At 43.4% G+C, this 144,179-nt stretch overlaps 2 protein-coding genes across 4 annotated transcripts; both read right to left on the bottom strand.

The window, feature by feature from the left end:
* Window positions 1-39,080: 39,080 nt before the first annotated feature.
* On the bottom strand, window positions 39,081-40,432 carry LOC147432114 (uncharacterized). Its single transcript, XM_086491513.1, has 3 exons — window positions 40,253-40,432; window positions 39,468-39,713; window positions 39,081-39,369 (listed from the first exon to the last, which is right to left on the bottom strand). The coding sequence occupies exons 2-3, from the start codon at window positions 39,705-39,707 to the stop codon at window positions 39,160-39,162; spliced, it is 450 nt and encodes a 149-aa protein (XP_086347639.1). The 5' UTR covers window positions 39,708-39,713; window positions 40,253-40,432; the 3' UTR covers window positions 39,081-39,159.
* Window positions 40,433-62,150: 21,718 nt separating this feature from the next.
* Window positions 62,151-140,902, bottom strand: LOC147432113 (protein kintoun-like). Of its 3 annotated transcripts, XM_086492120.1 has the most exons (13): window positions 140,684-140,902; window positions 140,493-140,592; window positions 99,780-99,904; window positions 99,436-99,562; window positions 99,178-99,321; window positions 88,436-88,549; window positions 88,119-88,335; window positions 87,909-87,987; window positions 63,641-63,718; window positions 62,753-62,827; window positions 62,656-62,685; window positions 62,439-62,517; window positions 62,151-62,365 (listed from the first exon to the last, which is right to left on the bottom strand). In XM_086492120.1, exons 1-13 carry the CDS (start codon window positions 140,723-140,725, stop codon window positions 62,244-62,246), a joined length of 1,332 nt encoding a protein of 443 aa, XP_086348246.1. In that variant the 5' UTR covers window positions 140,726-140,902; the 3' UTR covers window positions 62,151-62,243. The 3 variants fall into 3 exon arrangements, 2 of the variants coding, with proteins under 2 accessions (XP_086348246.1, XP_086348245.1); XM_086492119.1 differs by lacking the exon at window positions 62,151-62,365 and having other exon boundaries at window positions 62,380-62,517; window positions 62,681-62,827; XR_015185518.1 differs by lacking the exon at window positions 62,151-62,365 and having other exon boundaries at window positions 62,384-62,517; window positions 62,613-62,827.
* Window positions 140,903-144,179: the final 3,277 nt, after the last annotated feature.

Here is a 144,179-nt window from a genome sequence, read left to right as displayed (position 1 = left end):
ATGGGAGATTTTGAGGCAAAGTATGAGATTGTGAGAGTTCCATCATAGAGGCTAGGAGGGACAAAAGAATTGGACACAAAAAATTTGACTGACTTGCTATCCACGCCAGTGAAGTGCACAATTACGTTGGAAGAACTTTTGAAAATCAGGCCAAGTATGTGGACGGATATAGGAAAATGCTTGGAAAAAATTGGGATCAAAAGCCCGTTAAGGTTCCTAGAAAAAGAGCTAGATGAGATCGAGAAGCCTAGATCAAATGTAAGACCGGTACCTCTGAACAAAGTAGGAGAGTACTATGAAGGAGAAGATGGTAATGCCACTTTGCCTGTCGAGTACAATGGGATTGAAACGAAAGCTAAACTTGACAGTGGAGCAGGAATTGCCATAGCAACAAAATGAATATGGGAGAAATGGGGTAGGCCCGCCTTTAGAACAACCAGAATAAAATTACAATTAGCTGATGGGCATGTGGAAATGCCCATGGGATTGCTACAAGCGATAGTGGTGTCTTCTTGTGGTATAGAGTATGCGCATACTTTTGCCATAGTTGACTTTGGCAAGAAAAATAACTATGAAATCATCCTTGGAAGACCATTCATGAGGCAACTCAAGATGGTACAAGATTGGGGTTATGATTATCTATACTTGAGACGTGCTGAAACCACAACACGTGTAAATATGAGAAATCATAGTTACCGAGATGTAACTAGAACGCCCATGGAAGATTTTGATTCTGCAACACAAAGTGGATCAACAGACCATTCGTGGATGGGCAAAAAATAAAGAAATCTGGATGTGCGGAGCATCGGAGTGTAGTGACTTTGGGAGAAATGAGAATGCCTTAGAGAGGGTCTTAGAAGATGATGCTTACATAAGAGAACCTTTTCCGGAAGAGGCGTTAGAACCGCTAGACTAGACTCATATATTGGCTACTTTGGATGTCTGTGTTAATGAGACCACACCAACAAAATTTTGCGATGAGAATGTGTATGACATAGTCCCCTACTACATGCTAAGGGTTATGTGTGAGACAAATGAAGAATCTGAGTATGATGAACTCAAAGTCAAGACAAATGACTCTATGGGTGATCCTGCTTGTGATTCATAAAATGAAGGATCAGATAGGCAAGAAGTGAATACCTCAATGATGTCTACAATATCATTGGGTGGTATTGCTACACTTGCTAGAACGGAGGGAGGTATGAGAGCTATCCAAAGTGCTAGATGCAAATCACCACCGCATGATGCATCTCTCACCACTGGAACCTCAGACGCAAGGAGCCCAAACAAGGAAGATAATCAGTCAGGAGAAGACAAAGATGGATTAGATAAGATGCAACAAAGTCAAAGAGGTGCATCTATCTCATTCATGAAAGTCAAAGTAGAAGGGATACGATTGGCGTTAGTGGGTTTCCACAAGAAACTACCATGCTATGTGGACGCTGAAGAGAATGTCTACCGCAAGACCAAGCAAGACACAAATGAAACCCTGACAATTTAGGTAGTGCAAATAGAGACATGCACACGCACACCACATCCACATCCTAGTTTGGTTCAAGACTGTTGGGGATAAGACTACATGCAACTAAAGAAAAATATTGAAACAAAAATAGAGTGGTTGTCTCGAGAGGACCTCTCAGAAGTTGCCTATTATCCAAGGGAAGTTAAATTGGTCTAGAAAAACCAAGGAAAGCGAGAAATTAATGGTTTATACAAAGATAGAGCTGATCGTTGGTACAGAGCGATAACAAATCATGACATCCTTGAAGAAAATGATACATACTTTGATGCCATTGAAGATGGATCAATAGTAGGCATAAACTACAAGTCTCTAGCTGGTAATGTTTATCGCCTAGTCATGAGTTTAGCTCTTGTACGACGCAAAGAAGATTTTTGCCAAATCATTTTCTCACTTCGTGACCTGGAAATACCATTGTGTGATGAGATTCTTACTGATGAAGAAGAGGAGGCCCAACTTAGGGACGAAGGGCAATTACTTTTATTTTGGGACGGTGAAACTAGATGGAAGGACCCAATTTACTCAGATTACTTTTCGCAAAGATGGATCACACAATACGATGGAAACCCTGCACCAAAGAGTCTATGGGTCGAGCGTCGAATGAATTGTTGCATGACAAGGGGATAAATTCTATTACCCAGATTTTATCTCTCAAGAATTCTCAACCAATGAAGTAGCTTACACACTACCGCGAGAACCAAATGCAGAGGAGATGAACCAAACAAGTGGAATAGCTACGAGTCAAGAAGTAAGTGTGTCTAACCCTACTTCACATATCAATGATCACTCTCAAGAGATTGGAGTACAACCCAGTATGGAAATAAAGCCATCACTTACTCATGATCAATCAAAGCACGTGCATGAGCACACATCCCCACCGCAGGATGACACGACACAAAGTGAACCACTACAAAACATTGCACAAGAAAAGTTCAAAACAGGGTTATCAGCTATGGGGATAACAGAAAACCAGATACCTAGCCCGAATACTGGTCATATAGAAATAGGTGCTCTTTGCGATCAGTGTGCGATAACACACTTGATTCCAAACTGTCCAACTCGAATGCATAGTACAAAGGAGGAGCCGCAAGTCAACGAAGCAAAGTTGCAGGAAGAAGGGCTAAGATCCAAAGAAGATACTTCAGGTCCAACGCCTACAAACGAGCAATATGAAGACTAGGAATCAATCAAAGAAGAGGTGCAACAAGTACAGGAAGTTCAGACACTATTGGTGACATTTCAACAGTTGAAGTCAAGGAAGAAGAGCCTATGACTCTACAGGAACACACAGATGAACTCACAAGTGTGAACAATGAAGAAGAAGACGACAAGGAGTCTAGGCCAAAGATTGCTCAAGTCACTCAAGAGAACACAGGCAATCTAGTACCAAAGAAGATCAACTTTTTGCTAAGTGCACAAGACGGAGTCAAGATGAATTTTATGGCAGAAATTGATGCAAATTCCACGACTAATTGTTACCATATACATGTGGTAGTGATGTGTGTGAACACACTAGGACCGCCGGGGCATTTTTTCCCTCTTTAGGAGGTTTTTTCCCCCGTGCATTGTATATACGCCCATCACTCTAGGGCTATCGATCTTTCCATTGCACACTAAGTAACACACTCTCTATTGTGTGCCTTGAGCTTCCTTCGTCTTCTCCAAGCTGTGTGTGTTTCTCTGCAACCCTAATTCCAACAATTGGTATCAGAGCAGGTCACGTCCTTCCGGGCTTAGTCGCCAGCCGCTCCAGCACATGCCTGCTCACGTTCTCCGATTTCAGTGAGGTTTGGCGAGCGCTCGCAGGTCGATAAAAATTTTGGGCAAGCTCGAAGAGCTTGGTCTGCTCAAAATTTTGATTTGGGCTCATTTCGACCTCCGTTTCCACTACAGGCAGTACTGCAAAGGCTATTTCGTCATTTTGTGTAGAATTTCTGTCAGTGCCGTTTTCTGCATAACAGGTGCCTTACAGTCTTCTACGGTTTGTGCTATACAGCACAGGTTGTTCCCATTTTCGGACATTTTTCACATCAGGTGCAACATTTACCATGGCTGACAACAACAACACAGATGTGTTCAAGATGTTTGCTGCTGAGGACAGGTTGGATGGGGACAACTACCCTATGTGGGCTTATATGATGCAACATGTTCTTGTGTCAAAGGTTGTCTGGAGCATTGTGCAGGGCATTGATGTACGTCCTGGTTCTGAGGATGTAGGCGATGTTGAGGATGTTGCAGGTCTTGCTGCAAGGATTGCAGCTGTTAGAGTTGTTTTGCCTACGGCAGAACAAGCTCGTTGGGATGTTAAGGATGCGCAAGCTCATACATTGATTGCATTGTCTGTGAAGCGCACCATTGTTCCTCACATCCATTCAGCAAAATCAACAAAACAGGCTTGGGATATTTTAGCAGGTCTTTATGCAAGCCGCAATGAGGCTAAAATTACTTTGTTGCGTAAAGAGCTGGAGTCGAAGATTATGCATGAGGAAGATGATATGGACACTTTCATTGCTAGTGTCAAGGATATCAATGAGCAACTTATTTCTGTAGGTGAAGTCATTTCAGACAGTTCCCTGGTGCAGACTGTTCTTGATGCCTTACCAGATTCCTACCAGACTTTTGCTAGTACTTGGAGACCGATGACCCAAGGAAATCCTGAAGTTGTCAAGTTTGATGCATTATGCACATTGCTGTTGCAAGAGTCACTTTCCAGAAAAAACAGGACTAGGCAGCGTGCAGTTGAACAGGCTTTTATTAATTCTCAAAGAAAGGGTGGTAACAGTAATGCAGCCACATCTTATGGTTCTGCTGCGAGTGGCAAAAATTATGTTCCTAATGCTTCTGCTGGTAGCAATTCGTCTGGAAATTCTGGTGATAAGGGCAAAAATAAGATGCGTTGCCATTATTGTAAAGCCAATGATCACTTGATCAAGTCGTGTCCTAAGTTGAAGGCCAAAGAGGCTAAGAAGAAAGAGGGTGGTTCCACTGCAAATGTTGGTTCCACTACAAATGCAGCCATTGTTGAGTCTTCTGTGAAAGGAGACTGTGTTGCTGATGTTGATGCAGAATGGGCTTTTAGCGCAGAGTGCACTTACAATCCTGCTGTCCATGATGCATGCTTGTCAGTTGTTGCTGCAACTTCACATGTGTGGTATTTCGATAGTGGTGCTACAAAGCACATTACCTCACATCGTGAATTGTTTACCTCTCTTGAGTTTGTCCCTCATGGGAATTCAGTCACTTGTGCCAACAACGCCTCTAATCCAGTTCACGGAGTTGGAAAGATTGTGCTCACTGCTGCTAATGGTAGTTCCTTCACACTTGTTGATGCACTTTATGTACCTGAGATCAAGAAGAATCTCTTATCTGTATCCGCACTTGCTAGACTTGGACTTGTAGTCAAATTTGTGGATGACAGATGTACAGTTCATGATCTCAGTTTTGGTGATGAAATTGTTGCATCTGGGCTTCTGTGCCGTGGGCTGTATAAGCTCACTTTGTATGACAAGTGTGGACAAAATTTTACAAATGCTATTGTAGATTCAAGGGCTATTTCAGATGCAAAACTTTGGCATGCACGTTTTGGTCATCTGAATTTTGCCAGTTTGCTGCGTTTGCAGAAATCTGATATGGTTGCTTCTTTGCCGCCTCTTGAAGCACCTGTCAAAACATGTTTGTGAAGGCTGTATTTTGGGTAAGATGCAGCGTTCTAAGTTTCCAAAGGATGGTTCAGTTCGGGCCACATGCAGGTTGCAGCTTGTGCATAGTGATGTTTGTAGGCCCATGCAAACTCCGTCCTTGGGCAATTACCTGTACTTCGTGACTTTCATTGATGATTACTCCAGGCATACATGGGTATTTCCGCTTAAAGCGAAGTTCGAAGTTTTTATGTGCTTCAAACAATTTCTGGCTATGACTGAAAATGTCTCGAAATGTACTATGGGCACCCTCCGTTCCGATCGAGGGGGGGAGTATATGTCTCATGAATTTAATGCATTTCTGGCTAGTCGTGGGATAAAACACCAATGTACAATGCCTTATACACCTCAGCAAAATGGTGTTGCTGAGAGGAAAAACAGGTCACTGACGGAAATGGCACGATATATGGTCAAAAGTCAAGCTTTGCCGCATTCTTTTTGGCTTGAGGCCATCATGTGTGCCACTTATGTACTTAACAGGTGTCCTACGAAAGCTTTGCAGTCTATTACTCCATATGAAGCATGGCATGATAGAAAGCCTTCTATTGAGCACATGCGTGTTTTTGGCTGTTTGGTATATGCTTTGGTGCCACCAGTGCAGCACAAAAAATTGGATGATAAGGCTGTCAAATGTATTTCTATTGGTTATAGTGCTGAAAGCAAAGGTTACAGGTTGTATCATCCGCAAACAAAACATATTCTGGTTTCTCGGGATGTAGTGTTTGTGGAAGATTCTGTTCAGCCCTTGTTGTCATGTACTAGAGACAATAATGTAAGCTCAGAGGACATTTATGACACTTTGTTGCCTCTTTTCAGTGGTGGAAATACGAATGTAAGTTCTAATGAGACAAATGTACAACCTATGGGGGTTTCTGAAAATGTTACAGATTAGCCTATTACTGATGCAGATGTACATGATGTACTTGATGAGGAAAGGGCTGAAAATGAGCAAGCTAGAGGTATGCCAAAATGGCTGGTGCACACTTAGCGTGACAATAAATTGGATGCACCTTTGTCTAGTCGTACTCGTTCAGGCTCTCACCATGCATCTTATGCATCAAATTGTTATGCTTTAGCTGTGTGTAGCTTACATGTTGAGGAGCCTCTGTCTTTTGTTGAAGTACATAATTCAAAAAATTGGATGGCTGCCATGCAATCAGAATATGATTCACTTATAGAAAATGACACATGGACTTTATGTGGTTTGCCTCCTAGGAAAAAGGCCATTGGTACCAAGTGGCTTTACAAGTTGAAACGCAAGCCGGATGGTGAGATCGATTGCCATAAGGCTCGACTTGTTGCAAAGGGTTATGCACAACAAAAAAGCTTAGATTATGAAGATACTTTTGCTCCCACTTGTCGTATGACTACTGTGCGTTTTCTATGTGCATTGGCAGCTGATTTTCGTTGGGATGTACATCAATCAGACATTGTTACTGCTTTCTTGAATGGTGACATATTTGAGAAAGTTTATGTAACGCAACCTTGTGGTTTTGTCATAAAAGGACAAGGGACAAAGTGTGCAGATGTAAGAAGGATTTGTATGGGTTGAAGCAATCTCCTCGTGCTTGGTATAAGAAAGTTGACACTCATTTGTTCAAGCGAGGCTTTCGTAACAGTCCAACAAAAAGCACATCGTATGTAAAGCGTGAGGGTGATGTACTTCTCATTGTGGTTCTTTATGTCGATGATTTGCTGATCACTGGACCAAATGAGAGACATATTGCTGAATTTAAGGCTGATTTGAATGCTACTTTCAAGATGAAAGATTTGGGGCTGTTGTATCATTCCTTGGGTATATAGTTTAAGCAGTGTGATGGTGGTATTGCCTTGTGTCAAAAAAGTTACATAGAGACATTGCTATGTAAGTTTGGACTTGAGGATTGCAGACCTATTGCCACTCCCATGGAAATAGGTTTGAAGTTGAGTGTACATGATGCTGGCGATCCTATTGATGTCACTCTTTATCAAACTGCTATTGGCTGCCTCATTTATGTATGCAACACGAGGCCAGATATTCAGCTTGCTGTCTCACAGGTAAGCAGATTTATGCATAGCCCAGGGTCTAAGCATTGGCAGGCTGTCAAGAGGATTTTCCGCTACCTTAGTGGCACTTTACATCTTGGCTTGTTTTATCCCAAGGGGGATCATTTCCGCCAGACTACATGCTTTTTTGGACTCAGATTGGGCTGGTTGTTTTGACACGCGAGTGTCCACAAGTGGTTTTTGTTTCATGCTTGGCAGTTCATGTATATCATGGTTGAGCAAGAAGCAACCTACTGTGGCCACTTCAAGTTGTGAGGCTGAGTACAGGGCAATCTTCATAGCTACAGTTGAGTGTGTATGGCTCAGACGCCTTATGGGGCTGATTTTGGTGTTGGAAAGTACATTTCCAACACTATCTACACTGACAATCCGAGCGCATTGGCATTTGCAAGGAACCTAGTTTTTCATGATGGCACAAAGCACATTGAGGTGCATTACCACTATGTCAAGGAGAGGCTCTCAGCAGGAGAGATCAGCTTGGCTGATGTGCCAACACAGGACAACCTTGTAGATCTTTTCACAAAGGCATTGTCTCATGAGAAGCTTGAAGCTTTCCGCAAAGCTTTGGGCTTACTCGCCTTTGTGGACTGATCATGTCCTCAGGGCATGGCACTTTCCTTTACTCATGTGCCAGCTGTCGTTCACCGCATCACGCCAGGGGGGATTTGTTACCATATACATGTGGTAGTGATGTGTGTGAACACACTATGACCGCCGGGGCATTTTTTCCCTCTTTAGGAGGGTTTTGCCCCCGAGCATTGTATATACGCCCATCACTCTAGGGCTATCTATCTTTCCATTGCACACTAAGTAACACACTCTCTATTGTGTGCCTTGAGCTTCCTTCGTCTTCTCCAAGCTGTGTGCGTTTCTCTGCAACCCTAATTCCAACAGATGGCAAAATTTCACATGGAAATTATGTACAAAAAGGGCAAGGATACTGTTGTTCGATGCATTATCTCGCATTATGAACAATATGAATCTTATTATACTAGAGAAAAATTTGCTTGAAGGAATTAAGGAAGCGCAACAAGAAGACCCTTATTTGCAATCAATAAGTTCTAAGATCAATCTACAATTTATTGCTCTAAATGATGCAACTTTTTTTACTTCATGGAGTAGCCCTCAACCAAGTCCATTTTTGAATTTCTACGTGGAAATGCATTTCTTAAATGGAAGATTTATGTTCTTTGTACACGGGAGTCAGAGCAATTTTGCATGAAGGCTGTATTTTGGGTAAGATGCAGCGTTCTAAGTTTCCAAAGGATGGTTCAGTTCGGGCCACATGCAGGTTGCAGCTTGTGCATAGTGATGTTTGTAGGATCATGCAAACTCCGTCCTTGGGCAATTACCTGTACTTCGTGACTTTCATTGATGATTACTCCAGGCATATTTCCGCTTAAAGCGAAGGTCGAAGTTTTTATGTGCTTCAAACAATTTCTGGCTATGACTGAAAATGTCTCGAAATGTACTATGGGCACCCTCCGTTCCGATCGAGGGGGGGAGTATATGTCTCATGAATTTAATGCATTTCTGGCTAGTCGTGGGATAAAACACCAATGTACAATGCCTTATACACCTCAGCAAAATGGTGTTGCTGAGAGGAAAAACAGGTCACTGACGAAAATGGCACGATATATGGTCAAAAGTCAAGCTTTGCCGCATTCTTTTTGGCTTGAGGCCATCATGTGTGCCACTTATGTACTTAACAGGTGTCCTACGAAAGCTTTGCAGTCTATTACTCCATATGAAGCATGGCATGATAGAAAGCCTTCTATTGAGCACATGCGTGTTTTTGGCTGTTTGGTATATGCTTTGGTGCCACAAGTGCAGCGCAGAAAATTGGATGATAAGGCTGTCAAATGTATTTTTGTTGGTTATAGTGCTGAAAGCAAAGGTTACAGGTTGTATCATCCGCAAACAAAACATATTCTGGTTTCTCGGGATGTAGTGTTTGTGGAAGATTCTGTTCAGCCCTTGCTGTCATGTACTAGAGACAGTAATGTAAGCTCAGAGGACATTTATGACACTTTGTTGCCTCTTTTCAGTGGTGGAAATACGAATGTAAGTTCCAATGAGGCAAATGTACAGCCTATGGGGGTTTCTGAAAATGTTACAGATTAGCCTATTACTGATGCAGATGTACATGATGTATTTGATAAGGAAAGGGCTGAAAATGAGCAGGCTAGAGATATGCCAAAATGGCTGGTGCACACTTTGCGTGACAGTAAATTGGATGCACCTTTGTCTAGTCATACTCGTTCAGGCTCTCGCCATGAATCTTATGCATCAGATTGTTATGCTTTGGCTGTGTCTAGTTTACATGATGTTGAGGAGCCTCTGTCTTTTGATGAAGCACATAATTCAGAAAATTGGATGGCTGTCATGCAATCAGAATATGATGCACTTATAGAAAATGACACATGGACTTTATGTGATTTGCCTCCTGGCAAAAAGGCCATTGGTACGAAGTGGGTTTACAAGTTGAAACGCAAACCGGATGGTGAGATTGATCGCCATAGGGCTCGACTTGTTGCAAAGGGTTATGCACAACAAAAAGGCATATATTATGAAGAGACTTTTGCTCCCACTTGTCGTATGACTACTGTGCGTTTTCTATGTGCATTGGCAGCTCATTTTGGTTGGGATGTACATCAATCAGACATTGTTACTGCTTTCTTGAATGGTGAAATATTTGAGGAAGTTTATGTAACGCAGCCTCGCGGTTTTGTCATAAAAGGACAAGAGGACAAAGTGTGCAAATGTAACCAGGCTTTGTATGGGTTGAAGCAATCTCCTTGTGCTTGGTATGAGAAAGCTGACACTCATTTGGTCAAACAAGGCTTTCGTAACAGTCCAACAGAAAGCACATTGTATGTAAAGCGTGAGGGTGAAGTATTTCTCATCGTGGTTCTTTATGTTGATGATTTGCTGATCACTGGACCAAATGAGAGACATATAGCTGAATTTAAGGCTGATTTGAATGCTACTTTCAAGATGAAAGATTTGGGGCTGTTGCATCATTACTTGGGTATACAGTTTAAGCAGTGTGATGGTGGTATTGCCTTGTGTCAGAAAAGTTACATAGAGACATTGCTATGTAAGTTTGGACTTGAGGATTGCAAACCTATTGCCACTCCCATGGAAACAGGTTTGAAGTTGAGTGTACATGATGCTGGCGATCCTGCTGATGTCACTCTTTACCAAACTGCTGTTGGCTGCCTCATTTATGTATGCAACACGAGGCCAGATATTCAGTTTGCAGTTTCACAGGTAAGCAGATTTATGCATAGTCCAGGGTCTAAGCATTGGCAGGCTGTCAAGAGGATTTTCCGCTACCTTAGTGGCACTTTACATCTTGGCTTGTTTTATCCCAAGGGGGGATCATTGCTGCCAGACTTACATGCTTTTTCGGACTCAGATTGGGCTGGTTGTTTTGACACGCGAGTGTCCACAAGTGGTTTTTGTTTCATGCTTGGCAGTTCATGTATATCATGGTTGAGCAAGAAGCAACCTACTGTGGCCACTTCGAGTTGTGAGGCTGAGTACAGGGCTGTCTTCACAGCTACGGTTGAGTGTGTATGGTTCAGATGCCTTATGGCTGATTTGGGTGTTGGACAGGACAATGCCAACACTATCTACACTGACAGTTAGAGTGCATTGGCAGTTGCGAGGAACCCAGTTTTTCATGCTCGCACAAAGCACATTGAGGTGCATTACCACTATGTCAGGGAGAGGCTCTCAGCAGGAGAGATCAGCTTGGCTTATGTGCCAACACAGGACAACCTTGCAGATCTTTTCACAAAGGCATTGTCTCGTGAGAAGCTTGAAGCTTTCCGCAAAGCTTTGGGCTTACTCCCCTTTGTGGACTGATCCTGTCCTCAAGGCATGGAACTTCCCTTTACTCATGTGCCAGCTCTCGTTCACCGCATCACTCCAGAGGGGATTTGTTACCATATACATGTGGTAGTGATGTGTGTGAACACACTAGGACCGCCGGGGCATTTTTTCCCTCTTTAGGAGGTTTTTTCCCCCATGCATTGTGAATACGCCCATCACTCTAGGGCTATCGATCTTTCCATTGCACACTAAGTAACACACTCTCTATTGTGTGCCTTGAGCTTCCTTTGTCTTCTCCAAGTTGTGTGTGTTTCTCTGCAACCCTAATTCCAACACTAATGTCATGTCATATGGCATGTGGTTACTTCTAGGTAAGCCAAAGCTTTATGATATTCAGATAAAGGTAAATATCTCACCTGAAGTAGATGTTATAAGTATGGGGATTGCAGATGCTACTCTCCAACTACACTCACAGAATGTCAAGGAAAAATTCTTGGTGGTAGATTCTCGACAAATGGGAACACACTTGATTTTGTCCAAGCCATGGGCACAAGTCTTTGAAGACGAGCCTGAATCTTCAACAATGGTCATCACGACAAGCTATCAAGTGGCAACAGAGGTCAAGCCTACATCAGTTCAGTTATTCTTGGATATTGAAAAAGGCAAAGCTAAAGTAAGCCCACAGTCTCTAGTCCAGCCAATGCAAGTTCAAGACAAAGCCTCTACATCAAAAGCCAAACCATCAACAAAACAATGGAAACCCAAGCAAAAAGTCTATCAACCGAAGTTTCCATCGCTCGAAAGTCTCCAAAGGAAGTCAAAACAGGTCAACCAAGTGCTAGTATCCAAGGCACAGATTAAAGTTAGTGATCCAATTTGGATACAATCACATGAACAACCTCAACAAGCAATGATAACAGGATGGATCACATCAAGCGAGTCAATTATTGCACAAGGCTACAAGAAAGGAAATTCAGATGTTTGGGTTAACAAGCCCAAGATAACAGCCTGGCGATATCTATCCCATGACAACCACTCAGATAGGAATCAACAAAGCCGTCAACGTCAATCACATAACTCAACCAAGAGAAAGGACAGGTACAAAAAGAAAAAGAGAAGGTCTTCCACTGGACAAACCATACGACAAGTCTGGGTAATGAAATCAAAATTCTACCAGACTACCCAACAAAGTCAAGTGAAGATCCCCTCCAAGCAAGTCCAAAGATTCATTCTAGTCGAGTTACTCGAAGCACAAGGATTCTATGAGGGTAATTTTCAAATCTGGTTACCTAAGGTAGTAGCTTATCAAGGAATCACCCAGGAAAAGCAAGAAACATCAAGAAATCAAGAGCAGCCACCCACTACACCCAATAGTACTACAACCTATAGATGGATCCCTCGTCAATTACTACAAGAGCAAGGCTTTTACAAAAGTAACAGCCATATTTGGAAATTAAAGACAAGGTACCATCAAGTCAAAGAAGAAACAAGGCAAGTGGAAAAGGAGATCACACTAGGCCCAAGAACAATGTGGGTTCCAAAATCCGCGATTGAGGCTCAACAACAAGAAAGATACACAACTCCTTTACAGCCTCTTAACAACAAAAAGAAAGCAACGATAAATGCGGAGGTCACAGTTTTGAAGAACACTATCTGGAAGAAGAAGACTTCATCAACCAATGCTTCAACATCAATACTTGTTTCATCAAGCGACCACAATTTGCTACCAAGGAATGAAGAGCAGATATATGCCAATGTATTGGACAACATGGCATCTCAAACAGAAACTAACGAGAAAGGCCTAAACATCAAAAGCATATGGAATTGGATTTCAGGCCGCGATCAAGGTAAGTCCAAGTCGCCATTAATCTTACATGGCATAAGATTCTAGAGTCAGGCAGCTAAGCCACTAAATGAGCAAAGTGTCAGACCCAAGCTTCAAGTTAATATTTTTCTGTGGTCTATGAGTCTAGCTATTGGACAACATGGCATCTCAAACAGAAACTAACGAGAAAGGCCTAAACATCGAAAGCATATGGAATTGGATTTCAGGCCGCGATCAGGTGAGTCCAAGTCGCCATTAATCTTACATGGCATAAGAGTCTAGAGTCGGGCAGGTAAGCCACTAAATGAGCAAAGTGTCAGACCCAAGCTTCAAGTTAATATTTTTCTGTGGTCTATGAGTCTAGCTAATAGGTATAAGCTCAAGTTGGAGAGTTGAGCATACATAAATTCATGTCGCTCATGCTGGAAGAGGTGAGCATAAGAGTCAAAGTCCATATAATATATAAGGTGGAGAAGGCAGAGTAGTCCAAAACAAAAACACTCATGCACTTGACACAGTGAGGAAGAGTGGAGAAACCTCGACCGCAAAAACCCTTCTTGTGAGTAGTGAAAGATTTTGAAGCACTCATGCTATATGTTTTGCTCGCTACACTAACTCCATGAAGAACCCATCAATACTCTTCTCTTGCACTGCATCTTGTTTAACATGCATAACTTTGTGCAAGCATATAGATGTCCCATCATTGGACATATGCAGTAGGCACTCTTTTTTATTCCACCCATGCACTTACACAAACAAATGATGATGACCAAGCGGAAACAGGTTTTATGAGCCTTTGCTCAACAACAATGACTCCGACTTCAAGCTACTAACACTTATCCATGCATATCAAGCCCATACTAGTAGCCATATGGCCATCTGTACTTTAACTCAACATAACTCTATAACATCAGAACCTAAGTACATATAGCCTCGCATTTAATTATGACTAAAGACATATTTTCCCACTGGGTTTTTCCCTTTAGTCTTATCCAGGTATCCAAGACCTTTATTTTGTATATACGCTACATTTTACTTTTACTCTTTTATTTTTTATAACAACAAAAACAAGAAAACCACGATATCCCCACACTACTAATTGCAAATCTACTGACAAGTCAAAAGGGAGAGGCCAAAAAACAGATTGACAAAGCTAGAAGTCAACTTACAGGTACGACTGCCAGATAACAACCACAGGAAAAGCAAACTAGAGCTACAATGACAACGACCTGCTGCACCAACAAGTCGATACAACCTCATGTAATTCAAGATACAACAACCAATCGGAGGGGGAGAGTTCCAGGCTTCAGATACACTACAGGTACAACTTCAAGGCAGCTTTAACATCACGCAAAGCAACCAACTACAGAAGAGGCTGCCACAACAACTTCAACCAACACCAAGACATCAAGAACTCGTCAAGGCCAGCAAAGACATAGGGTCTTGTCAGGGATGACAAGAATTCGGAGGGGGAGAGTGTTGAAAGGACGCCCTTTAAACAACGTGTCCATAAAGATTCCATTAAGATTCCTCAAAGATTCTATAAAGATTCCACATGAAGATGGTGATGAAGTAATGAAGATGAAGATGGATGCTGCAACGTGAAGATACGAGTTCATGGACGTCATCGAATATCCCGTTATTATTATTTTGAGCCATTACGGCCACTTTTGTAATGTTTACGGGAACTTCATATTTTAAGTCGGCACTTGTATTTTGTCCGCAGATGCTTGTATAATGAGTAAAGACAACTCAATTTCTTGTAATTAAGCTCTGTAGAAGCCTAGGGACAATTGAGGTCATTTGGCCGGATATTAGGTTTGAAGGCTTTGTATATAAGTTGAAACCTAAGGCTTTGTAATGAACACATTACGTTATCTCAATTAATATACAGTCGTGGGTTCTGCAGCATAGGGTAGTGAGCTTCACGCGCACACACCGTCGTGCACACTAATCACATTGTAGATATGAGAGTAGGAGCGTGTTAGCATCGAGGAGCTCTCCGTGTCGATGCAAGCAATGCAAGCCGAGGACCACATCGCGAGCCCGCCTGCTACGAGCTATATTTGGTTGTAAGTACCTCAAACAACATCCGTTCTGAATAATCAAGTAGTCATTAGAATCAGGGCGAGAAGCTCTTCGTGTTGATGTCTTTGTAGATCAGTTCCGCACACTTTGGAAATTATTGTTTTGAGCCTATCGCGACAACTATTAGAGATCTTACAGTTATGGTTTTCAGGGTTTAGGTGTTTGGCCATATAGGATATGTTCTTGTGAGTCTTACCCTTGAATTTTGAGTCATTTCGATATGATTTGAGACTGTTTCGAGCTTGTAGTGTTTCGTAGGATGCATTGTCTGTTTCTTTGCTTTATGATAGTGTTGTGGTAGGATTAGTGACTGTAGAGTGTTGTTAGTGTCTAGCTCAGGGTTGACAACCCAGAGATTGCCTCCATGTCCTAGTCGGGTCAGCTACATCCTCGGATTGACAGTTTGTTGGTTTGTGTTGTCGCTGTGCTCCATTGTCCGTCGCGGCGTACCCGCTAACATCCATGAATAACAATATTCTTGGAGCGTCGCTCCCGTTCCCTCAATTCCTCTACATCCACATCCTCAACATTCGTTATTTGAGCCATAGATTGTATGAGGGGAGAATTAGGAACCACATTGCTACCACATACATGAACCCAAGACTTGTTTGTGTATATATTTTCATGTCACATACATCGCGACTCATGGTGTCAAATTTCTCATCTTTCAATACATAGTTATGCTCTACTATACTCGTGCGCTCCTTCAAAGCATTCAAGTCCACAAGAGAGCGTTTACATTTCTTGACTTCCTCTTCAAGTTGCATCAAACATGTTGTTTGCATCTCAAGTGTCCTCTTGAGATTCTCATTCTCAACCACAAGGGTGCCATTCTCCATTGCAAGTGCCTGTAAGTCTTCACCTTGTTTATTTACGGTCTCTTGCAATGATACAAGTATGCCATGATCATGGTTTTTGATATTGTTGGTTGAGTAATTGTGTTTCTATCTCCACACTTCGAAGATTTTGGATCATTTTCTACAATGGTTGTGGACCTTGTTGAAGAAGAAGAACCCTTGCAAGGAGTACTGGAAGACATTGTATGTAAAATAAGAGATGAGATTCAACTTCTTCGAGCCTGTTCACTTCAAAAATGCTGCCACATAAATGAATTTCATAACTCTAAACATTTCTATTTTTAAATTAATGCCTAGAGGGCATCACGCTCTTCGATTAAGGCTATAGATCGCCCAAATCGGAGTTTGGATGAAGAAGTTATGATCAAAAGAGTGAGTTGCCATCTACTAGGTAAAAAATGGTTGCACTAGAGAGAGAGAGAGAGAGAGAGAGAGAGAGAGAGAGAGAGAGAGAGAGAGAGAGAGAATTGTTTGAATGTACGAATGCATAGCTTACAAAAATTTAAAAAATATGAAAATGTTTAAAACTCTTAACAATTTGTGGAGCGATTACATTAAAACTTGTGAAATTTTGCTGATTTTCTATGAGGCCTCATCATTTAAAAACAGCCCAGAGCTTCCTAGCTGTGCCCTTGTTGGGCATATCTACAATCAAAACAAGCCAACAGAGGGCATCGCACATAGGAAGCTCCTCAAGCACTTTTTGTGCTTTTTGAGTGTACAAAATTTTGTATACATGTTGACCAGGGCATTGCCAAGCATGATGTTGTCTTATAACAACCCCTGACTAACAATATGTTTGTGACTTCTTTTGCCCATATTAGTGTCTTACGTAGTGCCACATGCCTTCAAGAGGAGAGCGTACGCGATTTCATCTAAGATTTCTTTCGGCAACCCGTGACTAACAATATCATCATGAATTATTTTGCCCAGATCAACATCTTGAATGGTGCCACACACCTTCAGGATGCAAGCATAAGTGATTACATCTGGAGGGATTCCCTTGTTTTGCGTTTGATGAAAACCACCCACAGCTTCCTAGCCTTGCCATTGTTCAATATATCCTGTAATCAATGAATTCCCACAAACAACATCCCGGGCAAGTAGCTCCTCAAGAACTTTCTGTGGTTTCTAAAGTGTACACATCTGGCATACATGTTGACTAAGGCATTGCCAAGCATGATATTTTCTTTCAATAGTCCTCAGCTAACACTATCATCGTGAATTCTTTTGCCATATGAGTGTCTTGCATAGGGCCACATGCCTTCAAAATGCAAGCGTAGGTTATTGCATTTGGAGAGATGGCCTCACTTTGCATCCTCTAAAAATAGCACAAGGCTTCTTGACCATGCCCTTGTTGCGCATATTCCACAATTAGATTGCTCCATGAGGGGGCATCCTTGAAAGGCAACTCTTCAAGCACTTTTTAGACGTTCTCAAATAGAAGATATTTGGCATAAATGTCGACCAAGGCATTGCCAAGCATGATGTTTTCTTTCATTATCCTGTGACTAATATTATGATCGTGAATTGTTGCTTATATCGGTTTCTTGCATAGTGCCACATACCTTCAGGAGGAAAGCATAGGTGGTTTCATTTAAGATTTCTTTTAGTAGCCTATGACTACAATATCATTGTGAATTGTTTTCTATATTAGCATCTTGAGTGGTGTCACATGACTTATAGATGCAAACATAAGTGATTGTAGCTAAGGAGATGCCCTCGTTTTGCATCCGCTGACAATAGCGGAGAGCTTTGTGGCCTTGCCACTATTCTGCATATCCTGCAATCAAAGAATTCCAAGAGACAACATCCTCAACAAGTAGCTCTTGAAGCACTTTCTTTGCTTTACCAAGCACATGACCTTTCATTTAAATAGCCCCTGACTAACAATATCATTGTGAATTCTTTCTTTTGCTGATACCAGTGTCTTGCATATTGCCACATGAATTGAAAATGCAAGTGAAGGGAATTGAATTTGGAGGGATGGCCTCACTTTGCATCCTCTGAAAATAGCCCAAAGCTTTTTGGCATTGCCCCTCTTGAGCATATCCTGCAATCAAAACACTCCCAAGAGAGGGAATACAAAACATACAACTCCTCAAGCACTTTCTATGCATTCTCAAGTACACAACATTTGGCATACATGTTGACCAAGGCATTGCCAAGCATTCCGTTTTCTTTCAATAGCCCCTGACTAACAATATCCTCGTGAATTATTTTTTTCATATTAGTGTCTTCAATAGTGCCACATTCCTTCAAGAGGAAAGCATACGTGATCTCATCTAAAATTCTTTTAGCGTCTTGTGACTAACAATATCATTGTGAATTCTTTTTCCTGGATTAGCATCTTCAGTGGTGCCATAGGCCTTGAAGAAGCAAGCATAAGTAACTACCGTTGATTTGGATCCGCTCTAATAAGCCCATAGCCTTTTGGCCTTGCCTGCAGATCCTGTAATTAATAAAATCCAACAGACAACATCTCAGACAAGTAGCTCCTCAAGAAATTTTAGTGCTTTAGTGAACTGTACCACATTTGGCATAAATGTCAACCAAGGCATTGCCAAGCACAAAGTTTTCTTTCAATGACCCCTGATTAAAAATAATAAAATCCAATAGACAACATCTCAGACAAGTAGCTCCTTAAGAAATTTTAGTGCTTTAGTGAAGTGTACCATATTTGGCATACACGTCGACCAAGACATGGCCAATCACAAAGTTTTCTTTCGACGACTCCTGATTAAAAATATCATCGTGAACTCTTTTGTGTCTTGCATAGTGCCATGTGTCTTCAAAATAAAAACGTAGGTAATTGCATATGGAGATATGCCCTCAATTTGCACCCTCCAAAAATAGCTCAAGGCTTCTTGCCTGCCCCTTTTGGGCATATCCTTCATCCTGAAACTTCAAGAGAGGGCATTCTAGAAAGACAACTCTTCAAGCGCTTTTTAGGCCTTTGAAGAAGTAGAAGATATCTAGCATACATCTCGACTTCAAGGTGCTAAACAACTTCAAGGTGCAAGCATATGTGATTGTAGTTGGAGAGCTGCCCTTGCTTTGCACCTGCTAAAAGCATCCAAGAGCTTCCTAGCCGTGTTCTCGTTGTTTGGCATATCGTGCAACCAATGATTTTCAAGAGACAACATACCGGATGGGTAACTCCTCAAGCACAATTTGTATGCCACATTTGGCATACATATTGACCAAGGCATTGCCAAAGCACAACATTTTCTTTCAGCAGCCCCTGACTAACAATAACATCATGAATTCTTTTCCCGATGTTAGTGCCTTGCATAGTGCCACACCTTCAAAATGGAAGCGTAGGTAATTTCATCTGGAGAGATGGCCTCACTTTTCTTCCAATGAAAATATTTGAGAGATCCTTGGCACTACCCATGTTGGGCATATCCTACAATCAAAACAAGAGAGGGCATACAGGAAAAAGAACCCCTCAAGAACTTTTTGTGATTTCTAAAGTAGATGACATTTGGTGCACACGTTGACCAAGGCATTGCAAAGCATGCTTTATTCTGTCGACAGTCGTTGACTAGCAATATACTCATGAATTATTTTCCCCATATGTGTGTCGTGCTTAGTGCCACATGGCTCTAAGACAAAAGTGTAGGTGATTTCATCTACCTTTTTAGCAAAAATCACATAAATTTTGTGAGAAAGCCGAACATGGTACAATTTAAAGAGCACATAAATTTCTTGAGAAAGCCAAGAAGCTTTAGTGGATGCAAAGCAAGGGCACCTCTCCAGCTACAATCACTTATGCTTGCACCTTGAAGGCATCACATTTGACATACATGTCAACCATGGCATTGCCAAGCACAAAATTTTGTTTCAACAGCCCATGGCTAACAATATCATCGTGAATTCTTTTGCGCATATCAGTGTCTTGCATAGTGCTACATGCCTTCAAAATGCAAGCATAGGTAATTTCATTTGGAGAGATGCCCTTGATTTGCATCCTTTAATAACAACCTGGAGCTTTCTGGTTATGTCCCTGTTGGGCATATCTCAATCAAAACAAGCCAATGGTGGGCATCCTGGATAGGCACGTCTTCAAGCACTTTTTGTGCTTTTTGAGTAGACTACATTTTGGCATACATGTTGACTAGGGATTTTCCAAGCACGATGTTTTCTTTCAGCAGCTTTTGACTAACAATATGATCATGAATTCTTTTGCCCTTATCGGTGTCTTGCGTAGTGCCACATACCTTCAAGGGAAAGCGTAGGTCTGTTAGTAGCCTTTGACTAAGAATATCATCGTGAATTCTTTTGTTGAGTTCAATATCTTGAGTGGTTCCACACTCCTTCAGGGTGCAAGCATAAACGATTACATTTGGAGAGATGCCCTTGCTTTGCATCCGGTTGAAGAGAAACACTTCTTGGCCTTGCCCCCGTTTGGTATCATATCTTGCAATTGAGACACTCCAAGAGAGGGTATACAAAACTGACAGCTCCTCAAGCACTTTTTTGTGATTTCTAAAGTAGACTGCATTTGGTATACATGTGGACTAGGGCATTGCCAAGCATGATGTTTTCTTTCAAAAGTCTACTAACAATATGATCGTGAATTCTTTGTCCATATCAGTGTTGTGTTGGTCAACATGCCTTCAAGACAAAAGGTAGGTGAATTCATGTACGTTTTCTTTCAATAACCCCTGATTAAGGTAGATAATTGTGAAGTCTTTTGCCCTTATCAACATCTTGAGTGGTGCCACATGCCTTCAAGTTGCAAGCATAAGTGATTGTAGCTGTATAGATGCCCTTGCTTTACATATGCTAAAAACAATCAAGATCTTCTTTGCCTTTCTGCCGTTTGGCATTTTGTGCAACCAATGAATTTCAAGAAATGAAATCCTAGATAGGTAGCACCTCAAGCATTGTCTATGCTTTTTGAACTATACCACATTTGGCATACATATTGAACAAGGAATTGCCAAGCACAATGTTTTCTTTGATTAGTCCCTAACTAATAATAACTCGTGAATTATTTTCTCGATATTAGTGTCTTGCATAGTCCTACATGCCTTCAAAATGGAAAACGTAGGTAATTGCAGCTAAAGAGATGGCCTCACTTCGCATCCTCAAAAAATAGTCGAGAGCTTCTTGACACTGGCATATCACAACACTCTAAGAGAGGGCATACGGGACATAGAACTCCTCAAGAACTTTTTTTGATTTTTGAAGTTGACAACATTTGGCGTACACGTTGACCAAGGCATTGCCAAGCACAATGTTTTCTTCCAATAGTCTCTAACAAAGAATATGATCGTGAATTCTTTTGCCCATATTAGTGTCGTGTGTAGTGCCACATGCCTTCAAGACAAAAGCGTAGGTGATTTCATCTATGTTTTCTTTCAGTAGCTTGTGCTAACAATATCATCCTTAATTCTTTTGTGTGTATTAGCGGGAGCATCTGTAACATTTAATAGCCTGATAACTTATGTGTAGCGGAAATTAGCATGAACATAGTGGGCATTTCATTAGAATAGATTCCTAATGAGAATTACAAGAGTGCTTGGGTGGAGAGAGCAACAAAAAGCATAACACCTAGTTAGATAGCATCAACAATACTTTCAAAAGAGAGAGAAATTAAGCTATTGACAACAGTTAAGACCGGATTTGCATGGAGCCGGTCCCCCCTCCAAAAGGCTTTGTATTATGGTTTCTCCCATCAAGAGAGACATTGTACAATACAATTCTTTGTGCTCCTTCAAGACTAGCTAGTGCAATGAAGATGAAAACTTCATGCACTAAGCAATACACTTAGCAAAAAAAACTTTAATTATCCCCGTTCTCAGACCCAAGACCTCACACACCTTCAAAGATGGTGAGAGCTAGCAGGGTATGAGAGTAGATTGAGAGGAAGAAGGAGTATCTTACGAGAAAGTTGTACATCTCCTCACATAATCACTCATATTAGCATAGCTTTAGCTTAGTAATTAGCTTGGTAGAGGAGGTGAGCATGCATTGAAGCTTGGCTCTTGGTTGGATTGGCATCCACATGCCAAGAGTGTGTTGATGTAGGCTTCTATCTCACAAGCTTGGAGTAGGTGATGAGCTCTCCATTAAAGCTTGGGAAGAGATAGTCTTCTCTTTCTTCACACATGAGATTGTGTGTGTGTGTGTGTGTGTGTGTGTGTGTGATAATGCCTTGCAAAAATCAGCCCCCTCTCTCTCTTGGGCGAGCCCTCTTGCCATTTGCTCTTGCTCCAGCCTCATTGGCCCTCCCCAAGTCAAGCCAATGACCATTAAGCAGCATAAGTGATAGCCTTCTGACATGTGTCCCCCTTTCCCCTTTTGTGAGAGATTTAGGTAATTAAATATTTAAACTAAACTCTCATTGGACCCCTTTGCCTCTTGGCCAATAGGAATCAGGCAAGCCATTGGGCTCCTGAATGCTCATTGGACCCCTTGGGAGACTGCCCAATAGTCTTCTAGGAGACTTAATTCTCATTGGTTTCTTTTATTAAATGTTTTTAAATTAATTAAACTAGATTTACTCTAGCTTAATTCTCATTGGTCCACTTCAAGGGTCATCCAATAGAAACTGGGCACACCTTGTGGGCATCTGGCCTAGGGATCTGACATGTGTCCCTCATTCCCTTTGTGTAAAGGGAGCCTGTGTGTGTGTGTGTGTGTGACTTCTCTCTCATCCCCTAGAAGAAGGGCTCGCCCCCTCCCATGTAGGGATATGCATTGACTTTGGAGAGCACACAAAGCATCCAATTCCCCCTAAGCTTTAACCCTTTGGACACAACCTTTGAATTTTGGAACCTTAGCATTTTGGAAGTCTTAATGGGCTGAACCTTAGGGTCTTTTTAGCCCATTGTTGCACATGGCTCTTTTGCAGATGGCCCCCCCTTTGGATCCCTACTGTGGCCGGTCTGCTAGCTTAACCAATATTCTAGCCTTTTCTCCCCTAGCACTTCCCCACATTAAATGATCAGTTTAATATGAGAAAATCATTTAGGAGAATTAGATATTGATTATTATGACATTACCTCTCTCTTGAAATCATAGTTGTCCTCGACTATGGTGTAGAGAAGATAAAGCATATTCATGAGTCCTTTTCTTAGCGGGTAGAGGATCCCTATGTTACCCTATGACATCATTCCACAATGGATGACTAGTCCATTTGGTGCTTGAGAGCCTGAGGCTGCTGCAAGCATGTCTGCACATTAGTCCTATCAATCTTCCATAGTAGAGTGACAAGCTCTACTTGGTGTTTGGGAGACGTCGTCTTCGCAAACTTGATCTAAGCATGCATACTACTTCATTTTTGTGCACAATAAAGAAAAAGAGAGTCTTATAAGACAAAACATTTGTTCATTTTTAACATTTTGTACATTTGGTTACTCTTGGGAAGCATTGTAAGCATCGACAAGGTTTAGGTTATCCTTTAATTGTATGCCTTGCATCCATCTAGCATCTTCAAAAGGATAATTCTTAAACTTAATAAGATATCGTCGGATAGTCTTACCGCCTCTTAATACCTTTTCTTCATGTCAGAGAATGGACTCGGGCTGCAGCACCTCCTCTTGGTCCTCGATCTCCAGTGGGTCTTCAATAGTTGGTTCTTGAGGTGGCTCTCCTTTGTAAGGCTTTAATAGGCTCACATGGAAAGCATTGTGTATGAGCCAATGATTGGGCAACTTGAGTTGATAGGCCACCTCATTGATTGGCCTAAAAATTTGGAAGGGACCATAGTACCTTTTTGCTAGTTTAGCATAGTACTTTTGGTGGCCCGTAGGATTCTTGCCCGTCGTGTGCCTTAATCGAGCCTTGGGAAACTTTAACAAGACCCAATCGTTTTCTTTAAAGGCTTGGGCTCGTCTGTGCTTGTCAGCAGCAACCTTTTGCCTTTGCTGTGAGATAGAGATAGCATCCTTAATCTTTTGGAAAGATTCTTGTAGGTCTCGGCTATACTCATCTGCAGCGAAGATCTTCCCATGTACCTTAAGTAGCAAGGGACTTTTTGATCTTCCCTCAATTACCTCGAAAGGTGCTTTTTCCATGGAAGTATGTACAGTGTTATTGTAAGCATACTCCACTAAGGGTAAGTACTTCTCCCATTGAGATCTTTGATCTACTTCCGTTACATAGGCTTTTAGTAGATCGAGAATTGTTAGGTTAGCTATTTCACTTTGGCCATCCGTTTGTGGATGATAGGCCGAAGAGAAGTTTAGCCTTGCCCCCAAATTCTCAAAGAGACCCTTCCAGAAATTACTGGTCATTCTAGGATCTCTATCCGACACTATGGACATTGGCAAGCCATGGTACTTGAAAATTTGTGAAATGAAGAGGGTTGCCATTTGATGGGCTTTGATAGTCTTTTTGACATGTATAAAATGAGGTTGTTTACTGAACCTGTCTACTATCGTCCATATTCTTGTATTCCCATGGATAGACTTAGGCAATCCAAAGATAAAATCCATGGATATGCTCTCCCATGGTGAATTAGGGATTGGCAAAGGTTGAAGCAATCCAAGCTGCTTCCCTCTATCAACTTTTGTCTTTTGGCATACCACACATTTAGAAACATACTCTTGTATGTTCACTTTCATGGTAGGCCAATAGAAATATGTTTCAATTCCCTTTAAGGTAGATTGAATCCCTCTATGCCCCGCATAAGGTGGAGCATGAGATTCATACATTACTTTCTCACGTAGTGAGTTAGTAACGCATAGTCTATTGCCATAGAGAAGATAACCATCTTGTAAGGAAAATGGTTCTTCTTTCTTCCCTAATGCAAGGGCTGAAATCACATCTCTAAAATCGGGATCAATAGCGTACTCATCTATCATTGAAGATAGATCATTGTGAGTTGCTATGGAAACCGCATTCACTCTCGGCCGTCTTGAGAGTGCATCAGCTACTTGATTATGCTTGCTAGCAATGTGAGCAATATGAAAATGAAATTGCGAAAGGAAATTTGCCCACCTCATTTGTTTGTCGGAGAGCTTGGTCTGCGTCATGAAGTACTTAAGACTTTGGTGATCCGTTCGCAGAATGAAAGGAGTCCCCAATAAATAGTGCTTCCATGAGTCTAAGGCATGTAGAACTGCAAGGAGTTCTTTTTCGTATATGCCTAGAGCTTGCTCAACAGGGTCGAGCCTTCGACTCTCATAGCCTATGGTATGCCCTTCTTGGAGCAAAACAGCTCCAAGGAAATCACCACAAGCATCACATTGGACCTTAAATGGCTTTGAGAGATCCGGTAGTGTAAGCACAGGTTGAGAGATAAGCTTTTCTTTAAGCTTTTTGAAAGCATTGTTCTCCTTAGCAGACCATGTATACCTAACGCTTTTCTTTGTTAGGTCATGTAATGGTCCTGCAATTTGTGAGAACTTTTCTATGAAGCGTCTATAGTATGCACACATACCTATAAAGCTTCTTAGTTCATGAAGATTCCTTGGTTTAGGCCATCCTTTTATTACCTCTAACTTAGATGGATCCATTTGGATGCCATCTTGAGAGATAATATGACCTAAATACTGAATCTCTTACAAGAAAAATTCACTTTTCTTTCGATTAACATAAAGTTTATTCTCTCTTAAAACTTGAAATATTACCTGGAGGTGTTGCTTGTGTTCCTCCAATGATCTAGAGCAGATGATAATATCATCAAAGAACACTCCAGTGAAGGTTCGATGAGGCCTGAACAGCTTCTCCATCAAGCGGTTGAATGTGGCTGGTGCATTGGTCAAGCGAAAAGGCATGACAATGTATTCGTAAAGACCAAATGTGGTGTAAAATGTGGTCTTTACAATGTCTTGATCAACTATCCTTATTTGATGATAGCCACTTTTTAGGTCAATCCTACTGAAGTAGGTCGATCCTTGTAGCTTATCAAATAGGTCTTCTGCCCGTGGAACGGGAAACCTATTCTTGATAGTGATCCTATTTAGTGCTCTATAGTTGACACACATACGATATGTGTTGTCTTTCTTTTGCACTAGTAGCACAGGTGAGCAAAATGGAGATGAGCTTGGCCTAACCATACCCTTCTCAACTAACTCATGCACTTGCCACATAATCTCCTCTTGTTGAGCTTGAGAAACTCTATAAGGAGGTTTGTTAGGCGGTGAACTTCTTGGAAGAATTTCAATTGCATGGTCATCATTACCTCGTTTAGGAGGTAGCTCACAAGGGATGTCATCAATAAAAACATCTTGAAACCCCTTGAGAAAATTGGATAACTCTAATTCCTTTTGGTTGCTTTTATTTTCTTTTGTTAAAGCATTAGGTTCATTTTGAGAATCTTTAACAAAAATCATGTACACGGAAATAGAGCTCTTTATTGACTTGTTGAAAGCTGGTGTATGTACAATGGGGATAGTGTTACCCATTTCCTTAGCATCTATATACATGTCTTTCTCCCTGAACTTAAAGGAGATTCTCCTTTCAGGAAATTTAACATCGGCAGCCAGGCGGTCAAACCATGGTGCCCCTAGGATTACATTCTCATGCTTGAGATGAGAGATAAAGAAGTCCTCTTTGTCCACATAGCCTTGGACATGAAGCCTCAATTTCCCGATTAAGGGAGTGACTGAAGCTTCTTGCCCCTTGAAGGCACTGTCTGCGGGTAGGACATCTCCCATCTCGTAGGATTGTATGCCTAGCTTGGTGGCTAACTCTATAGATATAAAATTGTGAGTAGAACCAGGGTCAAAGAGAATAAAAGCATCATGTTCTCTTACCTTTCCCCAAGCATGGCATAGAGGAGATCCTTTGTGATGAGTTTGGTGAGTCTCCTCCTCTTGGATTTCAACCAAAGAAGCTCTAGGAGGATCTTGGCGGTTGTTCTTTTGGGGACAAGCGCGGTATGCATGCCCTTGTTCGCCACACTTGAAACACTGGTTATCCTTGCGATAACGCTCAAGCTCTTCAGGAGAGAGTTTGTTCTTACCTTTGTAAACTCCCTTCTCTTTAGCTTTGTTGGAGTTGCCCTTAGGAGACTTTTGGACATTGTCCTTCCCCGTAGGCTCGTTGGAACCCTTGTTTTCCATGGGCTTATTATTTCTTTTAGCCCCCGTTTGGAAATTGATTCTAGAGGCCACCATAGTATGGTGTATTACCATCGATATGGTATGTGGCCTTTGGGAGTTGACATACTCCGCCATTTCTTCGGTTAGCCCGCACAAAATTGTTGCTTTTGCTCTCCAAAATCCAACTTTTTAAAGACAGTGGCTTTGAGTTGTAGGTCCCAAAACTTGTCTACATATTTATGGATGGATTCATTGGGAGAGAGATTTAAGCTTCGCCATTCGGTGAGTACCTTGTCTTTGGCATCGGTGGCCAAAAACTGCTTCATAATGGAAGCTCTTAAAGCTTTCCATGTTCGTGGAGCTTCACCGTTGGTTTGTAGGCTAGACCACCATTGTCTGGCGGACTTTTGAAAGTGCATAGCTACATGGCGTAGCTTAGAGGGCTCCGTGAAGCCCTCATCTCCAAACGCCGCATCGAATTGCTGGATAAAGGCCAAGACTTTGTCCGTAGCACCAAAGGTGCCATCATAGGTAAGGAAAGAGATGCTCTTCCCTCCCTCTTTGAATTTCTTCAGCTTGGACGACCTCTTCCATGCGGCATAGGATTTCCTATGGTCTCTTCTTTTTGATGGTTCAAAGGTTGCACCATCACTTTCTTCAGAAGGTGAAGAATTTGAAGAAGGTGGAGAAGAGGGTGACCTCTTTCTCGCCTTTTTCTTGTCTTGATCTTTGTCGTCTTCACCATTGCTTTCATAAGAGGAAGAGGATGAAGAAGATGGAGAAGAGGGTGTCCTCTTTCTCGCCTTTTTCTTCTCTTGCTTTTTATCATCCCTCTTTGAATTATGGCGTGGAGAAGAGTATGATGGTCTCCTCCGCTTTGGTGGTGATGGAGAGCGTTTAGCCCGCCGTCTTTGTGGAGCCATCTCCGCCGAGGTGGCGGGAGACTCACTTCTTTCTCGTTCCTTCGGTGGAGGCTCTCGAGTTCTCCTTTGGGAAGGAGATGCATCATCAAGAAGTAAATTCTTGAGCCCTTCGTACGGATTCTCTTCTTATTCCCGAATTGGAGAGAGCCCTCTTTTGGGAGTCTCACAAGGAGGCTTCCTAGGTGTTCTCTTGTCATGGTGATGAGCTTGGAGAATCCTGTGAGCACGGAGCTGCCGTTGCACTTCACTTTGGAGAGATGGATTGCCCATGGCTTGTTGAAGCCTAGAAACAAGATAGTTAACAAGCATTGAAGCATCATTAGTAGCTTGCTCATGAGCAAAATCAAAGTTATCAACATTAATTTCACTCTCTTTACTATTGTTAGCCATTCTAACAACTTTTAGGTGTACTTTGGCACTTCAAGCCCTAGTTGCTACTCCTCTTTACCCCTTTAGAAAAAGCACTCAAGCTACTGTACTCGCGGCTCGAATACCATTAATTGCAAGGAATAGAAGAGAGGGTCTTTCGACACCAAAACAGCACCGGATTTTGTCAAGCTTCTAATAGCTCAATAGTGGTTAAGCCGTAGGCAAGCCCCGTAGGACTCCACTATTAAGACCATAGCTCTCGACGGTGATGCCCCGTTAACTGCATGAAGGCAGGCGCACTGCAAGGCTGAAAAATCCCTATTCTACTTACTCACAGGCAATTAATAATACCAACCATTTGTAGCTAGCTTGAGGACCTCCCTTCTTGAGCAAGAAAAGAGAAACCTTGAGCTCTGATACCAATGTAACATTTAATGGCCTAATAACTTATGTGTAGCGGAAATTAGCATGAATATAGTTGGCATTTCATTAGAATAGATTCCTAATGAGAATTACAAGAGTGCTTGGGTGGAGAGAGCAACAAAAAGCATAACACCTAGTTAGATAGCATCAACAATACTTTCAAAAGAGAGAGAAATTAAGCTATTGACAACAGTTGAAGACCGGATTTGCATGGAGCCGGTCCCCCCTCCAAAAGGCTTTGTATTATGGTTTCTCCCATCAAGAGAGACATTATACAATACAATTCTTTGTGCTCCTTCAAGACTAGCTAGTGCAATGAAGATGAAAACTTCATGCACTAAGCAATACACTTAGCAAACAAAACTTTAATTATCCCCGTTCTCAGACCCAAGACCTCACACACCTTCGAAGATGGTGAGAGCTAGCAGGGTATGAGAGTAGATTGAGAGGAAGAAGGAGTATCTTACGAGAAAGATGTACATATCCTCACATAATCACTCATATTAGCATAGCTTTAGCTTAGTAATTATCTTGGTAGAGGAGATGAGCATGCATTGAAGCTTGGATCTTGGTTGGATTTGCATCCACATGCCAAGAGTGTGTTGATGTAGGCTTCTATCTCACAAGCTTGGAGTAGGTGATGAGCTCTCCATTAAAGCTTGGGAAGAGATAGTCTTCTCTTTCTTCACACATGAGATTGTGTGTGTGATAATGCCTTGCAAAAATCAGCCCCCTCTCTCTCTTGGGCGAGCCCTCTTGCCATTTGATCTTGCTCCAGCCTCATTGGCCGTCCCCAAGTCAAGCCAATGACCATTAAGCAGCATAAGTGATAGCCTTCTGACATGTGTCCCCCTTTCCCCTTTTGTGAGAGCTTTAGGTAATTAAATAATTAAACTAAACTCTCATTGGACCCCTTTGCCTCCTGGCCAATAGGAATCAGGCAAGCCATTGGGCTCCTGAATGCTCATTGGACCCCTTGGGAGACTGCCCAATAGTCTTCTAGGAGACTCAATTCTCATTGGTTTCTTTTATTAAATGTTTTTAAATTAATTAAACTAGATTTACTCTAGCTTAATTATCATTGGTCCACTTCAAGGGTCATCCAATAGAAACTGGGCACACCTTGTGGGCATCTGGCCTAGGGAGCTGACATGTGTCCCTCATTCCCTTTGTGTAAAGGGAGCCTGTGTGTGAGTGTGTGTGTGACTTTCTCTCTCATCCCCTAGAAGAAGGGGTCACCCCCTCCCATGTAGGGATATGCATTGACTTTGGAGAGCACACAAAGCATCCAATTCTCCCTAAGCTTTAACCCTTTGGACACAACCTTTGAATTTTGGAACCTTAGCATTTTGGAAGTCTTAATGGACTGAACCTTAGGGTCTTTTTAGCCCATTGTTGCACATGGATCTGTTGCAGATGGCCCCCCCTTTGGATCCCTATTTTCCCTCCTTTGGATCCCTACTGTGGCCGGTCTGCTAGCTTAACCAATATTCTAGCCTTTTCTCCCCTAGCACTTCCCCACATTAAATGATCAGTTTAATATGAGAAAATCATTTAGGAGAATTAGATATTGATTATTATGACAGCATCTCTCCAATTTTCTTTTGTTTTCTTTCAGTAGCTTGTGCTAACAATATGATCGTTAATTCTTTCTGAAGGATGGATTACTACTTAGAAGAGTTCTCTTTGCATGCCTCAAAATTATGATGTGGTATTATGGTTGTTGATTCTAAACCCTCCTTATGTAACCTCTCATTGAACATTGCTTTGAAAGTAGAACGCAAATGTATAATTTCTATTACTTTTATAAGCACAAATTAAAAAAAATCCTTAATAACTTTAGACTTGCCATGTGATGGAGTGAAACTTTATTAGTTCATATTTAGAGAAGTTTACATTAGATTAAACATATATAGTGGAGAAATGTGCATTCCTATTCTATAATGTGATAACCTGGCGTGAACCAAAATCCCTTTATGTGACCTATCAGTGGACAGTAATTCAACGATACAATCTTTAACAAGTGGAGACTTTTTTAACATATTTTTTTTATAAAATCCAAATAGCTCATGTTTGGCTATGTGGCACTATTAATGTCACATTGCATTGGTTTCTAAGTGTACATTTTAAGTTTCAAATTTCTAAGTTTAACTCAAGTGACTTACCAAACTTTAAGTATAAGAACAGGTTTCATGACATTTACTTACACGATAAATAGGTGTGCCTTGAGAAATAATTGCACAAGTAGAAAGGGATGGCCCATCTCCAAATATGTGCCAGAGACTATGTCAACCTTCACAACTGAGAAAAAAAGGAGGGGAAGAATTTTACAACAAATCCAAAAAGATCATTCCCTTTTCTAATTATTTTGTATATGTATATTTTTTAATAGAATTTGATTGACAAAGCTTAATAATTATTTATTTCTTTAATTGTGAAAGTTTTACATTTTTTTTCAAGGGAAGCTTAACCCTCATTCTCTCCCTTTTGCTCTTGGTGTTGGGCTCCTTTCTCTCTTCCCCCCCCCCCCCCCCCCCGCCCCCCCCCCCCAATCCTCATATCTCTATAAGCATCTTTACTCCTTTGCATGAAATACTTGAGTCATGACTATACATATGTGGATGATTGAGATGTTCTTGACATATTGATTACTACTTAAAACTTTTCTATTGGAAAACTAAAAAGCTAGCTAGGAACGCATTCCCTCCTTGTCTCTTTTGCTCATTGTTGCTCGTGGGCCTTCATTCACTCGCATCCATCGCCCCACTCGATCGTCGTCCGATGGACGGATCACACACTCGTGAAAGTTAATAAGATGAAAAATTTTTCATTATAAGCATGAAGGTTCATGACACACCACCACCTATAATAAGAGGTAAAACGTGAAGATTATTTTAAAATATACCCAAAGATACAAAGATAGGTTTTGATTTTGTAAGAATTTTCCATATAAAGAATTGGCCATTTTGATCTAGAAAGGATAATATTTTCACATGCATGTACATGCCAATAACGAATTGGAAATATGCACAAAATCTTCCATGTTTGTGGGCCCCTTTTCTCTTCATTGGTTGAGACATTTCAAAGCTCACATGTATATGAATTATAACGGTTGGTGGGAAAACTTCATCTGAGTGGGATTATCTCGTCTTCTTCCACTTCGATTTCTCACTTAGGAAGATGTATCTTTTGTCGACTCTCTCTCTCTCTCTCTCTCACACACACACACACACACACACACACACACCAGTGCTATTTGTTGAGGCTAATTTTTGAATGCCCTAAAAAACTATCCTTTCCCTAAAAGAGAAGGAATATCTTGCTAGGATGTGCGTACAAAATACATAGAATAGCATGCTACAAGCACTAAAACTAATAGATCTACATATTACTTGGCAAATCGCACGCGTATCAAAATCAAACTATACACGACTTGAGAGAGACAGAGAGCGAGAGAAAGAGAGCATGTGTAGGTGCACCTCCTAGAGCGGAGTGCTACATCGGCACGACAAAAGAGGAGAGATGGGAGGAGAGAAGAATAACATGGACACTGAATGCAATCTCCCACGGTGCAAGAGTGAGCATAATTTTTTCTCTTGCACGTATTTATGTATAGATTTCTTGAATGCTCAAAATGAATACATACTATTCGCCCGGATGTACAATGACCATAGCTCATAAAGATCATTTTAATAATAAAATATTCATGAATGTGTTACCCTTTTGCATCAACCATTGACCGCTTTTGCTTTTGCCACCTCTCATTTGCAGTAGATAGATAATTATCAATTTTCATTATATATCTCTCCGTTAAAAAGCAATTGTCCTCAGTTACCTACAAACCATACTTGTAAAAAATTAATGGTTAAAATCATGTGTCAAAAATAAAAATATATGAAATTTAAACAAACAAATTTATATATGCCTATCATCATCCACATACGGCATACTTTAGTGTCCTTGAAAGGGCGGTGGTAATGCGTGTGCTAGTCTCCACCCAACCGTGCACACTCATCCTTCAATAATCAATTTTTATAAATTTAAAGTCCAATTCCATAAATATTGTTGTGATATGAAATCATCATAAACTATATCAAAATAATTTAAATCCAAATTCAATTGTAAATCCAAATCCAAATCACTTTCATTATATACCAGGGTAACAAAATCATGCCAAAGACAGTGGTGGCCAGCCACTATAGCATGATTTTGTGATCGGTGTTGCCTAAGCTAGGGAGTCGACACCAATGAGACGTGCTACTTAAATTGGGGAATCTGCACTTCTGTTGCGTAAATTAAAAAATTTACACTTAATATTGTTTAAAAAAATGAATCTGTGGTTTGTTGGTGTGCTGCCTAAATTGGTGGATCTACACTCGTGCTACCTAAATCAACGGATTTGCACGATTAATTGGTGTTTTCTAAATTGGCATATCTACACGAGGATGAGCATTTACACACTGCCTAAATCGGTGAATCTATGTGGACGTGACCAATGGACTAGCAAGGCATAAAAGACAACACATATATTACGTGTTTGATGCCAAATTCGAGTAGGCTAGAGTACTGAAGTATGTAAAAATATTGATGGTCATCCCAAATCACCTAAGGTCATGTGAGTGGTTGTATAGTTTCATGATAAATCATCTCAATATAAACTCCATTCAGTGCAAGTACAAGCCACGACATTGGGGATTGTTGATTTCACAGCTCACAAGACAACGCAGGTGAAGAAAAAAAGGTCTATCTTTCAAAAATAGTCGTAGGTATTCTTCCTTGGTGGAAAAATGCTTCAGCATAGCCCCTTTGGTATATATGGAAAGAGTGTAACTTCAAAGAAAGCGAGCATTTTTCAAACAAGTACATCAAATTGGGGGGTTGTTGTGTAAGAAGATGTTGTATAAAGTGGAAATTGTAAGCTAAGATAAATCCTAGGATGGTATATTATATATGGAATTTGGGCCTATAAAGAGAATTGGGTCATCAAAGAAAATGCAAGTTCTGCTATTAGATGTATATTAGTAAAATGCACCATTTGATTGGTTCTTTGTGAATTAGCCTGATAACTCAGAGTAGAGGATCAATCTGAGTACCATTTTCTCACACCCGTGAATGCTATAAAGTATGTTAACTGCCAAATCACAGGCTGATCATTAGTCGAACAATATTTCATACTCCACACGAAGTGTTACCTATTTCTTGTGCAACCGGCCATAAAAACTAGGGGTCTTTTAAAATTTTCTCTCATTGTCTGTAGTTGATGCAGAATTTTTGGTTATCTACAACTGATTATACTAATCAATAACATATATTGATCTATTGATATTGGGCATTTTTTTCTATAATTAATATCCTATTTTTCTATGGTCTACAACTCATGGTTCTAGCTGATGATATTGACCATAAAGAATAATGATAAAGTCACTTTTTTACGTAGATGTTAGGTAAATTTTCACGACACATATGGTATACATGGCAAAAGTAGGTGTAAGCTTTGGTTTTGTATCCTTAGCCTTAGCCTTCTCATGACTTGGGTGACGGTAGCACACCATCTGGTCCTAAGATGAGGCTTCCCTTAGGGCAAGATCTAACTTTATGGCACTTCTTCCTTTTTGCTTTATTAGGTTCTACCTCCTATTATTTTTATAATGTTGTCACATACGGTAATATCAATAAATAGTGCTACACCGGCATGGCGAGAGAGGAAAGCAGAGAAAGAGAAGAAAAGAATAACAAGAAAACTGGGTGCAATCTCCCCCTATGCAAGAGTGAGAATTGTCCTCTTGCGCATATTTATTTATAGATTTCTTGAATGCTAAAAATGAATATAAACTATTTGCTTGAGCGTATAATGACCATAGCTCATAAAGGGAACTTTAAAATATTTATGAATGTGCTATCCTTTCGCATAGACCATTAAATATGTATGATTTTGCCACTTGTTAGTTGTAGTAAATAGATAATTATCAATTTCCATTACATATCTTGCCCTCCAAGTGCTCTTGTCCAAAATGAATAGGAGATGTTTGTTTAGATAGGCGTACAATGCCCATAGCTCATAAAGAGCACTTTAATGATAAAATATGACCATAGCTCATAAAAAACAATCTAATATATTTATAAATGTGTTATCCTTTTGCATAGACCATTGATCGCTTATGCTTTTGCCACCAGTTAGCTTTATGAAATGGATAATTATCAATTTTCATCACATACTTGCCTTGCAAGTGTGCTTATCTTGATACTCTAGAATGTTCGCACTATATTTGTAGAAGAAGCTCATCTTAATGATGACTTACAATTCTTGAGATTGTGCCTCTTATGTCAACTATTTTTGTTTTGGGCAACTAGAGCTATGATCTTATAAGGACCTCTTTTTCTCTCCCTTATGCTTATAAAAACTCCATCTTCAAAAGACCTTTGAGTTGAGCCATAAAAATTGGACCCCTAGTTACACCTACTTATATTGTATATGCTCACGACTTCTCTTATGAAAAGAGCAATGAAACGAGCGATGGTGGTTGGCTTTCGAGTAGTGCTGGCACTGACTTTGTGATTGTTAAGTGAGCTAGGGCTTGCTACAAAGGAGATAGCAGGTGGTGGCGAGTGCGTGTGGCAGTCCAAGGGTGTCTACAGGTCCTACCCTTAGGGCTTGAAGTCGGCACTTGCCTTTCCCTTCTGAGAATTGATGGGAGTAAGCTGGCGGCCACGGCTCTGGTTATATTTCGGCCTGCTAGATTACGTGGCCTTTGACTTGCTTTTCCAACAGGGCGTCGAGCTCCACACTGGCAAAGCCATGCTGGCCAAGCTTTCCGTGGAGTGCAGTCAAACCAAGAAGCGTCGCCGGCCACGTCATGCATGCGCCAGTTTGTTTCCAGCGGCTCACGTCTAAGCGCCCGCCGCCTGCAGCCTACAATTTCTCGGCCCGCCATGGTCTCTATTTCGGCACTTGCAGCCTTGCAGGTTCGCCAGCAAATGGCCACGTCATTTTTTGTTTTTGTTCATTGAAGCTCCCTAGCTCAGGCTAACAAAAATGCTTTAAGCTAATAAAAGAGTACACAAATTGAAGCGCCCACACACACACACAACTTTATTAGCAAAGCTTTCTCTCTCTCTCTCTAAAACCCTTTCTCTCTCTCTCTCTCTCTCTCTCTCTCTCACACACACACACACACACACACACTCTATTGACAAATTGAGAGATTTTAATTGAATGGGGTTATATTGAGGGCCAATTAATTCATGATATAATTGGCTAAGCCACAAGCTCCCTTCTCTCTCTCTCTCTCTCTCTCTCTCTCACACACACACACACACACACACACACACACACACACACACACACACACAAAGAAAAATTTGCAAATCCCCATGTCCGATGCTTTTCATGCTAGCGTTTTACAATGGACACTTGTGCATGACGCGCGCTCGAAGTACAAGGTTATGCGACAGGCAATTATCCCATGGTCACGACTGGATGATTTCGTACACGGCGAAGGTAAAATTGATGGCTATGATATTGTGTTCAAGAAGTACACTCACCATCATCATCTTCCGGATGAAAAGAAGAGGTTGCTCAATGAGGCATGGATTGAAAAGATTGTGTGAGTGCCAAATGATTATCGGTGACCTCCTAGTTTTTTCAATCATTAGGTGTTTTTTAACACTGGTCTCACAATTCTAGCTTGTAGGTTTTGGTGTGCTTATGGTCCACATGACGAGCGACATGTTGCTACCCCTCATTCTAGCAATGCCCATGCTGCATCATTACCAAGTGAGGCTGGCACAAGCAAGAAAACTCGAAGGCGACGCAATAAAAGCCTCTTCAAGAGAGGATGTCAGTGTCAAATCAATATTAGCTGCTTGGCACGTGATCAAAGCCTTGGGTTGATCTCATATGTTCATCCCTATCATACTGATAAGGATGATTTGGTTTGTCATGGTGAGGGTTCTCAAATCTTGTTCTCTCCGTGGGTGTCCAAGGAAAAGAAATTATGGGTGTATAATCTACTCCGACGAGGGTTCACTCCTCAACAGGTATTGGACGGACATATTAAAGCATTGCACAATCAACTCACAATGGATCCCCTCCATTCTACCACGAGAGACGATTTTCTCTCCATACGTGACATTCTCAACATATCACGAAAGATAGCGGCTGAGACAATTCAACTGCATGATGATGATGCCGAGAGCACGAGGCAGTGGTGTCTTGAGAATGAGGCTATGGTTTTCATCTACCAAGAGCAAGACCTCACACATATCAAGGATTTCATTCTTGGCATTCAATCGGCATGGCAAAGGGAGATGTGCAAGATATATGGTGATAACAACCTTATCGCGATGGATGCTACATTCGGAACAAACAAATACAAGGTATGTACTTCAATCCTCGACTTGCATGTCCTTTAATTGGTAGCATAATCAAATGTGCCTCATTGTCGTTTATAGTTTCACTTGTATACTATCCTGGTGTTCGATGCCCATCGCAATGGCGTGCCCATAGCTTGGGTATTGACTTCAAGTGCTATGATGGAGATGACTTGTTTATGGCTGTCACAATTTAGAAATTCTATGCTTGATTACCATAAATGTTGGGAACCTTCTGCTTTCATGGTGGATGATGCTGAGACAGAAATTTTTGCAATTAGGTATTACATCTCCTTCTATCATGTAGATATATACACGTTGCTCATTGTTCTTTGATTGCTCATTGTTTTCAATTTGAGTACAGGCATGTCTTCAATGTGCCTATCTACTTGTGCTTGTGGCATGTGCGGCGATGTTGGCTCAAGCATCTTGTTAGAAAGGTATGGGGTTGGCCAACTAGGGCTTCCATGTTTCATAGCCTTGGAGTGATCATGCACATGCAAGGGCCTTCAAGCACGTCTGAGGGGGAAACACGAGAACGCATTCAAGGCATGCTAGCTTCCTTCTTCCTTGAATACCATGAGGAGGAGGCCTTCATTGAGTACTTCAGAACATATTGGCTCTCAAAAATTGGTATGTATGGTAGAAACACTTCCTTGGTGGAAACACTTTATTCTCCGTTCTTGGCTTGACAATATATGTGCTTTTGTTTGTAGACATGTGGGTGCGTGCAGCCAGGACACTCCCACATTCAGGACAAGACACAAATGGGGCCATCGAAGCCTACCATGGTGTGTTGAAGTCGAAATTTCTTGGGAGCTCCAGGAAGATGGCTGGCCGTAGAGTTGATTGGCTACTACACAAATTAACCTTTGCGGCTCTTCCTTTCTATTGGTACGTTCAAATGATGAAAGATAAAGGTTTTGTTCGTAACAATGCCATTGAGAATCTTGTGGAAAATTCCTTTGAGAGGGCAATCAAAATTCCTGATGATCCTGTATCTATGATTGTTGGGGAGAATGGCAAGCATGCACTAGTGCAAAGTGTATCAAACCCCAAGATTGTGCACACTGTATACAATCCCGAGAGCATATGGGCATGTTGCACAAGCGCTTGGTCAGAAGTGGGAAACATTTGTAAACACCAAATAAAGGTCATGCTTGTATCAAGCGTGTCTTCTTCATCTTTAAAGGATATGTGCTTGAAGATTTATGGAAGATATGTAGAAGATCTAATGACTTGATAGAGGAAGATTGCTCAATCATCAAGAAGGGCATTGGACAACTAAATACACTAAAAGCACGAGAAGAGGATGCCTATCAACAAACATCAGGTTTTGTTGCCACCGAAGATGCTTTTGGTAATACTTTGAAGAGAGCACAACCTTTTATAGAGAAGAAGGTTGGGAGAAGGAGAGTATCACAAATCAACAAAGAAGCGATAGTCAACCCATTCACATCATCGGCAAGGAAAAGGAGGCAGACCATGCAACAGAAGCTAGATGATCGTGCGGAGAAAGAAGAGAGGGCACCTTACTCATTGGATGTAGACACTTAAGTACTCATTCATAACATCATAATGTTTCCTTATTTTGCTTCGACATGTAACTTGGTGTGTGTGTGTGTGTGTGTGTGTGTGTGTGTGTGAGAGAGAGAGAGAGAGAGAGAGAGAGAGAGAGAGAGAGAGAGAGGCTAGATATTGCTTCGACATGTAACTTGGTGTGTGTGTGTGTGTGTGTGTGTGTGTGTGTGTGTGTGTGTGTGTTAGAGAGAGAGAGAGAGAGAGAGAGAGAGAGAGAGAGAGAGAGAGCCTAAATATTGCTTCAACATGTAACTTGGCATGTGTGTGTGTGTGTGTGTGTGTGAGAGAGAGAGAGAGAGAGAGAGAGAGAGAGAGAGAGAGAGAGATTAGTTAATGTGTATGTGATTTACAACTTTTGGGTTTTTTGGGGGGGTGGAGGGGGGGGGCATTTAGTGAGTGTGTATGTATGTGTGAGAGTGAAATTTACAAAGTACGATTCTAGAGAGAGCGTTTCAGAGACAAAATTAAAGACACACCAAAAAACATAATTGGCATCAAGGTTGAACACTAATGTAAAGACCTCAAATTATGGCAGAAAGAGAGTACATTAACAACATTGTGATACAACCGGCATTGCAATCAAAAGTAATTCGAAAGAAAATGTTACAATAGGGTAATCAAAACAAAAAAGGGATGCAATAGCTTGCAATGCCCTTGTTCCCCTTCACTCTCAATTGCTCAGAACGCCTTGGGATAGAAGGGGCGTCATTGTCATTGCTCTTCTGCGCTTTAAGGCGAGTAGAACGCCTAAGAGTGTTTGGGTCGACAACGTTATGTTTATGCGGCCGTTGATGACTAATTTCCAAAATGTCGCTTGAAGTGGTGTCCTGCCAAAAGGAAAGCATGATATCAAAGAGAAGTATATTTAGTGTCAAGCTATAGAAGTTAATTAATTGCCTTCAATTGACTTTCTTAAAAGAATTACCTTTCTTGTGGCGTCCTCCTTAGCTTTAGGCACAACAAACTTCTTATCGTTTATGAGCATCGATATCCTCATCCCCGGTTCTTCATGCACAATGCATGACTTGTCAGGGGTTGACGTACAAAGATTAATGGGTTGGTCATGGCTTTCGAAAGCAGGTGGTGTACACAAGTCAATGGGGATGTTGCGAGAACCTATCATGCCCACCTTGCCTATGGGACCACACGCGCCGTGTCGAGACATACTTGACTGGTAAAATTCAACATGAAGATTTAGCCCGATTTGTGTGCCACCCAAACACATGCATTAAATCACTCTATTTGATTTGTGTGTGTGCACGCATGTGAGCACGTGCACCTCTGTGAAAACGCATTCACCGCAACGTATTCATGGATTAATAGTTAGGCGAAGCCCTTCTCCAATGAGGCTCCACTTGGATTAATCTCTCCAAGAGCACACAACCCGGTCGCATGACACGTCCCTAAATTGAACTTGGTGACAATCTTTCTGTCGAACCAGTCTTGCTCTCGGTCGAGCATCATTTGTCGGTTCTGGCTCCGCCACACAGGCGTTGCAGATAGAGAAACAGAGCGAGAGAGAGGGTCGGACCATTAAGCTAAGGCTAACCAAAGCAATTGCCGGTTGCCTGTGGTCAGCTAGTGGGCTTCAGGCTCGTGCAGCAGCCTCGTTGAAAAACAGTGTGTCTACGCTGGCAGCGCACGCGCGCGCGCGCGCGCGCACACACACACACACAGGAGAGAGAGAGAGAGAGAGAGCCTGAGCCTCACCCGGTTGCAGGCCCTGGTCTTCTAAATCGGAGTGGCTAGCAATGTTAAGCCTTGAAGTTCTCCAACTTCGTCACAGCCTGCAATGCGAGAAGGTGTGTGTGTGTGTGTGTGTGTGTGTGTGTGTGTGTGTGTGAGAGAGAGAGAGAGAGAGAGAGAGAGAGCGAGAGCGAGAGAAGTTTCAAAAGCCTTCAAAGCAGGTGACAGAGAATGAGAGAGGCAGCGTCAGAGAATTTTCAAAAGCCTTCAAGGCAGTAGCGGGCCTAGGACCACTAGCCCTGTTCGCGCTCGCGATTGCATGGGCTCCACGGCTCGTCGCCGGCGACTAACAGCTGGAGGGTTCAGCTGCCAGCGTGGAGGTCGAAGCCATGTTGGAAAGCAAAGTCAAATGCCACGTCGGCTAGCAGGACAATAGTTAACCAAAGCCGGCAGCTACACTATCTAGAAGTGGCATATTAGTAGATTTACTCTTTGCAGCTGAATCACGGTCCATCCTCTGAACCTAGTGGAAACAGGGAGAAGGTGGTGTGTGTATGCAATAGGAGTTACGAGCTGCTTGCTATCGACATAAGCCATCTTAGGTGAGTACGGTTCTTTGCCTATCTACTTAGGGAGATTGATCATGATCGATCATAAGCTTCTTTAACCTTAAGAGTTTAGTATTAAGGCAAGGTCTCACAGTCGCACATTATAGCACAAACCCTCTTACACAGAGGTGGTGACGCGAACCCAAGGGGGGGCAAATGACCCTTCTCTCAATGGGGCAAATAAAGGCCGGAACGTAGTCCTTGATTAACGCAACGGGGGTAGGCAAGGCGCCCTGTTGGGACTGAACAAGGGAGAGTTAAAAGGACATAAGGTGCATATCGAGAAAGAATTGCCGAGATCATTGGCACTTTGTCCTTGAATAAAAGAATGCTAGAGGAAGCGGAGGCATCCTCATGAATGTTTCCAAGGAAGATAGAGTCTATCAAGCCTTTAAAAAAATACTCCCACAACGAGTCAAAGTAGAGGATGCTATCATTGTTGCCATCCCGCCTACGCTGATCAAGAAATAACTAGACAAGCTTGCTAAATATACATTGGTCTTCGAATTCATGGGTAGGGTGCCTATCAAAGCCAGGTTGATGAATTGGCTCAGAGCTCCATGGCTTAATTTTTAAGGTGCAATACATTGCAAAAGAATTTTTCTCAGTACAATTTAGCAATGAGGCAACAATGTCCATAGTCTTAGCCAAAGGCCCACTTTTCTTCAATCGGTCGCATGTGCACGTATTCCCATGGGATCCCACATTTGAATCATCGAGATATTCCACGATATGTGTTCGATGTGGGTGGAATTTTTCAACCTTCCATTATGCCTAAGAAGCAACTTGAGAGATCTAGAAGCAGCCCTTGACACCCCTTTATTTGTACCATCAAGCGGAGCAGCAAGTACCACCCCCAATAAGGTGTGCATCTGGTGGGATCTAAGAAAGTCCTACCCCAAGAATCTAGTTGTAAATGTGGGGGACTGGTCTCAAGGTTATTTCACGTAACTTTGGAACCTTCTTTGGTGCATGCTTTAAAAAATTTGGGCACTTTTCTAGGTCATGCCCAATTGCATCAGCCGCAGTCCCAGGCGTGGACTCTGGTGAAAAAGTTGTACCTGTTACTTCCAAATGGACACTGAAACAAAGACTATTACACCCAATGAAAAGGCAAGAGACGATGGGTAGCCTCAGACAAGCAAGGGAACCCTAGAGAATCTAGAGAAACCCATAAAATGTCATTAGTGCTCTGAAAAGGCCACCGATAGGTAGCGCTTTACATCCGTGCCAAAAGAAAAGCGACATCCCCAGTGGTTCAGAAGGTTGTTCTTGCATCCATATTTAGAAAGAAAGATGAGGATGGCAGAAAATTTCCAACATCTCATTCAAGCGACTTAAATTCGAGGCGCATGCAGTTGGGTGGATGAAAGAAGATCCGCCCAATATTTCCAAAACCCCCTTCCTCTACGATAACATCTTTGAGGCTCTTCGGGTGACCAACTAAAAAAACCTCACAGTAACCGAGGGAAATAGAAAAGAGCCAATGGAGGAGGACAACAAGAAAGATGGCATAGAAGAAGAGAAGAGGTGTAGATGATCGTACCTATCTCTCTATAATGGAAGAAATTTTCCTCCATTCATGGAACGTGAAGGGGCTCAAAACCTAGAAGAAGAGCTCCCACTTATGGGGGATGTTAGAAAAGGAAAGGAAATCAACTGTTGGGCTATTCAGAAGCATCACCTTGATGCTTCAAGTAAGAGAAAGTAAGCAGTGGGAAAGAAGCTGGTCTTCATTGAAGAAGGTGCTGATGGGTACAATGGTGTCCTCGTTGTGGTGGATAGGGATCTAGAGCCAAAGGTGGTGTTTAATCATCCCTCTGGGAGAGCTTTAGGATTAAAGATAAAGTGGGTAGATTGGCAGTTTTCCATAATGGACATTTATGGATCGTGCTCGGCAAAGCAAAACTATGGGAGCATCTGAAAGGCTTCCAGGTTGAAGGGGAATGGCTCTTTGTTAAATGCAGCGGAATGAATGTTGAACTTTGCTCAAGATGAGTGCTCCGAACTGTGCTCAAGGTATCTTTTTCTTACGGAAGGGAGAGCCTTCCATTCCTTTAGTGAGATAGTGCAATGGACACAAACAAAGTGAATGGACACTGTGAATGGAAGTGCATGATACTGAGAGATAGAGAGAGAAGAGAATACGACACCAGAGACGTTGTAAAACCCTCCTTCGAAGGCCCCACTCTCGATGGCGAGAGTGGTCTACTATTGATTGCACAATCTGGTACAAGTGTATGTGGAAGCTAACTGATGCAAGTCTAATGGGCTATGTCGCGGTCGACGAGGACGAGACTATGGCTGAAAACTGAATGCTTCAAACTGGTTCTTGTCGCTACAAACGCTGACTTGCTGGACCAAAAACGTTGGGCTAACTGGGGTAAAAATGCTGATGCAAAGGTTTGCAAAAACGCTGTCTAAGGGCTGGAATCTCCTGCCAAAAATCGCCCTACTGCTATTGTTAGAAAACGCTACTGGCTGGCTGAAATGGCTGTGCAAAACGCAGGTTCATTGGCTGTCCACATAAGCAAAACGCAGGTTTAAAGTCTTTTTTGAACACAACGTTCTCTTGTGTATAAGTATTATCTTTAATACAAAGACACACACACCAAGATGATGATGGCGATTCTATGTGGAGAATTGAGAGTAAACATAGATAAAGATTGGCAACAAGCTACCCTCATGCACCATGGTGTTGGTTATGACATGGGCTCTCTCTGCATGATTGGTCAAGAGGTTTTTCAATGAGAGGAGGACACACAATTACATATGCACACCATCTTATTCTTTGTAAAGATTTCTCTCTTGTTTTGCTTTGAACTCTTTGACACTTGGTCAAGAAAAGTGAATAGGCCTTCAAAAGTAACTCTCTCTCTCTCTCTCTCTCTCTCTCTCTCTCACACACACACACACACACACACACACACACACACACACACACACACACACTCACACACACACACACAGACACACACACCTAGGCTCATTTGAGTATTCATACAAAAAAAGTAATGCTTCATTTTTTAATTTGAATGTGGCTGCCTATTTGGAAGACATGCGTGTGTGCGAGCATGCAAACTCTCTCTCTCTCTCTCTCTCTCTCTCTCTCTCTCACACATAACAGGTCTTGAGTTCAACTCTTGTCGGATAGATCTTTGAGGTCTCTTGGGATAGTTCTCTCTCTCTCTCTCTCTCTCTCTCTCTCTCTCTCATGGACACACACACAAATACATGCACATTCACCTAATTCTAATAGATTGGTGCTACAAGGAACATTTTCAGCACCTTTTGGTTTTGGTGGATCGTTAAAAGGTTTCGTAGGAGTATCTAATAAGGAAAGCATGCATAGTATGGATACTGCATTTTTATTTGTGCCATGAATTGGGGACAAGGTTTCTAGATATATTTCAGTCCACTCTTGATTTTCAGCAATACACTGATCCACACACGGCTGATAATTAAAAACGTTACATGAGTCTTGTGAGCTCATACATAAGCTCTTGTAGGTTATTGTGATGCTCTTGAATGTCTTACAATATTTCATTTTGTACTTATATACATACCCAAATTGAGTGTACTTGGTATATCTATTTATGCTACAAAATTTGCTTTGTCCTAAGGGTAGGCTCTACACGTGTGACACGGATTACAAGTTGGTGCTAGTGCTGATGCCTGTAAAACACATTATCATAGCTGGTAGCTAACTAATTGTTTTTGTGTGGATGTAGGTACACTTCAATATTTATACCTACATATCTTTCTATTGGAAACCATTTTGTATTTTCCTTCTTAAAAGTGAAAAGAAGATTATCATTGCCAATTGTATAGTGATATAATATGCTAAATTAATTGTCTCATTTGGAAACCAAATGAAGAATATCATTTAATGTATTATTTATGCAAATTTCTTTCATGGTTCATTTATTGAGGGGATTTTAAATCTAAACACATACACGTGCATGCACACGCACACACGCGTGCGCGCGCGCACACACACACACACACACACACATAGAGTTAACCGAGCAATTAAAGGGGGCTAATCACTTTATCTTTCATAGGTTAAAGCGGCAATCAAAAGCTTATGCAGAGGGCTTATGATCTACACAATGAAGCAATCAAAATGTGATTTTTGTAATGTAGAAGAACATGCCAAAAATGCATGAAGATGACCCAATTTATGGCCCAAAGAGCACTAATTACTCCATGGTAAAGAAAATTTGGCTAGGATTATATTGAGAATAACATAATGAGGTATGCCTAGAGAGCTCTATGCTTAATTAAGCTTCCCACTACATCAATTGTCCTTGGATTTGTGTAAACCCCATTGCAGGTATGCCCAATGATAGTGGTACACTCAGTTAGTGCTAGGGTGCTCTATAATCCATCACATGATGTAATGCAAATCACTTAATTTATGGGGATGGTAGGCATTACGCAAGCCTAACTCTATTTTGATTGCTTTCAAAAAAGAGGTGAAGGTGAAATTCAGATCTTGATCCCATACAACCCACTTAGGTAATCTGTGCAGACTGAGAATTTTCTTGCCAAAAATTTGTGCAATGTTAGTTGTGGTGAAGATTGTCTTGATTGAGTCTCTTTTTTTATTACCACATTCTCTATTGCATATTCCATCTCTTCTCATGGGTATGCATATCTAAGTGAGAGAGCTTTCCATATATATGTGTATCAATTCAAAAAGGAGCCATCAATCGCACAAGGTTAACTATAAAGGATTGTCGTCTGTGTGACTTCTTGATTCTACTAATTCTCTCAATTCTGCTACATCTACCATTGAAGGATGGTGGTACAAACAACACTCTCCAACTTCAAATAGAAGAGAGTAGAGAAGGAGAGAATGTCTTCATTGCCTCAACAGAGAATACAAACCAAGCTTGCCAACAATTGTCTACATCATGTAGGGTACAAAATATAGGGGGTCCAATTACAATGACAAGGCAAGTGATTATTGCTCAAAACCGCACCTCAATCAACATGCAAAATTCATGTCATTGGCTTGATAGCTACTCTCTTAGGATGGATGGCACATGTAATTGTATTTTCCACTAGCAAGATGATGTGGACCTTTGCAGCTTTTTGTATGGCTTCTATTGAGCTTCTAACAACATGGCTTGCATGCAATGCTCCATGTCATAGCTTTGCAATACTTCCTTCACCAAATGTGCAAAGGAGGCTTAACGAATCAGTAACTCCATTGTCTTTGATAGTATCTTATCTCAACAAAGGCCATTACAACTCAGCAATGTTGTTGAGGTTGTCGAGGCACGGAGAGGACGTGCACATTCTACAACACATGATGCTTAGCCTTTTTGAAGAACTTGGACTTGAGTCAATTGAAATGCCTAGCTAGCTCTAACAACTCCTCTTCCTGTTCATCACTTGTCCCTCCTCTCCCATCTTGCAATGTAGAAAGAGCTCCCGACCATCGTGGGACGGTCTTGCAGGCCACTTTCACTCAGTGAGTTTGTAGAATGTTCTCATGCGCCCATGGTGCTTCTTTATGGTGTTAGTAAGACCTATCAAATTGAGAATTTTGTCAAGGGTTGCCCGGACTTGCTTACAATTTGCACTTTGCAACCTTGGTGTTGGAGTAATTGTCAGGTGTGATTTTTCATAATTTCTTCCAAAGCCCCCAAAGATTGCACCATATAGTTGGCATTGGTTTGAGCTTCACCTTTACTACTAGGATTGTGTGGAGTACTTGTTTTTCTCACTCATGGAGGCTTACTAGGAAACTCCTAGGAAATCTTGTGGGCCTTGCTTGAATTCTTTGTGGTAACAATTGAAACATTACCATTGAGACAAACAATTGAATTGAGAAGCTCCTCCATCTTGGTGATAACCTCCTCATCTTTTGCACGGGCTTCATTTTGAAAGCATAGTCAATGTGGGGCTTCAACAACATGTCAGATGTCCTTCAAATAACTTGCACATCAACTCCTGGTGAGTGCATCTCTAATTCTTTTCTTGCCTTGTGAACACAAGATACAAAACACAGCACATGTGTTGATGAGTTGATCTTCTTGGCTCAAACATTGCACATCTCCTTAATAGTTTTTTTGGGCTCACAAATAATATAAATGTGAGTGGCTAGTGTGAAATAGATATGTAAAAGCAAGTGCACACAAATCCCTTAAAGTTGTCACTTGCATGTACCATCCACATTGGCAAGTGTTTCAATGGATACGAAGGTCTTCTTACGTTCTCTTGCACCCATGGGTGTCTCTTTTTGATGGTGTTACCAAGCTTTGAAAGTCTTATATAGGCTTCTCTTGCATTCTTTGTTAGGGAGTTTCAACCTATCTCCCCAAAGAGGCAATTGTTTCTCATGAAACCAATGTGTTTTGTTGAAGTCCTTTTTCATGCATCGACCACTGCAAAGAATCACATCCACACGTTGAGGACTGCTTGCAATAACTTAGCTAAATTTGAAGGGGATCGGGGAGCACACCACAGACGGAGAGTGAGAGAGAGAAGGAGACACACACGATGTGGGTGGGGAGACTCAAAGAGTGAGCAGCCCCCTATACACTTATGCTATGTATAAGGTATACAAGTCAGTGGGCGCTCAGACTCTGGGCAGCCGGGCAAGGCACAGGCGCCTATACCCCAACAACCTCCCACTTAAAAGCGACTGTGCCTTTAAGCAAGGGAGCTTAGTCTAAAAACTACAAAAGCTGAGAGAAAACCGCTCTCAATCGATGCCCACTGGCTGGCTGTGATCGTGTGCATCCGGCTGTCCTGCTCCCGTGTAAGTCCATACACCACCAGACGTACCGCACACGTACTGCAAGTATGTACGCAATACCTGCATATCTCCCTCGTGCACTACGCCATCATCAATCAACAAACGACTGACAACCCCAACTGCAAATGCTCCCACTGCAGCTGCGATATCCGGTCTCAAGATCAACATCTCATACATGAGACCACCGAATGCCGATGCAATGCTAGCGGGCCGTGCTAGCTCTACGGAGCATGCATCAACATATATATCCCTGGCAATAGGCATCTCTGACTGACAAGGCGTGTCAGCCACATGTATCTCCTGACTGTCCGCAAAAGACGCATCAACCTGTCGTGCAACCTCAGAGCAAACCAGCTGTTCTAGGTGTCTGCTGGAAGACATATCCTGCACAACTATATCCCCATGCTCACTGTCGAGCATAGAAAGGAATGACTGCATAATCGCTGACATCTCAGCCTCCTCTACAATCATCCACTGTAAACATGACCACTCAATCTGCTGTGACTCACTAGAGCTCTCATGCTCTAACTCCGTATGCATAGACTCTTGCACAACGTCCTCCTGTCGTGACTCACTAGAGCAAGACCGCTCTACCTGTTTATCCTGCATAGAAGTATCTCGCACAATTGACTCTCTGCTTTGCTCAGTCACTAGCAAAGCATGCATGTCTGACTCTGTCACCTCTCTGTGTGACTGCTCAAGTCGTGCCCCAACTGTGTGCACAACGAGCTCACTACTCTGCACTCCATGCAAAGCATCCTGCAACCCATGAGCAAAAGAGACTCGCCTGCTCTCTCGCTCTCTACCTGGCTGCATGATCATAGAGACAACACCGTCTCTCATGTGATCCACATGCAATGGGTAACCTGTACCACTCCTGGCACCTCTCGCAATCACTAACGAACCCAAATGCATCACAAAATCTCGCTCTCGTAGCGAAATCTGACATCCACAATCTCTAAGCTGACCAATCGAGATCAAACTCACTGTCAAATCTGGTACATAGCTCACATGTCGTAACAAGTAAGATGCACCACTCGGTAATGACAGTCTCACATCTCCTACACCTGCTATCGCATGCACCGATCCATCGGTCAAACGTACACTGCCAAGCATCCCGTTAGAATAGCTACAAAACCATGCACGATGCGGCGTGACATGAAACATAGCATCTGCGTCTAGCAACCACTGTGAAGGGAGTGCACTATCCACATGTATAGCATCTCGGGCATAGCTCGAGGTAAAAGTGACATCCCCGTCACTAGTATACTCCGACACTACATCTGCCTCAACTGTCAAAGCAACTGAGTCCATGGCATCACTACATACATCTCTGAGACTGCCATGTCTCCTACGATGTCGCATACGAAGAAAACAACGCCGTCTAACGTGTCCAGAATGACCACAATACCAACATGTCACCTGTCGACGTACTCGTGAATGTACATGTCTCACACGAGTCCGTGATGACTCAGATCTATCATACATATCATGTAATCTGCGCTAAAGTGCTCTCGAAGTAGTCTCATACATAACAAGAGCATATACAGATTCCGCAAGGTGCAAAGAGAGAGTAGATAGTGCCATCTCCTCTAGCTCCTGCCACTGATCGTCAGACATGTTTGAAGGTCTACCTGCATCACCACTCAATGGTCGATGCAACCCTCGCTGTGTCAATGCATCAAGCATACACTCTCTCCATGCCGCAAAGTCTGACCCATCAAACACGTGCATCTGTGAGAGGTCACAATCTGATCGATCACCTGTCTTTGCCATGAGCACAATGTAGCAAACTAGAAAGCAAAACCACCTCACCAACAACACCTGGAAATTGTCTACAAATATGGCCAGAAACACAATGTAAAACCTGTGAGATACACTCCAAAATAGAGCTCCCGCAATGTCTTGAAGTAATTGTCGATCGGTTGAAGCTCACCCAAATTGGAGAAAATGAGCACGTGGGTATGGCAACACTGACGACTATGCCCGGGAGAAGGCAACCTGCTCTGATGCCAATTGTTGGAATTAGGGTTGCAAAAATACACACATAGCTTAGAGAAGATGAAAAATATCAAGGCACACTACACAGAGTGTATTGCTTAGTGCACAATAGAAAGATAAGTTAACCCTAGAATGATAGGCGTATATACAATGCACGGGGAAAAAACCTCCTAGTGAGGGAAAAAATACCCCAACGGTACTAAGCGTGTTCACACACATTACTACCACATATATGGTAACAATACTTACAATGACTCCTGGAAAAGGTAAGAATCCGGTATGAACAAGTATATTTTATAAGGAATTCTGTTTTAATTTGACTCTAATATTTCTTTCATATGCTCATAAGTTTTAAGTGTATGCATACTCTAAATCAAGCTTGCACCAGCTTAGTCTCTCAAGCATCCGGTAGACCTTGCCAATCTATTATGAAAGATGATTAGGGCTAAGTAAAGACATGCTTGTAAAAGCTAAGCCTTCTAAGCACCAAGTGGAGTTAGTCACCATTGTGGAAGAATGTCGACGGGTAAAAAAGGATCCTCTACCCAAAGCAACAGGACTAGCTATGATTGTATTTTCCCTGCCCCATAATCGAGGACAACTATGATTTCAAAGGAGAGAATGTCATGAATATTAATTTCTAACCTTCTAAAAGTGTTTTCCATTTTAATTTGGCCACTAAAGACCAGGGAAAATAAAAAGAGAACAAGTGAAATTGATCAAGTGCTGATGGACCAACCAGTCAAGGCTTGGGACTAAAAGGGGAAAAGTCCATAAAAGAGCGAGGGTAATTGCTAATTAGTTATCTCAGTCATAGGTATAGGTCAAAGAAGGATAAATGTTTCCCGAGCAGCAGCCTTCATCAAAGGCACGGGACAAGTGTTATGGGTGTGCGGGACACTCAAGGTGACACCTTCACCAAGAGACTAAGGGTCCGCAACTTAAAGCACACGGACTCGGAGGCTCGTGTCTAGTCCCCTTTGGCGGCTCGTCCAAAAAATGGCCCGAGATCACGTATAGCTAGATGCGCGCGGGAGCTGTCTGCAGCCTTCATCAAAGGTACAGGACAAAGGAGACGATCGAGAGTACTTATAGGACTTTAGAAATAGAAAGTGGTTATGTTAAGCTCAAGTCATTAGAATAACTCTTTAGATTCCAAGTATGAAGTTTGGAAAGCCTTAGGGTGAAATTCTAACTTCCTACAAATTGTCTAAATTTAGCAAGTTTTGAAAGTAGCTTGGAGGCACCTCCAAAGCACTGTGCTAAGATTTTTCACAGGAGGTGAAAGTTTTAAAGCCCAAAGGGTGAGTTTCATGTCTATTAAAGTTTATCCTAATTTAGCAAGTCTTAAATTAGCAAGTAGGTTGTAGCCATGGGTTCGTTTCATAAGAGTCCAAAGTTTCTGCAAACATTCTACACCTGAGCTAATTAATAAAAGGGTAAGTTTATGATTTTATGAAAATAAAATGAAAAGCTAAAGACTAAGGTTGAATGAACCCTTCCTCATTTTGTAAGTTGACTCTGGTCTTTGTTTACTAAGCTTGGCTAGACCACATGTTCAAAGTAGACTAAGGTTAGATCAGCCCTTCCTCATTTAGTTAATTGACTCTAGTTTTTGTTTACTAAGCTTGGCTAGACCACATGTCCAAAGTAACACACACTTGCTTTGTGTGAACTTAACAAGTGTTTGTGAGTGTGTGTGGCATCTCTATTTGCCAAGAAGAGTCCAAGAGAAGGGGGGGGGGGGGGACCTCTTCATGCATAGAAAGTCAGGACAATTGTGGGATAAGCATGAGTTGCATTATGGGGTGTTCCCACCTCATTGGCCAAGTGTTATGCATTAAGTGACACGGCGCTTCTCGAGGAATCTACGGTGGATATTCATTCCACCGTTGATCCCAATCTTTGCATGGCAAAAAGTTTACGTGCCCAACCTCCCCGCCTCGGATTCGACCTCACCACCTCCCGCTTGAGACCCGCGCTCCCTATCCAGCCCGCCTGTGGCGCTTGCTTGTAATGCATGCGAGTACAGTACTATAAAACACTGCCTCCCCTTGCTGCGTGGATCCGACGGCCTAAAGCCCCCGCCCTGCCGATCGCGTTTCCTGTCGTTGATCCCTCGAGTGACACCCCATGTCACTTATAAACGAGGAGAGGTGGCCTTGCGTTGGGCTTGTGCCGCCAATGACCAGGCGACAGAGGGCGGTCAAGAGAGCGGAAGTAGATATGTCATTGCAGAACGGACTAGAGAGAGTCCCTCACTTCACGCAGAGCTTTCTGGCCCTACCTCTGGACGGAAACCGCTCTCCATCTCTCTCTCTCTCTCTCTCTCTCAATTGCTGCAAGATGACGGCACTTTGCTAAAAACAATGTAGAGCTTCGCGTCCCTGCCTCTGGACGGAAACTGCTCTCTCTCTCTCTCTCTCTCTCTCTCTCTCTCTCTCTCTCTCTCAGTTGCTGCAAGATGACAACACATAGAAAAAACACAAGGTAATTACCTCTGCAAGAAAGAAGTATGTTGCTCTCTCCCTCTTGAATAACAAGTCTTGAGTTCAACTCTTCTCGTCGGATAGATCTTTAAGGTCTCTTCTTCTTCTTTTTCTTCTCTCTCTCTCTCTCCCTCTCTCTCTCTCTCTCTCTCTCCTATTTTCACAGCAATTTCTCCTCTATTTAAGAGCCCAATCTCTTCTCGCCACATGGCATAGCTTAACTTTGCTCCTTTCTCCAAATCGATATTAATTGGATGACTTGGAGCCAGAAAAAAAGGTAATAAAGGGGATGACTTGGAGCCAAAAGAAAAAAGGAACAAACAAGAATACTTGTCACCGTTTTGGCAACATCTTCATCATTATTTCCACAACATCCTTTTGGCTCTCACAATCCATATCTTTATCCTTTTACTTAGGCGATAATCACGCGAGGCTCAGCTACACCCGACCAACTCTAACACAAGCAGCTATTCACCGGCTTAATTGTTTAACTATGCCAAAAAAAAAAGCATAGTTACACCAACTATGCCAAAAAAACAAGTGATAAAATCACAAGGCCTGCCAAATTAAGGAAACTAATAAAGAATATGAAAGTGAAACAAAAAACTACTAGGATGGTAATCATATTGATCCATAGAGAAAGTGATTTACAGATTACATCATAAATGTTGACCGCGATGAAGGATTGAAGAGTATCAAAGTGGTGTTTTGATAGGATAAACACAAACATAATGTATGGAATCATGCCAGGCCTGAGAAAATTTTCTTCTTGAGATGCAATTTTTCAAGTACCCTTTCATATGCTTTGTGTAATGCAATCAATTTATATAATTTTCCATATATATCGTTAACTTAAATATATAAACACAAAAAATGATATGCAATTTTGAGATTCTAGCATGTCAAATGACATGCACTACAAGAGGCTATTCATATTAGCGACGCTCAAAAAAAATAATCCCGGCATCGCTATGAGCGTCACAAATTTACAAGTAAATTTGCGACGCTGATAGCGACGCCGGCTGGGCTAAAAAAAAATAACAGAGAGCGCCCAAAAACTCAGATCTCAGATCTGAGTTTTTCGGCGCCCTCAAGCAAGGAGCAAGTAACGCTCTCCCTCTCCCTCTCTCTCTCTCTCTCTCTCTCTCTCTCTCTTTCTTCTCCACACACACACACACACACACACACACACACACACACACACACACACACACACACACACGAGGAGAGGAAGGAGAGCCAGGTATGCTCCTTCCCTCTCCTCACTCTCATGTTCCCTTCCCCTCTTTCTCTCTCCCTCTCTCTCTCTCTCTCTCTCTCACACACACACACACACACACACACACATAGTGTTTTTGAGAGAGAGAGAGAGAGAGAGAGAGAGAGAGAGAGAGAGAGAGAGAAAGAGTACAAACATAAACAAAAACGCACACACACATACATAAACAAAGAATGCACACACACATTGAGAGAGGAAAAGAGAGAGAGAGCATGCATAAACAAAAAACGCACACATTGAGAGAGGAAAAGAGAGAGAAAACATGCATAAACAAAAAACGCACACACATTGAGAGAGAAAGAGAGAGAAACTAATTTAACATCGTAGGAAACTAATTAAAATTAAAAGACCTAAAGATCTAACCAACGAGGAGTTGAACTCAAGACCTATTATTCAAGAGGGAAATGGCATAACCAATCTATCATACTTGGCATGGGTGATAGAAAGGTTATATCATTTATCTCTTTTTATTGGCACACACATCCACACACGCGCACACACACAAGAAGAAGAGAGTTATAACGTCGTAGGAAACTATCCTAAAAGACGTTAAAGATTAGGTTAGATGTAGACTTACGTTAAATTAGATTTAGGTTTATTTAAGTTAAATTAGATTAGATTTAGGTTTATTTTTAGTTAGATTTACGTTTATTTACGCTAGATTTAGATTTACGTTATATTAGATTAGATTTAGGTCTCCATAGACTGCGATGCCTGCATGAAGCGGGTGAAGAAAGCCCTCAATGGAATATAGGGTATTGCTGCCTTCACTCATGGTGGGCTCCGTCGATCCAAAAGTACTGGTGAAATGTCTTCAGAAGATAGGGAAGAAGGTGGATCTTCACGGCGGCAAGAGTCACTACATCCCCGACAATGACCATCTAGACAACCTCTAGTCATTCAACAGCAACTTCAAAGTTAGTAACAAGAGCAAGAACGGTCCAAAGGGCCAATTGCTGTCGTCAGATGTGGATGGAGATGAGGCAGCGTCACCGCCGGAAGTTAACTCTCACATCTTTAGTGATGAGAATGCCAACTCTTGCCGAGTTATGTGAAAAATTATGTGTTAAATCAGTTTTAAGGTTCTTATAATCCCTGTTAGTTTCGTTCTTTGTTTTTAATATAACATAATTTACGTTAGATTTAGATTTATGTTATATTAGATTAGACTTAGGTTTATTTAGGTTTACCCACACACACACACACACACACACACACACACACACACACACACACACACACACACACACACAAAAGAAGAAGAGAGTTTTAACGTCGTAGGAAACTATCCCAAAAGACGTTAAAGATTAGGTTAGATGTAGACTTACGTTAAATTAGATTTAGGTTTATTTTTAGTTAGATTTACATTTATTTAGATTTACGCTTATTTACGTTAGATTGAGTCCACGCAAGAATTACTTACGGTTTAGGGTTTAGAGTTAGACGAACAGTGAAAAGATCTACTGTGAAAAGATGTTAAGATGCTGTGAAGTGCTACAGCTAGAGAAGAGGCAAAGGGGTTTTGTCCTCGCATCAAGCATTTCTTCGAATGTAAGTCCATGGCCGCCCTAGCATCATGGCATGAGGAGAATAAATCTTCGGATGGTGTGCTACGAATTCCTGGCGTAATGCACTCGCTCCGAACGTGTTTTACTAAAGAAGGAAAGCTTACCGGTTTGAAGTCACACGATTGGCATAAAATGTGTCAGGTACGTTCATAGTGGACTTTAATATCATTGCATAAAATGTGGACTTTAATATCATTGCATAAAATGTGGACTTTAATATCATTGCTGCACATACTTTACAGTTTATTTTACCGGTTTCCATTGAGGGATGTTTGTCTCTCGACATCCGTAACACAATCTACAAACTTGCAAAGCTGGTGCAATGGATCTCACAAAAGGAGATCAACGTAGACTCCATACCATTCGCCAAACTAAATGCTGCGGAGCTTGTGTGCATGTTTGAGAAACATTTTCCTACTACCATGCTAACCATTCAGGTGCATTTTCTTGTTCACATAGTTGATGAGGTGGAAATAGCTGGCACAGTTCATTCCAGATGGATGTTCTTCTTAGAACGTTTCATGAAAACGCTTAAGGAATATGTGCGTCAAAAGGCACGTCCGGAGGGTAGCATGGCAGAAGGTTGGTTGGTATCAGAGTCCCTAGTGTACATTGGAGAGTGGCTAGACGGATTTGATAAAGCCCGGGACACGCTATGGCGAACCATAGATGATGAGCGCATATCTGGGATTGTCATGTGCAATCTCGGTGTTGAGAAGAAGATGACGGAAGATCTAGAGGCTAAAATCAACCGATTTTGCATGCTTGACAATCCAGTGATGCAAAAGTGGATTTCACAATATGAGGATCCAAAGCAAGAGCGACAAAGGGCACGAATCGAAAGTATGTAAATAGTTAACATCCCCCTTTTACAAGTTATGTGCTTGAAAGCTCTCATGTAAGTTATGTGGCTCTGGCAGGTAATATTTCATCCTACAAAGTCTACATCAAACTGGTGGTACGTCATAGAGGTAGCCCCTCGTAGTGCAAGGACGTATGAAGGCTACCATGTGCCAATCACAACGGCATCAATGGAGGAGATTAGAGAAGATGCTCAATCAGAAGCCGCTGCGGTGGTGCCAGACGAGCATCAAGATGCTACTACTCTATATGGGGTGCATGCAGAGGAGCTACAAAATGAAACAGAGGATATGTGTTTAAACGGAGACCTCTATATAGATATAGGAAGTTATGCTGAGTTATGCGAGGATGAGAGAGAGATCTCTTAAAGCCACAAATATTGTATTTGAACAATTTTGCTCCGTGTTGTAAAAGCTCTGGCTCTCTAAGTACCTTCCATGGTGTATAACGCTCTTTTCTACTCGCGCTCACATCTTTTGATTGAAAATTCTGAGTTTTCGACTTGCCTCTTCTATCACTCAATTCATTGCGTCATTGTATTTATATGCGTCATTACGTCATTGTATTTAATGGTCTTTGCATCATTGTCTACTCTATTCATTCAATATTAAGTTTAAATATTCGTGTGTTTAATGCAGGTATGGATGATGAGGAGTTTCTTTCTTCTTTGTCACCGCAGCAGAGACAGTGGTACGTGGAGCGTCATCGCTCTGGCGCATCATCGCGCGTTCCTACTCCATCCGCATCTCCCTCTCTTTTGGAGCATTCGGCGCGCTCCAAAGCTTCGGCGTCGACGAGACGATCTTCACACTCGTCTAGACACCGGCGCTCTAGTGGTGGTGGTGGCGGTTGTTGTGGGGATTCCGCCGCCGATGCCTCTACACCGCCTCGTGTTCGACGAGGCTCTTTACCCTCCCCTTCTTTGCCCGCCCCCACACCAGCCACAGCATCGCCATCTACGCCAGGTTTTGCGCGGCTGACTGTTCCTAGCAGCTACACACCTCTACCTACTCCGCCAGGAGCCACCCCACTCGACACTCCTCGCTTCGGGGCCCAGACGTCGGTGGAGACACCTGACGTCCGTACCCCCATCGACACGCCGCTAGAGATCCCTGCCGGGACACCCAGGTTCACGCGTCACCGGCCAGAGGGCTTGCCTTACTCCGTCGACTTCAGCGGCGGCATCATCATGGATGATGACGGCAAGAAGGTGATCTCGCGCATGCGTGGTCTTTGCTCTCAGCTGTTTAGACACTACATACTAAACAAATGGAGTGAAGTACCAAGTGATTTAAAAAACAAAGTCATCAGCATACTTCATGATGAGTTTTCCGTTCCAACACGGGATCAGCGCTTCAATGAAGACCCGATGAAGATTCGAATGCGCGAATACTGCAAACACAAGCGTTCCGAAGTGCAAAAAGCAATCAAGCATGGGTGGAACAGGCCAGATTGGCTGGACAAAGAAGATTGGAAGAATGCGAAGAAAGCAGCGCGCGAGAATCCCGACAAGTGGAAGCAACAAAAGGATGTAGCCAGAGCGCGAGTAGAGGCAGGGAGCTCGCACCACTTGGGGAGCGGTGGATGGGCATCATTTGAGGCCGATTTTGTAAGTGTTTTCGCATTGCTCTTTATGTTCGATAGTTTAGGGTTTATGAGTTTTTTAATTCTAACATAATGAAATCTTTGTATGTTTTGACAGTAGTCAATGACAGGACGTGATCCCGCACCATACGAGCGCGAGTACGCGGGCAGGAAGGGCTTAAACGCCCTGATGGACATTCTCAGTTCTCGCGGCGGAATGGTTAGTATTAGGGTTTACTCTTTTCTATTTTTTGTATTGTTTTATAAATGTCGTTATATGTTTATACTTACTAAAAGCTGTCTTATTGTCTTTTTTTGCAGAATCCGACAGATACGCCGCTTGGATGCGATGAGACGTCTGACTAAACGACGTCAGTTTAGCCGTAGCTAGATAGCATTAGTTTAGGGTTTCTCATAGCTTATGTATCATGAGACGGATTTTATACGTCTTTTTGAACCATGTATATTATTACATTTGTCACCGCAGCTCATTTTGCCAATCAATTCTTTATGCCTATGATGTTGTACAATTGTCATTATTACATTTGCCAATCAATTCATTTTGCCTATGATGTGTACAATTGTCAATTTTACGCTTGTCAATTTTGCAAACAATGCGTCTTGTGGGTGACTATTTTGGGTCTATTATCTACCCTTGCACTTTTTTTAAAAAGTGAATCAAGTAGAATATGGTTGATGGATGGCAGGGCATTCAATGCCCTATCACCAAAAAAAAATTCTCTCGGGCGTCGCTATAACCGTCGCTATTTATGGCTCTGGAGCGTCGCTATAAGCGTCGCTATAGACTTCTATGTAAACGTCGCTATAACCGTCGCTATATAGCGACGCCTATAGCCTCGCATATAGCGACGCTCTCGTAGTGACGCTATTAGCGACGATTTTAGCAACGCCGGGGGTTATAAAAACCCAGTGTATTTCCGTCGCTAACAGCGTCACAAGAGCACACAACCTCTTGTAGTGATGAGTTTTTTTTAAAGCACATGTTTTGATAGGCAAAATAGCCCTTGACAAAAAAAAGCGTCAATTTTAGGCGTTGATCTAAGGTTAGATCCCACTTTAAAATCTCTACGACTCTAAGCTTTTAAAAAAAACATAAGCATAGAGAATTGAATTAAAAAAACACCCTTAAGCTCTACACCCTAAGCTTTAGATCCCTATGCTCTACACCCCACTTTAAAATTCTACATTTTTAAGCTCTAGAGCGTCTTTTACAAATTAAAACTATAGATCCCTAAGTTGTAAATCCCATTTTAAAAGCTTTAAAGTTCTAAGTTAGTAAGCCCTAAAAGTCTAACGTCTCGAGGTGACCCTCCCCCTACCTGTGGATCCATGTAACATTTTCACTTTCTTTAATTCAAATTTTTACCTTCTAATAAAAAAAAACTCTAGTTCCTCATTGGATTAGCTTTAAAATCTCAAAAAAAAAAATCTTTAAAGATTAAAGCTCTAAAGGATAAATTCCTTCCATAAAGTTTTAACCAACAAAAATGACAACTTTAGTTATTACCTAACCCTTGATATAAAAAAAGCGTCAATTTTAGGCCTTGAGGCTAGATCCCACTTTAAAATCTCTACATCTCTAAGCTTTTAAAAGAAACATAAGCATAGTGAATTGAATTAAAAAAGCACCCTTAAGTTCTACACCCTAAGCTTTAGATCCCTATGCTCTGCACCCCACTTTAAAAATTCTACATTTTTAAGCTCTAGAGCGCCTTTTACAAATTAAAACTGTAGATCCCTAAGTTGTAAATCTCACTTTAAAAGCTTTAAAGTTCTAAGTTAGTAAGTCCTAAAACTCTAGCGTCTCGGAGTGACCCTCCCCCTATCTGTGGATCCATGTAACATTTTCACTTTCTTTAATTCAAATTTTTACCTTCTAATAAAAAAAAACTCTAGTTCCTCATTGGATTAGCTTTAAAATCTCAAAAAAAAAAATCTTTAAAGATTAAAGCTCTAAAGATAAATTCCTTCCATAAAGTTTTAACCAACAAAAATGACAACTTTAGTTATTACCTCAAGTTTCAACCGTGAATGAAATTCTCAAAATGAAAAGATGGGTAAAAGAACTTCTCAAATTTCAAAATGAAAAAGTGACTCTTGGGATGTGTGGAGCCTCTAAGCTTTATCATTTAACATATAAGGATGAAATTCTCAAAATGAAAAGATGGGTAAAAGAACTTCTCAAATTTCAAAATGAAAAAGTGACTCTTGGGATGTGTGGAGCCTCTAAGCTTTATCATTTAACATATAAGGCTGTCAAAGTTTCATGCTTTCTAAGACATTGGGCAACACAAAATCTTTTCTTTGATATATAAGCGTTCATTTCATTTTTCAAAACTCAAGACATGTCCATCATTAGATTTACACACTCTTCATTTCAATGAGTGCCCACTATCTTATTTCAACCAATCAACAGTTTAAGTCTATCAAAAAATACTTGAAAATACAATTCAATTTTATTCCTATTTTAGTCAGCAAAAAGAGAAGTGATCTCTATAGCCTTTGCCTTTGGGCAGGCCAAAAAGCATAGTTACACCAACTATGCCGGTTAGCTGACGGTCAACTGTGTTCTCTCTCCTCTTGCGCCTAGCGCTCTCTCTCTCTCTCTCTCTCTCTCTCTCTCTCTCTCTCTACCTGCTGCTTCCCGCTCAGTGTCCGTACCTACCATGGTCAAGCTTACGGCTAACTAAGCCTCGCATGAGCACGTCCTTAGCTACTATCCCTTTGTTATATTGCTCAACAAGAAACCTTACATTTGACAGAGCTATCTCTTTGCAAGCTCTTGAATAGAGTTATTATTGTACCTTCGACAGGCTTTTTGGCAACTCTAGAGACATTTTATACTCCATAGGCTAGGTGCACACGAGAGAACGAGAGAGAGAGAGAGAGAGAGAGAGAGAGAGAGAGAGAGAGAGAGAGAGAGAGGCCTTTAGGCACTAGTGTGTCAAAACATTAGGTTTAATGTTTTTGGTAAAATAATGTTAATGTTATGCCTCATTAAAAAACCAAGCATGATATGGTTCTTATTATTTGTTGTGTAAAAAGAAGATACCTCAATTTCCTTGTTTCACATAACAACCAAAAATAGATCATCCATATTTTTCCTTTTTTGTGAGCAAAACCAAACTTCTCACCAAACTTTTTGTCAGCCTCTTCACGATGGTTAAAGATTCCATTGCTAAAGATGAGTAGTGTGCAAAGAAGCGATGTTGAAAACAATTTATCTCTCTAATCGTTTCTCAAAACTCTGAATATTGCCAACATTTAAACTCTGAATATTGCCGACATTTCCTTCGCGCAAGTGATGATCACAACTTGCCCTTAGCTATATATAATCATGAAGAGATGGCAATTACATTGGGGTGGGGAAGTTCCCTTTGTGCAAGCAATGATCATGGCTTGCCCTTAACTATACATAATGGCAATTACATAAGGGTTGGCACCTTGATTCCTGTTTTAAATAATTCCTTCTCAAGCATTCTCATCTTATAATCTTGCCTCAAGTGAAGTTCTGTGATGAATAGTAGTTTGCTCTCTCTTTTGCAAAGAAGATAGTAGACATCAATGATCCTTCCTTGTCCTTGCAAGAGAAGGAGAATCTAGCACAAATTGGATCACAGAAACTTTACAAGGAGAGAGCCTACAAGTGACACTACCAATGCTATGCTATGTGCATCTAACTTTATGACAAAATGCTGTCCACGAGTTATTTTTTCAAGGGACCAAGTTTTGATTTTTATTTGATGATAGCATCAATTGCAAACCATTTATTTGCAATGCTAAGATGGATTTGGATGGAACTAAAACATTATGTTGCATCTCTCACATAGTTTGCTTCTTTCCTACAAGCACACGATTCACATTGTCAATTGTTTTTGCCAAGCTATTAACCGTATCAAGTTAAAATTTCTTTAATGCTTAACTAATTGAAATTAAGATCCCACTGCCAATGATGAGTCTCGCTAGATGATGAAGTGCTACCTACAAAGAAGCAAAGCACCACCACCACCACCTTTCAAAAGCTCTCCAAGGTAACAACAAATCTCCTTTGCACCGATGCAAGAGATGAAGCCTAGAAAGAGCTAGCAAGTTGCTTGCCTCAATAGTGTCCACTAGGCAGTCACTTTTCAAAATGTGCCATATCATGCGAGTTAACCGGAGAGGATTATCAATCTTCAACAATGTATACTTGTATACATGCGGTGGGTTTTTTTTAATAGACCCATAGTGGAAACATAACATGTATACTGGATTATTACTAATAATCTCTTGAATGCATGTGATAAAAGGGAGCTTTTCATGAGCAACTGCTGTGGGCAATGTCGCCACATAATCATGAGCTGTGTAGACAGCTCTAGTATACACAACTTCCTAACCTCCTATATCTTTTCAGTTTGTCAGCAAATGAGCTTGTTCCCATTCCAAAGGAATCATTACAACTAAATGGGATGTTCCGAAGACTTGCAAGTCTTAACATTAAGGAGTTTTTAGGTATGACAAGGGAAAAAACACACACATAGAAGGGACACGTTTACAAAGAAACAAATAATATCACTATTTCCATTCATTTCCATCCCATACACTTTGTTGACAACGGAGTGGACAAACACCCTAAGAGTGTGTACATGACTTTACAATACTATCCTCATCAGATGGTCAAGCCTGCCACATACGAGCTAAGTTAACCAAGTTTCTAGCAGCATCATAAGACCAAAGGAATGAGAACCTGCGAAAACGTCTATCAAACAAATAACGAGACTCACTGTAAAGGTAAAGGAAGAAAGATCCATTACAGGAAAGAAGCAGGTCCATTCTTTGTGGAATAATTTAACTCAAGGAAGCGAGAGAAAATTAGCAGGAATACTTAACTTGGGTTGCATCCATGCCATTACAATGCGCACAAGATAGTTAAGTATGAACAATGCTGACAATTTTGTCCAGTATGCCAAGAGAGCTTTACCAAGAGAATCAACATCCATATTGCAGACCTAGTCATTTTGAGAAAGTCGCAGCCTAACAAGGCATACCTGGTGTCTGACACTCTCCAAGATGCTTCCGTCCCCACAAGTGCACCGAGAATTTAACAACATTTATCCCTTGCTTAACCTGTAGGCATGACAAAACATGTGTTATGCTTGGCAGTAGGGTAGCAAATACATCATAACTGTCATCTAAATGCTTTCATAGGTGATTAGCATGACCTGAAAAATAATGCAGTGATACTCCCATGTGCCTCAACATCACCTGAGTGAGTAATTTTTGAACATACAATGGCTATCAGAGAGAATCCATGACATCTTCATCAACCAGGGCGTGAAGGTGTGGCAAGTGTTGGTAGCACCACTTCTAACTTGTGAGTCGCTTTGTCGAACTTGGCAGAGCCTTTTGCTGAATCAACTGTATATCTCCATTTGACCTGCTCAATATACCGTCTCTCAAAAACTTTTCAAACACTTCCACTTCACGTAGACCTTAAACCCACAAGCTTATCCAGACCTTCAAGATTCAGCACAAACTGACCCCTAGTGTCTCCTGCAAAGCACTTTTATCATTGAAGGGGAACCTCTGAAGAAGTAATTACAATGTCTAAATCCTTCAACCTCGGTCTCTGATTGAGAAGGGAATGGCCAAGAAAGAGGAACAGCTACATCTTCAGATTGCCACAACCTTTACAGCTTACCCTCCCTAGATCATGTAGTGTTGCAAGGGGTTTAAACACGTGCTACGAAGGCCATAGCACATGTAAATAGGAATGCACTGCATCATCTCCTTGATCTTCCTGAAAAGCACTAGAGCCTTTCATGTTGTAATATCAGCAGACTGCTAACTTCGGATACATATATGACTGTGACTGCTAACTTCGGATACATATATGACTGACACCAAAATCGGCATATTGACTTTAAAGTATGTCAAGCTACAAAAACCATCAGCCTAACAGCCAATAATCCCACTATACTGTACAGGCAAAATCGGCATAGTCTCATATCCCTGTTCCTACTCACCTGCTCACACATCCTGATGAAAATCAGAAAGACTTGAGTTCTCTTGCAGTTAAGGAGTGCAGGGTACAATTAAGTAAAATAAAGAACCTGAACTATATAGAACCAAGCGAATAGCTAGCATTTTATCTACGCAAGCTACTCCGCAAAAGTGCCCCAATACCGTTATAGGTCCCTCTCTAAAACTTAACAATAGAAGATTCATAAGGCACAGAAACTATCAATACCTGAAGTTTATAAAGACCTCGAACAACTAAAAGTGCCTGTGTATCTGAAACATCCAGCTCTACTTCAGTGGCAGTCACCTACAAAATATTGAAGATGTTGACTGGCATTGTTTTAATCAGCTGTTGCCAAAAAAGCGGAGAGAAAAGAACATAAAGATTCACTTTGAGCTTGTCTGATTGGAAAAATTTCAAACACTACTCCAAACTAGTCACAAACATCATGAACATGGATTGATTGCACATTAGCTGTCAAACATGTCAGCATAATCCTTTCATTATCCTGATAGATGGCTTTAAATCTGCACATGGTATGCTTCACTGTTAGTAGGCAAACACTGCGATGATGTAGTTCCAAGAACACCATGAGGGTATTGAGAGCAATGGGCACTGCTGGGAATGAAGAATAAATCCTCAAATAGAATGAATCTGACAATATGGGCAATGAGACTTGCAATTATGATTTGTTTCCTGGACATTCTTCTATTTTACATAGCATACACAAGAGATAAGGAGTTTAGGGTGTCTTGATGGAAGCATCCTTTCAGATAATGCCGATTGCTCACTAAACCTAAGTTTTGAAGCTGGTTAATATTTTATGTTTAGACCAAAATATCCTGTGGCTCGTTTCTTTCTCCTTACATCCAGGGAGTAGACATAATGTAGAGGATCATCTTTATGCCTTCTATGTTGCAGTTTACTTGTGGAAGAAAAGGTCAAGAGCTTTGAGTACACTGAATGCAGAGCACTTTCAGGTAAGAGAGACCACAAAGTGAAACAGAAGCATCTTCTTTAAAAGCTGTCAACATGAGGAGAAGCAGATGAGAAAGAACGAAAGATATATTAAAGTTCTTTGAAGGCCCAGAATTGCCCACGAGATTAGGACAAGGTACAATGATATCTCTCATCAGAGAGTGTCACAGAAAATGAAGAATGAACCTAATGAAATACCTAGCTTAAATAGGAAAGATAAAGCTCCTGAATGACTTTAGAGCTGTAGGCAACAACTAGTGAGTCGTAGGAGCTGCTCAGCACAGTATCTCCAAGGATTGAATCGAGAGGGAAAGACTGTTGAGTGGTATTGCATTGCTCCTCCAAAGGCGGGCAATGATAGCTTGAATCTGCTCATGATGAGGAAGCTGTAAACGAGGTCCTCAAGGTCATAGACGCCTCGCTCTACTAATGGCAATGGCCCTTTCCACAGTAAGGTCTATAGAGTGGCGTCTATGATAGGGTAGGTCAGTGGATAAGGAAGTGAAGGCTGCTGGAACTGTAGTGCTGGAATTCAATAAGACTGTGAGGGCTCTCTGTGTTGGCAGCATTGGGTCACATACTCTCCTGTCCCTCAAAAGCCCAAGGCTCCAATAAAAGAAGCCCAAGGCACGTTTAATCCACAAAGCACATGATCTGACACGATGGACCAAATTCTTCACCAAAAAAGCAACAATACCTCACTCAAGCCTCATGATAAACAGTGCAGCAGCACATGTAGTGCTCCACTTACTCTACCTCCCTCCTAAAAAACATGTGGCATATGGGATCATCCCGTGATGTACCATCATATCTACCTGTCTACAATCTTAGAATCTGTGAGAAGGTACGCATCTGGCCATATCTTTGCTGATGCCACTCCACGTATACCGCATGGATTCCTACCGCTCATGGCGCCCGAGGATGCGAGGATCTTCATACGTAGACAAGGTCTACATCGGAGGATAAAGCAGGACCACACGCACTCACACTCAATCTCTTGCGTAAGCTGCTGATGACGTGGCAGCTATACGGACGCCTGCAATTTGCGCTGACATGTTGACGTGGCAGACAATACGGATTTCCGCGTTTTACAGTGATGATGTGGCAGCTGTATGGATCTCCGCAAAACGTGCTGGCTGCTTTTGAGGCCAGATGCTTTTGAGTTTGAAGCTTTTTATGTAACTGCCTTTCATAGGCCAATGGCTTTTAAATATGTGCAGAGGGCTCAGTCTCTAGCACTCTTCCTAGTGAAGGTGCAGAGGGGAGTACCGGCATTGTACTAAGTTCAAGCAATAAAAAGAAATACCGAAAGGGGCGCCAAGGTTTGGGGCCAGTGCTCTCTTGCGGTGGAACTCCGCCACTCCCCGTCTCGTGTCGTGCATTTCTTTTAGTTCAGTCGTTATTTGAAGTGCTTAAAGTTGTTCAGTCCTTGTGACAAAGGCTTACCAGGAGAGTTACCTCTTGCTTGTCCAAAAGATCATACGATTGATTTGATTCCCGATAGTACACCACTGAACTAGCCATCTTACCAACCTAGCCGAGCCCAAAATGTAGAAATGAAGAACCTGAACAGATTCCCCATTCTGAGGATTGATGATATACTTGATAGACTTCAGGGTTCTACTTGCCGAATTGATCTGAAGAGTGATTATCATCAGATCCAAATTGCTCCTGGAGATGTCTAGAAGATAGCTTTCATGACAAATTTTGGTTTGTACGAATATTTGATGATGGCATTTGGCCTTACAAATCCTCCAGTGACATTCAATTGTATGATGGATAGGATTTTCAAAGAGTACCGATCGTTTGTGCGCACTTTCTTTGACAACATTATTGTCTTCTCCAAGAATGAAGCAGTGAAGGAGTACGAGCGGAAGTGTGACGCGAGAGAGAGTGCGAGAAGAAGAGCACGACGATATGGTGAACTCGCTCTACTGTAATGTGTAGAGCATAGTGAGTTCTTATTAGGTTTTTACAAAAGAACATGTGTACATACCTGGCGGCCCGCCCACTTACCTGGGTGACCACATTGGGCTTTATACCCCAACAACCTCCCACTTAAAGTCCAATGTGGTACTTTAAGTGTGAGAGAAGCTACTATACAAGCTAATATACAAGAGATGTAGAGAAGTGATGTACTACCCTACACCTAACTGCTTGCGAAAATGCGCAAAGCTCTCTGAGGGAAGTCCTTTTGTAAGTAGATCAGCAGGATTTTCTGTGGTGTGAACTTTGACAAGCTAAAGTTGCTTATCCTCGAGCATTTCCCTGATGAAATGATACTTCACATCCACATGCTTTGTCTTTGAGTGATAAACTGGATTGCGAGCCAATTGTATAGCACTTTGACTATCACAATATAACACAGGCATCTCTTCTTTGATTCCCAAATCTGTTACTAGTCGATTAAGCCAAATTGATTCTTTGCATGCCTCTGATGCTGCAACATATTCAGCCTCTGTAGTAGACTGAGTAACACAATCTTGTAATCTAGAACGCCATGATACTGCTCCACCAGCCAATGTAAAGACATACCCTGACGTAGACCTTCGGTTGTCTAAGTCACCTGCATAATCTGAGTCTGTAAAACCCTTTACACTTAGCTTCTGACTCCCATAGCATATACGCATACTCTTTGTAGCTTTCAGGTATCTCAATATTCCTTTCACTGCCTCGCAATGTTTCTTGCCTGGGTTTGACATGCATCGACTTACTACTCCCACTGCAAATGCAATGTCTGGGCGAGTAGCAATCATTGCATACATCAAACTACCCACTGCAGACGCATATGGAATCTTATCCATTTCAGCCCGTTCTTCCTCAGACACAGGACAATCTTGTTTGCTAAGTTTCACATATGGTGGCAATGGAACACTCGATGCCTTTCCCTTCTCCATATTGAAACCTTGCAAAACCTTGTCAATATACTCTGTTTGAGATAACCAAATCAACTTCTTTGATCTGTCTCTCTCAATGCGCATACCAAGTATATGACTTGCCTCACCCATGTCTTTCATGTCAAACGATTTTGCCATCTTTGACTTCAAAGCTGAAATTTCTTCAATGGGCTTGCCAGCAATCAACATGTCATCCACATACAAAATAAGGATCAGCCAACTGTCATTCTTAGCCTTCTTTGTATATAGACAGTGATCGAACTCACTACGTTTGTAGCCTTGAGAAAGCATAAACTTGTGGAATTTATGGTACCATGCCCTCGGTGATTGTTTTAAGCCATAAAGACTCTTTAACAACTGGCATACCCAATCTTCCTTGCCTTTCTCAACAAACCCTTCTGGCTGCTGCATGTAAATTTCCACATCTAAATCACCATGCAAGAACGCTATCTTGACATCCATTTGGTGCAACACCAAATCTAATATGGCAACCAATGCAAGAAAGCATCTCAATGTAGTCATCTTGACCACCGGAGAGAAGACTTCCTCAAAGTCAATGCCTTGTTCTTGCTTAAAGCCCTTGGCAACAAGCCTTGCTTTTTACTTTCGCTGACTATCATGAGCGGTGATCTTATACCTGTAAACCCATTTACAGGGTAGAGCCTTTTTGCCCCGTGGTAATTTAACTAGCTTCCATGTCTGGTTTTTATGCAGAGCTGTCATGTCTGACTGCATGGCCAATTGCCAATTCCCGGAGTCCTTCATTTGCACTGCTTCCTTGTAACATGAAGGCTCATTGCAATCAGTCAACATGACATAGTTCATAGATGGAACAAACCTATCAGGAGGTCGCGTGACACGTCCAGATCTACGCACAATAGGTGGCTCCGGCTCAGCCACAACCTGTGGTTCCACTCTATCCTGTCCTTGCTCCTCTTGAGCCCTGACATTTTGTCTTGCACGTGCAGGTCCATCTTCTTGGAAGACAACTCTTCTAATCTCCTCAACCCTCTCTGGTTTAGAATGATATTTGGATTCATTAAAGTGAACATCATTGCTGCGGACAACCTTTCTGGATTCGGGATCCCAAAGTCTGTACCCCATCTCACCAGAATTACCATAGCCTAGAAAGATGCACTTTCTACTCTTTGGCTCAAGTTTGTTCCTAAATTCTTTTGGAACGTGAGTATATGCCTCACAGCCAAAGACTCTGAGATGCTTGTATGAAAGCATTTTGCCTGACCATACCATCTCTGGCACTGAATCCTTCTACAAAACCTTGCTAGGAGATCTATTTACAAGATGAACAGCTGTTGATACAGCTTCAGCCCAAAACCCATTTGGCAGCTGTGCATTAGACAACATACTTCTGACCTTTTCTTGTATGGTCCTATTCATCCTCTCAGCAACACCATTTTGAGGAGGATTGTAAGGAGCAGTAAGTTCACGTTTTATACCTTTTGACTCACAAAAGTCCTGAAAGGCCTTTGAAACATACTCTCCACCATTGTCAGTGCGTAAGCATTTAAGCTTCTTGCCACTCTGATTCTCCACAAGTGTCACAAACGTTTTGAAAACACTAAACGCTTCATCCTTGTGCTTGAGAAAGTAAACCCATACTTTCCTCGAGTAATCATCTATAAATGTCATAAAGTAAGAAGCTCCCCCTAGAGATAGGTTAGGCATAGGTCCACACAAATCACTATGAACAAGTGCCAACTGTGTATCTCTTCTACTGCTTCTATGCTTATGTGGCTGCTGTGTTTGCTTACCATACAGACAATGTTCACAGAATTCAAAATCATTAAATGAAAAGCCAGGCAAATAACCAGAACGAGACAAGATTTCCATTCCCTTCTTGGACATATGTCCTAACCGGCTATGCCACAAAGAAACGTTCGGCTGCTCGGTTACATTGATTACATTTTTAGAGACATTTGATACATAAATCATGTAAAGTCCTCTAGACTTTACTCCATGTGCTACTGTCATAGAACCCTTGGATATCTTCCACATGTTCCGTCCAAAAGTGGTGACGTAGCCAGCATCATCAAGTAAACCTGTGCTGATCAAGCTCTTTGTAATTGCGGGAACATGTCTCACATTCTTCAGCGTGAAAGAAGAGCCATTCTGAAACTTCAATTGAACATCTCCAACACCTAAGATCTCACATGTTTGCCCATTGCCTAGCCGAACATTGGAGACACATGAAGTGATGCCCCTGAGTCTATAATCCAGTCACTCAGTGCATTTCCATCAGATGCTGTAAGAAGAGCTGAGTCCATTGTATTCTTCAAGAAGTAGATGTCTCCTGACACTAGACTGTCATCCTCTGCAACAGTGTTTGTCACATTTATTTCTTGAATCTTCACTGAGGACTTGTTCTTCTCACCATGGTCTTCAGCTTTCTCTTTGCCTTTTTCTGCTTTCCATTCTCTGCAGTCTCTTTTCATGTGACCCTTCTTGCCACAATGGTAGCATTTTATGTCACTCTTGCCTTTAGCACTGCGGGACTTGCTACGAGACTGATTCCTCTTTCCACCTTTGTACTTTTCTTTGGTCCTTCCTCTGACAACTAAGGCTGTTCCTTTGCCTTTGTCCATTGTCTTTCTATTGGTTTCTTCAGTAAGCAGACTTCCTTCTACACTTGCTATGTTCAAACCATTTGGAGGTGCAGAATTACTCAAAGCTGTGCGAAAAGTGTCCCAACTTTTCGGCAATGTGATCAACAGGAACATAGCTCTAACAGGTTCGTCAAACTTGACACCTTGAGCTGACAACTGACTGTAGATTGTGTTGAATTCATTCAGATGATTGGACATAGGTGTCCCTTCTTTCATTTTCAAGTCAACAAGCTTCTTAAGCCAGTATACCTGTGAAGCTGCACTCTGCTTCTCATAAAGATCACTCAACTTTAACCATGCTTGATAAGCCAACATCTCGTCTGCTACATTGAAGTAAACGCTTTCTGCCAAAGTCAACATAATGGTAGAAAGTGCCAATTCATCCATTTCGCTCCATTCATCTTCGTCCATATCTTCTGGTTTTATCCCCTTGAGCTTTATAGGTTTTATCTGCTTCTTTTGTACCAACACGTGCCAAATCTGCTTCTTCCACAATGGGAAATTGGTTCCATCCAGCTTCTTGATATTGTAAAGAGCAGTGTCCTGTGATCCAGCCATAGCTACGCTTCATAGTGGTTTACTTTCCTGGGAAAAATTCGGCAGAGTTTCCCCTGTAAACTGACCTCTGAATCAATATCAACCTGTCAAATGAACCAAGAAAGCTTCAGATTCTGCATAAATTTCGGCAGAGTCTCCTTTGTAAAATGGCTCTGGTGTACTCAAAAAACAGACCAAAAAACACCTCAAAAAACACTGTCTCTCTGACACTGTAAGCTGCGGGTAAACCTGTCATGCACCTGTATTGTCTCTCACTGTCCTGTCACTGTCCTGTAAGCATAGACTGTGACAATGCCTCAACGGCAGTAAAGCAAAGATGCAATCCCAACTGTCTAACTCACAGTCAATACATCCTAGCTGCCTATCTAAGGGTGCTCGAGGGATCGCCCCAAGACCTGTATCACCGAAAGGATCTCAACATTCGAGAATCCCCCAACTCAATAAAACCTCACTCGACCCTCAACAAAGGCTGCAGTAAATCTGACAGTACATAAACTTCCCATAAAGTCATACATCCACAAATTTCCCACTGTATGCTGTAACCGCTGCGGCGGTTGTTTGCTGCGTGACTCACAGCCAGCAAACCCTCAACAGACATACATCATCTCAGACAATACATCCCATGTGGAAGTACCTGCAATGTCAGGATGAAATCTGGAATATCAAGCAGCAAACACAAGCTACCTGATGAACTAGTGGATGTCGCCTACAGTCTGTGTGTAGATGCGCCCGTGTCGTATGTGACACGCCTCCAAGAACTGTGAGCCGTCCTTCGATGTGTAGACAGCCACAAATCAACACTCTGGGAGTGTCGATATCCTCAGCACCTGCAATCGTAGGCCAAAACCCCAAATTTGCAGAGTCGGATCTGCACCCACCGAGACCACGTAGTCGAAAATGGCCTGCGCAGACCTTTGTCGAAGCCGAACGGTGGCCGAGATGACCTCACGAGATTTGGGGCCGTGTCTTTGCCTGTCGAATTTCACTCCAATCTGAGCTGGTGACTCTAGCCTCCTGCAGTGCTGCCCCGAGCCTCGATCTGAGCTCTGATACCAGTTGAAGGAGTACGAGCGGAAGTGACGCGAGAGAGAGTGCGAGAAGAAGAGCACGACGATATGGTGAACTCGCTCTACTGTAATGTGTAGAGCATAGTGAGTTCTTATTAGGTTTTTACAAAAGAACATGTATACATACCTGGCGGCCCGCCCACTTACCTGGGCGACCACATTGGGCTTTATACCCCAACAAGCAGAACACACACATTACCTATTGTAGGTTTTTCTAGGCACTGCGGAAGCATAAATTGGTTATAAATACAAAAAAGAGCAAATTTTTCTTGCCTAAGATACATTTCTTGGGGCACATCGTCTAAGAAGAAGCAGTAAAGATGGACCCAGCCAAAATTGAGACTATTCATGATTGGCTTGATTTGAAGAATGTTCATAGGTTCGAAGCTTTCTGGGCTTGTGCTCATATTATCGCCGGTTCATTCGGAAATGTGCAGAGATAGCTTCTCCTTTGCATGTATTGACTCAGAAAGGGGTACCGTTTACTTGGGGCCCAACAGAGATTGCAGCCTTTCAGACTCTCAAAGAAAAGTTGACAACGGGACCAGTGTTGGCCTTGCCAGACTTGCAAGCCATTCGAAGTATACTGTGATGCTTGTGGTCGCAATCTGGGAGCAGTCTTGATGCAAGAAGGCCATGTCATTGCTTACAAGAGCAGGATGAGCTCTTAGCAGTCATCCATGCTCTTACACAGTGGCAACACTTTCTACTCGCTGCTCGGTGTTGATTTTACCGTCTTTACAAACGTCAGAGTTTCACTACTTCTTGTCGTAGAAGCAGCTTTTGAAAAAGCAAATGAGGTGGGCTAACATCCATCACGGTTTCATTTCCAGATAGTCCATGTTCAGGGACAAAAGAATTTAGTGGCAAATGCGTTGTCTAGAAGGCCCTTGGTTCGGGCTATTTCCACGATACATCATTGAAGCTTCGAGGATATGGTAGATCAGTATGCCACAAATCCTGATTTTGCAGATATCTTTCATCGGATACAGAGAGGAGAGACAATTGCAGGCTATTCCATACGGGATGGCGATTTGATGCGGAAACCGTGTTGTGTGTTACTCAGCCTTTGAGGGAAAAGCCTTTGAGGGAAAAGCCTTTGAGGGAAAAGGTTTTGATAGAGTGCTATTGTCCACTTTTTTTTCCGGCCACCGCAACATAGATACCACCTTAAAGGGTGTTGAGCATTACTTTTACTGGCCAAGGCTCAGGGGGAAAAAAAAAAAGTGGACGAGTTTGTTTGCAGTTGCTTAGTATGCCGAAAGGTCAAGTTTGAGAAGCACAAGGCATTAAGATTTCTACAGCCTTTACCCATACCCTCCCGTCCCTCGGAAAGCATTGCCATGGATTTTATTTTTGATCTTCTCAAGACTCAAAGTGGGCAGGATGACATTTGGACAATCATTGACAGATTCAGTAAACATGCCCACTTCATTCTGGTAAAGAAGTCAGTTAAGCCCGATCATTTGGCGAAACTCTTTGTCTCACAGATTTTCCGATTACATGGTATGCCTGAGTCCATTGTTTCGGACAAAGATCCTCGAGTTTAGTAGTTTGTTTTGGAGGGCAATCTGAGAGAACATTGGCACATGGTTGCAATTCTCATCCTCGTTCCACCTGCAAACAGATGGGCAATTTGAGATAGCCAATTCAGTGGTTTTCAAGCTACCAGAACACCCATCGAGCCCTTGAGAGTTTGTACAACAGTTTGACGTCACCTTCTCTCAAGGACGGTTCACAAAACACTCCAGGGTGAAAAGGGCGGCATCTTACTTGAAAGGAACTGCACAGACATAGTGGTCTACTCTGGTGTTATGCAAAGAAGCACATGCAATGTGGTTAAAATTCAAGACAATTTTCACGTCAACTTGGATATCAGATGAATATGCAAGAGATGTCATCACGACTTGGCATCACTTGAAAATGACTGAGAAAGATACATTGGATGATTACTGCCAGAGGTTTTGGGATACTTATTTGCCGGTGTCTTTGTTTCGGAAGATTACTTTGAGATACCAGATTGAGTGGTTTTGCTGTGGTTTGCAGACTATTGTCTAGACCAGAAGTCTAACTCTATTCAGAGGCTTATGGAACATGCTAAGCAACTACTTGGAATGCATGCCGGCTTATTAACTTATCCTACGGATAGGATAGTATACCACCTCAACAGGGCAAGAGTCTGCCAGTGAAAAGAATGAATTAGGAGAACCGGATGAGAGCTCACCACAAGATTTTAGAGAATTAGATGGTAGCACTAGACTTCTATTCAGAGGCTTATGGAACATGCTAAGCAACGACTTGGAACGCATGCCGGCTTATTAACTTATCCTACGGATAGGATAGTATCCACCTCAACAGGGCAAGAGTTTGCCAGTGAAAAGAATGAATCAGGAGAACCGGATGAGAGCTCACCACAAGATTCTAGAGAATCAGATGGTAGCACATCCGAAGGATCCGACGAACTAAGGGAACCACATGCAAGTTCATCAGAGGATTCCGAAGAAAGGGAATCAGATGATAGTGCGTCTCAAGGTTCTGATGATTGAGACTGACGTGCCAATGGATAGGGGAAGCTAGCGAAGCTACCCACAGGTCCCATGGAACAAGGAAAGAAAGGAAAAAGAATCAGCCGGTAGATCAGAGAATGCCCCCGACCCACGATAAGAACTTTTTCAATATACGAGAGATTTGGACACTGCTTTTGTCACAAATGGGTGACGTGGCATGGCCCTGGACACACTCACAGCATGGGCAACAGACTCGGACGCACACCCAGACTGGTGGTAGTGACACGTGGCAGCTGTACGGCAGGCTCGGATTTTCCGCCGCAAATCCCACTGACTTGCTGACGTGGCAGAGCGTATGGATTTTTTCTTTTTACGCTGATGCTGTACGGAATTCTGCTTCTACGCTGGCTGATTTGAGAAGCTTTTGGATTAACTGCTTTATTTTAGAAGCTTTTGAGTTGAGAAGCTTTTGGGGCTCTGCTTTTGGGCATACCTTGTAACATATAAATAAGTGGGCAGGGCCCTCACTTCTCAGAGCATCTAAATGCAGAGTCTGAGAGTGAGCACCCTCCCACTCTCTTGTACTTTGAACACAGATTAAGACAAAAAGAAATATTGAAAGGGGCGCCTGTCTTTGGAGCCAATATCTCTAGGCACGGAACTACGCCGGGCCGTGTCGAATCAAGTGCGGATTGTGAACTGTTTTGAAGTGAATCTCTGCTTTGTCACGGTAGAATCTTGACTTGGAGTGTCCAAGTTTGTTATAGTGGTATCAGAGCACGGCCGATTTCTCTTCTACCGGGAAATCCGATCATTTTCTCGCGACACTTATGGATTCCAACAAAGAACAATCGACTTCTTCTGCATCTGGTGATGCGGGAAGAGATCACGAAGAAGACGAAGAGTACGGCCCACCTCGGCCTACTCAGGTAGAGATTGAAGAGATGGAACGTCGACAATTGGTTGACGACGCGACAAAGATGATGATCAACATTGCGAAGGATCCAAAATTTGTAAAATTTTTGACTGAGACATCCTTCGAAGAAGTGCACGCCCAGTGGTGGCAGAAGGCCACAGAGCCACCCATCAAACTGGCACTCAAGAAACCTCCTGCTCCGAGGATGTTTAAAGATGAAGAATTGGAAGAGGTGGTCGATACACGGATTAGTCAGCTTTTTGACACGAACAACAAAGCCAAAAAAGCACGACAAAAAGCAGAAGAAAGGAACCGAGTCAACCGACTTCTCGGGTTATTTGGGTCGTCAATCTACCTTTGCATCGGCAAGAAAGCAGAAGAAGCGTGTGCGATTTGAAGGAGTATCCAGTTCTTCTTCTTCTTCTTCTTACAGTTCTTCTAGCGCTTCCGACTCGAGCGAAGAAGACAGGAAAGGGAAAAAGCGAAGCAAAAAGCAAAGCTTCGGAAAGGGAAAGAAAAAGGCAAAGAAGCCTAAGTTTCGCCTAGTTTATGACAGTTCTACAGAGGACTCATCCTCACATAGTTTGGACTCTGACGATCACAGATTTTATGCAAATAAGAAGCATTTCTATAAAGCCAACCAGTATGACTTCCTCGAGGATAAAAGCAAGAAAGTTAGAGAATTTAAAGAAGGTGGACAGTCAATTAAGTTCGACACTTTTTTTGGATTCCGAGATGCTTCGAGGGCTTTGGCCTGCATACAACACTTTGACATAGCTTTCTCTGGAGGGCATTACTCTGAGCACTCCAAGATTTGGAGGGCTACCTCTTTCTTCAAGGGAAATGCTCGAACATGGTGGTCCATCTTTCTACTGAACAAGGAAGCACCAGTTAAATGGCTGAAATTCAAAAGGCTTTTTATTTCTTCTTGGCTGCCTCGGGAGTACGAACGAGATATACGAACTGCTTGGAATCATCTTTGGATGACCAAGAGAGATGCTCTAGATGCATATTGCAAGAGATTTTGGAGCTCTTTTCTACCAGCTTCTTCATTTAAGAAGATCTCGTTTAAAGTACAGATTGAGCGGTTTTGTTGCGGACTTCCTACAGAGATCCGAGATCACTGCTTAGAACAAAAGTCAGATTCTATTCAAGAACTAATGGGTCATGCGAAACGGGGTTTTCCCATACATTCCGGCAATCTGACTTACCCCACAAATGAGATCACGACTCAAAGAACCGAACAGACTTCTAATAATGAAAGTAGAAAGAAGAAGAGCTCCCAAGAAAAGAAAGATAAGGATTCACGACCCTGGCTCACTCTTCGGGAGAGGGCCAACTACATCAAAGAGAGGAAGTGTTTTGGATGCGGGGATATGGGCACGTCTCCGCAAAGTGCCCTAAAAAGGCACATCAAGAACCGAACAAAGACAGGCCAGAGAGTTTGAAAGCAGCCGAGGAACATGGACGAAAAGGCAAGATGAAAGCATGACTCGTTCCAGATTGCATGGGTACTTACCCAAGCACGATTGATGAAAGTACACAACTTTGCCAAGCTTGGGGCAAAGTGAAAGATCAAGAAGCCCTGATTTTCTTTGATGGAGGAGCCAAGGCCAACTTCATTTCACCTAAATTGGTGGCGCGGCTCGAGATTACACCCGATTGGATGGGACCACAAGCAAAGGCAGTTCTAGCTGCACCCGACAGGAACGTGGCCATTACACCTGTCATTGGCAAACTTCGGTTGCATTGTCAGGGGTATTTGGGGCACAAGGACGTCTACATAATGCCCTTGGAAGGTTGCCATGTCCTCCTGGGAGTCCCTTGGTACCATAAGAACACGACGTGGTCGGTTAGGGCGAAGAAAGAGACATTGACTACTGAAAAGGGCCGAAACATTGTACTTGATGTGAAACTGAAGAGCGAGTATGTCCCTATTGTATAGGCTTCGGCCGTTTCGAAATTAATGAAATCCAGTCTGTTTGTTTACTCAATCTTTTTGAAAGAGTTGAATGATGAACATAGGACAAATATGTCTGAACTTGATAAGGAACGCCAAGATTTTCTCCACTCATGCCGATTGCTTTTCTGAGGGCCTGCTAGACGAGTTGCCACCAGCTCGTCGTCCTAAGGATCATACCATTGATCTGATACCTGGAAGCACACCACCGAACCGGCCACCTTACCGTGTAAACCGAGCCCAGAATGAAGAGATTATCAACCAAGTGAAAGACCTCTTGGGAAAGGGTCTTATCCAGCCGAGTACTTCACCTTACTCCGAGGTTGGTTTTGAAGAAAGACGGATCTTGGAGAATGTGCATTGATTATAGAGCTCTCAATAAAATCACCATCAAGAACAGATTTCCGATTCCGAGGATCGATGAAATTCTTGACTGACTATTGGGATCCTCTTGTTTCAGCAGGATCGATTCGAAGAGCGGATATCATCAGATCCGAATCGCGTCGGGAGATGTCTACAAGACAGCTTTTCGAACGACCTTCGGTTTATTTGAATTTTTGGTGATGCCTTTTGGCCTTACCAATGCTCCGGCAACCTTTAACCGAATGATGGACAGGATTTTTCCGAGAGTACAGATCTTTTGTTGGCACTTTCTTTGATGACATTATTGTCGTCTCCAAGGATGAGGCAGAACATAGAGAACATTTGCTACAGGTCTTTCAGGCATTGAGAGATCACAAGTTGGTGATCAATGCAATGAAAAGTAAATGTTTCTTATCAGAGATACCCTTTTTGGGACACATCGTCTCAGCAGCAGGAGTGCAGATGGACCGGCCAAGATTGAGACTATACGTGATTGGCCCGATTTGAAGAATGTCCATGAAGTTAGGAGCTTCTTGGGCTTATGTTCTTACTACCGGCGACTCATTAGAAAATTTGCAGAGATTGCTTCCTCTTTCCATATCTTGACACAAAAAGGAGTCCCTTTCTCATGGGACCCACGGAGGTGACTGCCTTTCAAACATTGAAAGAGAAATTGACTTCAGGACTAGTTTTGACTTTGCCCGATTTGCAGAATTCATTCGAAGTATATTGTGATGCTTGTGGTCGTAGTCTGGGTGCGTTCTTAATGCAAGAAGGCCATGTCATTGCCTATGAGAGCCGATTGTTTTCAAGGCCGGAATTGACAACACATATATATGAGAAAGAGCTTTTGGCAGTTATCCATGCTCTTACTCAGTGGCGACATTACCTACTCGGAGCCGATTTTACGGTCTTCACAGATCACCAGAGTTTACGCTACTTCTTGTCACAGAAGCAGCTATAGAAAAAGCAGATGCGGTGGGCGAACATCTTGTCACAATTTCACTTCCAAATTGTCCATGTGCAAGGACATAAGAAATTGATGGCAGATGCTTTGTCCCGGAAGCCGTTGGTCTTGGCTATTCTTGCGATACATCATAGAAGCTTCGAGGATATGGTCGATCAGTACGCCACAGATCCAGATTTTGCAGACGTATTCGGTCTAATACAGAATGGGGAGGTAGTAGCGGGATATTCCATTCGGGATGGCTACTTGATGAAGAAAATGATGATGTGCATTACACAGCCGTTGAGGGAGAAGGTTCTATGCCACTGTCCACCATTTACGGGTCACCGTGGCATTGATACCACCTTGAAAGGTGTGGAGAGATACTTCTTTTGGCCGAGACCCGAGAAGGACGTGGACGATTTTGTACGCAGTTGCTTGGTATGCCAAAAGGTCAAGTTTGACAGGCATAAAGCATAGGGATTGTTACAGCCTTTACCCATTCCCACCCGCCTCTAGGAAAGTATTGCAATGGATTTCATTTTTGAAAAAGTGGGCACGATGGTATCTGGAATGTTATTGACAGATTTAGCAAGCAAGCTCATTTCATTCCAGTGAAGAAAACAATCAAGCAGGATCACTTAGCGAAACTGTTCATTGCCCATATATTCAGATTACATAGCATGCTTAAGACAATTGTCTCTGACAGAGATCCCCGATTCACGAGTTTGTTTTGGAAGGCTATTTGGGAGAGCATTGGCACACGGTTGCAGTTCTCGTCATCTTTCCACTCGCAGACAGATGGGCAATCTGAGATTGCAAATTCAGTCGTACTAGATTTGTTGAAGTCTTACATTTCGGATCAAAAGACTCAATGGGAAAGGTTTTTACCTTTGGTGGAATTTGCCTACAATAACACGATTAGTCTTCAACGGGGAAGGCGCCATTTGAGATTATTGAAGGTGCTCCGAAGGTTACACCCTTTTTAAGCACGAAAGATAAGATTTTTGAAGCCGACCAGTACACGAGCGACCAGGACACTGCTTTTGCCAAGGTCCAGGAGGCTTTAGAAAAATCTCAGGAAAGACACAAAAAGGCAACAGATCGACACCGTTGCGATTTGAAATTAAAGGAGAACGATTGGGTGTTCTTACGTTTTGAGAAGACACGCCTGAGAAAGAGAAAGGAAAAGGAGCTGCTTTTTCAAAAGCTTAGCATGAGATACAATGGATCTTTCCAGATAAAAGAAAAGATAAATGATGTCTCCTTTAGACTGAAGTTGCCCGATACTTGGAGAATTCACAATGCTTTTCATGCGAGTCTCTTGAAGCCTTTTAAAGGCGATGTGCTTGATGATGGGAAGCCAGATGAGCAACCGGAAGTGGAGGAAAGCGAGGAGATACTCGTTCCAGAACAGATATTGACACATAAAGATAGAAAGATTAAAGGTAAAGCGATAAGGCGGTTCTTGGTTAAATTCAAGAACTATCCCGCATTGGATGAGAAGTGGATGGAGGAGGAGGACTTAGCAGATACTCCTCAGATTGTGAATCTTTACCTTGAAGCATTCGGTTTAGCAGAGTCTACTCCGATAGAACCCCGATTCCAGCATGGGCGAATCTAGTGCAGTGGGTATGCACAAGAGGGGAGTCACTCCACTCCTTTGTCAACAGATTGCCCCGATACTTGGATTTGATATAATCACTGATGTCCCTTTGGGTTTCAAGGATACTGCTGAGCTGACAGTATTCTGCTGTATGACTTTAGAATTGGAATTCCCGATAATGAAAATGATATTGATTTGGACTTGACTTGTTTAAGTGCAGGAACTGATAGACGAAATAACTGCAGCATTTCGGTCTCATAAATCTCTATAGACATGATTGCAATATGGATTAGTTAATTGAGCATCTGTGAGGTCCCAACTGGATCTAGATGCAATTGCTAAATATGATGCCGATTAATCATGGTCTAAGATTTGGAATGATTTTTGAATGTGATTTTTCATGTGATGTCAAGTGATGTCCTGTGATGTGACTATCGATTGGTACATGTGCTAGATGTGATGTTCATAGTGAGTCGGTACTAACAATCAGTGTCTGCTAAGATAGTTTATGGCCTCTGTCCGTTTTGCAGTCGTAATCGAGGGCGATTACAGAGGGCGATTACAATGCTTTCAAGAGGGGGGTATGTCAAATGGGTGACGTGGCATGGCCTTGGACACACTCACAGAGTGGGGCAGCAGACCCGGACACACACCCAGACTGGCAACAGTGACACGTGGCAACTGTACGACAGGCCCGGATTTTTCGCCGCAAATCCCGCTGACTTGCTGACGTGGCAGAGCATACGGATTTCCGCTTTTTACGCTGATGCTGTACGGAATTTTTGCTTTTATGCTTGCTGATTTGAGAACTTTTGAGTTGAGAAGCTTTTGGGGCTCTGCTTTTGGGCATCCCTTGTAACATATAAATAAGTGGGCAGGGCCCTCACTTCTCAGAGCATCTGCAGAGTCTGAGAATAAGCACCCTCCCACTCTCTTGTACTTTGAACACAAATTAATACAAAAAGAAATACCGAAAGGGGCACCAATCTTTCGGGCCAATATCTCTAGGCACGGAACTACGCCGGGCCGTGTCGAATCAAGTGTGAATTGTGAATTGTTTTGAAGTGAATCTTTGTTGTGTCGCGGAAGAATCTTGACTTGGAGTGTCCAAGTTTGTTACAGCTTTTGCCAAGGTTTACGAGGCTCTTGAGAAGAAGGCAGCTGATAGACATCGATGCGACTTGCATTTGAAGGAGGATGATTGGGACAATCCCTCGCTCGCTGCTCCTGCTCGCACCCCAATCGCCATCGCCAAATTTCCCCCTCCTCCCTAGCGGAGCGCCGCCCCCCCCCCCCCCCCCCCCCCCTCCCCCTCCCTCTTGCATGCTGCTCGCCCCTTGCCCACAACTCACAGCACGCTATTCGCCCCTTGCCCACTGCTCAGAGCGCGCTGCCCATTGCCGGCCCCTGCTCGCTACTTGTCCCGTGTGCCCTACCCCTAGCAAGCAGCCATTCATTGCATCCCCCCTTGCCCCCCACACCCTACTCGCCTTACACCCGCTCCCCTTCTCCCTTTCAGCCCCCCCCCCCCTTTTTTTGTTTTTTTGCAAGTGTCACCTCCTTCGGTCCCCGTCATCAACACACTAGCCGTGAGTCGTTTCAGGGGGAGAACGACACTCTTCACCTTTCCCCGCAGTAGCAGACACAAATGGAGGCTCGAGCTCCACCCCAGAGGGACTCTAATAAAGCCCCCTCGTCTGACCCCGCCGAGCCTACCATCCGACTTGCTCTATTGCCAGCAGAGCAAGCCAGCCTCGCAGCAAAGGTCGAACACCTCCAAGTCACCTCTACCATCTGCAAGATTATTGGCAGCAGCCCCAGTCGAGGAGAGGTACGCAACCTTCTAGAGGCCCGTCTTCTAGCAGAGGTGGGGAAGATCATTGACATTCAGCTTCTCGGGTGAGGATACTACCAGATAGAGTTCGAGACTCCCGAGATGGTGACCAAGTCATCTCAATGAGCCCGTTGGCCATCCGAGCAGTCAGAGCTCACTTTCGACAGTGGCGCCATGGGTTCGATCTCGCATCAGATGTTTTTGTAGAGGAGGCAGACTTGCATATTTCGGTCTGCTTCCCCGGCCTGAGGCAGAAATACCTACCGCTTCTTTCCAGGATTGGTTTCTAGATCGGGACAGTCTTGGAGACCCCGCGCACGGCAGCTTCAGTTGCAACCAAGGCTGCCGGTGTGCCTTCAGTACGCGTTCTGGTTCATGACACTCATACTCTCCCAAAGGTGGTTCTTCTACCTAGGGTGAGTGGGGGATGGTTACACAAAAGGGTGGAGTATTCGGGACTCTAGAACACAGTGCTTCATTTGCAGGCGGATGGGCCACTTACTGAAGGCATGTCCTCGCAGGAGAGCTCGACCCACACGCATGCGCAACCTCCAAAGGCTGAGCATGCTCAGCAGATAGGTACCCAAGACACACAGGCTAGTACCTCGACAAAGGCCAACGATCAGCTAGCTGATGGCTGGCATCACATGCCGGCCGCTGTCGACAGGGACGGGCTCGCCACACTGCCCCCTCTGGTGGCCGACCTCCTGCAGCTCAGTAGCATTGGGTTCCAACAGGGAACCATTTTGACCCCCTCCACCAGGGGCCCCCTCCACCTCAGCTCCACAACCTCTTGCCCCTCAACCTTCAGACTCCTCCAGTCCGCCTCCTCCTCGTCCCCCTCCTCCCCCACCTCTATCCCCACCCCTCCTCTCTCCCCAGTGGGGCCCTCAACCTCATCACTCGACCCATCCCACACTCCTCAAACGCAGGGATTGGGCACACATCTGCAGCGAGACGATCTCTTGGTAGTGCTTTCGCTATGAGGCGCATGGCTCGAGAGGGACAGCCCCACCTGAGGACGCCACTTCTGGTTCAGACCTCTCCTTTTGCAGCAGTCCCTCCTGGTTTGACCAGCTTTGATATTCGCAGACGTTGGGACTTCTTCGACTACAGTTTCACACGCTTCCTTGGTGACTCTTCCCTCGACTTGGAGGAAGCTTGCTTTCAAGTTCACATTCTCTTTCTAGCAGCTCGAGGCATTGAGGCTCTGGATACAGCGGTAGGTTTCTCCTTTCCGTTGTGCGACAGGGATCATACAGAGTGGACCTTGTACACAACTCTTGATTGGCTCCAGAACCAGGCTATTGAGTTCTCACACCACACAAGGGACTTGGGAGTGACAGATCTAGTACAAACACTTTGGCCTCTAGCCAAGTTTAGTGTGCCGCCGCCGGATGCAGCAGGTTGCAGGCACATTGTGGTGCATATGTTTGCTGACACGCAGAGCCCCCCTTGCTATGTATTTGTACATGAGGATTCTTGGACAGAGGATGTAGCCCTACAAACTGCACGCTTGGCTTCATCCTCGGTGGGACAGTCACTTCAGATGTGTTTGTCTAGAGGTCGCTCGGATGCGGATTACTCACAAACCAAGCCGGCCTCAAAGATAGCGAGGTTGGCTATTGTTACAGCATCTGTTTTTTCTCACTGACTCCATGAGGATTGTCTCATGGAATGTGCAGGGATTAGGAGGGCCCCACTTTCAGCGTCAAAGGGGTCAGTTGCGTCAGGAGATTCAACGATGTCTTGTGGGTGGTGAGATTGATATTCTTATGCTACACGAGCACCATCTCCGTGAGAGCCGCATTAGACATGTGGTCAGATTTTGCTTGGTCCCTATGAGACATATTGGTTAGCTGCATTTGGACCTAGAGGTATCCAGGGAGGGGTATGTATGACTATTGCAGACTCATGGGCCATGGCAACAAGCCATTGTGGGCAGAGGTATTATTGTGCCACGCAGGGCTCAGTGGATTACAATGTAGGTTCAAAGTTGCCTCATGGGTTTCCTGAACATATATGTGTCCAACGTGGCAAGTGCATGAGCAGAGTTTTGGTCTCATATTGTAGAGTCTTTGCTGCATGCAGCGCAATGGTGTGTTGGGGGAGACTTCAACATGAGGACCCCTCTGACAGGATTGGAGGTGGCCATGCTACTGTGCACGGGGCTGCGTTGGCAGCTTGGGAGCGTCTATGTATGACTTTGAGGGTTTCTGATCTTTGGCAGTACTCACGCTTTGTAAGGCCCCCAGACAGCTTGTCTTTCTCTCGCTCTGACCGCAATTTAGGAGGAGTGAACCTATCTCGGATAGATCGTTTCTAGTCAGTGACCACATCTGTGACATGGGGGAATCTGTTTGCATCCTCCCAGGGACTACTTTTTCCGACCATGCGCCAGTGATTCTCACTGTGACAAACAGAGGGGGGGGGGGGGTGCGATGCTACGCACCCTTGAGAGGATCTTGCTTGATCCAGAGCTTAGAGAGCGAGTGGAGGCACTTTGGACAGAGAGCTTGGACACGCAAGACACCCCTGCTACTAGAGTGGGCTCTTGACTTGCTGAGCTTAGTCGCTTCTTCCTCCAAGAGTCTGCAGCTCGCTTGGCTACAGCCAGGGAGGAGGAGAAGCTTCTCTGATAGGGCATTGTTTCCTTGCAGACGATCCAGGAGCAACATCCAAATACTCCTTGGTTGGAGGAACAGATGCAGCAGGCTAGACAAGAGTTGGCTAGCATTGAGGAGCGGCGTCATGAGTTTGCCTTCCATCGGCAGGCATCTCGGTGGACCCAGGTGGGTGACAGAGTTAACTAGGGAGTTTTTTTTGAGACGATGGAGCCCCGCCATGCGCGCACACACTAGTGTCAGCCAGTTGAGGAGATTCGACGGGTCAGTTTTCAGAGCCTGAGGATATGCGTACACTTGCTATTGACTTTTACTGTGATCTGTTGTCAGATGAGCCTCAATCAAAGCGTCAGGATGCATGCAGAGAGCAGGTTTGGGCAAAGATGCCTTGCCTTGTTTCTGAGGATATGCGACAAAGACTTGAGCTTCCCCTCCAGCTAGAGGAGCTCCATGAGGCCCTCAGAGCACTCCCTCGAGGTAGTTGTCCAGGGGAGGATGGAATGACTCCCAGCTTTTTCTTGGAGTACTGGGACTTGGTTGGTTCAGATCTTTGCAGCGCATTCCAATACGTTTTGCACACTGGTGAGATGCCTGACAGCATGAGTGAGGACATGATTTACCGTAATCCCAAGGAGGGAGGCTCCTTGGATGAGATTCATTAGTGGCGACCCATCACCATCCTCAACTCAGCCTACAAAAGTCTAGCAAAGGCTCTGAGCACTACTAGAGAGCATTATACATGGGACCCAGACAGGTTTTGTCAAGGAGCGTAGTATCCTTGACAACATCTTCACTTTTTGGAAGGCATCTGCCCTAGCACGTCTCCGAGGTGAGGATGTGGTCAGCTCTCTACAGGCGTGCGCACAGTCAGGTGCTCTTGGCAAGGGGAAGAGGGGAACGCTTCATGCTCACGCATTCAGCCAGACAGGGTTGCCCTCTAGCCCCCTTCCTCTTTCTGTTCTATGCTGAGGCGATGAGCAGATTTTTGACTTCTCGGCAGGTTGGCTTGCGTGGTCTCGAGCTCCCTACTAGGGCAGATGAGCTACTTGACACTAAGTTTGCTGAAATAGCCTTGTACTTGGAGGGCCAGGAGGCCAATGTTGGTGCAAGCAACTGCTCAGTCAAGTCGTTTTAGTAATTGATCTCGTGCAGTGCCTACTACATAAAGAAGAGCACTCCAATCTCTTGTCAACAGACTGACCGATGTGAGAACATAGCAGTCACGGTTGTGTTTTTTTGACACACCCGGGATATTGAGGTGATAATACGCTGCCCGTAAGACTTCTATGAAAGATGTATGTCTGCACCATACTACCTCTGGATTACTAGTCTATTGGTACACTTGATGGGTTTAATGTGAAATGTCGAACCAACGTGTGATGGCTATCTGGATGAGTCTACTGTGAAATGTTGGACCATGAGCCTGGAGGTGAATTCCAATGTGAAATGTTGGACCAAGATGCGGAAGTCCAAAGTGAAATATTGGACCAGGAGATGAAATCCAACCTGAAATGTTGGTGCTGCGGATGATGGCTTCGCTACTCCCAGATACGATCTTCACATGGGGATCAGCAGCGTGGTCGGTTACTAATGGCACAGCAGTGAGATATGAGCAGGAGTCAGGGCATCTGCTTCTGGGCAAGCAGGACCCAGCTTTGCCAGCTTGCAAATCATACAGCACCTGACACAAAGGAGAGACCAGAGATGAGAGCTGAGTAGTAGCCTTGGCCTTTGGTTTGTATGGTGGGTGAGGTGTTTTCGAGTCTTCGAGGCTAGAGCTCCTGCTGAGACAGTTCGAGCTTTCTCGCAGGAGCTGATTCACACTCTTCGAGGGCAGTATGATTGCATCACAGGCACCTCTGACAATGCAGAGCGATGACGACAGGCTTTTATCAGACTCTGGTGCCCGGGTAACTTTTTCTCGGTGGGCCAGTGACCTCACTGGCATTATCGACCACCTGGGTGGTTATCGGATATCCCCCCCCCCCATTTCTTGATCTAGCCGTTGTACATTTTGATGGTCTTGACACTGGGAGAGTCTCCCCTCACTTTTGCACTATGTACCCCACCACACATAGTGACAGGGGACGCCCATTTTTGGGCTTCCTGTCCCCACTTTTCCATCCCCACAACGCGTCCCGCCCTCTTTTTTACACTAAAAGTCTATTTGAGCCCCGTCCCCTGTCCCCACTCCTCGGGACGAGTCCCTTATGAATATGCCACCATGAGGGAGTTGTAGCCCTATGGGCAGTTTTAAAAACTAATAGAAGGATCTTCTTCTCAGAAAAAAAAAAGGCACAATGTCACATAAAAGAGTATGAGCATAAACCCCAACTAGACTAGCTCCAGGGCCTCCCAATCTGTCTACATTGTGCGAGACCTCAGCTATATAGAGTCCCAATGCATGGGTGAAAGCGGGCAGCCTGCTTAATACTTGTCTCTACATCTGAGAGATCCTGTGAAGCACATACTCTTCTTATCACTGACTCATAGAGTAATACTTCCCTATTGCATCTACTCAGGCACAGCCAAATCCTACATCCTCTTCATAAGTCTCGCGTGAGGCATGGTGTCAAATGCATTGCAAAAATCCACAAAACACCTATATATTCTCCTTCCTCATGCACGCCCCTCCTCAATCAAGGCCTGCAGAGTGAGTATAAGATTTAAGGTGGCGTACCCCTTCCTGAAAATACTGTCCTATCATAATCTATAACTAACCTCTCAACCCAGCAATCAGCTTATGCTCCAAGACACATCCATAAAATTTTGGCCAGATAGTGGTCACTCATGATAATGCAATTGTAAGTAGGCACTTGGAAATCGGAATCTCCACTCTTATGCAAAGGCACAAAAGTGTTGTCTATCCAACTGGATGGAAAACCCTCATAGATGGCCCTCTTAAACATGTGGGCCAAAACTGCTGCAAGTGGAAATGCTTTTCTGCAAGGCCATCCCGTTCTTGGGTGGTGATTGAGGTAGGTGATTGCCTCAAACACACCCCAACATCAACTTAACTTAATGCACCTTTAACCACTTAACAAGCCAGCTCTAAAAAGACTTCTGTGCTTGCAAATCCAACCAAGGTGTGGAAATAATGCTTCATTTCTCAGCTCCAAAGAAAACCCTACAGTAAATGTTTGTATACCAGACTGACATCACACCCCTCCCAGTGAGTAATTTATTAATCGGGTCAAGCACCATCCTCTCAGAAAAGAAACTGGGGAATCAAGCTAAGATGATGATGGGGGTAGAATGAGGAGCTGGCTTGGTACATCATACAAAAGTGTCACTTATTCATGCCAACTATCAGGTGCACCTTACCTTATTAGGCAATCCAGAATCATTTAAGCAATCTTTCTTAGATAACTACTTTACAAACCCTGATGTGGAAACAATGACTTGCAAAAGTAAAAAATGATCTCTCCCAAATTCGAGACCATGAAATTTTTTTCATTTCCCTCATGACAGCAGAGAGTGATTTAGTACATGAAGCAAGCAATATGAAAGCAGCAATATAAGTTCAGGAGCCTCCAAAATACAATTGCTAGTAAGCACTAAAGACAAAGTATGATTTCCACTAACAAGAAGATTTTTGAAGGCAATGAAAAGCTACCACTTCTGGTAAAAGCACACGTAGAAGAATCTCCTTTGGCCTTTCCAACTTATTACCTTCATCAATGTTATTATCCATCCTGCATTACCGAATAATTTACAATTAAGTTTAGATATAGCACCCAAAAACTGTTCAAACGAATCAAACAATTTAGCGTTTCTGATCATAGAAAAAAAAAGAAACAAGAGCAAAAAGGAAGCATTTACTGACCAAAATTTACCAAGGTCTAGCCCATTACTGTAAATAATTTCATATTTTGGCTCACGAAGTGGCACTTCCATTGCACCACCAACTATTTTTTGGGTGGGTTTAGCATGCCCTTCAAGCTTGTTGTTTGATTGTACACCAGCATGTTCCGAATTTTCTAAAGAATCACTTGGTTTCAATAAGTCTTTCTTGGCTACAACTGCTTCTGCAAGTGAAACATCTGCTCAACAAATTCAAGAATAAGTGCATTTCTTTAAAATTTCTGCTAAAACTAGTTAAAGAAAAGTTGAGAAAACTGGTTGCAGATTTGGGGCTGTTACCGTGTTTCGTGGTGCTACTATCAATTGCAGGCGAAGGCATTGCACTTTTTGGTATCGTAAGCATTTTTGGACTTTTGGAAGACCCTTTGTACTTCAACTTGGGAAAACTAATCTCTGCACAACAGATCACAACTAAGCTAGAACAAGAGCCTTGCCCAAGCACAATCATTCATTACTATCAAAAACTTAGCTTCTAGACAAGAGCATAAGCATCACATGCACATGGCTCTATGTGCCACGTGGACATGCTTCCATTGCATCCCTACAAGGTTAATCATTTGTAGAGCCTAGGGATTTTGTATTGGCCACTTGACCTCTCTGTCCCCTGAATCCAAAGGAGACAACTTTGAAAAATCTTCAAAATGGAGAAACTGCGAGGTAAACGAAACCAAGCGAAGAATGTGACAACTGGCAAAAACATTGAACATGATATCTGTAGCTACAAAGATGATTCAGAAGGCTCTTGCCTTGGCAAACGCCCATAAAACCCACAGAATTGTACATGGTCATTTGAGTAGCCCAACTAGTGGGCATTACTATATGTGCAAAGGGGGGAGAGAGATGCACGAGAGAAAATCTTCGCACTACATGAGACAAGGGAAGAAGGCGAGCTTTCCATTAAAGCTTCAAACCTGAAAATCTACTAAAAATCAGCCTCCACCCTCATATTTGGGTGCCCCAAGCTGGGAAGAGACCTTCTAGAGGTATGTGTTGACCAACAGGTAGCTCTCTACTGGCAAGTGTCCAGTTTGCCCCATTTGGTTTGATTTCTAACCCCCTCCAGCTTATGAAATCGCCACGGCACGGCCTAAAAGACTACCTTAGCCTAGCCACTTCTCTACTAGTCAGATTTCAGTGCCAATCAGTCCAATTATCTTGTGGCTGCCTCGCCTTGACTCCTTCGGGTGAAACTCTCGGCCATTGGCCGTTTCACACTAGCATGAAATGTTCGGGCATTTGTGATTTCAAAAAGAGGGTCCCAAAAATAAATAAAAAATCAAGAGAAGGAAACCAACAAATAACGTTAGTGTTTGTCACAGTCTCGTGACATACCCCCCACTTAGAAATTGCAAACGTCCTCAATTGCATGCATGCTATACATACCACATATGATTTAGTGTGATTAGCACCCACATGAAACGCATTATGAATCTTCCAACCTATATGCAACATCGTTGATCTTATCAATTAGTTGAAAAGGACCATAGTAGTACATACTCAGCTTTGGAAATAACCTTTCCTTGCCCTTCATCTTCTTTAATCTTGCCTTCTCGAATCTCAATAGAACCCAATCACCCATTGAAAACAAGAGTTCACGTCGATAACGATCAGCATCCCTTTTCTGCTTTGCCCGAGTCTTCTCCAAGGCAAGCTTGATTTTCTTTTACATTTCATCCATAACAATCTACTTCAAAATTCTTATCTTTTGTATGCAAAATGGGAGGAACCTTTTTGCCACCCTCAACAATTTCAAAGGGTGCCTTGCCTGCTAACGAATGCGTTGTATTGTTGTATGCATACTCAAGCAAAGGTAAACACTATTCCCACTTGCCATTATTGTCTCAATTTGCCTCTTCTGACTGTCCATCCGTTTGTGGATGAAATGAGGATGAAAACTTGAGAGTTGTGCCCATGTTTTCAAACAAAGCCTCTCCAAAACAAACTTGTCATGCGAGGACAATTGACTTCCTCACATTTAGCAAAACGATTACTGGATCCGAAGTCATCTTTTCCTTCAAGAGATTAAAAACTGAAATCTCTTTTTGAGCCCATTTGAAAGTGACCTCTTTCTTTTGTAAAGCATCTAGGGTGAAGCAATCTCGGCAAAATTACGAATGAACCTTCTGTAATAGGAATATACTCCCAAGAAGCTACAAACACCATGCACAGTCTTCAAAGTTGGCCATGTCTTGGTTCGTTCAACCTTAGCAGGATCCATTTGAGCATCATCCTTTGACACTATGTGCCCTAGAAAGAGGATCTCTTCTAAAAAGAATTCACTTTTCTTGCCATTGATGAGCAACCTGTTACTACGTAACTCTTCCAACACAATGGTCAAATGATGCCTATGCTCCTCTTCATTCTTCAAATAGACTATCATGTCATCAAAGAATGTGCCCACAAACTTCTCATGTGAACTGAAAATCCTATCCATCATCGTATTGAACGTAGCAGGAGCATTTGTAAGACCAAATGTCGTTCTAAACGCAGTCTTGTGCACATCCTCTGGCCTAATAAGAATCTGATGGTATCCACTCTTGAGATCTATCCTGCTGAAATTACCACACCCTCTAAGCGATCAAGAATATCATCAATCCTTGGAATAGGAAATCTGTTCTTGATGGTATTCTTATTCAATGCATGGTAATCAATACACATGCGCCAAGAACATCTTTCTTCTGCACTAAGAGCACTGGAGAAAAAAAGAGTGAAGAACTAGGTTGAATCAACCCTTTTTCTAACAGCTCCTCTACTTGGCTCATAATCTCTTTCTGTCGGGCCGTGCTAAACCTAGACAAGGTGACCTTTCTGCTGAAAGCATCAAGCACTCCATGTACTCGGAACATCCATGGGATTCCCAACAAAACATCGCACCCTTCCAATGGCATGATATAAAACTCTTATGTATCCACATAAGACTAGATGTGTAGATGCAGATTTCCAATTATGGGAGTTACAGACTTCGAATGGCGAGGATATGCCCAACCTGCCTCAGCTGTGTACCCCATCTCTTCAACTCTAATGCCCAACTTTATAGCCAACTTTGGTGAGATAAAGTTTGCCTTTGCACCTAGATCAAAGAAAATAAGCGTTGTTTGATCCCTAACTTTACCCCACGCTCTGCATAGCTCATTGGCATCAAAGTTTGGCCTATTCTCCACCATAGCTGGCACTAAACCAACTGTGGGTTTGGGCTTCTTTCCTTTCCTATCCTCTTTGTCATTTGAGTCAAGCTGGCCTTTTCTTCTTTGGACAATCCGCAACAAAATGACTAGGCTGCTCGCAAAAGAAGCATTTACCCTCAGCTATTAAAGCCTTCTTTTCCTCGGAAGGCTTACGCACAAAAGGATTTCTTTGTTTCTTGCCCTGTCCTCCAGAAGACTCGATTGAGCCTTTAGCGTTCTCTCCTTTTTTGGACCCCTAGTAAGCTTCAAGAGTCGCTTTTGCAAAGGACTACTTTGCTGAATTTTTCTTTGATTTCATGCTACCCTTAAATCCACTATCTTCTCCTTTCATCAAGGCATTACCGATGTTTGTAACCTCAATCAGTTGAGTAAGGGTGGCCACTTTGGTCTTTGTGCAATAATTATTGAGCCCTTTAGGCAGCCCACAACAATACTTTTCTATTTGCTCTATCAATGGCACCAATCTATAGGAAGTTACTCGAAGTAGCGCTTTGTAAAACTTCTGATTGTACTCCTCTAATTTTTTACAATTCGTCACATTGACTTAGTGCCAGTATGTCATAACATCAACTTCAAACTCATTTGACAGCCATGCAGATGCAAAAATTTGTTTGAAATAAAGCCATGTGGACGGTGTTGTCCTTGCATTCATAAAGTTCCTCCACCATTGATATGCACTTCCTTTTAAGAAAGTGCAGCTTTCCGGACCTTCCAAGCCTCAGTACAATTCCTCCTTGCATATGCACTATCAAACTATTAGGAGAGAGCCTTCGTCTTGTCATCAAAACCACTGAAAATGTCAAACTTTACAGATGCACCACCTTCTTTGTATACTTTTGGCTTGTCAATCAATGAGCTTGCTATGACACTGAAGGGGGATTTTGCATTAATTGATTGAACATAGTCACAGCCGTGATAAGCTAGGTCCTGAACACATCCTCTCCTTGTTGCCCAATCCTTGCTCTTTGATCCCGCAACACATTCACATAAGTAAGGGTAAAGACGGTGGTGGTCGTGAACTTTCGCCAACCTCATGCACTATAGGAATAGCCTGTCTACCCTGTGAAGAAGAGCCCTCATATCCACTATTATCCGTATTGTCAACCAATGTGGAATTCAAAGTACCTACTCACTTCTTGAGGGAAAAAGTGATGTAGTCCCGGCAACAGAACCATGAAACCGGCCTGTAGCCTTACTAAAGGGCGGTAAAACTTTAGCTTTCACTGAAAACTATGTCATCTAAATTTCCCTGCACTATATGACACAAAGAAACTTCACAAATGAACTTGCAAATTGGAATTCACCACTTCAAAACAATCCAGGACTTGGTAGCTAGAGTGCTGTCAAGTAGACCACGACACCCTATTGGCCCCAAAGACTGGAACCCCTTTGGTATTTCTTTATTCAATTGCAAACAAACCACCCGAACACTTATACCAAACTCTCACCGAGCTGTCCAAACCTGTCAAGGGCTGAAATTTCACATTTTCGACCCAATTTTGACAACATAACGGCTCCAAAACCCGTGTAGGTCAAAAGTACATTTGCATTTTCGAAGCTTTCCGATGAGCTGTAGATCAATTCCAAGATGTTGAAATTTGGTCATTGTCAAGTGCCCAAACCTCTGTATAACCACCTCAAGGCTTCCCCGAGGCTTCCTTGGTGTTATCTTGCAGTTTAGGTGCAAATAAACACAGCAGGCTGTAATTCCCTGTTCTGGATCGTTTTGAGCAGAGGAAACACGCCTACAAGTGTCTCAGGAGCTCCCACACATGCGCACATGTGGGGGATTAGCAATTAGCTAATCCAGTTCCTGTTCATAAGGCTCTTGCCTTGGCAAACTCACACAAAACCCACAGAACTATACATGATCATCTGAGTAGCCCAACTAGTGGAGAGAGAGATGCAAGAGAGAAAATCTTCGCGCTACATGAGACAAAGGAGAAAGGCAAGCTTTCCATTAAAGCTTCAAACCTGAAAGTCCACTGAAAATCAGCCTTCACTCTCATATTTGGGCGTCCCTAGCTGGGAAGAGACCTTCTCGAGTTGTGTGTTTACCAACAGATAGCTCTCCTACAAACAAGTGTCCGGTTTGCCGAGTTTGGTTTAATTCCTAACCCCCTCCAACTTATGAAGTCATCGTCATCTTCAGGGTTGGCAACCGCAAACCTAATTCACTCTAAGCAAAGGTAGAATTCTCATCTCAGATAGAGGCAAGGAATAGGAATAGAAATGAACTAGCATCCACCACCTCCCATGCACGTCTCCTTGCATGTCCAGCAAAGGGCCCAACTATCAAAGGGCTGAAATAAATTAGGGCAACAAGAGTAGATTCCTTCAAGCAATAGGTCGGAGGACGTATGTATCCTCACTCCCAATCCAAGAGTCATATGGTGGAATTGGTGGAGTAAACCAAGGCAGTGAAAGACACTCAGAGGGAAAGCCCATCAATGCATCAAACGGGAGGGTGACATCCAGGTACAGGATGTAACAAGGTCGGCAGATGCTATGCAGAACATGAAGTGAAGCTACTTTGAAGAGTCGGCAAGGAACGTGGAGGAAAAAATAGTGCAGTGCAAAAGGTAAGAAGCTTGCGTGAGGGAGAGAGCATCAAGTGGAGAGAAAAAGCAAGGGATGCACTGGATAGAGTGTAACAGGAGGGCACCACGTGCCAACGGAAAAGAATAGATGAGACAAACTTTTAAGCACTTCAATAACAACCGAATTGAAAGAGATGCACAACACATGAAACTCGGACTTGGAGTTCCACCTCAAGAGAGCACTCGCCCCAAACCCTGGCACCCCTTTCGGTATTTCTTTATACTGGTTCAACTCAGTACAATGGCAGTGGCTCTGCTCTACATCTGCCCCCGCAAGAATGCCAGAGAGAGAGCCCACCCTTCGTATTTAAAGGCCCTAGGCCCCATTCAAAAGCAGTACATGAAAAGCATTTAACTCAAAAGCGTCTGGTCTAAAAGCATCTGGTCCAAAAGCTGCAAGCGCAAATCTGTACAATTGCCACTCCAGCAGCCAACAGCACAAAACGTGGGCGTTCGTACAGCTGCCACGTCATCGGTCTAACTTGCCGGATCTTCAGTGGCTTGACATGTCAACAGTTTATGACATGCCCCCTTCTTGAAAGAAGAGTATTATAGTATATCTGCAAAACGATAAAATATCCGAAGATCAAATCCGAGGGTCATTCAGTTTTCTCATTCCATATCGGAGATCTTGATATTCAGGCATAGCAAAACTAGCCATCACACCCAGACCTCGCTGATCTTTAACAGGTGTTTCGATGCACTAAAGTTACATACCCAAGCAATCTCACCCAATTAGGAATATTCACTAGTTGACACATCACAATGCAACACAAATGCTCACATATGCATGTTAAAAGACATAGAAACATATAGTTGCGGATGAACATTTCCCCTACAAATAATCATCCCAGTACAGGCCATGGGATATAGAGGCCTTTTAGAACCAAACGCTCCCAAACCACAACTATGTCGCTTGGAGGTGCTGAGAGTAACATTGTTCAAATTTGCTATCTCAATACGCCCCCGGTCCAAAAGCAACAAGTGCAAATCTGTACTATTGCCACGTCAACAGCAAGCAACACAAAACGTGGGCTTCCGTACAGTTGCCACGTCATCAGTATGTCAGCACGTTTTACGGCAGATCCATACAATGTGCCACATCATCAGCAAGTCTTTGCAATTTGTTTATGAGTGTGAGTCTACTTTATTTAGGCCCCATCGGACGGGGTACCATAAGTAGTAACACTTTTATAATTGGGGCACTCGGCGAAGAACTGTAAGTTGGTGGAACTTCTTCTTTTTTTGTTGCTTCTAGGGTTTAGGCCCCTCGACTAGGATTTGTAGATTGGTTAGGGTTAGGCTCGCCGCTAGGTCTTCAATAGCTTGACATGTTAGCAGTTTGTGGTCCGCAACTTTCCACAGCATCAGTTATTTAGTTGGTAGGGAGTATCTCACTACTATTTTAGTAGGGGTGCTCCCACTGAGGTTTTTAACATAATGGAGAGTTAAGAAAGGTCCACAAGGGACAGTCCCGCATGATGAGAGAAGCCAATTAAACAGGAAACTTATCAAATCAAGCTAAAGCCATATGAGATGGCAAAGGCCCTATGAGGTCCAAGGTATTGTTCCTCCAAGTAGTTCCACTAGGAGCTTTTAAGCAACAAATAGGTGAGGCATGGGGAGAGTGGCCCTAATTAGGTAGGTTTTTCTGAGGAGGTAGACATCTTATGAAGCACAGCTTACGTAAAGGGTTCAATACCCTATGAGACAGTCAGTTTTTAGATGGGTATGAAGCTTTCTGTTGATCAGAAGAGTAATTGAAACCCAGAAGGAGAAGCACCCTTAAAAACTTAAGTAGGGGATCAGTCCTATTTACTCATTCCATCAAGAGGACCACTACAAATTAGATAAACTAACAAAAATTAGGCGAAGCACCGACCCAAATGCTGCAAGGGCCTTGGGATGAGAGTGTATTTAGAAACACCAGTATAGCATAGTGTGTGTGTGTGTGTGCATACACGTGTCAATCTACGTGTGTGTGTGTGTGTGTGTGTGTGTGTGTGTGTGTGTGTGTGTGTGTGTGTGTGTGTGTGTGTGTGTGTGTGTGTGTGTGTGTGTGTGTGTGTGTGTGTGTGAGAGAGAGAGAGAGAGAGAAATGAAATGAAATGAAATGTTATATTAACGTCTTCAAAAGGCCATAATGACCTATGAGACCCGAAAGTTACAAAGTGGTGGATCTGATACAAAGTCAGAGTAACAAAATAACCTAACAACAATACAAAACAAAGATAGAGAGAGAGAGAGAGGTGTGTGTGAGTGTGTGTGTGTGTGTGTGTGTGGTGTGTGTGGCGTTCGTTTGCACCTGTGTCCTACGTATTCGTCTGCAGCTCTGCCCTGCGCCAGTGACTACAGATTGTATGCGCCCTGCTGCCCCTGTAGTGATTTGTTCTGCTGCGATAGCCCAGTCAGCACTGTTGGACAGCGAGCAGTCTCTGGAGGCCCTACGCAACCTGCAAATCCTAGGAGCCCTGGGGCCTGCACGACATGCACAGTTGATCCCCTGCTCAGCAATCAGCTACCCTCGCAGTAGTCGGCCTTTATACAGTTCTAGTCCCTAATCGACTATCTGCACACGTAGTTCCCTCAGCTCTGGGCGTGCAGTCGATGCCTCTGTAAAGCAGCCTTTCAGCGGCGCAGCAGACAGCTTTCAGTAAGGATAGCCTTTGGTAGCGTCTGCTCAGTTTTTGTCCTTGGCCAATGGTGCTTAATCATCATCAAATTGCCTCAGGATCAATACAAACAATAGCCTGCAAGAATTTGCAATGTGATTTTGTACAGAAAGCAGTGATTGTTTGATGTATGCTTGGTGTGGTCTCATGCACATACTTCAGTGATTTTGTACAAAGCTTCAAGTTGCCAAAAATACGCATTTCTTTGCAGCGTTTTAATTTAGGTGTTTGCTCTTTAGGTAGGGTTTTGTTAATATATGTCAGAATCTTTGTGTGTGTTTAAGCGTCGGAAAGCCATGGAAAGTTTCTCGGATGCCACATCTAAGATCAAAACTTGTTTGTATGAGGACTTTGAGGAGGCCAGGAAAGCTTGGAATGGTCTGGAACCTACTCGTGAAGTGCATATTCCAGTGCAGGAACTTATGGACCCGGTTGCGCAGTACGCTATGAATGCAGTCATCTTGTTTTTTTTGGGGAAAATGCCTACTACGCAAGATGTTGGGCAATGGGTTGATTTTCTCCTCAAACGTCAGGCTGTTCATGGTGTTTATTTTGGGGCTCGTGGATTTTATTAAGTTCTGTTAGCGGATAACTAAAGCCAAAAATCTGCTGCTGAAAATGTCTCCACTCTTCTTTAGCACGCAAATGCTCATGTTCTGCCATGAGCATTAACAAAGGATTATCAAAGTCTTATCTGCCATAAATGCCCGGTGTGGGTGGAAATAGTGGACTTTCCTCGCACACGGAGACATTTTCTACCGTTGTTCCCGGGAAGGTGATCTGTCTTCAGAAATTGCATGCAAACATCAACAGGTTTTGCATTCTTTGGGATAAGGACAAACCTACCCCGGAAGGTATTATGGTTGATTCGGGGGACCCGTGGATAGGCAAGCATCCATTCAAACTTAAATGGGGCAAGCTTGCAAATTCATGCTTTAGATGTGGTAAATTTGGGTGCATGCAGTCTAAATTCCCTGAACCCGTTTTCCAGCCCCCTCCCCTTCAGCAGTCGCGTCACCTACTCCTGTCTATTACAATGCATTTATCATGGCATAGTAGACAGCAGTGGGAAGGGAACTCGCTTCAATTGGAGAGTCTTCATTGGAGTGGGGCATTTTCTCTTACCTTGGTAGACCGTTCGCCTCCCCAAGCATACTTTCTCTCTTGTCGTGGCCTTCGAGTAGTTGGTGATGTGGTTGATGAGGCGGGGTGCACTTTTCAGTTTCCCCTTGCTGCTCGTCGTTTTGGATTGGGTATGCATTATCGTCAACTTTGGAGAGAGCTTCAGCACATGCTGGTTGACGTTTTGCCCATTCCGCCTTTGTTTGATGGGGATCGCATTTTTGATCGGTTTCTCCAGGACAAGCCCTTTAAGGATATATCCGCTAGTAAGGTTTATGCTCTTCTTCTACCACAGCCCTGGATTGCTGACCATTGTAATGCCCTATGGTCAATGCGCAAGTCTGATACCTTGTGAAAGAAAGCGCTCTCTGCCCTTTGGAAGAGCCACTTGCCTTTGCAAGAGAGACTGTTTCTCTGGAGATGCTTGCTTGGAGTTCTACCAGTGGGCTCCTTTCTCAGTGCACGTCACATCTGCCCCTCGTTGTGTTCGTTGCTCGGCTGCGGAAGAGACTGTTAGTCACCTCCTTGGGGATTGCAGCATTACTAGAGGACTTCTTCACCGTATAGCAGCTGGCATGCGGCTCAGATTCCCCTCTATGGTTTTCCACCACAGGTTTTGGGCTTTCGGCATTCTCCCGCCTTCCTTACAATGATTTGTGATTTTCTTTATGTGGGTCAGATTTTGAGCTTATTGGACCCTGTGGCGTCAATGCAACGGCTGCATGTTCTCTTGCTTTGAGGCAGATCCCTCACACTTTTTCAAGCTTCAGGCAATCTTTACGCTTTGCCTGGGATGTTGGTGATATCACTTCAAACTTGCATCAGCTTTTCTTATGAATGCTTTTAGCCCTTTTTCATAGATGAACACTTCTGTGTTCGTGCCTTTGCATATGATCCTTTCAGTGGGTTTTCCTCACGTTCAGGTTTCCCACTTGTAAATCAATCCCAAAGATATACAAAAAAGTGTGTGTGTGTGACACATCACTAAAAAAAAAGTGTGCGCGTGTGTGTACACACATACATACAGTGGGTGCCAACGCGCTGCAACAGAGGGCGCTTCATGCAACCCATCAGCCGTGCTACCATCCACTATAGCCCACCTCGCCCTGGCCACTGCCCCACCTTGCAACCACTTCACCATCCTTGCTGCCCTTTCCTGCTGTGCTAGTGGCCTGCTGCCACTTTTCGGCAACCCACTAGCAGCCTTGGTAGCATCAGTGCAGCAGGCACCATTACCCTTTCACTCCCCCCTGGGGGGGGGAGATGAAATGAAAGTTACATTAATGTCTTCTGAAGGGAAAAACCGCCTATGAGATTAAAGAGTTACATCATGATGAATCTGATACAAGGTCTGAATAAAACGAAAAAGAGAGAGAGAAGGGAAACAACAAATATCCGCTCTAAAAGGCCCAATGTTTTAGCACTCCTCTTTGTCAGAAAACCTCTTTTCAGTTGCAGCTGGTAGTGCCTCTCCACAGAATCAATTGCTGTCTCTGCAACAAACTTTTTAAACGTTTTGCTCTCTAAGCACCGGTTGCACACCTCTTGGTTTACCACATAATCAACATCGATGCAGTCAGCACCACCTGCACTGGCCATCAATCCTCCTTTGTTATCAAATCAACCTTAGAGTCTTGTATCAGTAACACTACTAGATTTCTGTGAAAGGCCATAAAGTTTACATTAGCCTCAAAATTAACCTTTATCTTTATCTTTGCGAATTGGACTCAAGCTAAACGGAATATGCCAATCAACACCGCTGCCATCCACTCTTTTCTTATTTTGTGGAAGCTCTATCTTATCAGAATGGCACACATTGATGAAAAGCTGCCATGTTGTACAGAAAAGTTCTTTTAGGGCACAAAAGGTACAAAACAATATTTGAATCTTGAACTGTTTATTTAATGGCAATTGTTGATAAAAAATTGCTAGATTGTTCAAATAAATCTGCTTAGAAGAGGGTCGGTTTGTAAGCCTTGTGTTACAGTCACGTGACAATGTCAACAGTTACACAGTACCAAGGGGGTTTGTATTCTAAACATACCTTCGAGTTTGTATTCCTATCATGTGTCTTGACACAAAATTCTGGGGTCGGTATGACCAGGTCCTTCCCTTTCATAGATAATCCTCCTCTTGATTGCTCTTCCACCATCTTGATATAGCTTTCAGCTTCCTGGCATATTGATTATACAGAAAAGTTGTCTCAAAGAGTCTCAGACAAAAGCTCAAAATCTCTTCTTTGGTGAAATGAATGTATTTTCAAGTAGGGAAAATGCAACAAAAAAATTTATAAAATCTATGTGGCTTTCATCTAGAAGCAGTGGACTAAATTCAAGCACAAAACCCATATCAGGTTACACCATCCAAAACGAGAGCATTCTCACTTGTTTGTTCCTTGAACTCTGTGGTGGAAACTCGTCTTGCCATTGGAATGGATGTGCATGTGTCAGTTAGTCATCTGCTACATTGTGAAAATTCAAGCAACCTCATTGTCACACTTCAAGAGCGGACCATCACATGCATTTTGATTTCTTCACTTGACAAGGGTATGGCATAGTTGGTCAACCAGAAATGCTTTGAAACCTAAAGCTCTATGCTGTCCCACGAAGACCCCTTCTTGAGGCTCATGTGCCAAGTGAGCTAGCCCAGCATATTTGGCAACTTTTCTCTCGCTGAGAGAACACTAAGGAAGAATCCAGCTTCTACAGGAAACTCCAACCCTTCAAGTTGATATATGCCACCATCTCAAGTAAAGCAATAATCCATGCAAGTCTAAAGGGAAAAATTGGAGTAGATACATCGGTTGTTCGTGATTGTGCATAAAATACAGCAATTATTATAACCGGCCTGTACAACGTAGAGGGCGGTACTACTTCAATTACCTGTTAATTTTACACAGAGCACTAAGAAGGGAAGAGAACACAGTTGCGTCATGCGACTAGAATGTCACTGCGCACACGAGACCAACGCCCTGTAGGCCCCAAAGACTGGCGCCCCTTTCGGTATTTCTTTATTCAAATTAAGGTAGACGATCCGACCACTTAGCACAAGCTTTCACAAAGCTGTCCAAACCTGGCGAGGGCTGAAAACGCAGGTTTTCGACCTGATTTTGGCAACATAACGGCGCAAAAACCCCTGTAGGTCAAAAGCACCTGTCTAGGACAGATTCCCTCGCTATTTGGAAGCTTTCTGGTGAGCTGTCAAAGAAATTCAGCGGGCTGTAATTCCCTGTTTTTCACTGCCGGGTGCCCAAAAGCCTGTACACGCATCCCAAGGCTCTCACGAGGCTCCCCTAGTGTTCCCTTGCAGTTTAGGTGCGAAACCCTAAACCTGCAGAAAAACACAGCAGGCTATAATTCGCTATTTCGGATTGTTTTTAGCGGAGCGAACACGCCTACACGTGTCCCAAGGGCTCCCGCACACAATGGGACAGTTCCCCTGTGAATTGGACGAGTTTTCACGCGAGAAAACTCTCCGAACTCGCAATCTTTCGCGATGGAACTGTGCGTACCTGTGGAGGATTAGCAATTAGCTAATCCGGTTCCTGTTCAGAAGGCTCTTGACTTGGCAAACGCGCATAAACCCCCAGAACTGTACATGTTCATCTGAGTAGCCCAACTAGTGGGGCATTACCATATGTGCCAAAGGGGAGAGAGAGATGCACGAGAGCAAGTCATCGCGCTACATGAGACAGAGGAGAAGGCAAGCTTTCCATTAAAGCTGTAGACCTGCACCCACTACTCACACACACACTGTAGCTCCCTAATGAGTCAAATCAGCCTCCTCTCTCAAATTGGGCGCCCCCTCTTGTTGATGGAAGTGGCAAAACTGCTTGGAGCCGCCATGTGTCGAGTTTGCCCCTTTTGAGTTAATTCTCTTGTTCCCACTGACTCATAAAGTTGTAAGTGACTTTCCGAGTGGCCCAGATTTCATTTGGCGCACACAGGCTTCCATACTCATCAGAATTCAGTGCTAACTGGCCCGACCAGTCCCCGACTGACTGACCCAGACGGCCGCAGCCGTTTCACACTGGCCATGCAATGTCCACTTGCACCTTTTCAAGGGTCCCGGGAAAACAAGTAAAAATAAAAATAAATAAAAATATCTAGTACTTATTTATTGAATGCAACAGGAAAAAATACACCTCCTGGTGACACACCCCACCCTTGAAATACTGCAAGCGACCTCGGTTGCATGCCAATAATACATGCGGTATCTCCTGATATCACATATATTCTATGATGGGAATTCAAGATATACATGCTTCCAGAAATGTAGTGTTGGACGATTAAACAATCCCACCAACTTGGCTACGACACATATATCAAGCATAGAAGTCTTCTAGTGTACTCTCAAGCACAAACTTCTCTAGCTAAATTCTGTATGGAAAGAGTAGATACAATTGCTTAACTACTCTCTTGAGCATCATGAACCATGCTCTTGCGTTGCTCCAGAAAAGGCTACATCAAGTCACTGTGGGTTCCATCTGAAAGGCTTCAAGATACAATTGCAATAGCCGAAGTGAATCAACCAATTCAGACTCTTCCATCCATTTGGCATCCAACGATGGATAGTTCTTGAACTTCACCAAATAGCGTCTTGCAACCTTTCCTCTAACCTTTCTTTCTTTATGTGCCAATATCTGTTCAAGAACAAGGATTTCATCCAATTCTTCCACTTCGGGTTGTTCCTCATCAAGCATATTCTCTGGCACATCACCAACAAAGGGTCTTAGAAGGCTGACATGAAAAGCATTATGTATTTTCCAGCCTTCTGGTAGCTTTAACCTGTAAGCTACATCGCTGATCTTTTCTGAAATATGAAAAGGACCATAATATCGCATACTGAGCTTAGGAAACAAGCGTTCCTTACCTTTCCTTTTCCTTAACTTGGCCTTTTCAAAGCGCAAAAGCACCCAATCACCAAGTGAAAATACAAGTTCACGACGGTGACGATCAGCAGCTTTCTTTTTCTTAGCCTGAGTCTTCTCAAGAGCAATCTTTATCTTCCTATATGTTTCATCCATATCTTGCACATACTTGTCTGCCTCAAATATCTTGTCCTTAGTCTGCAAAATGGACGGGACTTTCTTCCCTCCTTCCACTATCTCAAATGGTGTCTTACTTGTTGACGTATGCACAGTGTTATTGTAAGCATATTCCACCAATGGAAGATGGTGTTCCCAAGTTGCCTTGTGCTATGACCCATAACATTTGAGCAGGTCCAGGACACTAGAATTTGCCTCTTCTGACTGTCCATCAGTTTGCAGGTGAAACGAAGAAGAGAACTTTAGAGTAGTGCCCATGTTCTCAAACAATGCCTTCCAGAAAAGACTCGTCATACGTGGATCCCTGTCACTGACAATTGACTAAGGCATCCCGTGATATTTAAAGATATTGCTGATGAATATCTTGACCATGTGTTCTAGCTTTATCTTCTTCCTCACAGGAATGAAATGGGCCTGCTTACTGAACCTACAAATGATAGTCCAAATCCCATCATTGCCTGTTTGCGTTCTTGGAAGATCAAAGATAAAGTCCATTGCTATGCTTTCCCATGGCCTATCAGGGATCGGCAATGGCTACAACAATCCCGGTTGCTTTTGTCTGTCAAATTTGACTTTTTGGCATACTAAGCATGATCTTACAAATGTGTCAACATCTTGACGTAAAGTTGACCAATAGAAGAATGCCTCAACCCCTTTCACTGTCGCATCAATTCCACGATGCCCAGCATAAGGTGGAGCATGACTTTCCATCAGAATCTTTGGCCGTAACTGTTTAGTAACGCATAACTTTCCATGTATCATGAGAAAGTCATTCTTAAGCATATAGTGCTCATGATGTTGCCCATCAACAAGCTGGTCATAGATCCTTGCAAAATCTGAATCTTCAGCATATTGTGTCTTCATTTCGTCTAGTTCACAATGGTACGGAATTGACACTGCTGAAATTTGGGGCTTTCGTGACAACGCATCAGCCACCACGTTCTTTTTCCCTTGCACATGCACAATCTGAAAATGGAACATTGACAAGATGTTTGCCCATCGCATGTGCTTCTCAGACAACTTCGTCTGTGTAAGAAAATATCGCAAGGTTTGATGATCTGTTTGGACAACAAAATCAGCCCCTAGCAGATAGTGTTTCCAACTAGTGAGAGCATGAATTACTGCCAACAATTTTTTCTCATAGACTTGCAAGTTCCTTTCAGTCTTCAAAAGAATTCTGCTCTCATATGCGACTACTCGGCCATTCTGCATTAGAACTGCACCAAGACTATGGCGCCATACGCATCACACTGAACCACAAAAGGTTTGGAAAGATCTGGAAAAATGATTACCGGATCCGAAGTCGGCTTCTCTTTCAAGTGTTTGAACGCTAAAATTTCCTTGGCTGTCCACTTGAAAGTAACTCCTTTCCCTTGCAATGCATGGAGTGGAGAAGCAATCTCAGCAAAATTTCGGATGAACCTCCCATAATGGGAACATAAGCCTAGAAAGCTTCGAATGTCATGTACGGACTTCAAGTCTAGCCATGACCTAATTGCTTCCACTTTAGCGGGATCCATGCGTACCCCATCCTTTGAAACAATGTGCCCAAGGAAGTGAATCTCTTGCAAAAAGAATTCACTCTTCTTCGCATTAATGAGTAGCCTGTTCTTACGTAACTCATTGAAAACTGCAGTCAACTGATCCCTATGCTCCTCTTCGGACTTAGAATAGACAATCATGTCATCAAAGAAGATACCCACGAAGTTTCTATGTGGTCTAAAAATTATGTCCATCATTCTATTAAACGTGGCAGGAGCATTTGTGAGACCAAATGGCACGACAAGAAACTCATAGAGACCAAATGTTGTCCTGAACGCAGTCTTATGGGCATCTTCTGGCCTAATGCGTATCTGATGGTAGCCACTCTTTAGGTCTATCCTTGTAAACAATGGCGCTCCCTCAAGCCGATCAAGAATGTCATCTATCCTCGGTATGGGAAACCTGTTCTTGATGGTATTCTTATTCAAGGCGCGATAGTCAATGCACATGCGCCATGAACCATTCTTCTTCTGCACTAAGAGTACAGGTGAACAAAAAGGGGATGAACTGGGCTGAATCAGCCCCTTCTCTAAAAGCTCATTGACCTGACTCATAATTTCTTTCTGTTGGGCTGCACTAACCCTGTATGGTGGTCTATTCGGTGGACTAGAACCTAGCACAAGATCTATAGTATGATCCTCAGGTCTCTCAGGAGGTAACTCCCCTGGCAAAGAGTCCGAAAAACAATCACTGAAACCACTCAAAAAAGTTGACCTGTCTTTATCTAAGGTAGACAAATTAGATATAACTTGAGGTACTTCTTTTGCAAAGATCAAGTACGCAGAAAGATGATTCTTTATTACCGATGAAATAACAGAAGCAGAAACAACTGGAATAGACTCGCCTTTAAGCTTTACATCAAGGACATGAGTCTTTCCTCTATGTACAAGGGTAATCTTTTTGTTGTAAGTATCCACCATAGCATGCAACCTGTAACACCATGGGATACCCAGTAACACATCACAGCCCTCAAGTGGCATAATATGAAATTCTTCCGCATCCACATAGCTCTGAATGTGCAGACGAAGCTTTCCCAAAATGGGAGTAACAGGCTCTGAATGACCTGGGCATGCCAAACCTGCTTCCCCTGTCATACCCATCTCCTCTGCACGAATGCCCAACTTTGATGCCAATTCTGGTGATATGAAATTTGCACGGGCTCCTGGATCAAAGAAAACCAACACTGTCTGGTCTCTAACTTTGCCCCAAGCTCTGGACAGTTCGTGGCATCTGTGTTTGGCTGGTCTCCAACCAAATCTGGAACAAGTCCTGCACTTGGCTTTGGCTTCTTCCCTTTATGGTCTGACTTGTCATCCTTATCCTGTGACTTCTTCTATGGGCATTCATTTGCAAAATGTCCTTCCTGTTCACAAATGTAGCATTTCTTGGCCTCCCTAAGAGCTTACCTTTCTTCAAAAGTTTTGCCAGAAAAATGCCTTTTTTGTCCTTGTCCTCGTCCCGAAGAAGACTTAGACTGCTTCTTGGACGTATCACCTTCTTCAGTGGAGGGCTTCTTTGTGGGAGGCTCAAAAGGCTTTGCTGCAACATTGCCCTTGGCTGAAGACTGTTTGCCCTGGGACCCTTTCTTGTGGCTATTAAATCCATCGGAATCTCCCTTCGACAGATTGCTGGCCACTCTTGCATTCTCTATCAACTGAAACATATTCATGACAGTAGTCTTTGTGCAGTAGTCCCTGATTTTCTTGGGCAATCCGCAACAGTACTTCTCAATTTGTTCTGACAATGGCACAAACCTGTAAGAGGTGACTGGCAACAGTGCGGCCCAAAACTGTTTATTGTACTCTTCCAAGTTCGCACACTGTTTAGCATTCAACTCGTGCCATTCTGTCATCACATCCACTTCAAAAGTGTTTGTCAACCATGCAAGTGCAAAAAGTTGTTTGAATTGGATCCACGTTGTTGGGGCTTGACCCTGGTTCAACAATGCGGTCCACCATTGACGCGCATTCCCTTTCAAGAAAGTGGCAGCCTTGCGTATCTTTGAAGATTCCGTGAAGTTTCCTCCAGCACAAGCTGCATCGAACTGTTGCATAAAGGTCAAAGCCTTCAATTGATCCTCAGTTCCTCTGAAAGTTTCAAACTTCACTCCTTGCCCACCTTCCTTGTAATCCTTCAACTGACTCAAAGGAGCCACATTATCATAAACAAGTGCCTTTAACAGTGGTGCTCCATGATTGTTCATTCCAGCACTCGCGTCAACTGTTTTACCTATCATATCTGCATTTTGTACGTATGGCTGCGAAAAACCAGCCATACCAAATTGTGTTCCAGGCACTCGAAACTGGCCATAGGCACCCTGAAAACCTGGTTGGACACCCATGTTCGCGTACATAGGGTTACCCATGCCTGTTTGCATTGTCCCGAACACATTCCCTGGCATATAACCTGTGGAAGGTCCAGCCATAGCTTGAAACACTGAACCACCTCCAAAATAACCAGGATAAGTATTAGCTAATGGAAGGGTCTGACGCATAGCGTGTTCATTACTCCCTTGACCATTCACAAACGGTTCTTGTCCAGCTAAAGCAAGTTGCTTTGGATCATTGGACACCGCTAGTTGCTCAACCACATGGGCTTTCCCTTGAGCATCATGAGTCCTCTGCGCATTGGAAATCTCCTTTTCCTGCAACGGCTCAGTCATGCCCTTTGTAGGAGGCTGAAAACCCTGTGTCGGAGCCTATAAGAACTCCTGCATCCTTGGGTTGTTAGCCAACTGCTGAAACATGTCCATGCAGCAACGCAGTTGAGTTCTAAACAACCTGTCCTCTTCTTGAAGAGTTGAAGGAACTTTCTCCGTGCCATGTGAGGAAGATCCCTCTTCAGGTACTTGGTCTCTCTTCTCTGCCATAACGACAAGCTCTGTGTTGCTTTCACCCACAACAATCCACGCTGCACTTTTTGAAGAAAAAGTGACTATCCCATCGATGGAACCATTTAACCGGCCTGTACAACGTAGAGGGCGGTACTACTTCAATTACCTGTTAATTTTACACAGAGCACTGAGAAGGGAAGAGAACACAGTTACGTCCAGCGACTAGAATGTCACTGCGCACACGAGATCGACACCCCCAAAGACTGGCGCCCCTTTCGGTATTTCTTTATTCAAATTAAGGTCGACGATCCGACCACTTAGCACAAGCTTTCACAAAGCTGTCCAAACCTCGCGAGGGCTAAAAATGCAGGTTTTCGACCTGATTTTGGCAGCACAACGGCGCAAAAACCCCTGTAGGTCAAAAGCACCTGTCTAGGACAGATTCCCTCTCTATCTGGAAGCTTTCTGGTGAGCTGTCAAAGAAATTCAGCGGGCTGTAATTCCCTGTTTTTCACTGCCAGGTGCCCAAAAGCCTGTACACGCATCCCAAGGCTCTCACGAGGCTCCCCTGGTGTTCCCTTGCAGTTTAGGTGCAAAACCCTAAACCTGCAGAAAAACACAGCAGGCTCTAATTCGCTGTTTCGGATTGTTTTTAGCGGAGCGAACACGCCTACGCATGTCCCAAGGGCTCCCGCACACAATGGGACAGTTCCCCTATGAATTGGACGAGTTTTCACGCAAGAAAACTCTCCGAACTCGCAATCTTTCGCGATGGAACTGTGCGTACCTGTGGGGGATTAGCAATTAGCTAATCCGGTTCCTGTTCAAAAGGCTCTTGACTTGGCAAACGCGCATAACCCCCAGAACTGTACATGTTCATCTGAGTAGCCCAACTAGTGGGGCATTACCATATGTGCCAAAGGGGAGAGAGAGATGCACGAGAGCAAGTCATCGCGCTACATGAGACAGAGGAGAAGGCAAGCTTTCCATTAAAGCTGTAGACCTGCACCCACTACTCACACACACACACTGTAGCTCCCTAATGAGTCAAATCAGCCTCCTCTCTCAAATTGGGTGCCCCCTCTTGCTGATGGAAGTGGCAAAACTGCCTGGAGCCGCCATGTGTCCAGTTTGCCCCTTTTGAGTTAATTCTCTAGTTCCCACTGACTTATAAAGTTGTAAGTGACTTTCCGAGTGGCCCAGATTTCATTTGGCGCACACAGGTTTCCATACTCATCAGAATTCAGTGCTAACTGGCCCGACCAGTCCCCGACTGACTGACCCAAACTCCCGATGTGAGAAACCTATTCGGCCGCAACCGTTTCACACTGGCCATGCAATGTCCACTTGCACCTTTTCAAGGGTCCCGGGGAAACAAGAAAAAATAAAAATAAATAAAAATACCTAGTACTTATTTATTGAAGGCAAGAGGAAAAAATACACCTCCTGGTGACAATTATATTGTGATCGTGCATCTTGTTGAAACAGATTACCACTTCAAACACAAACAGTGAATGCCTAAACAGACTTGAAACACAGCTGCAAACAAGAAAACCTGCAAGAGACAAGAGAGGGGCGGAGTTCCCTTTTAAATGCTTTTCCAAAAGGTCTTTGACTTGTCTCCCGATCTCTTCTTGCTATGCTGCACTAGCGTTGTACAGGAGTTTGTTCGAAGGTGAGCTCCCCATAACCAAACCTATGTATGGTGTGATCTTCAGGTCGCTTAGCCAAAAGCTTATTCAAAAGACTCTTTGAGAAGCAATCTTCATGAGACTTGAAAAAATCAGGACTGTAGCAGGCTATAGTGTCACTTTCACAGGACACTCAGTTAGTACAATTGGTCTAGTGTGAACCGTCTGGTCTGGTTCACACTAGACGGACTCTCTGGGCTGGGCTGGGCTGGTGGCAGGATACGGACGGTGGTCTAGTGGACATCGCGGCCAGGTCAACACCACCACTCACTTTGGAGATTGGCTTAGGTGACTGACATTTATGGGCCGTTGGGTCATTATCATCATATGCTTCACATCATCATCTTCTACGCATTCTGTACGTAGTCGTCTAGAGTGAGTGAGTCTATACATAGAGCACGTCTTCACCATCCATGCACATCTGAGCCTCGACACCCCCATTGTACCTGTGAGTCCTGGGCTGGAGCTGAGTGTGCTGCCATGCCAGAGTCTGTATCAGTCTTTGAGATAGTCGAGTCGTATGTTCTGGTCTGTTGTTGTGTCTTTGTGAGTTCTATTGACGTCTATTGTTTCCTTTCTGTTCAGTCTGTTTGAGTGAGATTGTCACGCACATTGCACCGAGGACCACCCACTGTAGAGAGCACGACACATTATCCGCGCTACAAGGACGCTCTAACTCTTTAAGAAGCAATCTTCATGAGACTTAAGAAAATATGGGCGCTCTAACTCAGAGTGTAACCGGCAAGCCATTGGTGAGGTAGTGAATGCACAGCAAACACGGGACTGAACTTGAAAGACTATTAACACTTGAACTTAAGAGAGTTGGAGACAAGACACGGAGTGGTGTAGTTCCACTCCCAGATGCTCTCGCCCCTAAGTCAAGTGCGTCGTGCCCCTCCTAGGCTCCTTGTACTTCTTTTTATACTAATAAAAGTCACAGAGTACAACTATCGGGGGTGCCACTGCGATTGTGCAACCATGCATCATAGTAACAGGGAATGGCCGTTTTCAGGTCTTCGTTCCCCGTTCCCATTCCAAGTTCCCGTTCCGAATCCCTGTTCCGTGTTTCAAACGTGAGTACCCGTAACAGGGAATGGCATTTTGTTCCGCGTTCCCGTTCCTGGTAACTATGCCATGCATTAATATGCCAAAAGTGACCCCCTAGGCTCATATTTAAAGGCATATAGGTCCAAAACCATCTGCTATATAAATCTAGGCACCCAAGAACTCGACGACCAAAAAGTCTAATTGCTTTTAGTCATTGACCGAAAAACAGCCCATGGCCAATTGCCACGTCATCCTATGTTTTGCACTGCGAATCACGGCGTGAATCCCGTTGAGATCCCCTCCGTGTTTTATGTGCGCCAAGGGTCGAACTTGGGTCCTTTGATTCGGTCTAGCTTTTGCTCGGCCATTGCTCCTCTCATCCTTGCCAGACAGTCATGCCACATCATCACTTTGTGACACATCCCCTTTGAGAGAGAAACAATCGCCCTCAATTACGCCTGCAAAACAAACATTAGTAAAGTATAAACAAACTTAGTAGATAGTGACTTTATGCATTACATGCAATTTGACCACTCAAAACATGTACTAGCACAAATAATATTGGGCACCGAACAAACACAATCACATTCACATAATTATCCCCATCTAGTCAAGACATGAATCATGATCATTATGGCTTATTTAGCCACCTCATCTAGATCTCACCGATCTCTAGTGGAAGACTTGATGCACTAAATCTTGTCATATTCATCATTCGTATCGTCTCACGACGAGTGGATCGAGATACAATGTTGCAGATATTTCATCTCACATTTGCAAGAGTACATCAATCACTTAGTGGCAAATTCGTGACAAAGGAGTGGAGTGGCTCCTCTCTTGTGTAACACAAAATGCACCAAGTTCAACCCATTGAATCGGCATACACTTTGGAATAGTTGAAACTTAACAAAAATCCTCGACGTAAAGCTCTAGTATCTAAGGAGTATCTGCCAAGTCTTCCTCCTCCATCGACTTCGCATCAAGAGAAGAACTTGACCAAGTAGTTCTGGACCAGCTTTCCCTTCACTTTCCTTTCCTTGTGCACTAGGGACTGTTAGATTTATACCACTCTGCTGCTTCACATAGGGCTACGGCATACTTGTACGGCTAGTATGTCTCCGGGCTGGCCACCCAAGAATAGGTTGCACCCTGCGTCCAGCCATCCAGATTTGGGGCGGCCACCCGCCCAGTATGGACTCCCTTGGGCACTCCTATATATGGGACCAGGGGGGTACCCATTTCATATATCATATGATCATTGTACGGGTCTTCCTATTCTAGTAGTCATGGGGGGGCTGATCGCCCCCTCTTCCCTACACCAGCATCTTGCGTTTGTGTCTACTATCTCTCTCTCCTCTCCTCTCTCACACTTCGGCACATGCACACTCTCACATTCTATCAGCAGCTTCAGCTTTCCATGGTCTGGGACCAGGTGCATCACCTTCTGCATCAGGCTTCTCTCCCAAGAAGAGGATCAGCCCGCGTTTTTGCATCAGCCAGGCAAGCGATGGAATTCGCAGCTTTTCTGTCGCCACCTGCGTTTTTGCTTTCCCATGGTGATCACCAGATTTGGCACCTAGCGCTGGCCTTCTCAGGCTCTTTCCTCGCTGGAAAACCCCTCCCTCCACCTGCGTTTTCAGTCATCAGTTGCCTTTTTGGGAGCATCTGCGTTTTCAGCCAGCAGCTGCGTTTTTGGCAGGCTGCTGCGTTTTCAACAGAGGAGGGGAGCACTTGGCCTCACCCCAGATCTTGCAACCACCAACCCGGCTTGGCATCCGGTGCCTTGCCAGCGAGAATCCTCTTCGTTCACTTCAGATTTCAACCATATATCCACTGCTGTTTTCTCTGTTTTCAGCCCACTTGGGGTTGTGATTTTGATTTACCACCCTCCCTACACCCTCTGCACCGCTCTGGACCATGCCGGGAGCATACGAGCACACTGAAAATCGCTGGACAGCAGCATTTTCATCACCTTGCAGTTGCGTTTTTGGGTGGACAGCAGCCACATGGCTTGTGTTTTTCACAGAGGATGAAGTTACCTCCTGCCAGGACACCATCCAGTGGTGGTCCATGCGGTCTCTTAGTGACTGCTGCAGTACACGGTATCTTCGACATCGGCTTGAACATCTACGGGCATACAATCCTTGGGAGATCCATTCATTCCAACCATCATTCGGCGTTGCGCACTCCAGAGGGGGTGGTGACTTATGGTTTGCTATGGACACACCAATGCACTCATCGGAGGAGTTCACACGAGATATGGCCATGCTCATGGCATATGGGATTCCGACATTCCCAGAGAAGACACTACCATCTTGGGTGGACAGACACTTACCACTTTCAAATCACTTGCTTACACAGGAGCATTTACATGGACTTAGAAAGAGGATCTTGGATCTCTTCTTGGACAGGTTCATTGCTTGGATCTACAGACTGGAGTGGAACTTCAATGCTTTGGACTCTCTTGGAGAGTTTACCCGTGAGATGCGGGAGATCGAGCATCCCGCAACTACATTTGGAGTCACCCGGAGCTTGGCTTGGATGGTAGAGCAGTTGTTCTTCTACACTCCTGATCATTTGGATTGCTACCTTCAGAGTTGCTTACACTCACCCTCGGTAACCTTGCAGCAGACTTATCCCCCGACCTGGGCAACCGGCCACTCCCGGCTCATTCACATTGACGAGTTGCGGTTTGGTGGCGTTGTTAGCGCGGATTTTGTGTTGGTTGACACCGGAGGATTGGAGGCAGGAGATACAGGCAAGACGGCGCAGACAAACTCGTCTGGCCTTTCCTCTTCTCAGAGGATCTTCACAGTGTAGACTTCTCTGTCTAGCTTTCCTACTTCTACAGGATGATTACCGTGCAAACAGCTTGGTCTGACCACACCTCTTCTCAAAGGTCCTTCACAGCGCAGACTGTTGAGTCTGGCTTTCCCCTCATCTTGGATTACCCTACCTACTAACAGGACACCAGCTAGTGGTGGTCCGTGCGGTCTATCGGTGACTACTGCAGCTTACTGTAGCTTCTAAAGTGCATACTGTTTAGTCTGGCTTTCCTTGTTTTGGAGGACGTTTATGGCGTAGATTGCTACATCTCGCCGTCTTGGAGTTTTTCACAGCTTAGCTACCTGGCCACTCTGGGTTACAGCCTACAGGTACATGCACTGACAAGCTTCCGATCATTCTCATGACAGTTCTTGGGCTTCCCCATTTTCTCCATAAGTTTTGGCTACAAACACCACAAATCCTATTGGGCAGGACGCTTGCATGTCTATTGGCACTTCTTTTACGACAAGGAGTTGTTTTTTACACTCAGTTCAGGACCTTCATGCAGTATCTTCACCCTGTATCGGTGGAGTACAACATTTTGCTACACTGCTCGTGACGGCACTTTACCATGGAGATCTCTCGGAGGTTGGGACACCCAAGACTGTTGCTACCCTCGTGGAGTATCCTTCACTGGACATTGCAACAGACATCTTCAACATTTGCCTCACATCTTCGGCTTCATGCGGTTTGTTCAACATCCAATGTTGAGAGGGGGTGTTAGATTTACACCACTTTGCTGCTTCACATAGGTCTACGGAATACTTTTACGGCTAGTATGTCTCCGGGCTGGCCACCCATGCATAGGTTGCACCCTTTGTCCAGCCACCCAGATTTGGAGCAGCCACCCGCTCAGTATGGACTCCCATTAAGCACTCCTATATATGGGGCCAAGGGGGTACCCGTTTCATATATCATCTGATCATTGTACGGGTCTTCCTGTTTTGGTAGTCATGGGGGGCTGATCGCCCCCTCTTCCCTAAACCAGCATCTTGCGTTTGTGTCTACTGTCTCTCTCTCTCCTCTCCTCTCTCACGCTTCCACACACGCGCACTCTCACAGGGACTGCTCAGGTATAAGAATTTCCTCAATGTCTTCTACCTCTAGTTGCTCCTCTTACATCTCACCCTTGCAAGGCCGAAGTAGTCTCGTACGAAAGGCATTGTGATAATTGGCAACTTCAATCAAAAGAATACACCCTTGACCTTTTCTGAAATCTAGCAGGGCCCATCGTATCACATACTAAGCTTGGGAAAAGCTTCTCCTTACCCTTCTTCTTTCTAAGGCATGCCTTCTCAAGCCAAGAAACACCTAATCATCTTCCTTTAACTTGCAAGTTGCATCGATGCTTGACTGCTGCTTTCATAAGCCATTCTTGAGCCTTCTGCAAAGCCTCCTTAACCTTGGCAAAAACACTGGCGGGATCCTATACAAAACAATCTGCATAGAAAATCTCTTTATTGGACAAGATAGGTGGAGCCTATCTACAGTCTCAAATGGTGCCATCCACACTGAAGTATGAACAATGTTGTGATAAGCAAACTTCACCCATAGCAAATATTTCTCCCACTGAGACTTATTAAGATATAACACTCTAAACCATTGAGTTGGTAATCTCTGACTGCCCATCGGTCTACGGATGAAACGATAAAGAGAATTTAAGTAAAGTACCCACATTCTCAGACAGTGCTCTCCAAAACAAGCTCGTAAATCTTGCTTGTCTATCTAACACAAAAGACTTTTGGTATCCCATGTAACCCAAAGATGTGTGAGACAAACATCTTTGCCAAATGATCAGCTTTCAATATCTTCTTTATTGGTATGAAGTGATCCTACTCGTTGGATTTATCCACAATAGTCCAAATGTAGTCATGCCCACCTTGAGTCCTGGGAAGATCAGAAACAATTTTGTAGCTCATCGGAAAAGCCAGAACAACAGCGCTCCATTTGTTCTTTCACACAGACCTTCCTGAAAGAAGCTAATGATAGAAACACATCCCAGAATCTCTAAAAGAGAAATTGTCTCTTCATCTATCATCCACGCTCAAAAGCTATCAACCATACGGATGAAAAGAGACTCTTAAACCCCACCCAATTGAGAGGTGCTTTTCCATGCAATAAAAAAATCGACACCAAGTCTCTGCATCCTTAATCATTTTCGAGGTTCCAATACAGTTGCCTCCTGAGAAGACTGTATCAAACTATTGAATAAAGAACAATGCCTTATTTGTATCTTTAAATCCCGCAAAAGGATCGAACTTGACAATTTGCGCGCCATCCTTAAATTCTTTCTTAGCCTTTCTAGGCTCCAAGTCATCATACATCATTGACCGAAGAATGTGGCTCCGTTTCCGTCCAAATGCAAAACCCAAAGATGGAGGTTTGCCAGTCTCCTCATCTTGCTCATCCTTCTCCTCATCATCCTCCAATTAGTCATGATGCCTTCGCACTATGCTAGACTCATCTTTCCGGTGTCCTCTCTTCCAGGGCTGCTCCTCTTTCTCCTCCTGTTAATTGTTGGATGCTCATCGTCAAAGTGAATGGCACATCGATAATGATTCCTCCTAGCAACATGCACTTCATCTCTAGAACCCTTTTCTACAATACATACCCAGGTAGCTTGGAAATGTTGCTTGCAAGTTGATAGGTGTCTTGTAACAGGAGGGCACCACGTACCAACTGAAAAGAACAGATTGAAACTGACTTCTAGCACTCCAAAACAATTGAAGAGAGAGCAGTGTCACCGCGAAACGCCCTTTGGCAGGCCTCAAACGTGAAACAAGCGAAGCGGCCGAAACATTTCTACTTGCAGGTAAAACGCCTGAAATCAATCTCTCTCTCTCTCTCTCTCTCTCTCTCTCTCTCTCTCTCTCTCTCTCTCTCTCGTATTGTTTGGAGAGAGAGCAGTGTCACGAAAACGCCTTTAGAGAGAGAGAGACTGCAGAACCAACCAACCTTGGCAATGAAATGATGATAATACAATGGGGGTTGAGGGTTGCTTACATAGCAACTTCAGTAAATTGCCCTACCCAGACTTTGACAAATAAGTAAAATAAATACCTAAAAGCCAAACTAAATAATGGGGTCACATTGGGCAGTTCAATTGAGATGCCAAAACTCTAACACCCTCTCTGCAGCTCATATTGGACATAAATAGTGAGACCAAGTCGATAAAGAAGCTACCATGGACACCCCATAGAGGATCTGTCTATTGGATACACCTCGGATTGGCTGCCCTCAGCTTTGTTCCTTATAAGAATGCCATCTTGAGCATCGGTTGCCTTGTAGAAAATTGAATTGTAGACCACACTACGTCCAAGAATCCCCATTTGTGAACTGACATCACGTCCAAAATACTTTCAAGACAATGAACTTTGAAACACATCCTATCCATAATCCGACCAACAACAATGGATTGGTGCACTCATCCATAGTGTTTTAGATACGTCTGATTGGTTCCCTCCCAGATGCATGTGCCTTCAACTCCGACCTACGAGTTCAAACACCGATAACTTGAACTCCAACAGAAAGTGTCCAAATTAATTATCCCGAGCACTGTTTGCCCCTCTCTGCCGCACTAGCTTGAGCCAGAGAGAGGCTTGTGAGTGGCAGAGAGGGGCAAACAGTGCTCCGGATAATTAATTTGGACACTTGTGTTGGAGTTCAAGTTATCGGTGGCTTGTGAGTGGCCTGACGTCGAGGCCACTGTGGTCGCCACCACGTGTGCCATGTCGACCTCCGTCTTTATTACCGTGATCTCTGTTCAACTTGCCTTTGTCTTTATCTATCTACGTGTTCTTGCTTTTGACTTTGGCTTCAAACTCCCGATAAGCGTCAAGTCACATTCATAACAACTGTGGTCGTACCTCGGGGTACCCAGGCAGCTAACTGAGTCTTGGTACTGCCATCCTTGTCAAGCTAACCTTTGCCTTTGTCCTTTAGCAAACTCGGGCATTTGCTTTTGGCTTCACAATCTCGAGCCAAACAATTTTCCGGTTTCCTTGAGAACTGTGTCAACGCATAGGGCGCTAATTGATGGTTGATCTGCTATCCATAGCCATTTGTTGGTTTTGATCGATGTCGCTAACGTTCGAGCAAAGGGGGGCCATGTTGAAGTTGCAAGATCCAGAAATCTGGTAATCCTTCTCGCACTCCAAGGGTGGCCGCACTAACCAAGCCGATTAAATTCCCAAGCCACGTCCACTTCTCTGGTACTCCCAAACGGCTTTGTCACGATTGTGACTACAATACAGTATTACATCTACTCCTAGTTGCAGATATGCAAAGTGCCATGCCAAGGAGAACCCCTACGCTTGGATGGTCACGACCTTTCGCTCAAGAGACGTGCCTCTTTGCCAAAAGCCACACTCCTTTGACAACTGGTCACACCCCTTCGCTCTACGGTTGCGACTCTTCGTCCAATGGTTGCAACTCTTCGCCGAAAGGATCTGTCTTTACGTCTAAAGTCGTGTCTCGTCACCATGAGACGTGTCTTTTCATTTGTGTCTCTTCCTCTCCTATATAAGGAGCCTATTGTATTCGATTTTCAAGCATTCATTCAATCAATCAAACACACATTCAGTCTCTTGAGTCTCAGTTTGATCTTAAGTATGAAGTTTTAAGTCTTAATTATAGGATTAGCACAACTAATCCTCACAGTGGTATCAGAGCAAATTTTTTTCCAAGACCCAAAGGTTGTGAGCCTCTCACCCTCACCGCTACACTCTACCCCCTTCCTGGAGTTGCATGGAAGCCGAAGAAAGATGGTACATACACACCTACGCATATGAGGTAACATAAACCTTCTTTCTCAATTCTGCATATAGAAAACAGAACACAGATGTGTGTGCGCGGCGTACCCATAGAGTGTGCTGGGTTTTCGTGCTAGAGTCCGATTCGCAAACCTCTTCATTAGGATGTGTCCTTTCGTAGTTGGCCTGTGTCCCTTCATGTGAACAAACACTACCCTTGGTTCATCAAGGAGTAGATGGCCACACTTTCGACAAGCCTCGTATCACTTCACACTCGCTTAGATGAGATGTAGACGCAAAACACTTCTCGGAGTTGTCCTACTTCTTCTCAGACGACTAATCCTACTTCTCCACCACTTTCTACCGAAACTTCAGTAGACGAACAAAATGAACCAGATCCAACTGATGAGGTAAACAATCACAAACTTCAATTATTTTATAAAATTTTGAATGCTGCACAGAAGAAGAAGCTTGATGTTAAACTGCATGAACCCTATAATGGTCGCCGCGACAAGCGCGTGCTGGACCAATGGTTGTTCAAACGGAGGTTTACTTATCAAACACAAATTTGGTTGAGAGTAAAAAAGTTGCACTTGCTAGTTCTTTACTCAAGGACACAGCATTTCTTTGGTGGCAACGACGGGTTGCTGATGGTAGACACACACCTTCTTGGGATAAATTCCGGCGTGCTATTCGCAAGGCGTTCAAACCTGCCAATGCGGATTTTCTTGCCCGGTCCTCTCGTCGCCACCTACGCCAAATAGGTTCCTTGGCCGCATACATCACAGAGTTCCAAAGGCTAACTCTGAATATAGAGACCCTTAGTCCCTCTGATAAACTTCACAACTTTATCTATGGACTCGAACCCAACTTGAAGGACGATGTGCACAAATACAACCCTACTACCTTGGATGCTGCAATCGCCTATATCGAGCGTTTTGGCGATAATCGGCACCCTAAACTGAATTTTCTCCCTAGTGACAGATCTTCACCAAGCGCTCGCTTTTCACAGCGCGATCGTAGAAAACGCTATAGCCAAAGTCATCATCACCAATCTCAGTTCAGACAGCAAGCAACGGAGCCTTATTCAACTTCAAGGTCCTACTCTCAAGATCGACAGTCTCAAACCAGATCTTCCTCAAATGTTCCTCCACTTGATCGTGGTAAAGGACGTAATTTTTCTCAAGATCGGCATTCCAATACTCAATACTCAGCAAGGCTCTTCGTAAAATGCATCTTCGACTTCAAAGAAGGATGGTTTATGTACGATTTGTGGCGCGACCATAGATGGTATCAATGTCCAAAGAGACCAAACCGTCTAATTTGAACAGAAATTCCAACGCGAAAACATCATCGAATTTTGAACAACCAGCTTCTGCTCAAGATAAAGAAAAATCTGTGGTCAACACAATTCATGTCTCAGAGGATACAACTATTCTTATGAAGCATGCTCAGTGTGATTCTTCAGTTTTGGAGCCTCTCTCAAAGCAAGTTTTGAGCCTTCTTGGAACTCTCAATGGTCGCTCCATCAACATTTTGGTGGACAGCAAACACTCGAATAATCTGTCAATCAAGGAAAGTTGTTGGTAACATTCGTCAGTACTCAGATAGTTCAATAGCTTTGCTTACCAACTCAGAAGACATCTCACTTATATGAATTGGAATTAGCAAATGGATCAATTTTAACTTGTGATGAGACAATTCGACAATTGCAGTTCGAGATTCAAAATTATGCGGATCAACTGGATTTTGAAGTTATGCCTCTATCTTATTACGACATGATTCTTGGTCAGCATTGGTTATTTCTGTCATAAACCAGTGACATGGCATGCACGGATACACCCACACTGACTGGACAGGCCCAGAAAACGCGGTAGCATACTAACGTGGCAAAATTCTGCAATTCACGCTGAAAGTGCTGACGTGGCAGTAGAGTACAGAAATCCCAGATTTACGTTGGCTGTTTTGGGGCAGCTTTTGGGATCAGTTGCTTTATTTTACTGCTTTTGGGGCTCTGCTTTTAGGCATCCCTTGTAACTTATAAATAAGTGGGCAGGGCCCTCACTTCTCAGAGCATCTGGACGCAGAGTCTGAGAGTGAGAACCCTCCCACTCTCTTGTACTTTGAACACAGATTAATACAAAAAGAAGTATCGAAAGGGGCGCCAGTCTTTGGGGCCAATATCTCTAGGCACTGAACTCTGCCGGGCCATGTCGAATCAAGTGTTGATTGTGAACTGTTTTGAAGTGAATCTCTGTTGTATCGCAGTAGAATCTTGACTTGGGGTGTCCAAGTTTGTTACACTAGTATTAGAACACAGAAAGATTCTTCTTCTACGGAGGATACGATCCTTTTTGCAGCGCACACAGCTTTTGGAAAAGAATCTTCATGTCCCCACCTTGGATTTATTAGGCACTCCCACCCTTCATACATCGCGCATCGGGCGAGCTCCCGTCTTCATCGCTCTATCTTACAGGGCATAAAGCCATAAAGAGTCCCATATTACACATGGGTTCTTGTGGAGAATTTGATAGAGATGACACCTCTCAGTGGGAAGGCAAACAAAAGTTGAAGATCCGGCACGGAAACTAAAGAAAAGAATGAAGATTTGAGGCAAAAAAAAATTTGTTTGCTAGAAAGGAGCACAAACGTCAACTCCAAATTGGCATATGTGTAAATAGATTGATTCAGTACTCCAAGGACTCGATGTTGGCGAAACACCTGAAAAATTACCCCATTGATAAGATTTACTCGAGATGGCATGTGGCCATTGCTTCTCCTCTCAAGTAGGGAGGAAAGTCGAAAAGACAGACAAGTGCAGCAAAGCGGATCCTGTATTCGTAGAAAGACATGGACAAGCACTCTTGAAAAGAAGCACTTCTAGAAAGCCAACCAATATGACTTCCTCGAAGACAAGAGCAAGACAACAAAAGAATTTAAAGAAGTGGACGGTCGATTAAATTTAAATCCTTTTCTGGGTTCCGAGATGCTCGAACATGGTGGTCCACTCTGCTTCTGAGGAAGGAAGCTCCAGTTACATGGTTGAAATTCAAAAGGCTCTTTATTGCTTCTTGGCTGACTCGGGAGTACAAACGAGATATACGAACCGCTTGGAATCATAAGGTCTTGTTTAAGGAAAAGATTGAGCGGTTTTGCCATGGACTTCCTACAAAGATCCGAGACTACTGCTTGGAACAAAAGTTGAATTCTATTCAAGAATTGATGGGTCATGCGAAACAGGGTTTTGCGATACATTCCGGAAATTTGACTTACCCCACTGATGAGATCTTGACTCAGAGAACCCAACAGACCTCTCACAATGAAAGTAGAAAGAGAAAGAGTTCCCACGACAAAGAAAAGAAAGATACACCTCCCCGTCAGACACTTAGAGAAAGGGCTATCTATCTCAAAGAGGAGAAGTGTTTTGGTTGCGGGGAATTTGGACACATCTCCGCAAAGTGCCCCAAAAAGGCACAACAAGAACAGACTACAGACATGCCAGAGAGTTCTAGAGCAACAGAGAAATAGAGCAACAGAGAAATGTGGCAGAAAAGGCATATGAAAACAGAACTGGTACCACATTGCGTGGGGCCCGAACCGAATCGGATGAACAAAAGTACAAAACTTTGCTACACTTAAGGCAAACTGAAAGATTAGGATGCCCTCGTTTTCTTTGATGGAGGAGCCAAGGTCAGCTTCTTTTCACTTGAATTGGCAGCTCGATTTGGAATTACGCCCGACAGGCTGAGGCCATAGGCGGAGGCAGTTCTAGCGGCACCCGGACGGGAAGTTGCCATTACACTGATCATTGGCAAACTTCATTTGCAATGTCACGGGTGTTTAGGGCATGAGGACTTCTACGTAATGCCCTTAGGAGGTTGTGACGTCCTCCTTGGAATCCCTTGCTACCACAAGAACAACGCCGTGGTTGACAATCGGACTGAGAAAGAGACTTTGACAAATGAAGGGCACAGAGATTGTACTTGATGAAATTCGCAGAACTGAATGATGATCGAACATGTTTTGACCTCGAAAAACAACGCCAAGATTTTCTCCACACTCATGCCGATTGCTTCTCTGAGGGCCTGCTAGACGAGTTGCCACCAACTCGTCCTGAAGATCATACCATTGATCTGATACCTGGAAGCACACCACCGAACCGGCCACCTTACCATGTGAGCCGAGCCCAGAATGAATAGATTATGAACCAAGAGAAAGACCTCTTGGAAAGGGTCTTATCCAGCCGAGTACTTCACCTTACTGCTCTCCGGTGTTGTTGGTTTTGAAGAAAGACGGATCTTGGAGAATGTGCACTGATTTTAGAGCTCTCAATAAAATCACCATCAAGACCAGATTTCCGATTCTGAGGATCGATGATATTCTTGATCGACTATAGGGATCCTCTTGTTTCAGCATGAAGAGCAGATATCATCAAATCCGAATCTCACTGCGAGATGTCTACAAGACAGCTTTCGGACGAGCTTCGAATTATTTGAATTTTTGGTGATGCCTTTTGGCCTTACCAATGCTCCAGCGACTTTAACCGAATGATGGACAGGATTTTTCCGAGAGTAAAGATCTTTTGTTGGCACTTTCTTTGATGACATTATTGTCTTCTCCAAGGATGAGACAGAACATAGTAAACATCTGCTACAGCTCTTTCAGGCATTGAGAGATCACAGGTTGCTGATCCATGCAAAGAAAAGTGAATTTTTCTTATCAGAGATACACTTTTTGGGACACATTGTCTCAGCAGCAGGAGTGCAGATGGACCCGGCCAAGATTTAGACTATACGTGATTGGCCCGATTTGAAGAATCTCCATGAAGTTAGAAGCTTCTTGGGCTTATGTTCTTACTACCGGCGGTTCATTAGAAAGTTTGCAGAGGTTGCTTCCCCTTTGCATATCTTGACACAGAAAGGAGTCCCTTTCTCGTGGGGACCCACAGAGGTGACTGCCTTTCAAACATTGAAAGAGATATTGACTACAGGACCAGTTTTGACTTTGCCGGATTTGCAAAAGTCATTCGAAGTATATTGTGATGCTTGTGGTCGTAGTCTGGGTGCGGTCTTAATGCAAGAAGGCCATGTCATTGCCTATGAGAGCCAATTGTTTTCAAGGCCAAAATAGACAGCACAGATATATGAGAAGGAGCTTTTGGCGGTTATCCATGCTCTTACTCAGAGGCGACATTACCTACTCAAAGCCGATTTTACGGTCTTCACTGATCATCAGAGTTTACGCTACTTCTTGTCACAGAAGCAGCTATCAGAAAAGCAGATGCGGTGGGCTAAAATCTTGTCACAGTTTCACTTCCAGATTGTCCATGTGCAGGGACAGAAGAACTTGATGGCAGATGCTTTGTCTGTCACGAACCGGTGACGTGGCCAGTGGCCAATGGGCAGCACACACACACACACACATACCCTAGCTAGCGGCAAAGCCCGAAAAACGCAGGGAAATGCTGACGTGGCATGCCGTACGGACCCTCCACAATTTGCGGCGCCAAAAGCGTTGGCAACAGCATACGAAAAAGCAGATGCGTGGGCACCTTTTCATCTGCGCAATTAGAGAGAGAGAGAGAGAGAGAGAGAGAGAGAGAGAGAGAGAGAGAGAGAGAGAGAGAGAGAGTTTATTTTTTCTTTAAGCTTTGCTTTATTTTCCTACCAAGGAAGTGAGAGGAGTTGCTTGCTTTTAATGGGCAGCTTTTGGAACAACTTTTGGGGCTCTGCTTTTGGGCATCCCTTGTAATGAATAAATAAGTGGGCAAGCCTCCCACTTCTCAGAGCATCTGGACGCAGAGTCTGAGAGTGAGAGCCTCCCACTCCCTTGTACTTTGAGTTGCAGATTAATACAAAAAGAAATACCGAAAGGGGCGCCAGTCTTTGGGGCCAACATCTCTAGGCACGGAACTCCGTCGGACCAGTGTCGAATCAATTGTGAACTGTGAACTATTTTGAAGTGAATCTCTACTGTGTCATGGTAGAATCTTGACTTGGAGTGTCCAAGTATGTTACAGTGGTATCAGAGCACGGCCGATTTCTCTTCTACCAGGAAATCCGATCCTTCTTACGCGGCACTTATGGATTCAGACAGAGATCAGTCGACTTACTCTGCATCTGGAGATGCGGGAAGAGATCACGAAGAAGATTCACGCGCGGAGTACGGCCCGCCTCGGCCTACTCCGGCGGAGCTTGAAGAGATGGAGCGTCGACGATTGATCGACGATGCAGAAAAAATGACGTTAAATTTTGCGAAGGACCCGAAATTTGCAAAATTTATGACCTAGACCTCCTTCGACGAGGTGTATGCACAGTGGCAGCAAACCACAAAACCACCCCCCAAACCGGTACTCAAGAAACCTCCTACTCCAATGATGTTTACTGAGCAAGAATTAGAAGAGGTAGTTGATGCACGGGTTTCTCAACTTTTTGACGCGCAGAACAAAACTGAAAAGCACGACAAAAAGAAGAAGAAAGAACTGACTTCCCAGGTTATTTGGGTCGTCAATCTACTTTTGCCTCGGCAAGAAAGCAGAAGAAGCATGTGCGGTTTGAAGGATTACCTAGTTCTTCTTCTTCTTCTTCTTCCTCTGACAGTTCTTCTAGCTCTTCTGATTTGAGCGAAGAAGACAAAAAAGGGAAAAAGCGAAACAAAAAGCAAGCTTCGGAAAGGGCAAGAAAAAGGCAAAGAAGTCTAAATTTCGCCCAGTTTCGGACAGTTCTACAGAGGACTCGTCTTCGCATAGTTCGGACTTCGATGACCGCAGATTTTATACAAGGAAGAAATTTTTACAAAGACAACCAATATGACTTTCTGGAAGATAAAAGCAAGAAAGTCCAAGAGTTTAAAGGTGGACAGTCAATTAAATTTGACACGTTTTCTGGATTTCGAGATGCTCTGAAAGCTTTGGCCTTCATACAGCAATTTGACATAGCTTTCTCTGGAGAGCGTTACTCAAAGCACTCCAAGATTCGGAGGGCTACCTCTTACTTCAGGGGAAATGCTCAAACTTGGTGATCCACGCTTCTATTGAACAAGAAAGCGCCAGTTAAATGGCTGAAATTTAAAAGGATTTTTATCTCTTCCTGGTTGACTCGGGATTATGAACGTGACATAAGAACTGCTTGGAACCATCTTCGGATGACCATGAGAGATTCATTGGATGCATATTGCGAGAGATTCAGGAGCTCTTTTCTACCAGCCTCTTCATTTAAGAAGATCTCCTTCAAAGAACACATTGAGCGGTTTACCTTGGGACTTCCTACAGAGATCCGAGATCACTACTTAGAGCAAAAGTCAGATTCCAATCAGGAATTGATGAGTCATGCGAAATGGGGTTTTGCCATTCACTCAGGCAGTTTGACCTACCCCAGAGATGAAATCATGACGCAAAGGACCGAACACACTTCGAACAATGAAAGTAGAAGGAAGAAGAGCAACCCAGAAAAGAAAGAAAAGGATGCACGACCCAAGCTTACTCTTCGTGAGAGAGCTCTCTACATTAAAGAGGGGAAGTGCTTTGGATGCGGGGAAACTGGGCATATCTCCGTGAAGTGCCCTAAAAAGGCACCGAAAGAACAGAACACCAAGGATGAAGAAAGGCCGGAGAGTTCGAAAGCAGTTGAGGAACCTGGCAGAAAAGGCAGATGAAAGCAGAATTCGTACCACATTGCGTGGGGCCCGAACCGAATCAAATGAATGAAAGTACAAAACTTTACCGCTTTTAGGGCAAAGTGAAAGATCAAGAAGCCCTCTTTTTCTTGGATGAAGAAGCCAAGGCCAACTTTTTTGAATTGGCGGCTCGATTTGGAATTACGCCCAACAGGTTGAGGCCACAAGCGGAGGTAGTTCTACGGGATGTTGCCATTACACCGATCATTGGCAAACTTCGTTTGAAATGTCAGGGGTGTTTAGGGCACAAGGATTTCTACGTAATTCCCTAAGGAGGTTGTTACGTCCTACTCGAAATCCCTTGGTACCACAAGAACAACACCGTGGTCGACTACCGGGCCGAGAAAGCGACTTTGACAAATGAAGGGCACGCACATTGTACTTGATGAAATTCAATTTCTTTACTTTCTAGAAAGGACTGAGTGATGATTGAAGGTCGAATATGTTTTGACCTCGAAAAAGAACGCCAAGATTTTCTCCACACTCATGCCAATTGCTTTTCAGAGGGCCTGCCAGGCGAGTTGCCACCAGCTCGTCCTGAGGATCATACCAGTGATCTGATACCTGGAACCACACCACCGAACCGGCCACTTTACCGTGTGAGCCGAGCCCAGAGATTTACTTTTTGGGACACATTGTCTCAACAGCAAAAGTGCAGATGGACCCGGCCAAGATAGAGACTATCCGTGATTGGCCCGATTTGAAGAATGTCATGAAGTTAATGGCAGGAGCATTCATGAGGCCAAAAGCAAGCACAATGAATTCATAATGTCCATAGTGATTTTGAAAAGCAATTTTAGGGATGTCTTGACGTTTTAATTCTAATCGAGTGATAATCTGAATGAAGATCGTTGTTGATTATTATTTTCGCAAGGCTCAATTGAGTCAGTAACTCATCAATATGTGGGAGAGGGTACTTGTTTTTTATGGTGTTTTTGTTTAGCCCTATGTAATCAATACAAAGTTTGTAAGTTCCATCTTTATTTTTCTAAAAAAGGACATGACTACCCCAAGGAGATACCCTTGGTTTAATGAGCCCCTTCTTTAAAAGATCATCGAGTTGTAATTTCAGTACTTTAATTCATTTATGTTGAATTTGTAAGGTGCTATTGAGTAAGTTTCTATCCCAATGTAAAGATCTATCCCATGGTGTACCACTCTAAGTCGAGGAATACCATGTAAATCATCTCGAAATACATCCTTAAATGCATCCAACAGATTTTCTATGTAAGTAGGGTTTTTCTCTTGGTTCTCCTTATTAGTCATCTGGTTGGAAAACACTCAAAAAGTCTCACACCCTTGCCTCTCATCAGTTGCAATGAGTTTCGTTGCAGAAATCAAAAGTGACTTGCTATTTTGTTCTTCAACTTTAGTTTTATATTCCTTCTCCTTCCTATCTTTAAAAATCAATTCTCTTTGTTCACAATCAATCAAAGAACGACGAGAAGATAACCAATCCATCCCGAATATGACTTTGCGCTCGCCCATGTTAATTGCATAGAAATTCCTAGGCTTCTTGGGCTTATGTTCTTACTACTGGCGGTTCATCAGAAAGTTTGCAGAGGTTGCTTACCCCTTTGCATTTGTTGACATAGAAAGGAGTCCTTTTCTTGTGGGGACCCTCAGAGGTGATTTCCTTTCAGAAATTGAAACAGAATTTGACTACAGGTACAGTTTTGACTTTGCCTGATTTGCAAAAGTCGTTTGAAGTAAATTGTGAAACTTGTGCTCGTAGTCTAGATGCGGTCTTAATGCAAGAAGGCCATGTCATTGCCTATGAGAGCCGATTGTTTTCAAGGCCGGAATTGTCAGTACAGATATGTGAGAAAGAGCTTTTGGCGGCTATCCATGCTCTTACTTAGTGGCCACATTACCTACTCGGAGCTGATTTTCACAAATGGTTGAACTTATGCTACTTCTTGTCACAAAAGCAGCTATCAAGAAAGCAGATGCGGTGGCAAACATCTGGTCACACTTTTACTTCCGGATTGTCCATGCGTAGGGACAGAAGAAATTGGTGGCAGATACTTTGTCCTGGAAGCCGTTGGTTCTGGCTATTTCCACGATACACCATAGAAGCTTTGAGGATATGGTCGGTCAGTACGCCACAGATACAGATTTTTATAGATGTATTCAGTTGAATACACAATGGGGAGGTAGTAGCAGAATATTCCATTCGGGATGGCTACTTGATGAAGAAAACGATGTTGTGTGTTACACAACCGTTGAGGGAAAAGGTTCTAACCAAATGCCACTGTCCACCTTTTACATGTCACCGCGGCATTGCTATCACCTTGAAAGGTGTGGAGAGATACTTCTTTTGGCCGAGACTGAAGGATGTGGACGATTTTGTACACAGTTGCTTGGTATGCCAGAAGGTCAAGTTTTGACAGACATAAAGCACAAGGATTGTTACAGCCTTTACCTATACCCACCCACCCCTGGTAAAGTATTGCAATGGATTTCATTTTTGATCTCTCGAAAACACAACGTGGGCACGAATGTTTATGGCCCAAATCTTCAAATTACATGGCATGCCTTAGACGATTGTCTCCGACAGAGACCAAGATTCACAAGTTTGTTTTGGAAAGCTATTTTGGAGAACATTGGCACACGGTTGTAGTTCTCGTCATCGTTCCACCCGCACACTGACGGGCAATTAGAGATTGCTAATTCAATGGTACTGGATTCGTTGAAGTCTTCTTCTTTGAATTTGACGACTTCATAGAAAAACGGGTTTTACCTTTGGTGGAACATGCCTACAGAAACACGATTAACTCTTTGATGGGGAAAGCGCCATTTGAGATTATTAAAGGTGCTACGAAGGTTCCACCCTTCCTAAGCACGAAAGATAAGATTTTTGAAGCTGATGAGTACACGCGCGACTTGGACACGGCTTTTGCCAAGGTCCGCGAGTCTTTGCAGAAATCTCAAGAAAGACAAAAAAAGGCAGCAGATCGCTATCGTCGCGATTTGAAATTGAAGGAGAACGATTGGGTGCTCTTACGTTTTGCAAAGGCACGCCTGAGAAAGAAAATGGGAAAGGAGAGGCTTTTTCCAAAGCTTAGTATGCGATATTACGGACCTTTCCAAATCTTCGAAAAGATAATGATGTCTCCTTTAGACTGAAGCTGCCCAAAACTTGGAGGATTCACAATGCTTTTCATGTGAGTCTCCTGAAGCCTGTTAAAGGCGATGTGCCCGAAGATGGGGAGCCTGATCAACAACCCGAAGTGGAAGAAAACGAGGAGATCCTTGTTCCAGAACAGATATTGGCACATAAAGACAGAAAGTTTAAGGGTAAAGCGATAAGGCGGTTCTTGGTTAAATTCAAGAACTATCCTGCATTGGATGCGAAGTGGATGGAGGAGGAGGACCTAGCAGATACTCCTCAGATTGTGAATCTTTACCTCGAAGCATTTGGATTAGCATAGTCTATTCTAAATGGAACCCCGAACTCAGCTTGGGCGGAATTTGGCGCAACGGGTATGCATAAGAGGGGAGTTGCTCCACTCCTTTGTCAACAGATTGCCTCGATTTTTGATATTAAAGTCACTCATGCCTCTTTGAGTTTCAGGGATACTGTGAGCTGACAGTATTCTGCTGTAATGACTTTATGAACTGGAATCCCCGATAATATGATATTGATTTATTCTTGACTTGTTTAAGTGCAGGAACTGATAGACGAAATGACTGCAGCATTTTGGTCTAAATGATCTCGATAGACATGGTTGCAATAGGGATTAGTCAATCGAGCATTTATGAGGTTCTAAGTGGATCTAGATGTGATTGCTAATTGCATTGCCGATAAATCATGGTCTGAGATCCGAATGAGTATTGAATGTGATTTGTCATGTGATGTCCTGTGGTGTCAAGTGATGTCCTGTGATGTCGTGTGATGTGACTGTGGATTGGTACATGTGCTAGATATGTGTTCCTAGTACGTCGGTACTAATAGTCAGTGTCTGTTAAGACAGTTTATGGCCTCTGTCTTTTTTGCAGACGTAATCGAGGGCGATTACAATGCTGTCAATAGCGGGGTATGTCACAAACCGGTGACATGGGCAGCAGACGCACATACACACATATCCTGGCTAGTGGAGAGCCCGAAAAACGCGGGGAAATGCGGAGCCTCCGCAATTTGCGGCGCCAAAAGCGTTGACAGCAGCGTACGGAAAAGCAGATGCGTGGGCAGCTTTTCATCTACGCAATTAGCAAAAGAGAGAGATAGAGAGAGTTTATTTTTTCTTAAAGCTTTGCTTTATTTTCCTACCAAGGAAGTGAGAGGAGTTGCTTGCTTTTAATGGGCAGCTTTTGGAACAGCTTTTGGGGCTCTGCTTTTGGGCATCCCTTATAATGAATAAATAAGTGGGCAGGCCTCCCGGGTTGCAGATTAATACAAAAGAAATACCGAAACGGGCGCCAGTCTTTGGGGCCAACATCTCTAGGCACGGAACTCCGCCGGGCCAGTGTCGAATCAATTGTGAACTGTGAACTGTTTTGAAGTGAATCTTTGTTGTGTCGCAGTAGAATATTGACTTGGAATGTCCAAGTTTGTTACATTGTCCCGAAAGCTGTTGGTCTTGGCTATTTCCGCGATACATCATAGAAGCTTCGAGGATATGGTCGATCAGTACGCCACAGATCCAGATTTTGCAGATATATTCGGTTGAATACATAATGGGGAGGTATTAGCGGGATATTCCATTCGAGATAGCTACTTGATGAAGAAAACGATGTTGTGCGTTACACAGCCGTTGAGGGAAAAAATTCTAACCGAATGGCCATTGTCCACCATTTATGGGTCACTGCGGCATTGATACCACCTTGAAAGGTGTGGAGAGATACTTCTTTTGGCCGAGACTCAAGAAGGACGTGGATGATTTTGTATGTTGTTGCTTGATATGCCAGAAGGTCATGTTTGACAGGCATAAAGCACAGGGATTGTTACAGCCTTTACCCATTCCCACCCGCCCCTGGAAAAGTATTGCTATGGATTTCATTTTTGATCTCCCGAAAATACAGAGTAGCCATGATGGTATCTGGACTGTTATTGACAGATTTAGCAAGCAAGCTCATTTCATTCCAATGAAGAAAACAGTCAAGCCGGGTCACTTAGCGAGACTGTTCATTGACCATATATTCAGATTACATGGCATGCCTGAGACAATTGTCTCCGATAGAGATCCCCGATTCACGAGTTTTTTTTGGAAGGCTATTTGGGAGAACATTGGCACATGGTTGCAGTTCTCATCATCTTTCCACCCGCAAATAGATGGGCAATCTGAGATTGCAAATTCAGTCGTACTCGATTTATTGAAGTCTTACATTTCAGATCAGAAGACTCAATGGGAAAAGCATTTGCCCTTGGTGGAATTTGCCTACAATAACACGATCCACTCTTCGATGGGGAAGGCGCCATTTGAGATTATTGAAGGTGCTACGAAGGTTCCACCCTTCCTAAGCACGAAAGATAGATTTTTGAAGTCGACTAGTACACGCGGGACGTGGACACCGCTTTTGTCAAGGTCCGGAAGGCTTTAGAGAAATGTCGAGAAAGACATGAGAAGGCACGCATGAGAAAGAAAAAGGGAAAGGAGCGGCTTTTCCCAAAGCTTAGCATGAGATACTATGGACCTTTCCAAATACAAGAAAAGATAAATGATGTCTCCTTTAGATTGAAGTTGCCCAATACTTGAAGAATTCACAATGCTTTTCATGTGAGTCTCTTGAAGCCTGGCAATGTGCTCGATGATGGGGAACCAGATGAGCAACCCAAAGTGGAGGAAAGCGAGGAGATACTCGTTCCAGAATAGATATTGGCACATAAAGATCAAAAGATAAAAGGTAAAGCGATAAGGCGGTTCTTGGTTAAATTCAAGAACTATCCCACATTGGATGCGAAGTGGATGGAGGAGGACCTAGCAGATACTCCTAAGATTGTGAATCTTTACCTTGAAGCAATCGGCTTAGCATAGTCTACTCCGATAGAACCCCGATTTCAGCATGGGCGAATCTAGTGCAGCAGGTATGCACAAGAGGGGAGCCACTCCACTCCTTTGTCGACAAAGTGCCCCGATACTTTGATTTGATATAGAGTCACTGATGTCCCTTTGGGTTTCAGGGATACTGCTGAGCTCACAGTATTCTGTTGAATGACTTTATGAACTAGAATTCCCGATAATGAAAATGATTCTCACACACGACAGTGCTTGAGGCGATAATGAACATGATACTGATTGATTTGTACTTGACTTGTTTGAGTGCAAGAACTGATAAATGAAATGACTGCAGCATTTCGGTCTCATGAATCTATATAGACATGATTGCAATATGGATTAGTCAATGGGGCATCTATGAGGTCTCGACTTGATCTAGATGCGATTGCTACTTACATTGCTGATTAATCATGGTCTGAGATTTGGAATGATTTTTGAATGTGATTTGTCATGTGATGTCAAGTGATAACCTGTGATGTGACTGTCGATTGGTACATGTGCTAGATGTGTTGTTTCTAGTGCGTCGGTACTAATAGTCAGTGTCTGTCTGTTTTGCAGGCGTAATCGAGGGCGATTACAATGCTTTCAAGAGAGGGGTATATCACAAACCAGTGATGTGGCATGCCCGAATACACCCACACTGGCTGGACAAGCCCGAAAAACGTGGCATCAGGCTGACGTGGCATATTCCCGCAATTCACACTAAAAGTGCTGACGTGGCAGTACCGTACAAAATACTGCTTTTGCGCGAGAACTGATGACGTGGCAGTGTACGAAAATCCGAGATTTACGCTGGCTGTTTTGGGGCAATTTTTGGGCTCAGTTGCTTTATGTTAGAGAAGCTTTTGACTACTGCTTTTGGGGCTCTGCTTTTGGGCATCCCTTGTAACTTATAAATAAGTGGGCAGAGCATCTGGACGCAAAGTCTGAGAGTGAGAACCCTCCCACTCTCGTGTACTTTGAACACAGATTAATACAAAAAGAAATACCGAAAGGGACGCCAGTCTTTGGGGCCAATATCTCTAGGCACGGAACTTGGTCGGACTGCGTCGAATCGTGTGAATTGTGAACTGTTTTGAAGTGAATCTCTGATGTGTCGCGGTGGAATCTTGAGTTGGGGTGTCCAAGTTTGTTACAATTTCAATATGATCCAACCATTATCTTTCGAGGACATACTATCAATTTGTTCAAAGATAGACGTGAACTGATTTTACACAAGCCTTATCATGCGGAACGAGTGATTCAAGCCTCACGTGTATAAGTCAAACGGCATGATACAGTGGATTATGAAACGAATATGATTTCCGATGCAAATGCAGAAATTATTATTGATGAAGAATTTTTTCCAAGTGATACTTCGTTACCAGACAAAGATAAGGACATAATTGCAAATTCTGAGTCAAAAGATGATTATGCTTTCTTTGATTCTTTGTTGGATGATGATATGCCAATTACAAGTCATGAAGTGGCAGTTTCTGAAGATGAATCCGAAAAATTTTGGGATTCATTATTGGACAATGATCACACTCTCAAGCCAAAATCCTCTCCAGTGATCACTATAGTTGAAGTTACTCCATCTGAAGAGTGCCTTGAGAAGATTTCCTCTTCACCTAATATTTCACAGTTATTGGAAGATTTTGAACCAGAAGGTTTATATCAGATGAAGGATTTTGAGATCAATCACTTGTTGCGGTCAACCTGATTAAGCCAGATTCTTCTCAAAAGTATTTAAACAATGCAATGAGATGGGATTTAGTAGTCAAAGCAAAAAGGTTTCGCAAGAAGCTAAGGTTCAAGACAAAGGTTTCAAATAACTCAAAGACTAACGATTTTGGAAGATTCAATGCTTTTCCATAGTTCTATCAACATCAAAAGTCGTTCCTTTAACCGAGGCTCTCATTTTAAATGGAAGGGAATTTTGACTATGTTACAATATTACATCTACTCCTGGTTGCAAATATGCAAAGTGCCATGCCAAGGAGAACCCCTATGCTTGGATGGTCATGACCTTTCACTTAAGAGACGTGCCTCTTCACCAAAAGCCACACTCCTTCGATGATTGGTCACACCCCTTCGCTCTACAGTTGCGACTCTTCGTCCAATGGTTGCGGCTCTTCGAGGAAAGGATGTCTTTACGTCTAAAGTCACGTCTCTTCACCATGAGACGTGTCTTTTCATTAATGTCTCTTTGTCTCCTATATAAGGAGCCTATTGTACTCAGTTTTCAAGCATTCGTTCAATCAATCAAACATACATTCAGTCTCGAGTCTCAATTTGATCTTAAGTATGAACTTTTAAGTCTTAATTATAGGATTAGCACCACTAATCCTCACAGGCTCTGCCAAATCCACTGTCCCTCTCTTTAGCTCCAAACTGAAAAAATCCCTGCTTCCAAGCGAAGACTTTCTCCCCCTCTTGTCCAAAAGTGCTTCTCCCTAGTCGCCACAAATCAATTTGGAAATGGCCACAAGGTTGGCACAAAGCCACTCCCAAATGGCTCCTCAAAAGGACCTTTTCCGCCCCGCTTTGGGATCCAATCTCCTCGCCCCGCTTTTCTGCCCCAACGCTCTCTGTGGCCCAAATGTACAAGTTACCCTTACCTCACAGCATTCTGAAATGCTGGAGCATCAAGGGAGTAGAGGACGGTCGCTGAGGGGAGGGAGCTCTTAAACACAACATTTCGAAACGCTATACTAGGAGTGGAAGATAGGTCGCCAGTGTTTCATGTTTGTGTCGCAAAGGGTAGTGTCGCCGTCGCGCCAAGCAAGGGGATCGCTGTCAAGGCGTTTCGAAACGCTGCAAGTAAGGGGGAGGATGGCGCCGCTGAGTGCATAGGTACTAGCGTTTTAAAGCGCTACGGCAATGCACGCCGGTGAGCTACTGCTGCAGTAGCGAAAGAGCTAGGGAGGGCGTCAAACTGCTTGCATTTTAGAACGCCGTTGCCTTTAGGTCCTCCTCCTTCACTGCCTGTTGATAAGAGACCAAAAAAGCTGCAAGGCCTCTTCAAATCCTCTGCTCCTCCGGGCTGCCTTGCTCGCCCAAGGTCATGGATCACGCCGCTCTGATACAATGTCAAAGTCGACGATGCGGAAGCATAGAGACTAAGGGGAGAAAGCACGAGAGAGAGAGAGAGAGAGAGAGAGAGAGAGAGAGAGAGAGAGAGAGAGAGAGAGAGAGAGAGAGAGATACTGCTGAACCAACCAACCTTGGCAATGAAATGATGATAATACAATGGAGGTTGAGGGTTGCTTATATAGCAACCTCAATAAATTGCCCTACCCAGACTTTGACAAATAAGTAAAATAAATACCTTAAAGCCAAACTAAAAAATAGGATCACATTGGGCAGTTCACTTGAGATGCCAAAACTCTAACAATACAGACCGCACTAATCTTTTCACGGATGCCTTGATCTACTAAATCTTGTTACTATCAAATTCATATCAATTCTTGTCGCATTCCAATCAAGCAAACCATGTCCCTGATCATCTCCACCAAACAATACATCCACATAGCATACAGTTCACAAAATCACAAACTTGGTTCACACTGAACACTTGTGTTTCAATCATTCAATCTAGCCATCTCACTAATGCACCTAGATCACTCGACAGCCATCTCATCCTTCCGAAACTCTTAATGCACTCACAACAGTATCCAGTCATCTCATCCCGATAGACATCTAGATGCACTAGAATCTCATTCAGTTCTCATTCACTTTAACCATTACATCCAAATCTCGTTGAACTCTAACAGATGTCGAGATGCACTAAGTTCAAATCATTCATCAAACAAAACGCTATAGATATTTCATCTTTCTCTACATGTCTCTAGCAATACACACGTGAAAGAGTACATGTCTTCAGTTTAATCAAGGAAATTTTCAATTCAATGCACATATTTCATAGTGTCATTTCGCAAAATACTCTTAGCCCGTCAGTATCCCTAAAATCTCAAAGAGAAATTAGAGCCTTTATTTAATCTAAGAACTCTATGAAAAAGGAGTAGAGTGGCTCTCCTCTTGTGAAGTATGCACCGCACCAGTCACGAACTTTTGGCATAGACACTACTAATGATCCAAAAGCTTCAAGGTAGAGCTCTCTTTGAAGAGAGTTTGCGATATTCTCCTCCTTCATCCACTTTGCACCGAGGGTCAAATTTGCCTCCGCGATTTACGGGCCCTCCATACATTTTCACGTTTTGCAGGCTGGCAGTATAGTGCCACGTCGGTGTCATTTTTACGGTTAGCTCTTTACGGCCGAAGTTGTCCAATGTTGGGTCTTTAGTGTTCTTAACTGCCTTGGGGTCATGCCACATTACCAACTTGTGGCATGTTCCATACTTGCCATATGATGCCTCAACTCTCTCTCTCTCTCTCTCTCTCTCTCTCTCTCTCTCTCTCTCTCTCTCTCTCTCAATATCCTCTAGAGTGATGGGAGAATTTGAACCCTTCTTCAGCTTTGATTTTTACATCTATGACTAGATCCTTATTCTTCACATTCTTCAATTTGGGTTTCCTAGCCCGAGTTGAAGTGCCAGCCCATCCCCAAAAGGCATAGTTACATGGGACGGCGGGTCGGGGTCGGGAACGGGGAAGGGACGGCAAAAGTCAAGAAACAGGGACGGGGGTCGGAACGGCAACAAAAAAAAAAGAGTTTTTTTGGCATTTTTTGACCTACACACATGCCACACACATAGAGCATCACTTTGACCATAAATTTACACTAAATAGACCAAAGAACACGAGTCATATAGGCTGAAATGTGCTAATAAAACATCGATGATCGATGGATACAAAATGAGAAGTGCATGCCACAAGGGCTCAAGAGTCAAAAAGCCTAAAGGACTTAGGACAAGCCTGAGGCCTCAAGGATAACAAAAAGTACAAAGGGCTATGTAGTAGGTAGAGTCGTAGACTCAAGAGTCTAGACTCGAGAGTCGAGTGATCAATGATCATCAGACTCCAAAAGTGCTCGCCTGCTGAATCTCCACATCGTCGTCATAGTCGAGGTCGTTAGCGACGTATGAGGGCTCGGGAGGCTCGCATTGAGGCTCGAAATCCTCCTCTAGCTCCTCCAAAAGAGTATCGGCCATAGATGGATTCTCTTGTGCCATCTCCCACTCAGTGAAAGGATCTGCCTTGTGTGTGACGCTCTTGGCAAGCATGCGCAAGTTAGCGCTCACAAACACCAAATCATTGGCCCTCTGAACCCCAAGGCGATTCCTCTTCTTAGAGGCAATGTGGCTGTACACACTCCATAGTTGCTCCAAGCAACTAGTGATACATGCTTGGCTAAGGACACGAACAGCCAAGCGCTGCAAATGTGGGCCATCTCCTCCATAGTCCTCCCACCACAAAACCGAGCCAATCTTGTTGCGATCAAGTTGTGCATCTACACATCCATAGGAGCCCTTCTTTTGCCTGTAGTTGAGTAGCTCGTCTCTAATCTTGCGCCTAATGTCACTGCTAGGCTCAAGGCGTTCCAATGCAAGCCGCCATCCTTTGCTCACCTCCTTGTCGGTCTCTTGACACCTTCCTTGAAACTCAGGGTCAAGCACATAAGCTGCCGCATGAAGTGGAGAGTAGTATCCATTCCACCTCGACTCACACAAGCCATGAATCTCCGCATACTGAACAGGGTCAGGCACAAGCTTCTCAAGTGCCTCTATCATCCGATCCATGGCTTCGTAGACTTTGCCAATGCATGGCTGCAAGCCATCCACCACTCGAAGTAGGTGTAGAATAGGCTTGACCATGGCATCAAGAGTCTTCACCTCCTCCCACCAAGCGGCGTCGTCGGCCCATTCTCGGCATTTCAATCCTACTGCTGATGTAGACTCCGGCATGGCCTGGAACTCATCACTGAGAAAGAGGCCCCTTAAGGCTCCGCCACATGTAGACAAGCGGCCTAGCATAAGCCAATTAAATGCAAATCTTGTCTCTGAATATTTGAGCAAGGACAAGTGGCTCCTCTTTGAGAATTCATGGCGCACTTTTTGATGGTTGAGCACAAAGGAGACAATTCGAGAGGCATCACCAATGGTGGGTGAAATCCATGACAAGTTCCCTATGTCCTTGAAGAGGCAATGCGCCATGCAAAATGTGACATGGATGCTGCGATACATGCCCTCAATGATAGCTCCGGCTGCCCTATTTGACGCCTCTCCATCTGCAACCATACAAAGGACATTCTCCGGGCCGGTGATCTCTATGGTGCTTGTCCACTCCGCAACAAGCATCTCGGCGGCCTTGCCACTATCGGATGCATCATGTGACTCCACAAAGTACATCTCCCCCCGAGAGTAGGCCACCACCCCGTGGATGGACCGCTTGCGAGTGTCGCTCCATCCATCTACAAGAAGAGAGACGCCATTGGTCTCCCACAAATCCTTTGTTGCTTGGGCCGCTTGCTCCACGGCAAGCTTCTCTTTGTCAAGGAGGGTGGTGCGAAGCCTCTCCGATAAAGGTGACACATAAGAGGAGCCATATTCTCCTATTTTCGTAACCATGGTTCGAAAGTATGGAGACCTATCCACACATAATAGAGCATGTTGTGTTAGTATGGAGAGTCGAGAGTCAAGAAGTTATAACCCATTATGAATACAAAATGGAAGATTGCAATGTGCATATGCCAAGGGAAACTCACCGCGAAGCATGGAAGGCAATGTGGTCGTGGAAGAAGAATCGGGCAACCGACCTATCCACCTCTTCCTTCAATTTAGGATTCCAATTTTCGTTGAGAGTGGTTTGGCGATGCGGAACGGAAGAGGACGGTGTAGATGCATGGCTCTTGAAGGTTCGAGAGATGTCGTCAAGGTTTGCTTCCCTTTGCTCTCGCGGTGTCGCCGTGGCGGAGGGATCAACGGCAACAAAACGGCCCCTCTTGGCCGCTTCCGCAACCTCATACACCGTGAGCTTCTCAAGAAGATCCAACCTCTTCTCGGGAGCTACATAAGGGCAAAACTTCACCTCGTGACCGGGTTCATGAAGAAGATGGGCTCGCACTTTGTTTGAACCACCCGTTCTCTTGTATGGACATAGCTTGCACGTCCATGGTCTTGCACCGCCACCTTTGCCACGCGAGCTAAAGTCGACTTCATCCCACCACGACCACGTTTGCACAGCGGGCCTCCTTCGAGAAGAAGCGGCTTGAGAAGTGGAGTTGGCTTGAGATGACATGATGGTGGAGAGACTCGAGAGAGTAGAGCTTAGAAGTTAGAGGAGTTAGAGGAGAGCTTGTGTGGAGAGAGAGTAGAGGAGAGCTTCAAAGTGGGTAGAAGAGGGAGAGGAGAGCTTCAAAGTTCAAACTTCAAAGTGGGTAGAAGAGGGAGAGACTTGAGAGTGGAGACTAGAGTGTAGAGTAGTCAATGGTCATGCTTCAAGCTTGAGCAATGAGCATTGAGTAGAGAGGAAAGCATTGATGATTGAGTAGCTTGAGCCTTGAGCTTGAGGGAAATGGAATGAGCATTGAGACTATGAGTATTAAGAGGCCCAAGGGAGCCTTTTATAGCCTCCCAAGGGCCAAGGCTCCCAAAATGTGGCAGTTGGGGTTGCACAGATCCGTTAAAAACGGTCATAAACGGTCAAATTTTTGAATGGACTGCAGTCGTTCCCGGCCGACCCCGTCCGACCCCTGCCGTCCCGTCCGTCCCCGGTCCGTCCCCCCTGCGACCCGTCCGTCCGGCCCGATTTCCGTCCGTCCCTCGGCATTCCCTTCCGTTCCCAGCCCGGTTATGGCCGTCCCCCGGCCCTAGGGCCCGTCCCCCCCGTCCCCTGTAACTATGCCAAAAGGACACCATGATTCACATCTGTTAAGCGGTATGATATATAAGTCAACCTATCCAACATAACCTTGGCAATGCAAGCAGAGCTTACCTATCAAGGGTGTTGTATCAACCTTATGTCCCAGTGCTATTAGGACTGCATCCAATTGTGTCCCTTTCCGTTTGGGCTTTACTCCCAAACGTGCCGCCATCTTTGGTGAAATGAAGTTGGCCTTGGCCCCGTTGTCAAAAAAAATCACAGCCTCCTGATCTCGTACTTTGCCCCGCACTCTGCAAGTTCAATACTCTCATCCTCTTGATGTTGTGGTATCCCCGCAAAATTTGAGATCAATGGTCAATCCTACTTTAGTCTTTCCCTTCTTTGCTTGTTGTTCCTCGTACTTTGCCCCACGCTTTGCAAATTTCAGTACTGTCATCTTCTTGATGTTGTGGTATGCCCAAAAAAACTGAAATCAATCCTACTTAATCTTTCCCTTCTTAGGTTGTTGCTCCTCTACTACCTTTGATGTCTCAGGCTTTTCAACTTGACTTTCCTCCTTCGCCACTCACTAGGCCGAAATATGGCCAACCTTTCCACAAGTGTCGCACTACCCTTGTATGGACCACTCTGAATAATGTTTCACAGATGGTTCCAAGCTGTGAGAATCCTCGTAAGCAGGTGTCAACCAAGCGTTTGCTCCTATTAACTTGTTACTAGAGATAGTTGATTAAAAAATGCTTTCTTCACACCAATATGCAAGAAAGGACACTAAAGAGAAATTTGACAAATCACATTGACCAACTCAAGGCGCACACTCAATTCTTTGTAATATTGGTGAGTCAAGCTTTGCATTGTAATAAGGTGGTATGAACACCACCATTTGAAGGGCACATCCAAAACATTGCAGTCAGCTTTTAGATGGTAAGCAGAGCTTTTCGCCTTTAGGTTACACTGCCAAGACGACACGTTCATTTTACAACATCGTGTCCAATCTATTTTCATTTATGTCCAAAATGCCCCCCATACATGGACAACCTTGGGATACCATCCATATCCCTAAGATATTGCCCTAGATATGACAATGATCAGGGAAATGGCACACTGTGGAAAATGGGGTTTGTATGCACTACACCACCCATACCTTACATGACTATCTCTCATTGCAGCTCTTTGGAATGGCAGCTGTGGCGCGTAAAACAGCCTAAAAAGAAAGCATGGCAATCAAGTCCAAGCTATGATAGTGATGGGGTTAGTTCTCATCAGTTGCAATCTCCATAGCATATGAAATTTGAAAGCCCATTTTCTCTTTGTAAGTTTGAAATAGTGAATCATAAAAAAAAAAAGGTTCCCCGTGTGCTCATTACAGTTCGCAAGCTCATCTCATGTTTTTCTCTTTAGTTGTGTAGAGGACTTTCCAGCCAAGCTATGGTTTCATGAGGAAAACGAGCTGTGCAGAAGCTACATTTGCCTTGAGAGGCACTGTGGGTGCATACCAGAGCATGAGGGGTGCCTCCATGCTATACTAAAAACTGCGTCAGCCTGAAAACAGTAAATGAAACAAGGTAAGAACGTGAAACAATTACATGCCTCTTTGTTCAAGGGCTCAGATATTTCATGGGCATACTCGCTAAGTAGCTTCATAAATTCCGGGTCCTTCATAGCCTTACAGAATCTTTGCATCTCCTGCGGGGTAGCGAAACACATGAACAAGAGGTTATGCACTCAGTTATGCATGCACGCGTACAAACACTCAACACTAGAACCCCCGACACACCTGCGAAGACAAATTCATATCTCGTAGGGATTGATCAGCCATGGACTTCTCCAATATCTCCCCAGAGAGAGAGAGAGAGAGAGAGAGGGAGAGAGAGCTGCGCCCCGCTCTTAATTCACTACGTTACAGTTATCGCGCTCTCAAGCAATGCCCACGACGCCACGTGCACATTCAAAAACTGGGTGGCTTTGCCAAAACTTACGTGATCCAGCCACTCGCGATGGACAGGAAACTGATGACATTGGCATATAAAGAATGGCAGGTATTATAACCCAAAGCGGGGCTGCATTGGGGATCCTAAATTTTGACGCTAGAATCTTTGCCAGATGCTCTCTCTCTCTCTCTCTCTCTCTCTCTCTCTCTCTCTCTTCCTTCCTTCCTTCCTTCTCCAGACCGCCCCCTTTTATATGTAAGGCACTGCATGTGTGGCACTCTCATTGTCATGATCTATCTCTCTCTCTCATGCAGTCGATGGACCTTGCAACGAAGCGTAGGCTCTCTCTCTCTCTCTCTCTCTCTCTCTCTCTCTCTCTCTCTCTCTCTGTGCTTGCATTGTAACTTTCTCTTTGTCTTGCTTGTCGTAGGTTCCAATAGTGCTTGATTGTCTCCAATCATGCTGAAGAAGTTTATGCCCTACTCGTCGCTATGTGGTTGAAGAGCGCACGGGGGTTGGTTGAAGGGCTGTTGAGCTCTACAATTGAAGGGCTATTGAGGGCTAGTTGAAGGCATGTTGAGGGTTGTGGTTGAAAGCATGTTGATGGTTGTTGCATGTGGTGTGTAGGTGGAGAGGCGAGACAAATCACAGATAGGTGGAAAGGCAAGACGATGAATAACATAGGCTAAGTAGGAGAGCGATCGCCATGGCAATGGCAATCAAGGAGGGTGCGTCTATACGGGAAATGTTAGGCTTCATATTGGAGACTTTACTCGAGGGGAGCGGAATCTTGTTAATAATAGGTTTTTTAAAAGTAGAGCCAGTCTTGCATGGTGGACCTTGTCATAGGAATTTCTATTTTCAAGATATAATAAGATAATGTTTATGAATTGCTTGGTAAACTTTTTCAAACGAAAAAAATATCGAGATAACCATAAAAGGTTGTATGGAACAGATTTGTGATGCTAAAATAAACCCATAAATATCATTGAAAAAAAATGCAAATTTTGCAGAAAGAACAAGTGGCCTCATAAGTCATTTGTTCATTTGAAGAAGTCTACAATCCAAAATCTTGCTTTTGAGAAACTAGGCTCTCCTCATATGTGGTCTTGAATGTCTAGCTTGTGTCGGCAATCGTCGGTCATGAACATGGTCTAGATCCTGGGTCGTGGGTGTGGTCAAAGAAATTGTAGGAGATCTATGAGGATGTGCTATGGTATGTGGTCTAGGAACCCAAATCTGTCTATGTCCTCTGTAAAATCCATGTGCCTCTAGTGACTGTCTAGATGTGAGCCAACCCTGAGATAAACCATCACGTGTACTGTGGCTCCCAATCCAAACGAGTGTATCATCACTAGCTAATGGTCTAGTATGTGTCATCATGCGAGGCACGTAAACATGTCTAGAGTACATAAATAGGGTCATCCACAAGTCAACATATATGTAGCTCCATCGTAAATGCTCCTATAGGTACCTCGTAAGGAATTTGGTAGGAAAGTACTAATTGTGTCAGAGGTAGGGTACTCTACAAATCTAGCTCTAGTGCTCATGTATAACCTTCAATGCTCATCAACATAAAGTGGTCCACCATCACTCAAGTACAAGAATAAAGTCTGTGGTAGCTCCAAGGTGTCTAGGCGATCCTCACAAAGGGCTAGCATGAAACTTGTTGGAGTATCCTTCGTCATAGGTCTATATGATGTACCAAAACTATAAAAAATGTGATTTGGCAAGGTCGGGTGTGCTAGGGCTCTGAGCACCTGGAAACTAGGTGTCTAACGGTCCATGGACTGAAGTTGGATATACCTCCTCTGTGTGTCTACATTTGTATATATAGGCAATCTCTCTATCTCACCACCATAAATCCATAATAACCTATCAAACAGGGCCTTTGGATCCATGATCGCCAAAATCTAGCAATCTAGGTCAAATCCGGTGTCAATAAGCACATGCACTAGCTAGGGTCATAACTTGCCAATCGAAGGCTAGCCAAACGCTAATCTGGGTCACTCTATGTGAACACGCTCTAGAAATCGTCTCTCGGCCCAAGTCGTGGTAAAAACTAAGTCAACGGTCAAATCAAGCTCTAATCGTGTGCAAGCGTGTGACCAATGGCTAAAATCAAGCCAAGGCAAGATCTCACATGTGAATGGGCTCTAACTAGCGTAATCTAACCAATGTCAAGATCACAAATGAATCTCTATCTCACAAATCGGGGTCAAAAGTGGCCTATCGTGGAATCTGTTGTCAAATCGAGCCAAAATGAAAAAATGCACGTGAATAGGCTCTAAAGCTCATCAACTGGCCCAATGTAGACCAAAATCAAAATACATGTACGAACAGGATCTATGCATGCAATCTGGCTCAAATTTGATCAACTATGGCGTAATAGGACAAAAATCAAGCTCTCAAGTGCACCTACTCTAAACGTGCCTAGTCATGCATAAATTCGTGTGAACGAGGCGTGTACGGGTGTAGGATGAGTGTGTAATGCAAGAAGAAGAGTCGAAGAAAAGAAATTCAAATTTTTTGTTTTTTAATAAAATAAAAATATCTACAAAAAAACCAAAAACAAATGAATAAAACAAAAATAAAAAAATAAAAGCTCAAAAGAAGAAATAAGAAAATCAAATGCAATTCTTTTTTGATTTTACAAGTTTTTCTGTCTTTTTGGTGTTTTCATGATTTTTATAAACATTTTCATTGGTTTTTTTATTTTTAAAGATTTTTTTCCATTTTTAAAAGTTTTTTCTAATTTATTTGAATTTTATTTTTTTGAGGGCTTTTTCTTTTAAAAATTAATTTAAATTTCTTTCTTTTGTTTTTTAATAAAATTTTTAGTATTTTTGGTGATTTTTTTTGTTTTTAATCTTACTTTTAGTTTTTTCGGGTTTTTGGTGGTTCTTTCTTGAATTTTGAATTTTATTTGTGTTTTTGTTCTTTTCTTTATTTTTTATCTTTTTGTTTTTTTTATTTTTTTAAAGTCTCCCTTTTTTTATTTTTTGGTGAATTTTTTATTGTTTTTGTTGGGGCTAAAATACAAATAAATGAAATGAAAATGAAATAAGTAAAAATGAAATGAATTGAAATTGAAATGAAATGTAATTTAAAGGGAGGTTCAATGACGAGGGAAATGGATGCACGCTATATGCGAATGCGAATGTAGAAGAGGTTAGGATCATGTCTCCAACTCCTTCCATATCTGCATACAACGCTAGGAGAACTTGGTACTCAAGATTTGGGTTGTCATGTATACGATGTCGATTTTCCTTCAAAGACATGGCAATGAAGATGGGATCTGGTAAGTCCATGATCGGGAGTCAAAGATTCTTTCAGGAAAAA

The sequence above is a fragment of the Adiantum capillus-veneris genome, chromosome 20 (assembly GCF_014529385.1).
Source record: "Adiantum capillus-veneris isolate H3 chromosome 20, ASM1452938v2, whole genome shotgun sequence".
NCBI lineage: Eukaryota > Viridiplantae > Streptophyta > Polypodiopsida > Polypodiales > Pteridaceae > Adiantum > Adiantum capillus-veneris.
This window is presented reverse-complemented; position numbering and strand designations above follow the sequence as displayed.

What these genes read in the sequence shown, in the direction of transcription:
- LOC147432114 (XM_086491513.1), bottom strand. Translation starts at nt 39,707, where the DNA reads ATGTCTCGACACGGCGCGTGTGGTCCCATAGGCAAGGTGGGCATGATA. An exon ending in AGGAGGACGCCACAAGAAAG is followed by an intron (nt 39,370 to 39,467) that starts GTAATTCTTTTA and finishes TCCTTTTGGCAG; the next exon opens with GACACCACTTCAAGCGACAT.
- LOC147432113 (XM_086492120.1), bottom strand. Translation starts at nt 140,725, where the DNA reads ATGGCTGATCAATCCCTACGAGATATGAATTTGTCTTCGCAG. An exon ending in CTAGACCTTGGTAAATTTTG is followed by an intron (nt 87,988 to 88,118) that starts GTCAGTAAATGC and finishes TCGGTAATGCAG; the next exon opens with GATGGATAATAACATTGATG. An exon ending in GAGGTCTTTATAAACTTCAG is followed by an intron (nt 62,828 to 63,640) that starts GTATTGATAGTT and finishes TATATTGAGCAG; the next exon opens with GTCAAATGGAGATATACAGT.